Here is a 141,944-nt window from a genome sequence, read left to right as displayed (position 1 = left end):
TAGAGTATATTAAATAATAATAATAATGATGGTATTTGTTAAGTGCTTACAATGTGCCAAGCAGTGTTCTAAGCGCTGGAGTTGAGACAAGATAATCAGGTTGTCCCATGTGGGGCTCACAGTCTTAATCCTCATTTAACTGAGGATTGAGGTAACTGAGGCACAGAGAAGTTAAGTGACTTCCCAAAGTCACACAGCTCATAAGTGGCCAAGTCGGGATTAGAACCCACATCCTCTGACTCCCAAGCCCGTGCTCTTTCCACTAAGCCATGCTGCTTCTCTATACTCTGAGCCCCATGTGGGACAAGGACTGTGTCCAACCTGATTAGGTTGAATCTACCCCAGTTCTTAGAACAGTGCTTGGCACCCAGTAAGCTCTTAAGTGCCATACCATTACATAAATTGTTATGTATACTATCAACCCATAAATAAATGGTGTTAATGAAAGATTATCCTGGGTATCATATTGTACTAAGTGCTGAGAAATGCACAATAATATTAATAGACATTACCTCTATCCTCAAAGAAATTACATTTTAGTGGTGGAGAAAGACACTAACATAATGTCCAGGTACAGGGAAGTTAGAAAATTGTGAGTGCCAGTGTGCTGAGCTGATGGTTTGGAGGATGTGAAATGGGGAGAAGAAAAATTAATCAGAGAAATAATCATGGAGGAGGTGGGATTTCAGAGGGTCTTTGAAGGTTGGGAAGAGCTGAAATGCCAGAAATAAATAGATAAATGAAGCAATCAATAGCCATGTTAGCACAAAGGATAATTGATGGGATGACAGGATAAAGGAGGCAGTGTTAACCAGAAATGATTAGATTCTTTCTTTGCCTTTTTGTGTTGCAATCACTTAATTTTCCCCTACTTTGTCTTCATTAGTTACCCAAGAGTTAATAACGGAACATAACATAAAATAGAAGTAAAAGATATGGTCCTTGCCCCCAAGGAATGTAAAATCTAACAATGACCTAACAGCAATTGCTGCTGATATTTTGTTCAATTCTGGCATTTTTCAGTGCTTGGACAAAATATAGCCTCAGGTATGTTCAGCTCTTGAGTTTGGCCTGATCTCATAAGGGAATGTAGGTCAAATCTGTGAAAGGAAAGAAAATAAACTTAATGATTTCAAATTATGCCTTTAATTTAGGTAAATATCCATTGAATGGAATTGGAATCGACTCACTGTTAAACCTGCATCATTACCTTATCACTAAACCGCAGATCCAGCTGCCATCTTTGTGTTGGATCATTTAAGGGTCCAGTTAGATGATGAAGGAGGGCTAAGAATGAGAGCTGTTGCTAGGGTAGCAGCAGCAGCAGCCAAAACAGCATGGCATAGTGGATAGAGCACAGGCTTGGGACTTGTAAGGACAAGCATTCTAATTCCAGTTCCACTACATATCTGCTGTGTGACTTTGGACAAGTTACTTCACCTCTCTGTGCATCAGTTGCCTCATCTATAAAATGGGGATTGAGACTTTAAGCCCCACGTGGACAGGGACTGTGTCCAACCCTATTTGCTTGAATCCACCTCAGCACTTAGTACAGCGCTTGGCACATAGTAAGTGTTTAACAAATACCGCAATTATTATTATTCTTAACTTCTTTGGGCCTCAGTTACCTATCTGTAAAATGGGGATTGAGATTGTGAGCTTCACATGAGACAGGGTCTGTGTTCAAACCATTTGCTTGTGTCCATCCTAGTCCTTAGTACAGTGCCTGGCACTAGTAAGCGTTTAACAAATCTCTGGACCCGTCCTTCCTGACAGATGGACGAGTGAGGCCTGAGAAGCCACCGGGCCGGTTTGCTTCCCATCTCTTGCACCTGGGGCCGTTTCCTTGGCGCTGTGAGAGGTGAATGGCAGCCGTCCTGAGTGGCCATCCCAGCCGAAGGCAGTGTGTCCAGTCCTCTACACTGTGAGCTCATTGTGGGCAGGGATCATCACTCTTTATTGTTGTATTGTACTTTCCCAAGTGCTTAGTACAGTGCTCTGCACACAGTAAGTGCTTAATAAATGCAATTGAAAGAAAGGAAGAATACCACAATTATTATTATTACTCATCCCCATTTTACAGAGGAGGTCACTGAGGCACAGATAAGTGAAGTTACTTATCCAAGGCCATACAGCAGACATGTGGCAGGGGCTGGATTAGAATTCAGATCCTTCTGACTACCTAGCCAATGCTTTATCCACTAAGCCACGTTCCTTCACTAATAGTGGTATTTTTTAAGTGCTGACTATATGCCAAGAACTGTACTAAGTACTGGGGTAGATGCGAGATAATTAGGTTGGACATAGTCCTTGTCCCACATAGGGCTCCCAGTTTCATTCCCATTTTACAGATGTGTAAACTGAAGCACAAATAAGTGAAGTGACTTGCCCATGGTCACACAGCAGACAAGTGGTGAAGCAGAGATTAGAACCCAGGTCTTTCTGATTCCTAGGTCCACACTCTTTTCACTAGGCCATGCTGCTTCTCTGCTTAGACAGTGAACCCTTTGTGGAACAGGGACTGTGTCCAACCTGAATAACTTGTATCTAATCCAGTGCTTAGAACAGTGCTTGGCACACAGTAAGTGCTTAACAAGTACCAAAATTATTATTATTATATAAGATAATCAGGTTGGACACAGTGCATGTACCACATGAAGCGCACAGTCTTAATCCACATTTTACAAATGAGGTAACTGAGGCCCAGAGAAGTGAAATGACTTGCCCAAGGTCACAAAACAGACAGTGTACGAGCTGGGATTCTAACCCAGTTCCTCTGACTCTCAGGCCCTTTGCTCATAAGGACATGCTGCTTCTCCACGCTGCCACTAAATCCTGCTGATTTTTTCTCAGAATTTTCCACATTCGCTCCTTCCTCCCCACCCATTCCACAGCAGAGGAGGCGGGCACACAGGCAGCTGCAGCCCTGGGAGGGGATAGAGAGCTGCAGGGATCAGAGGGCAGGGGCTGGGCGGCTCCCTAAGGGGCAGAAGGGACCCCGGGGCTGGGCTAGCGGGGGAGCAATGGAGCACCAGACCCAGGAAGGGGATCCCCATCTCCAGTGGCTGAGGCTGTTCCCACCCCTGGGGGGGTCACTGAGGTGTCTTGAGAGGGGGCAGGGACCAGGTCTCCCCCAGCCCCACCGGGCACTGGGCAGATGGTCAGGGGGATTGGATCATAGGACCAAAGGTAGAAGAAAGGGCGAAGGGTCTCTGAGAAGCTGGTGCGGGGGAAAGTGTAGATGTGGGATCCGTCAGTGCCACTGTAAAAGGAGACGTCTCCAGCCTCGTAGTCCAGGTAAACCACCACCCGGAGGGGGGCTCTGGTCAGGGGGAGAAAGGTGCGGGGAGAAGTGCAGGCCCAGTATCCATCTCCATCTTTCTGTATGGTCCAGAATCCATCTGCAGGTGACACTGAGATCCCCCCTTTCCTCCTCACATTTTCCCTACAAACCCCCAGATACCAGATTCTTTTCTTCCCGACCTCCACCTCCCAACAATGTCTCCCAGAGGTGAAGCGCTGTTGGCCCAGCACACAGCCACAATCACTGAATCTGTCCAGGTTGTAGGGCAAGTCCTGCCTCGTGTGTCCCCGTGTCACCCGTTTCCGATCCTCGGACAGGACGAGCTCGGGATACGCCGTGTCTGGATCGAGAGTGACGTCGGCTGCGGACAGAGCGTGTGTGTGAGTGCTGGGGCCCGCGGGGAGAGGAGCGGGCGGGGCGGAGCCCGGGAGCGGCCCCGCCGCGGACACCAGGAGGGCTGCCCGGAGGGGGCGGCGGGATAGAGGAGCCCCCCAGGGCTAAGGACTCAGGCTCCCCCGGTCTCTGCTGGGGATCCCCGATTCCTGCCTGGGGTTTCACCTCCCCTGTGTCCCCCCCACCCCTCCCCATTCTGGTCCAGCCATTCCAGGAGACTGTTGGGGCCCCTGACAGCAGCAGGGAGGAGGAGGAGGGGGAGGAAAAAGACGACGGGGAGGAGTGGTGGGCGGGGATGTGTCTGATGTTAATAATAATAATGGCATTTGTTAAGCGCTTACTATGTGCAAAGCACTGTTCTAAGCGCTGGGGAGGTTACAAGGTGATCACGTTGTCCCACGGGGGGCTCACAGTCTTACTCCCCATTTTACAGATGAGGGAACTGAGGCCTAGAGAGTTAAGTGACTTGCCCAAAGTCACACAGCTGACAATTGGCAGAGTCGGGATTTGAACCCATGATCTCTGACTCCAATGCAAGTCTCTTTCCACTGAGCCACGCTGCTTCTCTGTGTACTTCTTATAGTGTACTTAGTCTTCTTACAGCATGGCTGAGTGGAAAGAGCAGTGGGCTTTGGAGTCAGAGGTCATGGGTTCAAATCCTGACTCTGCCAAGTGTCAGCTGTGTGACTTTGGGCAAGTCACTTAACTTCTCTTGGCCTCAGTTACCTCATCTGTAAAATGAGGATTAAGACTGTGAGCCCCTGTGGGACAACCCGATCACCTTGTAACCTCCCTAGTGCTTAGAACTGTGCTTTGCACATAGTAAGCACTTAATAAATGCCATCATTATTATTATTATTACTCTCCCAAATACTTACTACATTGCTTTGCACGCAGGAAGTACTCAATAAATATGACTGAATGAATGAATGGAGGGGGAGGTGGCCACTGAGGGTTCTGGGAAGGACCCTGGATCTGGGCCTCAGGGCAGAAACCAAGGAGGGCCAGGACCACCGAGGTGGGAGGGAGCAGATATATCACAGAGCGTGTTAGGGTCACTTACTGGGGCGTAACTCTACCAGTGTCTGCCCTGCAAAAAGTACAGAGAGAGAGGATGTCAGCAGGCTGATGGAGCACATACAAACACCAACATGAGAAAATGACAGAAATGAAAAAAACACAGAACTTACTGAGCTCCAACAGGAATTTCTCTGGAAATGAACAGAAATAAGTCAGGGATCCTCCAGAACAGGAGAACTGGGGGTGGGCTGACAGGGGTTGAGATGGGGTTGGAGGAGGCAGTTTCTCGGGACATGTGGCAGGCTCCTCAGAAAGAATCCCCACTGCCCAGGGAATGGGCCATAGATCTGAAATGGTGACCACTGTCCCCAGAATCACCAGGAAGAGCCGATTGATTGTGGCCAGTCGCTATTTTCCAAAGTTCAGATACCCCAACTCCGTTGGGATTGTGGCTGCACTAGGGTGACTTGAGTGGTGGCAGAAAAATGCAAGGGTATTGATGGGCTCCAGTCTGAACTACATCTGGGAGCTGGGGTTTCTACTCCCTATTGTCTCCCCACCCCCATGAGTGACAGGTGACACAAACAGGGGGTTGGTTAGTCCTTTCTCCTGGGGAAATACAATGTCAGATTGTAGGTTGTATGTGTGAGGTTGGGGGTCTGTCTTTGCCAGGTATCTGGGGGCACTGACCTCTAATCTATCTGTCTTTCCCTTCCCCGTCTGGACTACTGTCTTCCCTACCACAAGGAATTCTCTGAAATATTCTGTCTCCTTTACCTTTGTCCCTGTGCTGTTTCCAGAAGAAATAAAGACCCCCAGCGATGAGCAGTCCCAGCACAGGAAGGGTCACTCCCAGGGCCACCATCAAGGACAAAGCCGTCGGGAAGAGGGGAGCTGAAATAGAATTCCCAAAAATATCATCAGAGGGAAACATGGGGCAAATACAGACTTTTCCATAGTTCTTGGGGAGTTAGATACACATGGGAGGAGGTATGACCAGGGGTCCCAGTGGTTTGTGGAGCAGAGCGAGCACTGTGGAGGACAAGGGCCAAGCATTTCCTGGGCCAGGCCAGGCTGGGGTGAGGCAACAGGGGGGTCACAGAGGAGAAGGTGCATCTCATAATTCCCCAGGGAGAGCGCTGTGTCTTCGGTTGCAGGATCTCACTCCCCTTCTCCCCATTCTCGTGCTTTGACTATTTCTGCCAGCACAGGAGAAGCAGAGTAGCAGAGGGGAAAGAGAATGACCCTCTGAATCAGACAACCTGGGTTCTAATCTGGACTCCACCACTTGTCTTCTGTGTGACCTTAGACAAGTCACTTACCTCCTCAGTGATGAGGTTCCCCCATCTGCATATTGGGGATTAAATACTTGTGATCCCTCCTACTTAGAATGTGAGCCCCATCTAACAATAAAAATAATAATGAAGATGGCATTTGTTAAGCTCTTACTATGTGTCAAGTACTGTTCTAAGCACTAGGGTCAATACCAGTTAATCAGGTTGGACACATTCTTAGTCCCCATTACAGATGAGGTAACTGAAGCACAAGGAAGTGAAGTAACTTGCCCAAGGTCACACAGCAGACAAGTGGGGGAGCCAGGATTAGAACCCACAACCTTTGACTCCCAAGCCCGTGCTGCTGCTACTAGGCAATATTTCTTCCCATGGGGGACCTGGTTATTTTGTACATACCCCAGTGCTTAGTACAGTTTTTGGCACACAGTAAATGATTAACAAATACCAAAATAATTATTATTATTACAACACAGGATCCCCATGGAACCAGGAAAATGCTGCTTCCCCTCGGGCTTCAGCTCCCTATGTCCATCCTGCCAGTGCTTCCCCCAGGGAAGGATTGGGAAGAGGGGTAGCAGTGCAACACTTGGGTTCATATCAGGGGGAGGAGGGTGAGAGGGAGAGGAGGGTCCTGTGCTCTGTTCTTACCTTGGCCTGAACCCCAAATTCCCTCCAAACCTCACTCCACACCTCTATTTTCTGCTTCCCTGACACTTGCCCCTATCCAGACCTGTTCCCCCTTCACAACTCAGGTTTGTATGAGTGTGTGTGGGTGGGTGTTTGGGAGTGGGGGGTATGACAGAGTGTGTGATGCTCAAAAACCTCTGTTGAAATGCTCATTATGGGCAGGGAATGCATCTGTTTGTTGTTGTATTGTACTCCTCCAAGCGCTTAGTACAGTGATCTTCACGCAGTAAGCATTTAATAAATACCATTGACTGAATGAGAACACATAGAGAAACTTGGTCTCGTTGGACAGAGCACTGGGTTGGGAGTCAGAGGACCTGGGTTCTAATCCTGATCCACCACTAATAACAATAATAATAATGATAATAATAACAGTTGTGATATTTGTTAAGTGCTTACTAGGTGTCCAGCACTGTAAGGTAATCACTACCGTAGAAACAGAACAGTGCTTGGCACATAGTAAGCGCTTAACAAATATAATAATAATAAGAAGAATGAATATGGATGGAGTTAATAATAATAATTGTGGTTTTTGTTAAGCACTTACTATGTGACAGGCAATGTCCTAAGTCCCGGGATTGATATATGCAAATCAGTTTGATACAGTCCCTCGTCCCATGTGAGGCTTACAGTCTTGATCTCCATTTTACAGATGAGGTAACTGAGGCCTAGAGAAGTTAAGTAACTTGTCCAAGGTAATACAGCAGACAAGGGGCAGAGCAGAGATTAGAACCCATGACCTTCTGGCTCCCAGGCCTGTGCTCTATCCACTTTGCCATGTGAGTTCCATAATAATGAATAGGGAGGGATGATAAGAACAAGGGGTGACAGTGAGAGGGATTGGATTGAGGTACATGGAGTAGGTTGGTGTTGGAGGAGCAAAGTGGGAGGGTAGGCGTAATAATTGTATTTGTTTACCGCTTACTATGTGCCAGGCACTGTTCTAAGGGCTGGGGTAAGTACAAGCCCATACTCTTTCCACTAAGTCATGTTGCTTTCAAGCAAGAAAGGGAGAGCTGATTGAGAGCCTTAAAGCCCCTCCTTCTCCTCCAACCTTATACGGTGAGCCAATGTAGGACAGGGACTTTGTCCATTCTGCTTATGCTATGCCTACTACAGGGCTTAATAAAGTGCTTGACAGGTAGTAAGTGCTAAATAATGCCAATTTCATTACTATTGCTTTTAGTATTATTATTACTCATTCATTCATTCAATCGTATTTATTGAGCGCTTACTGTGTGCAGAGCACTGTACTAAGTGCTTGGGAAGTACAATTTGGCAACACATAGAGACGGTCCCTACCCAACAGTGGGCTCACAGTCTAGAAGGGGGAGACAGAGAACAAAACATATTAACAGAATAAAATAAATAAAATAAATATGTACAAGTAAAATAAATAGAGTAATAAACACGTACAAACATATATACATATATACAGGTGCTGTGGGGAAGGGAAGGAGGGAAGGCAGGGGGGATCCCTCTCACAGACCCTGTCCCACCCAATCTGACCTCACCTCACCCCACCTCCATTCAAACCTCTCTGATTCCATGTGACCCCTGACTGATTCGCCAAAGTGATGGAACATAACCAAACCCAGACAGGGCCTTTCCCCATCCCGACCAGACTGGGATGGGACCACCAGAACAGGATCCTGCCCTGACCCTGTCCAGCCTCCAGGTCAGGAGAGGCCCCAACAATTCAAAACACAAATGTTTCCTGGGAAAAGCCTGTCCAGTAGGTGAGGTGGGGGTGTACTGCCCTGAGCCTCATCTTAGCCCCAGACTATTCAGAATCATGGGAATTCAGTCTGAAAAACAATCCAGGAAGAGCCTGACCCACAGAAAATGAGAAAATGTCCCATGGAAACACTGCATTGGGCAGCGCTTCCTGGACCAGCAGGAGTTGGGGGCAGCAAGGATAGGACCCTCAACAAGAGGAGTAGACATTGTAGAGTCCTGAAGTTGTAAGGGATTCTGGTTAAGAAAAGGACTGTCTATGAGGCTGCATAAGAATTGAGAGTGAAAAAAACCATCCACTGGTTACAGTGAAAAACCAGGAACTCACCAACCACCTGCAGCTCCACAGGGGCTTCTGCATCATGAGAACCATCATAGAAAAAGCAGTGATAGTTTCCCTCATCAGAGATTCTGACGTTGTGTATTCTCACAGCCACACTCCCATAATCCATTGCGTCTTTCACCAACTCCGTTCTCCCTCGATACTCCTCCATCTGCCTTCCAAACTGGTCTGTTCCACGAAGGTACTGGTGCACGATATTAGAGGGCTTATATCGGAACCACCTCACCTCCATATCCTCAGCATTCTCCTTAGTGTTCAGGTGACAGGCCATCTCAGCATCTCGCCCCTCCAAGGCCAGGATGGGCTCAACAGGTCCCATCACAACAAACTGAGCTGTAATAAAAGGAGACATTCAGAGAGGAGCTGCTACAGGGGCTTTGGTGGGAGGGAGAGACACGTCCCCAGAAGGGCAATCTGGCCCCTCGTCCACCCTCTGAAAGACAATGGGGTATCTGGTCCCCTCCTATTCTCCATCTACACCCACTCCCTTGGAAAACTCATTCGCTCCCACGGCCCAACTATAATCTCCAAGCAGATGATCTCCATCTCCAGCCCTCTCTGCACTCCTCTCTGCAATCTCAAATTTCCTTCTCCTTTCAGAACATCTCTACTTGGATGTCCCACAGATACCTCAACTTAACATCTCCAAAACAGAACATCTTATCTTTCCACCCAAACCCTGTCCTCCCCCTGTCTTTCCCAATCATTGTAAACAGCACTACCATTTTAAACAGCAATACCATCCTCCCTGCCTCACAAGCCCATAACTTGGCTTTATCCTCAACACACATCCTCAGAGGTTTCATTCAACACACATATTCAATCTGTCACCATATCCTCTCAGTTCAACCTTCACAACATTGCTAAAACTTGCCCTTTCCTCTCCACCCAACTTGCTACTATGTTTATCCAAGCATTTATCCTGTCCTATGATTACTGCATCAGCCATCTTGCTAAATTCCCTGCCACCTGTCTTTTCTCACTCCACTCCATACTTTGCTGCCCAGATCGTTTTTCTACAAAAACATTTAATCCATGCCTCTCTGCTCCTCAAGAATCGCCAGTGGTTGCCCTTCCACTTCCTCATCAAGCAGAAACTCCATACCATCAGCACAAAAGCACTCAATCAGCTTGTTCTTCCCTACCTTACCTTCCTGATTTCCTATTACAACCCAGCCCACACACTTCACTCTTCTAATGCCTATCAACTCACTGTACCTCAATCTCACCACTGAACCCTCGCCCCAGTTCTACCTCTGGCCTGAAACTCTCTTCCCCTTCGTAGCTGACAGATGATCATTCTCCCTGCTTTCAAAGCCTTACTAAAAGCACATTTCATTCATTCATCGAATTGTATTTATTGAGTGCTTACTGTGTGCAGAGCACTGTTTCAAGCACTTGAGAGAGTATAATACAACAATAAACACACACATTCCCTGCCCACAACAAACTTACAGAGGAGGGAAACCTAAGAACCCTTTCCCAACCAAGCCCTCATTTCATCTCCTTCCATTGCCTTCTACTCACCATTTCACTTGGATTTGCACTCTTTATTCACCCCACCCTCAGCACCCCACAGCACTTATGTACATATTTGCAATTCATTTTTTTTAAAATGTCTGTCTCCCCCTCTAGACTGTAAATTCCTTGTGGGCAAGGAATATGTCTACCAACTCTATTATGTTATACTCTCCCAAGTGCTTAGTACAGTGCTTTCCACACAATAAGTGCTCAGTAAATACCACTGATTGAGAGGAAACACAATCCGCTCAGCTCTCATCACTGGAAAGTAATGTCCACACTGGTGATCCACTGGAGAATTTTATCTCCCTCTGAGACATCCAGAAGTAGGAGTGAAAGGAAAAAGAAACTCCTACCTGAACCCATTGTGAGCATCTGGAGAAAGAGGAGTAGGATGAAGGATTCTGGGAAACCTGCCATTTTCTTCATCACTGGAGCATAAACAGACAATGATGGATTAGTCAGTACCTGTCCCACCCCATCAGAGAGCCACACAGGAACTAGGACACGGGGCTCACAGCAGTGGAAGACTCCTGGACCTGGCATTGGTATAGGTCAGCTTCTAGCCATATGTGTCACCAACTCTTCCAAAACAAATCTTCACCCCCAGGTACCCAGTTACCAATCGCCAACATCCCCCAGCCTCCCCCAGACCACTCAAAGTCTGTATCCCTCAAAGTGAGTCAGGGAAATGACCTGGATATGCTCTTTGCTCCAACAAGGGCACTTCATCTAGGATCTCCCAGACTTTCACAGCTGACCTGGGAGTTGGTGGTTTGAGAACAAAGGTCAAAGTTCATCAGGAGTTCAGGGTCAGTTCCTGTGTCTCCACCTGACGTCTCTAGAGGCCAGGCAGGGGTGAAGAAGCCTTGCAGAGCTGAGGTGTGAACTGGTGACCGCAGTGGGTCCCAGACCACTAGCGGCCCACCAGGTCACTGGTTCTTGGCAGAGCGCTTCTACTTCTCCCTGCCTCAAACAACCACTGTGGAAGTGACAGTCGAACAAGGTGGTGACTGGGCTTTGGACTGGACTTCCCACCGCACCCAGTGATGGTGAGGAATATAAATGAATGAGGGAAGAGAATACCCATTCACTGGATCAATCAATCAATCAATCTTATTTATTGAGCTCTTATTGTGGACAAAGCACTATAGTAAGCACTTGGGAAAGTACAATGTAACAGAGTTGGTAGACACATTCCCTGTCCAAAATGAGCTTACAGTATAGGGGGGAAACAAGGACCTGGGTTCCAATCCAGGCTCTGCCACTTGTCTGCTGTGTGACTGTCAGCCCTATGTATGACAGGGACTCTGTCCGATAATAATAATAATAATAATGATGATGGCATTTGTCCGATCTGATTATAGGGTATCTTCCCCAGTATTTGCTTCAGTGTTGGGCACATAATAAGCACTCAACAAATACACCAATTATTATTATTTTTAGGGTTCCCCAGTGACAGTATGCAGAGGTTGCTGCAGATGGCACCATGTTCTGGGAATTTGGGGGGCTGGGCTCTCCCCATTCTTCCTCATTCCCACCATCCCGTGCTTCTGCTACCTTGGCCTTGTGCTGATCTGGGGAAGGTAGGGCGGGGAAGGGGATGGAGTCTGGAATTGGGTCATCTCCTTCCTCCCCCCTGCTTGGGTTAGAGGCACTGAGGGGTGGTCAGAAGAGCTGCTGGGGGATTGGGCTTGGCTCCCCAACTCCTGCTCCCTGCAACCCAGAACTTTCCCCATCACCACCTCACCCACTGACAACTCTTGCCTCTGGAGCAGAGGGAGAGAGGATCTTTCTCTCTCTCTGTTCAGGGGAGAGATCTGACTCATGGTGGAATTGGAGTGATCTGGTTCCTCTCTCTTCCTCTTGTCCCACCCCGCTACCCTTCTAATCTCTCCTGGTAGCAAGGCAGAGGGGATAGGGCAGGAACAGGGGGAACAGTGCACCAAATTGAACATTTCCAGAACAGGGATGATGGCCCCTGCCCCTTCCCTTCCACAGCCCCGTTTCCGTCATCTAGAAGAATCCCCATAACTTCAGGGACCTCGACCCCTCCTCTACTGCCTGCCAAACTGGGGTCACCAAGGACCCAGGAGGGACACAAGCGTCCTCAAAGTGGGGAAACAGTTCCCACCTTGGGGTGCACACAAGTCCAGTATGGGTCTGTGAGAAGATCTCATATCCTTTTCTCCCATTCCCTTCTTCATCTCCCTTGCATATGAATTTGCTCCTTTTTCTCACTCCTCCCTCAGACACGCACAGCACATATGAATATATCCATAATTTATTTATAATAACGATAATAATTTTGGGATTTGCTAAGTGCTTACTATGTGCCAGACAGTGTACTAAGCGCTGGGGTGGATACAAGCAAATCAGGTTGGACACAGTCCCTGTCCCAAATGGGGTTCAAAGTCTAAATCCCCATTTTACAGATGAGGTAACTATGCATGGGAAGGTTAAGTGACTTGCCTCTTCGCTGTCTCCTCAGACCACTCACCTGCCTCCAGCAGCCCCCCAGGGTTTGGGAAGAATCTGGGGCTGGGCAGTGGGTCAGCTTCTGCCTCCTGCCTCCTCGGGTCCAGAATGAGAATGTGGAGAGCACTTCCTTTGGGGAGGGGAGGAGAAGAACCCACCCTCCCTATTCAGGGGTCGGGATGATCAGGTTCGGGAGGGCAAGTGAAGATCTTTCCCTCATCTCTTCTTCCCCCTGCTTCCTGCTCTCCCCCATGTTACCCTAACCTTCCCACCACCCCCAACTCTCATGTGCCCAAAGTCCCTGAGGGAAGCGTGAACTGGAGGCTACTGGAACAACCCAGAGACTATGGTCAATGTCAGGGGAAAGAGAGAGTCTGCCTAATTCATTGAGTTTAGGTTGTGGGGTCTTCCCCTCCTGCTCCCTTCCTGTGGGCACCCCCACCCTGTCCACACCTTCCTCTACCTGTCCTGGGGAAGGGACAGCCCTCAGGTCATTTCCTGTCACCACCACCCCCATCCAAATTGCCCTTTACATCAGGTGGCTACCCCCACCTCTCTCCAGTTTCCAGGAGAATTTCCCCAGAATTTGGCTCCCACCCTCCGAGGACAGGGTCTTCCAGACTCACCAGCCCGATTCCTCCCTGTGCTGTCACCCTCGGCAGCCCCGGCAGCAGGGCAGATGCTCTGTTATTTTATGGAGGCCAGGCTCACCTCACCAGACCTAAATTTTCTTTTGCAGGATCAGTTCCAGGACTTGACCCTGATGGGCACCACCCTCCGATAGAAAGGCGGCATTTGAACGTCTTATCGAACACTGGGCAGGACTCATCAGAGGCAGTTGGAAGAGTTACTGTGTGCCAGGCACAGTACTGAGCACTGGAGTAGATAAAAGATAATCAGGTTAGACCCAGGGCCCTAAGCGGGGCAGGGACTGTGTCCAACCTAATTAACTTGTACCTACCCCAATGCTTAGAACAGTATTTGACACATAGTAAGTGCTTAACAAATACCATTTTAAAAAAAAGGGTTCACAGTCTTAATCTCCATTTTACAGATGAGGAAACTGAACCATGGAGAAGTTAAGTGACTTGCTCAAGGTCACACAGCAGAGAAGTAGTAGAACTGGAATTAGGACTCAGGTCCTTCTGACTCCAAGGCCTAGGCTCTATCCACTAGGCCACACTATTTCTTACTATGTACCACACACTACATTAAGTGCTGAGGTCAATACAAGATCATCAGGATGGACAAAGTCCCTGTTCCACATGAGGCTCACAGTCCTGGTGGGGAGGGGAAAACACAAAACAGGGATTTCATTGATTATTTTGTGTTTGACTCTCCCACTAGACTGTACACTCTCTGAGGGCAGGGCTCATGTCTACTAATACTGTTTTAAACTCATGAGTGCTTAGTTCAGTACTCTGCACCCAGGAGGTGCTCAGTCAATACTATTGATTGATTGATTCTCAGGAATGACTCTACCCACAGCCTCATGTCCCAGGGGACAGATATGGCCCTAGTGTTTCTTTGCTCCCTGAGAACCAGAGCCCCAGCACAGAACGGGGAAACATTTCTAGATGCTGGGCTACAAAAGTAAGCAGCATGACCTAGTGGGAAGAGCCCAGGTCTGGCAGTCAGAGGACCTGGGTTCTAATTCTGGCTCCACCTCTTGTCTGCTGTGTGACTTCGGGAAAGTCACTTTACTTCTCTGTGCCTCAGTTACCTCACCTGTAAAATAAGAATTATGACTGTAAGCCCCATATGGGGCAGGGACTGGGTCCAACCCGATTAACTCGTATCTGCCTGGCACATAGTAAGTTCTTAACAGATACCATTTTTAAAAAAAACATGGCTCTTCCACCTCAAGATCATATATGTTTCTGTGCAGTCAGCAGGCTTGGCTAGAATCCCAGGGTAGAGTCGGTTCTTCACTCCCAGACTGTTCTGGGGAGGAAAAGAGAGGACAGACCATGATATTTCTCTAAGAGTCCCTCAGGGGTCTGGGACCATCTGAAGACCCATGGTTCAGATCCTCCATGACTCCCTCACCTTTTCGTGGCCCATCAAGACTCTGATCTCAAAGTTTTGGTTCCCAGGACACAGAGCTGCAGCTGAAAAAACACGGGGGTCCCAACTGAGGAGCCAGAGCTGTGACCCCGGCTGTCCACACTGGTCATCTTGCTGAAGGGCAGAAAGAGACTGTGAGTCATCTGAGAGGGGAGAGGGATGTTAGTGGGAAAGCCACTAAGCACAGGTAAACAAGAAGAATTAGGAAGCCAAGGAGAGAGGGTGATACTGAGGGAGACAGTGCGGACTGAATCAGTCTCTCTTTCCCAGAGCTAAACTTTTTAGTCATGAGGGTCAATGGCAGGAGTGAAGCTGGGTGAGGGGGCATCTTTCTCCCTTAGCTGGGGGAAGTAGCATAGCCTAATGGAAAGAGGATGGGCCAGGGTGTCAAAGGTCCTGGGTTCTAATTCCTGCCCCCACCTCTTACCTGCTGCATGACCTTGGGTAAGTCACTTTACCTCTCTGTGCTTCAATTCCCTCATCTGCAAAATAGGGATTCAATACCTGTCCTCCTTCCTGCTTAGAATGTGAGCCCCATGTGAGACTTGATTATCTTGTATCTACCCCAGTGGTTAGTACATAGTAAGCACTTAACAAATACTATAATTACTATTATCAATATTAATTTTTATTATTAATAATAATAATATTTCCTCCTCTAATCCTCACACTCCCTGGGGTTTCTGCAAAACTGGGATTTAAGAGACTAAGGCTCCCAGGAAATCTTGGACCCACATATTTCTGGGGTCCCAGAATCTCCCTTCCCAGTGGCATTTCGTATTCATCAGTCCAACAATCGCTTATATTTATTGAGCATTTATTGTATTCAGAGCACTGTATTTAGAACTTGGGAGAATATAATATAACAATGTTGGCCACACCAAGCTAGAGGGGGAGACAGACATTTATGTAAGTAAATAAATCACGGATATAGATGTAGGTGCTGTGGGATTGAGGGAGGGGTGAACAAAGGGTACAAATTCATGTGCAAGGGCAGACTGGAATGAGCCAGTCCTGAGGCTGATTTTTTTAAATGGCATTTATTAAGCGCTTACTATGTGCAAAGCACTGTTTTAAGCGCTGGACCATCTGAAACTCTGGCAGAGAGAGATACAGCCAATGAATGTTGTTGACCCTGAGGACTGTAGGCTCTATCTGCACCAGGGCTAACTCCAACTGGGGTATAATTGGTTATCTCCCCCCACTAGCCCCTTCCCGCCTATGTCTCCTGTGTTACAGATCCGGTCAACCTCTCAGCTGGTATTGCTCTGGCCACAACTGTGAAGAAGATGGTGAATTTCCCAGACTCCTTTCTGCCCAGCTGCCTCATCTCTCATTTGCTCCTCCTTCTCCTCCAGCTGCCCATTCTGGGCTCAGGTAGTTGTTTCTCTTCTCTGCTCCATGGGGTCTACTCTATGATCAAAAACAATTCCTCACAGGTTCCAAATTTGACTATTTCTCTCTGGGAAAAAAAGTATGTATGTAAATAGATAAGGAGGTTGTAAATAAGTTCATGTGTCTGCCCACTTTATTTATTTTGACTGCCCAAATTGCAAATCTTTTAATACCTGCTTCTTAATAGAGTGTAAGCCTTAGTGTCAGGAGACACGTGGCTTCATTATTCTGCATTTCCCAAATGTCTCGTACAGTGCACCACACCAAGTGGGTGTTCAATAAATGTTACTGCTGTGATGACTATAGTAATAGTCGTAATAGTAATCTACTACTATGAGAAACAGTGTTGCCTAGTGGAAAGAGCATGGGCTTGGGAGCTAGAGGCCCTGGGTTTCCATTCCCAGCTCCAGTACTTACCTGCTATATGACCTAGGGAAAGTCACTTAACTTCTCCGTGTCTCAGTTCCTTCATCATCATTGAGGGAATATTGAGTATTTATGGTGTGCAAAGCAATCAATCAATCAATCAATCAATCGTATTTATTGAGCACTTACTATGTGCAGAGCACTGTACTAAGCGCTTGGGAAGTACAAATTGTCATCACATAGAGACAGTCCCTACCCAACAGTGGGCTCACAGTCTAAAAGGGGGAGACAGAGAACAGAACCAAACATACCAACAAAATAAAATAAGTAGGATAGAAATGTACAAGTAAAATAAATAAATAAATAAATAAATAAATAGAGTAATAAATATGTACAACCATATATACATATATACAGGTGCTGTGGGGAAGGGAAGGAGGTAAGACGGGGGGATGGAGAGGGGGACGAGGGGGAGAGGAAAGAAGGGGCTCAGTCTGGGAAGGCCTCCTGGAGGAGGTGAGCTCTCAGCAGGGCCTTGAAGGGAGGAAGAGAGCTAGCTTGGCGGATGGGCAGAGGGAGGGCATTCCAGGCCCGGGGGATGACGTGGGCCAGGGGCCGATGGCGGGACAGGCGAGAGCGAGGTACAGTGAGGAGATTAGTGGTGGAGGAGCGGAGGGTGCGGGCTGGGCAGTAGAAGGAGAGAAGGGAGGTGAGGTAGGAGGGGGCGAGGTGATGGAGAGCCTTGAAGCCCAGGGTGAGGAGTTTCTGCACTCTTCTAAGTGCTCGGGAAAGTACAGTACCACAGAGTAGGTAGACATGTTCCCTGCCCATAGTGACCTTAACTCCAAAATGAGGTTTCAATACTTGTCCTTCCTCCTACGTAGACTATAAGCCCCATATGGGATCTGATCATCTGGTATCTACCCCAGTGCTTAGAACAGAGCTTGGCATAGAGTAAGTACTTAAGTACCTCAGTTATTAAGTATTACTATTAATCATTATTACTATCTTGGGGCCTTTAGGGGATGGATATAGGGCAAGGTCATGGGATCATGTCTCCCCTTTCTCCTGTGATTCCCTGTGTTAGCACCTCTCAGGTGGTCTCCCTTCATTCCAGCTCAGTTTGTTGTGATCGGACCTGCCGAGCCCATCTTGGCTCAGGTTGGGGGAGATGCTGAGTTACCCTGTCACCTGGACCCCACGATGAGCGCTGAGAACTTGGAGGTGAGGTGGATCCGATCCCAGTCCTCTGACATTGTGCATCTATACAAGAAAGGGGAAGACCAGCTTGAAAAGCAGATGGAGGAGTATCGAGGGAGGACGGAGTTGGTGAGAGACACCATCGCTACTGGGAGTGTGTCTTTGAGAATCAGCAATGTCACCATTTCTGATGATGGAGAATATCAGTGTCTTTTCATAGACGGCTCATTTCAGAATGAAACCAATCTGGAGGTGCATGTGGCAGGTCAGTAACTAATTTTACCCTGAGACTGTTAGATGGCCAGCTCTTCGTGGCAGGATTATGTCTTCTTCAATTGTATTGTTTTCTATTAGAGAAGCAGGGTGACCTAGATGAAAGAACACAGGCCTGGGACCTAGAGGACCTGGGTTCTAATCCCAGGTCCACTTCTTGGCTCCTGTGTGACCTTGGGCTAGTCACTTCACTTCTCTGGGCCTCAGTTCCCAGTATGCACAATGGGTATTCAATACCTGTTCTTCCTACTTAGACTGTGAGCCCCATTTTGGACCTGACTATTTTGTATCTTCCCCACTGCTTACTACAATCTTTGACCCATTGTAAGCACTTAGTACCACAGTTTTGTACTATTCCAAACAATTAATAAAGTAGATGCTCTGTAAGTACTAGTGATTAGTTGACTCTTCCTCCCAGTGATGAATAGATGACATATCTCTCCCTGTTTTAGGCATCATTGCAGACCATCCTGTCATTATACAGAATCCCTTTCAGCCCCAGGACAATGAAGAGCATGAGTAATGATAAGATTTATAGAGAGCTGAGAAGCAGCATGGCCTAGTTTTAATTTAAAAAATAAATGAACTTTACAGTTTATCACCTGGGAAATCTTCAAATTTTCAAGATTTGTTTTCATTGACAAATCCCAAGGATATGCTGGGACTCAACATAGCATAGTAGAAAAGTAGCTTCAAAGGCAGGGAACATGTTTTCTAATCCCAGCTCGGTCACTTGTCTCCTGTGTGACCTTGGGCAGGTCACTTAGGCAGGGCACTGCTCTGTGCCCCAGATTCCTCATCTATATAATGAAGACTCAGTGCCTGTTCTCCATCCCCATTAGACTATGAGCCCCATGTGGGACAGGGACTGTCTGACCTAATTGTATTGTTTCTACCACAGCGCTTTGTACAGTGCTTTGCACGTAGTAAGCACTTAACAAATACCATTATTAATTAATTAATATGTACGTAAGTGCTGTGAGACTGAGTGGGGTGAATACCAAGAGCTTAGAGGGTACAGATCCAAAGTTTCAGGTAATGTAGAAGGGAGAGGGAGTGTCTTTCTCTTCCACCACCAATTATGCTGGGCTTTTGCAAGCTGTATCCATCAATGGTACTATTTATTTTTTTATGGTATTTGTTACGTGCTTCCAGTGCTGAGTGCTTAATGCAGTGCTAAGTGCTTAGTACAGTGCTCTGCACACAGTAAGCGCTCAATAAATATGATTGACTGAATGAATGAATGAATGGATACCACAAAGGGCTCACAGTCTCAATCCCCATTTTACAGATAAGGAAACTGAGGTCCATAGAAGTTAAGTGACTTGTCCATAGAAATTAAGTGTCTTGCCCAAGATCACACAGCAGGCATGTGGCAGAGCCAGGATTAGAACCCAGGTCCTTCTGACTCTCAGGCCCATGCTTTATCCATGAGGTCATGCTGCTTCTCATGTACTGAGTGCTTAGTATGTTCAGAACACTGTACTAAGCATTTGGGAGAGTACAGTACAATAGAATTAGCAGACATGCTCCTTGCCCACAGTGAGCTTAAAGCCTAGAGGGGGAGACAGACATAAATACAAATAAATAATTTATAATATCCAGCAGTCCATGTCCAGTCAATGATCTACTAGAGAAAATTTTTGATCCAGACAGATCTCTCCCTTCCCAGCTGTGGGCTCAGACCCTCTCATCCACCTGGAGGGGCACGAGAAAGGCGGGATCCGGCTGGGGTGCACTTCGACCGGGTGGTACCCAGAGCCCCAAGTGCATTGGAGAGATGTCAGGAGAGAGACGATCCCATCCCTGTCCGAGTCCCGACCCCGAGCCTCAGACGGCCTGTTTGGTGTGGTGGCGACCGTGATCATCCGAGAAGGCTCTGTGGGGACCGTTTCCTGCTCTATCCGGAACCCCCGCCTCAGCCAAGAGAAGGGGACAGAGGTTTCCATAGCAGGTCAGTGTTGCTCTCAGGAATGGGGATTTCCATGGGGGAAGTCTTGGCCAGTGTAGCCCCGACCCAGGGAGGGTGGAGGGGAAGCAGACTTGCCTTGAATCCTTATGGATTCTCTAGTCACAGGAACCTGTCAAACATAGCAGGTGTGGAGTTAGGAAGAGGAAGCTGGAAATTCAAATAAAGAACGAGGCCCTTCTTGTCACCCCCAGGCCATGGATGGGGATGGGAAAATGGGAGCTGGGGACCACACCATATAGGGACCGAATAAAGAGACTATTTGGTTTCCTTCTTCCTGCAGCGGGAAGAATAATCATCTCAGGATAGGTTGGAGCAAAGACACAGGATAGACCTGAAAGCCCCTCCCAGAATCCTCTCCTTCTCCCCACAAGCTCAGGGGTTGGGGGGACTATAACCTCGCCTCCCCCCACAACCCTGGAACCATGCTTTTCACTCTTGTGTATTCCATTTCAGGTCTCTTCTTCCCAAGAACAAATCCCTGGAAGATCGCTACAATTGTGATCCTATCAATTCTGGGACTTTTCCTTGGTAATTGTGGTTTAGTATTTTGGATAAAAATATTGAGTGATCAGTATGATTTATAACAGCCAGGGAATTGTGAATTGATGGGGCGGGGGGGGGGGGGGAGAGTGAGAGAGAGAGAGAGAGAGAGAGAGGAAGAGAAAGAGGAAGAGGAGGAGGAGGAGGAGGAGGAAGAGGAGGAAGAGGAGGAGGAAGAGGAGGAGGAAGAGGAGGAGGAAGAGGAAGAGGAAGAAGAAGAAGAAGAAGAAGAAGAAGAAGAAGAAGAAATTGAAAACCACATGAACGTCCTACAGTGATCTTTGTGTTTGTTTGAAGACCCAAATCTCTCCTGTCGTTGGATGGAAAATAACTGAAATCTAAAGGTCAAATCACCAGGAAGGTACTAAGCTATTAAAGGATTGCAGTAAATTGTATGGGACACTGCCATTGAAAAGGAAATGGCTCTCTTTGAGCAAAACCTTTGTAGGAAAGAGAGACAAAAGTGAAAACAAGGACAGGCCTTCCAAACATTAAATACAGCAACATAACAAAGGACAATATAGCAAAACAACAAAGGACAGCCTTTTTGTGTACCTAGTGTGGCCAGGACTCTAGATCCCACATGTACTTTTTCAGCCATGCTATCAACAATGTGTTCTTCGAATATGAAGGACAACTCTGTGTACTGGCCAGGAATTTGCAGTGCAGGGGGTGGGGGGTGGATTTGAGAGCACTAATTAAGCTGGTGTTTCCCCCAAAGCAGTGTAAAAGCCTTGTAATAATAATTTTTAGTAACCATGTTTTTGTTAAATACTTACTATGTGTCAAGCACTCTACTAAGCGGTAGGGTAGATACAAATTAATTCTCTCATTCAATCATTCAGTCGTATTTATTAAGTGCTTACTGTGTTCAGAGCACTATACTAAGCTCTTGGGAAAGTACAATAGCACAATAAACAGTGACATTCCCTGCCCAAAATGACTTCACAGTCCAGACAGGGGCATGGGGAGGAGACAGACATCAATACAAATGAATAAAATTACAGATATATATATGAGTGCTGTGGGGCTGGCCAGGGAGAGCAAAGGGAGCCAGTTAGGGTGACACAGAAGGCAGTGGGAGGTGAGGAAAAAGTGGGGCTTAATCTGGGAAGGCCTCTTGGAGATGTGCCTTCAATAAGACTTTGAAGTGGGGTAGAGTGACTGTCTGTCAGACTTGAGGAGGGAGGATGTACTGGTCCAGAGGCAGGATGCAGGCCAGGGATCGACAGTGACATAGGTGAGATGGAGGCGCAGCGAGAAGGTTAGCACTAGAGGAGCAAAGTGTATGGGCTGAGTTGTAGAAGGAGAGAAGCAAGGTGAGGTAGAAAAGGGAAGGTGATGAGGTGCTTTAAAGCCAATGCTGAGGAGTTTTTGTTTGGCACAGAGGTGGATGAACAACCACTGGAGATTTTTGAGGAGGGGGGTAACGTGTCCTGAACATTTTTGTAAGAAGATGATTGTTTATTACTTCTAATTTCTATGCCTGTTCATTGTTACATTGTACTCTCCCAAGAGCTAAGTACAGTGCTTTGCACACAGGAAGTGCTCAGTAAATACGGTTGAATGAATGAAGGAATGAATGCTTCCTGTGGTTGTGAATAACCAAGTGCCCGCAAAGTCCTCTTGCGTTCACTAATGCTATTTTGCTCTCCCAAGCACTCAATACAGTGCTCTGCACACAGTAAGCACCCAATAAATGCTATGGGTCAATTGGCTGTCTGACCTTAACTCTAAGCACCAAGACCCCTAGAACTGGACATCACGTGGAAAGATGGTGTTTCAAGAACAAGATGACTCCAGCTGCAGCACTTAGTACAATACTTGGCACCTAGTAAGTGCTTACCAAATCAATCAATCAATGGTATTTATTAAGTGCTTACTATGTTCAGAGAGCTGTTATAAGCACTTGGGAAGAGTACAATACAAGAGAAGTAGCTGACACGTCCCTTGCCCATAATGAGCTGCTCTCCTACTACAATCCAGTCTTCACACTTTGCTCCTCTAATGCAAGGTTTTTCACTGTACCTCAGTCACATCTATCTCACCGCCGACCTCTCACCCACGTCCTGCCTTTGGCCTAGAATGCCCTCCCTCCTCATATCTGACAGACAATTTAATCCCCACTGCTTCAAAGCCCTATTGAAGGCACATCTCCTCCAAGAGGCCTTTCCTAAGTCCTCCTTTTCTCTTCTCCCACTTCCTTCTGCATCACCCTTACTCCCTTTATTCATCTCCCCTCCCAGCCCCATAGAACTTATGTCCATATTTGTAATATGTCTATTAATATTAATGTCTGTCTCCCCCTCCAAACTGCTCGCTGTGGGCAGGGAATGTGTCTGCTTATTGTTATATTGTACTCTCATTCATTCAATCGTTTTTACTGCACTTAGTACAGTGCTGTACACACAGTAAGTGCTCAATAAATACAATTGAATGAATGAATTTATTGAGCACTTAATCTGTGCAGAGAGTTTATTGAGGGAGAGTATAATTGTTAAGTACAATGTTTTGCATATGATTAATATGATTGAATGAATGAACGAATGAGCTTACCACATTTAAAAAATATCCCACCACGCAAGTTTTAACATAAGACAGGGCAACAGAGCCTCTCAAAGACTCTGTACAGGGCCACTCTGAACTCCCTGTTCCTCAGACTGTAGATGACAGGATTGAGGAGAGGCGTCACAACCGTGTAGGTGACGGACACCAGGGTGTCGCGTCCAGAGGAGTCTCTGGCTCCAGGCCTCAGGTAGATGAAGGAGGCGCAGGCATAGTGGATGGTAACCACGATGAGGTGGGAGGCACAAGTGGAGAAGGGCTTGACTCTCCCTCCAGATGAAGGGATTCGCAAGATGGCAGCAACAATGCATGCATAGGAGGCCACGATCAGGAAGAGCGGGATGACCAAGACCAGGGCACAGAGGGCCAGGATGACCCCCTGCCGTGGGGAGCCAGGAGGCAAGGTTACCCTCAGGACAGGTGGGATATCACAAAAGAAGTGTTGGAGGTGGCCAGAAGAGGGAACGGAGGATCCGAAGATGAGGGAGGTGACCACCAAGGAGACTGCAGAGCCACAGAAGGAGGCGGCCACCACCAAGGCCATGCAGACTCCCCTGGTCATCAGCCCCATGTAGCTGAGGGGCCTGCAAATGGCCACATAGCGGTCGAAGCCCATGGCAGCCAGGAGGAAGGAGTGGGAGCAGCCCAGGAAGAGAAAACAGCCCATCTGGAAGGCACAGGCAGTGATGGTGATGGCCCGGTGCCGGGCCAGCAGGTCGACCAGAGCCTTGGGGATGATGACCAAAGTGTATAGGGTTTCGGAGCAGGAGAGTATGCCCAGGAAGAAGTACATCGGCACATGGAGGTGACGGTCCAGTACGATGGTGGTCACAATCACCGCATTGGCCCCCAAGGTGACCAGGTAGAGCAACAGGAACAGACCAAAGAGGGGTCGCTGACTACCCCCGAGATGGGAGAAGCCGAGGAGGATGAACTCGCTCATGGTGGTGTGGTTTTCTCTGAACATGGGGGCCACCTCTGTGGCTGACGTTAAGGAAGCTAGTGATGGGAAAGAGAGGGAGAGAGGGAGAAGAAGCAGCATGGTCTAGTGGATACAGCTCGGGCCTGGTAGTCAGAAGGCCCAGGATTCTAATCCCGGATCTGCCACTTGTCTGCTGGGGGAAATAATAATAATTGTGGTATTTGTTAAGTGCTCGCTATGTGCCAGGAACGGTTCTTAGTACTGGGGTAAATACAAGATAAATGGGTTGGACACAATTCTTGTCCCACATGGAGCTCACAGTTTTAATCCCTCGTTTTTTCTGATGAAGGAACTGAGGTCTGGAAAAGAGAAGAGACTTGCCCAAGGTTACACAGCAGACAAGTGGCAGAGCTAGGATTAGAACCCAGGTCCTCTGACTCCCAGGTCTGGGTTCTATCCACTAAGCTATGCTGCTTCTCCAAGTGACCAAATGACCTTGGGGAAGTCATTTTACTTCTCTGGGCCTCAGTCACCTCAACAGTAAAATTGGGATAAAGACTGTGAGTCCCACGTGAGGCATGGACTGTGTCCAGCCTAACTGTTTTGTATCTATGCCAGCACTTAGTAAAATGCCTGGCACAGAGTAATTGCTTAAAAATGCCATTAAAAAGACAGGATGGAAAGAGGGAAGGGTAGAGATGGAGATGGATGTGGGAGGAGAGAAGGGGTGAAAGAAAGGGAAGGAAAGGAGGGAAAGAGAAATAAACAAAATGAAAAGGGAGAAAAGGGAAGGAGAGAGGGATGTAAGAGAGAAAAAGGGCAGAGAGTGGGAGGGGAAGGGATGGAGATGGAGGGAGAGAAAGAGGGGAACAAATAAAATAAAATTGGGAGAAAAGAGAGGGAGAGAGGGATGTAAGGGAGGGGCAGGAGTGGGAGGTAAAGGGAAGGGAAGAGAAAGAGTGAGTGGGAGAAAAAAGGAAATAAAAAAAGGCGAAAGGAAAACAAAGGGAGGAAGTCTTATTAAGGATTCCTTCTGCTCAGCATGAAGATTCTTGAATACCTTCAACCATTTTCCTTCTGTAAATCCTCTCCCAGAGCCAAAGGGGTGGCTATTTTTCCTCTCTCTATTTCAGGAAACCTGTTGGTCAAAATTCAATATGCAGTGAGCCCTCAGTTCACCCACAAATTAACCACATCCCTCCATCCCAAAACACCCTTGGTGTTTCTGAAAAATCAATCCATGGAGATCTGTAGTCAAGTTGGACAAACTCATCCCACCAATATGCTAAGCAGAGCAAGGTGGATGGTATAGGGGTCAATGTGGGGCCAGAAAGGTTGGAAATGGGAATGATAGACAATTATGGGAAATGACAATGAAACAGAATCCTAATCTCTCCTCTCATGGATCGGTCTGCTACGTATGGTAACTATGCCTTGGTTCATGATTGGCGTTGGGAAATTAATGGTGACGAGACCCAGCAGAAGGCTAAGCCGGGTTTGTGGGAAGGTACAACTCCAATCTGACAATCGTGTGTCTCCAAGGTCAGTCAGTCAGTTGTATTTATTGAGCACTAACTGTGTGCAGAACACTGTACTAAGAGCTTGTAAGAATACAGCATAATAATAAAGAGACACATTCCCTCCTCACAACAACATTACCCTCTAGAAGATTCAGTTGCCTTTGAACCAGATGGACCATTCAATCTATAAATCCATTAATTTATTTATTTAGCGCTCCTTAGTGCAGAGCACTGTACTAAACCCATGGTCTAATATCCATGGAGTGCAAGTTATATGGCACACTCACTCTATTATTATTATGTTATTTGTTAAATACTTATGTGCCAAGCACTGGTTTTTTCAAAGGTATTTGTTAAGCTCTTACTATGTGCCAGGCAAATTTATCAGGTTGAACAGTCTGGGTCCCACATGGGGCTCACATTCTAAGTACCAGTCCTCCCTCCTACTTGGGCAGTGAACCCCTAATGGGACTTGATTATCTTATATCTACTCCAGTGCTTACGAGAGTTGACACATTGTAAGCGCTTGTCATACCACAATCATTGTTGTTGTTAGTATTGTCAATCGGTATTTATTGAGAGAAACAGCGTGGCCCAGTGGAAAGAGCACGGGCTTTGGAGTCAGAGGTCATGGGTTCTAATCCCGGCTCTGCCGATTATCAGCTGTGCGGCTTTGGGCAAGTCACTTAACTTCTCTGGGCCTCAGTTCCCTCATCTGTAAAATGGGGATTAAGACTGTGAGCCCCACGTGGGACAACCTGATCACCTTGTAACCTCCCCAGCACTTAGAACAGTGCTTTGAACATAGTAAGCGCTTAATAAATGCCATTATTATTATTATTATCAAGTAAGAGGGAGAACGGGAGAACTGAGGCACAGGGAAGTTAAGCCACTTGCCCATGGTCACATAGCAAGCATTTGGCCGAACCGACGTTAGAACCCAGGTCTTTGGACGCCTAGGTCTGTATTCTTTCCACTAGACATTGCTGCTTCTCCTGGTGATATGTATCCCTTGTCCAAAGTTCTGAGAGTCTTCCAGTGGGCATGGAACATGTCTACCAACTCTGTTGCATTGTGCTTTCCCAAGCCCTTGGTACAGTGCTCTGCACGTAGTAAGTGCTGAATAAATACTTTATTTATTGCATTATTGAAGGGAAAAACATTGGGAAGCTGTGTGACCAAGTGGAAAGGTCACGGGCCTGGGAGTCAGAGGAACTGGGTTCTAATCCCAGTTCTGACACTTGTCTGCTGTGTGACCTTGGGCAAATCACTTCACTTCTCTGTGACTCACTTTCCACCTATGTAAAATGGAGATTCAGTGCCTGTTCCCCATCCTTCTTAGCATGTGAGCCCCATGTGGGACAGGGATTGTGTTCAATTTGATGAACTTGCAACTGTCCTACTGTTTAGAAGAGTGTATGACACATAGTAAAGCACTTAACAAATACCATTAGTTGACCAGAAAGGGAGAACTCAAACAACACATACAAAAGCATAACACATTTTAAACACAAAATTGTCACTTTGCCTTAGAGAAATCCTAGTTACCTAAATCCAACTGCTAATCCTCATCCTCATAGCAAGATCAGGACCGGAGTTTAACGATGTGAGAAGCAGCCCAGGCCGGGAGGTGGGATCCCCATATCCCTGACTTCTTTCTCCTCCAATTTGTGCTTTATTACCAGACACACTGTGGACAAGATGGTCATCTCCAGTGGCCAGCTGGGGGGCCACAGTTCAGATTCTGAACATGCCACTTTTCACACTTCCCACTTCTGGACAGACTTTAAGAAGAACACGGACAGATTTCAGTTGTGTGGACAGAGGGGTTGGGGAGCTGTGGCATGCAGCAGGATCTGGTGGACTCCAGACCCCTTCTCTGACACCTCCGCATTTCCAATGGAGCAAAGGGGAGGCAGATTTTAGCAGGGCAGGTGACAGAGGATGGGGTTCCCAAGGGACTTCATTAAAAGGAGAGAGGGGCTTCTCTCATCTGGGGGAACTGGGACTGGTCCCATGGAGACTTTTCTGAGGCTCCAATTAGAAGTTCATGGTAAAGCTGAAGGAGAGTCACACATCTTCCCCAGCGGGCACTGTTATCAACCCTAGGGCCAGCTCTGGGCTCCAATGAGGCAGGATGAACTGTTTCCCTGGTTAGGGCCCATCTCCCTCCTCCCTTCCCTGGTTCGTGTCCTTCCCGAGCTGCCTCCCCACTCCTTTTTGCCAGGTGGTGCCTTTCCCTTCCTCCCTAACTCCTTCATAACACCTCTCCTCCACCAAAAAGTCTTCCCAGATTGAACACAGATTCCAGCAGGATCTCCTCCTCCTCTCCTCCTCTTTCCAGGCATATCTCTGGAAATTATTTCTGCCATTTTGCCATCTGGGGTCTTACATAATTGTAATTTTAGTTTTAATGAGGGCAGTTATTAAGCACAGTAGATGTTTCAAGCACCATGATAAGATAGATAGATAATCATATTGGACAGACTCCCACCCCAGATAGGGCTCACAGTTTAAGGGGGAAGGAGAGGCAGTATCTTATGCCGACTTTACAGGTGATGGAACTGAGGCCTAAAAGAGTTTAAGTGAAGATTAATTCCTATTCCAGACTGTAAATTCCCCTCTAGACAGTAAGCTCATTGTGGGAAGGGAACTACTTTACCAACTCTGTTATACTGAACTCTCCCAAGTGATTAATAAAGTGCTCTGCACACAGTAAGCGCTCAAAAAAATGATTGATTGAGTGATAATCTCTCATACTTAGTGAGTCTAATGTGGACAGGGTCTATGTCCAACTTGATTATCTACTCCAGCATTTAGTACAGTGCTGGGCACACAGTAAGCACTTAACAATTACGGTTTTTTGTTACTATTATTATTGTTAACAGAATTGTTATTATTGGGTAGATGGTAACAACAGTAATAAGAATAATCATCATCATCATCAATCGTATTTATTGAGCGCTTACTATGTGCAGAGCACTGTACTAAGCGCTTGGGAAGTACAAATTGGCAACATATAGAGACAGTCCCTACCCAACAGTGGGCTCACAGTCTAAAAGGGGGGAGACAGAGAACAAAACCAAACATACTAACAAAATAAAATAAATAGAATAGATATGTACAAATAAAATAAATAAATAAATAAATAGAGTAAAAAAATATGTACAAACATATATACATATATACAGGTGCTGTGGGGAAGGGAAGGAGGTAAGATGCGGGGGATGGAGAGGGGGACGAGGGGGAGAGGAAGGAAGGGGCTCAGTGTGGGAAGGTCTCCTGGAGGAGGTGAGCTCTCAGCAGGGCCTTGAAGGGAGGAAGAGAGCTAGCTTGGCGGATGGGCAGAGGGAGGGCATTATAATTGCTATGCGCCAGACACTGTACTAAGTATTGGGGCAACTACCCCGAGTGGAAAATAACTGGGTCCAGCCAGATAAACCTATAAAAATCTACACTGAGGAATAGCTTTTTGACCCCACTTTGATCGGGCTTTCCTTGATTCCTGCGGCTGCCAGATAGGGATTTAGATAACTCTAGGTGGTAGACCTGCTCTATTCATGCCGGTCTTTTAAGTGTTAGCATATTAGATAAGCAAGGTGAGCCTGGACATTAGGCTGTATTGTCATGAATGAATTTTTGATGCGTACTGTTATTTTTCCTTGTTTTCAGTACTTGTTGTGATCGCTTGCTATAATAATAATAATTATGTTATTTGTTAAGTGGTTACTATGTGCCAAGCACTGTACTAAGCACTGGGGTGGATTAAGCAAACCAGGTTGGACACAGACCCTGTCCCACTTGGGGCTCACAGTCTCAATCCCCATTTTACAGATGAGAGAGAGAACTGAGGCCCAGAGATGTGAAGTAACTTGCCTAAGGTCACACAGCAGACAAGTGGCAGAGCCAGGATTAGAACTAATGACCTTCTAACTCCCAGGCCCATGTTCTATCCACTACTCCATGCTGCTTCCCATAATGTAAATATATATATTAATCCTACACATATTCCTATTTATAACTTTCTTATTTTTTTTAACCTACTTAATTTCCTGCTGCCTGCCTCTAAGGAGGGGTTGCCTTAGATCCAAGGATTACCATACCTCCGGACAATAATAATAATGATGGTATTTGTTAAGTGCTTACTATGTGCCAAGCACTGTTCTAAGCACTGGGATAAGTAAAAGGTAATCAGGTTACCTAGATACCTACCTAGGTGCCTTGTACCTAGAGAAGCAGCATGGCTCAATGGAAGGAGCACAGGCTTGAGAGTCAGAGATCATTGGTTCAAATCCCAGCTCTGCCAATTGTCAGCTGTGTGACTTTGGGCAAGTCATCATCATCATCATCATCAATCGTATTTATTGAGCACTTACTATGTGCAGAGCACTGTACTAAGCGCTTGGGAAGTACAAATTGGCAACACATAGAGACAGTCCCTACCCAACAGTGGGCTCACAGTCTAAAAAGGGGAGACAGAAAGCAAAACCAAACATACCAACAAAATAAAATAAATAAGATAGATATGCACAAGTAAAATAAATAAATAAATAAATAGAGTAATAAATATGTACAACCATATATACATATATACAGGTGCTGTGGGGAAGGGAAGGAGGTAAGATGGGGGGATGGAGAGGGGGACGAGGGGGAGAGGAAGGAAGGGGTGAGAGTCTGGGAAGGCCTCCTGGAGGAGGTGAGCTCTCAGCAGGACCTTGAAGGGAGGAAGGGAGCTAGCTTGGCGGATGGGCAGAGGGAGGGCATTCCAGGCCCGGGGGATGATGTGGGCCGGGGGTCGATGGCGGGACAGGCGAGAACGAGGTACGGTGAGGAGATTAGCGGCGGAGGAGCGGAGGGTGCGGGCTGGGCTGTAGAAGGAGAGAAGGGAGGTGAGGTAGGAGGGGGCGAGGTGATGGACAGCCTTGAAGCCGAGGGTGAGGAGTTTCTGCCTGATGCGCAGATTGATTGGTAGCCATTGGAGGTTTTTGAGGAGGGGAGTAATATGCCCAGAGCATTTCTGGACAAAGATAATCCGGGCAGCAGCATGAAGTATGGATTGAAGTGGAGAGAGACACGAGGATGGGAGATCAGAGAGAAGGCTGGTGCAGTAGTCCAGACGGGATAGGATGAGAGCTTGAATGAGCAGGGTAGCGGTATGGATGGAGAGGAAAGGGCGGATCTTGACAATGTTGCGGAGCTGAGACCAGCAGGTTTTGGTGACGGCTTGGATGTGAGGGGTGAATGAGAGAGCGGAGTCGAGGATGACACCAAGGTTGCGGGCTTGTGAGACGGGTATGATGGTAGTGCCGTCAACAGAGATGGGAAAGTCAGGGAGAGGGCAAGGTTTGGGAGGGAAGACAAGGAGTTCAGTCTTCGACATGTTGAGCTTTAGGTGGCGGGCAGACATCCAGATGGAGATGTCCTGAAGGCTGGAGGAGATGCGAGCCTGGAGAGAGGGGGAGAGAGCAGGGGCAGAAATGTAGATCTGGGTGTCATCAGCGTAGAGATGATAGTTGAAGCCATGGGAGCGAATGAGGTCACCAAGGGAGTGCGTGTAGATTGAGAACAGAAGGGGACCAAACACTGAACCTTGGGGAACCCCCACAGTAAGGAGCCTGCAAAAGAGACTGAGAAAGAACGACCGGAGAGATAAGAGGAGAACCAGGAGAGGACGGAGTCTGTGAAGCCAAGGTCAGATAGCGTGTTGAGGAGAAGGGGGTGGTCCACAGTGTCAAAGGCAGCTGAGAGGTCGAGGAGGATTAGGACAGAGTATGAGCCGTTGGATTTGGCAAGCACTTAACTTCTCTGTGCCTCAGTTCCCTCATCTGTAAAATGGGAATGAAGACTGTGAGCCCCACGTGGGACAATCTGATGATGATAATGATGACATTTGTTAAGCACTTACTTAAAAGGAGACTGAACTCCTTGTCTTCCCTCCCAAACCTTGCCCTCTCCCTGACTTTTCCATCTCTGTTGCTGGCACTACCATCCTTCCCGTCTCACAAGCCCGCAACCTTGGTGTCATCCTCGACTCTGCTCTCTCATTCACCCCTCACATCCAAGCTGTCACCAAAACCTGCTGGTCTCAGCTCTGCAACATTGCCAAGATCCGCCCTTTCCTCTCCATCCATACCGCTACCCTGCTCATTCAAGTTCTCATCCTATCCCGCCTGGACTACTGCATCAGCCTTTTCTCAGATCTCCCATCCTCATGTCTCTCCCCACTTCAATCCATACTTCATGCTGCTGCCCAGATTATCTTTGTCCAGAAACGCTCTGGGCATATTACTCCTCTCCTCAAAAATCTCCAGTGGCTACCAATCAATCTGCGCATCAGGCAGAAACTCCTCACCCTGGGCTTCAAGGCTGTCCATCACCTCACCCCATCCTACCTCACCTCCCTTCTCTCCTTCTACAGCCCACTCCGCACCCTCTGCTCCTCTGCTGCTAATCTCCTCACCGTACCTCGTTCTCGCCTGTCCCGCCATCGACCCCTGGCCCACGTCATCCCCCGGGCCTGGAATGCCCTCCCTCTGCCCATCTGCCAAGCTAGCTCTCTTCCTCCCTTCAAGGCCCTACTGAGAGCTCACCTCCTCCAGGAGACCATCCCAGACTGAGCCCCCTTCCTTCCTCTCCCCCTCGTCCCCCTCTCCATCCCCCCCATCTTACCTCCTTCCCTTCCCCACAGCACCTGTATATATGTATATATGTTTGTACATATTTATTACTCTATTTATTTATGTATTTATTTATTTTACTTGTACATATCTATTCTATTTATTTTATTTTGTTAGTATGTTTGGTTTTGTTCTCCGTCTCCCCCTTTTAGACTGTGAGGCTGCTGTTGGGTAGGGACTGTCTCTATATGTTGCCAACTTGTACTTCCCAAGCGCTTAGTACAGTGCTCTGCACACAGTAAGCGCTCAATAAATATGATTGATGATGATGATGATGATGATGTGCAAAGCACTGTTCTAAGCGCTGGGGAGAATACAAGGTGACCAATGGTCCCACGTGGGGCTCACAGTCTTCATCCCCATTTTACAGCTGAGGCAACTGAGGCACAAAGAAGTTGTGACTTGTCCAAACTCACACAGCTGACAAGTGGCAGAGTCAGAATTAGAACCCATGACCTCTGACTCCCAAACCCATGCTCTTTCCACTAAACCATCCATAAATGATCTTCCCACGCGTCCGGAGCAGGTGAGGTCAGGACTCCAGGGTCCAGGACCGCTGCTGAGGTGGAAAGGGGATCCCCTCTCTAATACCCCCTGCCCCTCACCCCCACCCCGTGATGCCCCCCGCTGATGCCCCGGTGGGACAAAGTTTGGCATGGGTGCTAGGCTTGCAGGGAAGGAAGGTTAGCATGGTCCCCTTTTGGTGCGACTCTGTTGTAGGGTACACTCCCGACCGCTTAGCGCAGTGCTGTACATGTAGTAAGAGCTCAATAAATGTCACCGTGTAATTGATGGATCCGGGGTGCTGCTTTAGGGGCTGGGAGAGAAATGTGCGCTTGTTGGGTCTGGGGAGAGAGAGGGGTGATCGCAAATCTGGGAGACGAAATGAAAGTGAAGGCGAATGCTGTTGAGAGGGCATAATTTGATCTCAGTTTCTCCCCCTCTTTTCTTATAAAAGTGATACTTTTTTTTCTTTACTAAATTGATGAACAGCAAATAGGCTCACAACAGTTTGTGGATTTTCCTCATTTGAGAAATCCAGCAATTGGGCGATTCACTTACCTAGTTAAACCTAAGCAGAACGCTCTGTGCTGATTGCTAGCCTCTCTCAGACAACCAGGAGAACTGTATGTGATGGAGTGAAACTTAAGAAGCCAGTTTTTACCATGATGCCATGGTTAATTCTGTAGGCAGAAATCCTCTTTGTTAAGCAAATCGTGGGATAGTGAGCACTGAACGCCTCTGAGTTATTATCGGCGGCATTGTCAAGCCACGTTTAAATCTCAGGTGTGGAAAGAGTTTCTGAGCATGGCTAGCTGCGTTCACATACACAGGAATTAATATTAGGAGCATGGCCTTTTCGTATAAAGAACACATTTACATGTGAAGCAGGTAATGCTGAATCTACAGCCAAATTGCACAGACTCGGTACTATTTCTCCCATTTACTTTGAAATTTTCCAAAACCACTTATTTTTGTTATGCCTGGAGTGCATCATCAGAAATCAATTACTAGAAATGTTGGGTTTGTATGCGTGAACCCTGCTTGTAAAAGAAGGTGGAGCTGGGCTTTTCTTTTGTATGTAAATATTTCTTTAGATGTTGACTTGATAGGTGGAGCTTAAGTTTATCGGTGGGAATGAATAGCAGGATGGGGACATTTTTTGATCTTGTTAAACTTAGTGACTTCAGACTTTTCATTCAATCAATCATCCATTGGTGCAGATCCTGTTCACCTAGGGTGCAATTCAAATTCATTTTTGAGCTTAATTCTTTTTCGAAAACAAGTCTGTGCGAGAGCAAATGAGGTACCAGAGCTTTGTAATTAAGTACAAATTCTTTACCAAGCCCCTGCCCCTCCCCCTGGAGTGTTTGTTTGTTTGCTTGTTTGTTTTTTACACTGGTATGTACAATTCACAGGATATTTGTTACTCATTAACTGGGTGGAGGTTATCTGTCTACAAGACTTTCTTCAAACAATGAAATTCTCCAATGCCCTGCTATGGGGCAAGGAAGATTCAGATGCTGGTGGTATAAAATATTTCTTTCTGCATCAGATACTTAAAAGACATCTATAAGACTGTTATTGAGACTTTTTCCTCTTGGCTGGGTCATCACAACACTATGTTAAGAAATATTTGGACAGTGTTAACAGCCATTGGAAAACGTTTAGTACCTATTTACTATTCTTTTTATTTTGTCAATGATGTGCATATAGCTTTAATTCTATTTGTTCTGACGATTTTGACACCTGTCTACATGTTTTGTTTTGTTGTCTGTCTCCCCCTTCTAGACTGTGAGCCCGTTGTTGGGTAGGGACCATCTCTATATATTGCCGACTTGTACTTCCCAAGCACTTAGCTCAGTGCTCTGTACACAGTAAGCGCTCGGTAAATACGATTGAATGAATGAATGTGGCCACAGCTTGGAGTGAAGGGTGCAGTTTGTTAAACAAATTGTCAAGTAAAGGGTGTCGTTTGCACCTTGTTAAGCAACTTCATAAATAGGATGCCCTTCAAAGTATATCGCTTCCTGTTATCACAACCAGCCCATTCTGAATAACTATTGACACTGAAGACCACTCTGAATAACTGTTGACTCTGCTAAGGCCCCACATGAGACACCTTCTAAGACAAGAACACGAAGGAACTGCGGTTGGTAGATTAGGACAAGGATGCAGAAGCTCGTTGTGACGTGAACAAACACAGTATAAACACTGGCGGGGGCGGGGGGGTGGGGGGGCGGAGAAAACTCTTGTCGCTGCTGCTCAGTGCTATCCGAAAGGATGCTAACTTTTCCACTGTACTTCAAACTCGTCTATCTCACCATCGACCTTTCGCCCAAGTTCTGCCTCTGGCCTAGAATGCCCTCCTTCCACATATCCCACAGACAATTTACTCTCCCCTGCTTCAAAGCCTTATTGAAGGCCCATCTCCTCCAATAGCCTTCCTTGACTAAGCCCTCCTTTCCTCTTCTCCCACTCCCTTCTGCGTCACCCTGAACTTGCTCCCTTTATTCATTCTCCCTCTCAGCCCCACAGAACTTATGTCCATATTTGTAGTACGTTTATTAATATTAACGTCTGTCTCCTCCTCTAGACTGCTCGTTGTGAGCAGGGAATGTGTCTGTTTATTGTTATATTGTGCTCTCATTCATTCAGTCATATTTATTGAATGCTTACTGTGTACGGAGGTGTACTAAGCGCTTGGGAGAGTACAATACAAGTGCCCAGTACAGAATAGCACTCAATAAATTCGATTGAATGAATGAAAGAGTTTACCACAATTAAAAAATATCCTACCCCAAAAGTTTTAAAGTCAGACAGGGCAAAATATCCTCTCAAAGACTCTCTTCAGGGCCGCTTTGAACTCCCTGTTCCTCAAGCTGTAAATGACAGGATTGAGGAGAGGCGTCATGACGGTGTAGGTGACGGACACCAGGGCATCCCTGCCAGAGGAGTCTCCGGCTCCAGGCCTCAGGTAGATGAAGGAGGCGCAGGTGTAGTGGATGGTAACCACGATGAGGTGGGAGGCGCAAGTGGAGAAGGGCTTTACTCTCCCCCCAGATGAGGGGATCTTCAAGATGGTAGCAACAATACGGGCATAGGAGGCCGCAATCAGGAAGAGTGGGATGACCAGGACCAGGGCCCCGAGGGCCAGGATGACCCCCCGCCGTGGGGAGCCAGGAGGCAAGGTCGCCTTCAGGACCGGCGGGATGTCACAGAAGAAGTGTTGGAGCCAACCGTAAGAGGGTCCAGGGGACCCAAAGATGAGGAAGGTGACCACCAGGGAGACCGTGGAGCCACAGGAGGAGGCAGCTGCCACCAGGACCATGCAGACCCCCCTGGTCATCAGCCTGGCATAGTTGAGGGGTTTGCAAATAGCCACATAGCGGTCAAAGCCCATGGCAGCCAGGAGGAAGGAGTGGGAGCAGCCCAAGAAGAGAAAGGAGCCCATCTGGAAGGCACAGCCGGTGACAGTAATGGCCCGGTGCTGGGCCAGCAGGTCGACCAGAGCCTTGGGGATGATGACCAGAGTGTACAGAGTTTCAGAGCAGGACAGCGTGGCCAGGAAGAAGTACATTGGCACATGGAGGTGACGGTCCAGCACAATGGTGGTTACGATCACCGCGTTGGCCCCCAAGGTGACCAGGTAGAGTGGCAGGAACAGTCCGAAGAGGAGTCGTTGACTATGCCCGAGGTGGGAGAAGCCAAGGAGGATGAATTCACTCATGATGGTGTGATTGTCTCTGAACATGGTGGGGGCAGGTCTGTGGCCAGAGTTAAGGGAGATGGAGTTGGGAAAAAGAGAGTGAGAGAAAGAAGCAGCAGCATGGTCTAGCGGATACAGCTCAGGCCTGGAAGTCAGAAGGACCTGGGTTCTAATTCTGACTCTGCCACTTGTCTTCTGGGTGACAATAATAATAATGATAATTGTGGTATTTTTAAGTGCTTATTATGTGCCAGACACTGTTCTAAGTGTTGGGGCAGACACAAGATAATCGGGTTGGGCACAGTCCTTGTCCCACATTCTTAATCCCCATTTTTATAGATGAGGGAACTGAGGCCCACAGAAGTTAAGTGACATGCCCAAGGTAACACAGCAGACAAGTGGTGGAGATGGGATTAGAACCCAGGTCCTTCTGACTCCTAGGTTGGGTTCTATCCACTAGGCTATGCTACTGCTCCAAGTGACTAAGTGACCTTGGGCAAGTCACTTTGCTTCTCTAGGCCTCAGTTACTGCTTCAATAAAATGGAGATAAGGACTGTGAGCCCCACCTGAGGCATGGTCTGTGTCTAATCTAACTGTCTTTATCTACCCCAGTGCTTGGTATTTTTTTCATGGTATTTGTTAAGCACTTACTACATGCCAGACCCTGTACTAAGCCCTGGGTATCCATGGTTGTGCTGTGCCTGGCCCATAGTAAGCACTTAAAACATACTATTAAAAAGAAGGGAGGAAAGAGGGAGGGCTAGGGATCGGGGTGGGGGGGGGCAGCAGGGAAGGTGGGGAGAAAAAGGGAGGGAAAGAGAAACAAACAAAATGAAAAGGGAGGAAGGAGGAGAAAGGGATGTTAGGGAGGGAAAGGGCAGAAAGAAGGAGGGGAAGGGATGGGGAGGGAGGAGAGAAAAAGAGAGGGAAGGGAGGGAAGAGGAGCAAACAAATTAAAAAGGGAGAAAAGAGAGGGAGAGAGGGATGTAACACAATCACTCATCCTATCCTGCCTAGATTATTGCATCAGTCTCCTTGCTGACCTCCCAACCTTCTGCCTCTCCCCACTGCAGTTCATACTTCACTCCGTTGCCCGGATCATCTTTCTACAGAAACATTCAGGACATATCACCGCCCACTCCTCAAAAATCTCCTGTGGTTGTTTATCCACCTCCATATCAAACTCCTCACAACTGGCTTTAAAACACTCCACCACCTTGCCTCCTCCTACCTCACCTTGCTTCTCTCCTTCTACAACACAGCCCATACACTTCACTCCTCTGGTGCTAACCTTCTTACTGTGCCTCCATCTCACCTGTCTCACCACCGAACCCCGACCCACGTCCTGCCTCTGGCCCTTCTCCTCAAATCCGCCAATTACTCTTCCCCCCTTCAAAACCTTATTGAAGGCACATCTCCTCCAAGAGGCCTTCCCAGACTAAGCTCCACTTTTCCTCATGTCCCACTTCCTTCTGTGTCACCCTGACTTGTTCCCTTTACTCTTCCTTCCATCCCAGACCCACAGTGTTTGTATATATATCTATAATTTTATTTATTTGTATTGAAGTCTGTTTATTTGCATTGATTTCTATCTCCCCCCTTCTAGACTGTGAGCTCGTTGTGGGCAGGAATTGTCACTTTTTATTGTTGTATTGTACTTTTCCAAGTGCTTAGCACGGAGTTCTGCACACAGTAAGCACTTAATAAATGAATGACTGTAAGGGAGAAAAGGGAAGCGAGGGGGGGAATGGAGACAGAAAAGTGGGAGGAAGGGGAAGAGAAAGAGGGAGAGAAAGGAGGGAAAGAAACAAATAAATTAAAAATGGAAAAAAGACAGGGGACATGCAAGGTGGGGGGAGGGACAGAGAAGGGGGAGGGGCAGAGAGGGGGAGGTGAAGGGAAGGGGAGAGAAAGGACAGTGGGAGAGGAAAAAATTAAATAAAAATGGGAGAAAAGGGAGAGAAGTGAGGAAGTCTTATTAAGGATTCCTTTGGCTCAGGATGAAGATTCTTGAATACCATCAGCCATTTTCCTTCTGTAAATCCTCTCCCGGGCCCATAGAAGTGGCTATTTTTCTCTGTCCATTCCAGGAAACCTGTTGGGTAAAATCCAATATGCAATGAGCCCTCAGTCCACCCACATATTAACCACATTCCTACATCCCAAGCCACCCTTGGCGTTTCTGAAAAATCAATCCATGGAGATTTGTAGTCAAATTGAACCATCTCATCCCACCAATGTTCTGAGCAGAGTAAGGTGGAAGGTCACTTTGGGATCAGAAAGGTGGGAAATTGGAATGATGGAACTGAACAGAAAAGGGAATGATGGGAATATGAAAATGATGGGAATGATAGACAATAATAGGAAATGACAAGGAAATGACATTGTCTAAAAAGAATCCTAATATCTCCTCCCATGGATCAGCCTGCCAATCATGTTGACTATGCCTTGGCTAATGATCAGTGTTGGGAAATTAATGGTGATGAAGCCCAACAGAAGGCAAAGCAGGGTTTGTGGGAAGGTACAACTCCAATCAGGCAGTCGTATGTCTCCCAGTCAGTCCGTCAATCATATTTATTGAGCACTATCTGTGTGCAGAGCACTGTACTAAGCGCTTGGGAGAGTCCAGTATAACAATAAATCAACATATTCCCTGTCCACAATAAGCTTACAGTCTAGAGGGGAGCTTACATTCTAGAGAGCTAAGTTGTCCTTGGACAAGATGGACCATTCAATCCATAAATCCAATAATGGTGTTTATTGAGCACTTACTGGATGCAGAACACTGTACTAAGCCTATGATCCAATATGCTTTTGTTCTAAACACCTGTGTATGTGTGCATTGGTATGTGCACATACATATGCTGATTCTGTTGTCTACATTGGACAAATTCCAGACAAAATATAACTCCCACTTCTTGTTCTCAAGAGTGCACAGCCTTACAGGTGATTCCCAATTATCCCCAGAATTCCTTTGGTTCTGGAATTTAACAACGACAAATAGAGCAGGTGAGACAGGGAGGAAAAGTGAGAGGAAGGAGAGCCAGGGAATAGAAGCAAGTCAGATTCCAAATGCTCATTTCAGCCACTGGTCTTTCCCCTAGCCCTCTTCCCTTTGAGCTGAAATCTCTCCCACCTGCTCCTTGCTCCTCATTCTGCTTCCTGCTTTTCACAGGTGTATTCTTCCCAGAGCTTAGTACAGTGCTCAGCACACCCTAAGTGCTTCATAAATGTCATTATTGCTACCCATGCACCCTTACAAATTCATTCAGGTACATACAGGTCTTAATTCCTGCTCTGCCACTTGTTTACTGTGTGACCTTGAGCAAGTCACTTAACTTCTCTGTGTCTCAGTTCCCTCATTTGTAAAATGGGGATTAAGACTGTGAGCCCTATGTGGGATAGGGACTGTATCCAACCCTATTATGTTGTAACTAACCCAGCGCTTAGAACAGTTCCTGGCACATAGTAAGCTCTTAACAAATATGCTTAGTATACACTTAAGCACTCAGTAAAGTGCTGTGCACGCAGTCAGTGCTCAGTAAATACAATTGAATGAATGAAATGCCATAATTATTACTATTACAGATACTCGGGTGTGTACAATTGTTATCTGCACCATTTCAAGACTCACCTAATCTAAGGCACACACACACAACTTTTTTGCAGAGCCTTGCCTTCTCAGGTCCCTGCCTCTAAACTCCAAGAAAGAGCCGTCTGAGGAATGAGGACTTCCCTGAGCTGCTTAAATCAACTCTGGGAAGGGCAGAAAGAAGGAACTGGGTGGCTAGTTGACCCCCCAAATTTGTCCCTCTCCCTGGTAATCAATCAATCATATTTATTGAGTGCTTACACTGTGCAGAGCACAGTACTAAACACCTGGGAAAGGACATTATAGCAAAATTGGTAGACATGTTCCCTGCCCACAATAGGTTTACAATCTAGTACAGTCTGGTACCTCTCCAAACACCCTGTGGGGAGAGGGGGGACTTTTCTTCGGTGGCAGGGGGAGGTGGGGTTACAGAGGAGATCCCCCAGTCATTGCTATCCTAGAAAACAGGTTCAAAAAGATGTTTCTTAGATTCATAGTAGTAGTAGCAGTAGCAACAGCAGTAGGAGTAGCAGTTGTAATAGTACTGTAGACTGTAAACTCATCGTGGACAGGGAATGTGTCTGTTATATTGTTATATTATACTCTCCCTAGTGTTTTGTACAATGCTCTGCACACAGTTAGCACTCAATAAATATGACTGACAGACTGACTGGAGAAACAGTATAAGGGACTCACACGCCATTATTATTATGGTATAATAAGTGCTTACTTATGTGTCAAGCATTTTTTAGAAAATGATATTTGTTAAGTGCTTACTATGTGCCAGGAAGTTCATCAGGTTGAACACAGGTCCTGTCCCACAAGGGTCTCACAGTCTAACTAGGAGGGAGAACAGGAGAACAGAGGCACAGAGAAGTTAAGTGACCTGTCCATGGTTACATAGCAAGCATTTGGCAGAACTGGGATTAGAACCCAGGTCTTCTGACTCCTATGCCTATATTCTTTCCACTGGACAGTGCTGCTTCTCCTGGTGATAAGTGTCCCTTGTCTAAGGTCCTGGGAATCTTCCAGTGGGCATGGAACATGTCTACTAAGTCTGTGGTATTGTGCTCCCCCAAGCACTTGGTACATTGCTCTGCACATAGTAAGTGCTCAATAAATACCATTGATTGCTTTATTGAAAGGGGAAAACATTGGGAAACTGGGTGACCAAGAGAAAATATGACAGGCCTGGGAGTCAGAGGAACTGGGTTCCAATTCCAGTTCTGACACTTGTCTGCTGTGTGACCTTGGGCAAGTCACTTCACTTCTCTGTGCCTCAGTTTCCTTCTATGTAAAATGGAGACTCGGTGCCTGTTTTCCCTCCTTCTTAGCCTGTTAGCCCTACGTGGGACAGGGATTGTGTCCAACCTGATAAACTTGCATCTATCCTAGTACTTAGAACAATTTCTGACATATTAAAATGCTTAACAAATAAAACTGGTTGACCAGAAAGGGAGAACTCAAACATCACATACTGGAGCGTAGCACACTTTGAACAGAAAGTCACTTTGCCTTAGAGAAATCCTAGTTACCTAAATCCAACTGCTTATCCTCATCCTCACAGCAGGATCACACTGGAGTTTAACGTGGTGACAAGCTGTCCGGGCCTCCGGAGGCAGGATCTTCATATCCCTGACTTCTTTCTCCACCATTTTTGCGCTTTACTGCCAGATACGCTGTGAGCAAGATGGTTAACCCCAGTGGGCAGCTGGGGGGCCAAAGTTCAGGTTCTGAACACGCTGCCTTTCATACCTTCCCACTTCAGGGCAGAGTGCAGAAAGGGGATGACTTTAAGGGGAATATGGACAGATTTCAGTGGTGTGGACAGAGGGTTTGGGGAGCTGTGGCATACAGCAGGATCTGGTGGAAACCAAACCCCTTCTCTGTTGCCTCAGCATTTCCAGTGGAGCAAAAGGGAGACAGATTTTAGCAAGGTTGGTGGCAGGGGGTGGGGTTCCCATGGGACTTCATTAAGAGGGGAGGGGGGCTTCTATCATCTGGGGGAACTGGGACTGGTCCCATGGAGACTTTTCTGAGGCTCCAATTAGAAGCAAAGTTCATGGTAAAGCCGAAGGAGAGTCACACATCTTCCCCAACCGGCATTGTTATCAACCTTAGTTCCAGCTCTGGGCTCCACTGAGACAGGTTGAATGGCCCATCTCCCTCCCCCATTCCCTGGTTCATGTCCTCTCTGAGCTGCTCTCCCCACTCCTCTCTGTCAGGCGGTGTCTGTCCCCTTATCCCTAACTCCTTCATAGCACCTGTTCTCCTCCAGGAAGTCTTTCCTGATTTAATAATAATAATAATGGCATTTGTTAAGTGCTTACTATGTGCAAAGCACTGTCCTAGGCACTGGGGAGGATACAAGGTGATCAGGTTGTTCCGCGTGGGGCTCACAGTCTTAATCCCCATTTTACGGATGAGGTAACTGAGGCACAGAGAAGTGAAGTGACTTGCCCAAAGTCACACAACTGACAATTTTAACCCAACTATCTCCTTAGATTACCACAGGATCTCCTTCTGTTTCTCCCTTGATCGGGCATATCTCTGGAAATTATTTTTGCAATTTCGCCCTTTGGGGTCTTAAATAATTGTCATTTTAGTTTTAATGGGGGCATTTGTTAAGCACAGCCATGTCAAGCATTGTGCTATGATAATAATAATAATAATAATGGCATTTATCAAATGCTTACTATGTGCAAAGCACTGTTCAAAGTGCTGGGGGGGGTTACAAGGGCACAGCAGACAAGTGTGGCTCAGTGGAAAGAGCACGGGCTTTGGAGTCAGAGGTCATGGGTTCAAATCCCAGCTCTGCCAATTGTCAGCTGTGTGACTTTGGGCAAGTCACTTAACTTCTCTGGGCCTCAGTTCCCTCATCTGTAAAATGGGGATGAAGGCTGTGAGCCCCACGTGGGACAACCTGATCACCTTGTATCCCCCTCAGTGCTTAGAAGAGTGTTTTGCACATAGTAAGTGCTTAACAAATACCATCATTATTATTATTATTATTATCAGGTTGTCCCATGGGGGGCTCACAGTCTTCATCCCCATTTTACAGATGAGGTAACTGAAGCACAGGATCCTCTGGATCCACCAGGATCCTCTGTAGCATGATATTCACGTTCCAGTTTCTCAAACTGGAAACTAACTGGTTTTTTTCATGTTATTTGTTAAGCGATTACTATGTTCCGGGTACTATAAGCGCTAAGGTAGATACAGGCTAATCAGGTTGGACACAGTCCCTGTCCCACATAGAGCTCACAGTCTTAATCCCCATTGTTCAAATGAGGGAAGTGAGGCCCAGAGAAGTACAATATAACATTGACTTGACTGACACTGTGGCCTAATGGAGGCAGAAAGACCTGGGTTCTAATTCCGCCTCTGCCACTCATCTGCTGTGTTACCTTGGGCAAGTTGCTTCACTGTACCTCAGCTCCCTCATCTGTAAAATGGGAATTAAGATTTTGAGCCCCATGTGGGACGTGAACTGTGTCCAACCTGATTGTAACTACCCCAACACTCAGTACAGTGTCTGGCACATAGTAAGTGCTTAACAAATTATTATTAATAAGTGCCATTGAGTCGTTTTATGATTCATAGTGACTCCATGGATATACTTTCTCCAGAACGTCCTGTCTTCTGCCATATCTGCAACCTTTCTAATGGTTCTTCCGTTATCGTTGTTATGGTCTCTATCCATCTAGCTGCTGGTCTGCCTCTTCTACATTTTCCCTGGACTTTTCCTTGCATTAGTGTCTTCTCCAGAGAATTAGTCCTCCTAATTATGTGTCCAAACTATGCCAATCTAAGTCAAGTCATTTGGCCTTCCAAAGACCACTTGGTTTAATTTGCTCTAAAATCCATTTGCTTGCTTAACAAATACCATTTTTAAAACTAGGGAGGAAGACATGCTGACAAGCCATGAAATTGCCTTCACAACATGGTTCCCAGCCCCTTCCGCAGATTCCATTGGCTTCCTTCTAATAATAATAATAACTATCATTATTATTAATGGTACTTGCTAAACACTTACTGTGCGCCAAGCACTATTCTAAGCACTGGGGCAAATATAAGTCAATCAAGTTAGACACAGTCCCTGTCCCATATGGGGCTCACACTCTTAATCCTCATTTTACAGATGAGGTAACTGAGGCCCAGAGAAGTTAAGTGACTTTCCCAAGGTCACACAGTAGAAATGGTTCATTGTGGGCAGGTAATGTGTCTGTTCATTGTTATATTGTACACTTCCAAGCAGTTAGCGGAGTGCTCTGCACAATATAAGGGCTCAATAAATGACTGACCGACTGAATGAATGGTTCCTAGCTCTCTGTACAGATCATATCTGCTTCCTCCAGAGCATGGATCCCAGCCCCCTCCATAGATCACACGTGCTTCCTCCTAAATATTGTTCCCCTCTTGGGAAACTTCAATCCTGCTGGAATCCCTGGAAGCATACTAATTGGTCCCCTTGACCCCTCTCCCCCTGCCACCTGCATCCAGGGGGAGGGAGGAAGGTAGAGCAACAGAAGAGAAGTTGACCAGGGCAGCCAGCCTACTTCTCCTTGGGGCCCCTAGGGCAGGAACAGGAACTCCCAGGGCTGATGAATTGTTTGTTGCTTGTTTTAATGTTTTATAGCATTATTGAAGTGCTCACTGTGTGTCAGGCACTGTTCTAAGCAGTGGTGTAGATACAAGGTAATCAGGTTGGACACAGTTCACACCCCACATGGGGCTCACAGTCTTAATCCCCATTTTAGTACAGTGCTTAGTAAAATGCTCAGGAAATATCACTGATAGGTTCTCTGATTCCCAGGCCCATGTCTTTCGACTAAGCCGCTCAGCTGAGATTTTTTTTCTTAGAGAAGCAGCATGGCCTAGTGGATAGAGCACAAGTCTGGGAGTCAGAAAGAACTGGGTTCTAATTCTGCCTCCAGCACCAGTCTGCTATGTGACCTTGGGCAAGTCACTTCACTTCTTTGGGCCTCCGTTCCCTGATCTGTAAAATGGGGATTAAGGTGGGACATGGATTGGGTCCAACCTTGTATTTACCAGTTTTACCAACTCTGTTGTACTGCCCTCTCCCAAGCACTTAGTACAGTTCTCTTCACCCAGTAAATGCTCAATCAATACCATCGGCTGATTGATCTACCATAGCACTTAATACAGAGCCTGGCCCATAGTAAGAGCTGAACAAATACCTTAAAAAAAATCATCCAGGAATGAACAAACTTTAGTCTGGACCAGAAGCATTTTAATTCACACAAGGACACAATTCCTCTTGGTTCACTGCAGAGACATTGAAGCCCAGCTTAGCTAGATGACCTCACACCTGTGCCCCCTCCCCCCCACCCTGCGGCTCCCCCTTCCTTCTCTCCCCAAGACTCCCCCCCACATTCCGCCGTCCCACTGAGGGCCGTCTCCAGGCCAAGGGCTCCGTCACTTCCCGAAGAACTCCTGGGTGAAGCCGACATAGTCATAGCCGGCCACGTGTCCACGGCCCCGCGTGTCCACATACGGCTGCATGTGGGAGATGCAGAATTCCGCCTGCTCAGGCGTCAGGCTCTGGAGAGGGAAGGACATGGCCCGGGAGAGAGAGAGAGAGCCGACTACTGTCAGAGTTGGCCCCCTCCATGGTCAACCCATCGCCCATTGCCCTTGGGGGTTTGTTCATTCATTCGAAAGTATTTATTGAGCACTGTACTACTCACTCTTCCTACAGCCTCATACTAAGCCCTGGAGAGAATCATCAAACCCCCTTCTCAGTAGTTCCCAGAGAGAGGTAAACTGAGTCCCACCCTCCATCCCAAATGGGGTGGGTCAGCTGATCATGTGGATCCCAGTGTCTTCCCCAATTAAGTGCTCATTTTACTCTTTCTGTTGTTGTTGTTGTTCATACTTGTTAAGTGCTTACTATGTGCCAGGCACTCTTCTAAGCACTGGGGTAGATAAGCCTTACTGTCCTCTTCTCCCACTCCCTTCTGTGTCACCCTAACTTGCTCCCTTTGTTCATCCCTCTCCCCCGAACCCTGCAGCCCCACAGCACTTGTGTACATAACTGTAATTCATTTATATTACTGTCTGTCTCCCCCTCCAGATTCTAAGCTCATCGTGGGCAGGGAATGTGTCTGTTTATTGATTGTTACACTGTATATATACATACATATATACATACATATGATCTTATATATAGTATACTGCTCTGCATACAGGAAGCGCTCAATAAATTCAATTGTCTGATCAGCTGGGACATAGTCCAGTCCCTCATGGGGCTCACAGTCTTAATCCCCATTTTACAGATGCGGCAACTGAGGCACAGAGTAGCTTAGTGACTTGCCCAAGGCCACATAGCAATCAAGTGGCAGAGCCAGCATTAAAACCCATGACCTTCTGATTCCCAGGCCCGAGTTCTATCCAATGTGCCATGCTGCTTCTCAATAGTCTTTCTTCTGCTGCACTGGCCAATACTGCTCTTGGATTGATTGATTTTTTTTTAATGTTATTTGTTAAGCTCTTACTTTGTCAAACACTGTTCTAAGCTCTGGGGTAGGTACAAGTGAATTAGTTGGATACAGTCCCTATCCCGCATGGGGCTCACAGTCTAAGTAGAAGGGAGATCCTGTTGGTGTAGAATTTCTCACCAACCATCCATCCATCCTCCCTTACCTGTTTCAGCTCCTCTTTGGTAATGTACGGCTTCCCTTCTGACAGAGCGTGGAAGCCCGCCTCGATCTCATCGCTGGTCTTGATATTTTCAGACTCCTTGTCTATCAGGAAGGAGGTGTAGTCTTCGAGGGACACGTACCCCTTCCTGTCAGGGAACAGGCAGCAGCACCCTTCACATATTTCACACACTTGTCTCCACTTGCACTATTTTTATGGTATTCATTAAGCATTTACTATGTGCCAGGCACTGGGGTAGATACAAGTTAATCATGTTGGACACAGTCCATGTCCCACGTAGGGCTCACAGTCTTAATCCCCATTTTACAGATGAGATAACTGAGGCACAGAGAAGTTAAGTGATTTGCCCAAAGTCACACAGCAGGCAAATGGCAGAGTGGGCAGAGCAAATGGTAGAACCCTGGTCTTTCTGACTCCCAGGCCCGGGGTCTATCCATTAGGCAACACTGCTTCTCTATTTTCCCTCAAACTTATCTTCTCAAGGCTGAACGTGCCCAACTCCTTTGTCCTTTTCTTCTTCTTCTTTCTGGGCCCTCTCCAAACTACCTAGAATTACAATTCTCCCACAATTTTGATTAGTATAATAATAATAATAATTGTAGTATTTGTTTAAGTGTTTACTATGTGCCAAGTACTGTTCTAAGTTCTGAGAAAGACACAATATAATCAGGGCAGACACAGTCCCTGTCCCACACAGGGCTCGCCATCTAAGTAGGAGGGAGAGCAAGTATTGAATCTCCATTTTGCAGATGAGAGAACTGAGGCACAGAGAAGTGAGTGACTTGCCTAAGGTCACACAGTAGGTACATGGCAGAACCAGGATTAGAACCCATGTCCTCTGACTCCTAGGCCCGGGCTCTTTCCAATAGGCCACACTGATCACACTTGACTTTCAAGATCTTTTACAGTTTTATTCTCACTTTTGTCCTCCCTACATCCCTTTGATATTGAGGTACATCCCTTTGAGGTACGGAGAGGTGGGAATCAGCCCCATTTTACAGGGGAAGGAAACAGAGGCACAGAGAGGTTCAGTGACTTGCCCAAGGTCACTCGGCAGGCACGTGGCAGAATTGTGACTCGAACTCAAGTCTTCCGACTCCCAGACAGATACTCTCTTTCCCGCATCATCCAACTCCCCCCACAGCATCCTCCCAAACCTGTCAGGATCAACAGCGTCCAGGAACTTCTCAAACTTGGGCTGGGGTTCATCATCTTCCACCATGGGTAGGTAGTAGTTGAGCCCCCGTAGGCAGGACTTAAAATCTTTGTGGCTCAGGTGACCCGTTAAATTCTCATCGAAGTGTCTGAAAGGGAAGCACAAGGCTATTCATGGAGAAGCTTACGTCTTCAACCCACCGATGCAGAGTTAGTAAATCAATCTGTCCATCCATGTAAGCTTGATGTGGCAGGGAATGTGTCTATTTATTGTTATACTCTCCTAAGTGTGTAGTACAGTGCTTTGCATCCAATAAGTGTTCAATAAATACAATTGAATTAATGAATCCATGACTTATACTGAGCGCCTCCTGTGGGTGGAACACTGTACTAACCTCTTGAGAGCACAATCGTTGTAGCAGCAACATTTATTGAGTACTCACTTTTTTTCATGGTTCTTGTTAAGAACTTACTAAGCGCTGGGGTAGATCCAAGATAATTGGGTTGGACACAGTCCCTGTCCCACATAAGGCTCAATGTCTTAATCCTCATTTTGCATATGGGGTAACTGAGGCACAGAGAAGTGAAGTGACTTGCCCAAGATCACCTGAATAGGGCAAATAAAGGCCTTTGAGTAGTTGAAGTGTGCAGTTTGCAACTCGTGTAAACACCATGTTAAACTTTATGCCCTTCCACATATTGCTTCCTGGTGGTCCAGACAGATAGGCTCCAAGCTAAGACTTACATGTTGGCACACCTGTAGGGGTATGGGTGAGGTGTCTTCTAAGACCAGAAGGCAGTTGAACTGTAATTAGTAGATAAGGGCCGTTATATGGAAGAAGCTAAATGTAACGATCAACAAGCATACTATAAAGGCTAGGGGGAAACGCCTATGCTGTTGCTCTCTGTTATCTGAAAGGATGACAGAGACAGCCCAGGCAGAAGGAGACCTTTTAAACGGGGATGCCCGCTCTGGTCTCAGTCCATACTTGGCTGGTCGATGATATCCGAATGGAAGATATAGACAGCCCGGATATCAGAGAAGCAGCACGCCTCTAATGGAAAGAGCCCGGGCTTTGGAGTCAGAGGTCGTGGGTTCAAACCCCGGCTCCGCCAGTTGTCAGCTGTGTGACTTTGGACAAGTCACTGAACTTCTCTGGGCTTCAGTTACCTCATCTGTAAAATGGGGATTAAGACTGTGAGCCCCCCGTGGGACAACCTGATCACCTTGTAACCTCCCCAGCGCTTAGAACAGTGCTTTGCACATAGTAAGTGCTTAACAAATGCCATTATTATTATATCAGGAGACCTTTTAAATGGGGACACTCGTGTTTACCTTAAGCCTACACTCAGACTGAATATTGACTTGGGACTGATCATTCCTCAGTAGGAAATTTTCGAAGATCCTGGATTGAGGGCTTTATGGTGCCAGAGATCTCACTGTCCCTGGGTTGAGGGCTTTAATAGAAACAGGATCCTTTACTATTGGTGTTTTCTCTATGCCAATAAATGTTTCCTTACTGTAATATTGAATATCGTGATTTATTCCATCGGTAAAGCTGAGTCAAGAACACTCTTGCCCTTGATAGGCCTTATTGGGATGTAACAGGAGCCCAGTCCTGGTTCCTATAGAGGGAAAGGCCAAAGGTCGGGCATCCAGGAAGGTCTTGACTGGATTTCTGCTCCTATACAATAAGCTTGGAAATTAGAATCTCCAATGGTTTCCTCAGCCCATTCAGTGGATGCCCAGCTCACCCAAAGTTTCTTCATCCCAATCAATGGCTCCCCAGTTCACTCAAAGTTTCATCAGCTCACCCAATAACTTGTCAGCACAACCAGTGGCTTCCCAGGAAATTCTACGGTTCCTCACCCCACCCAGTGGCTCTCCAACTCACCCAAAGTTTCCTCATTCCAAACAATGGCTTCCCAGCCCATCCAACGGCTCCTCATCCCAATCAATGGCTTCCCAGTCCACCCAGTCAATTCAATCAATGGCTCCCCAGCCCACCTAAATTTTCCTCAGCCCATTCAATGATTCTCCAAACCACCCGATGTTTCTCCAGCCAACCAGTGGCTCCCCAATCCACCCAATATTTCCTCAGCCCATTGAACAGCTCTGCAACTCACTCAATGGCTGCCCAGCTCACCCGTAGTTTCCTCAACCCAATCAATGGTTTCCCAGCCCACCAAATGGCTTTCCAGCCCACCCAACGACTCCCAGCCCACCCTTCTCCCACCCAGCCTTCCAATACACCAGATCAGGATTCTTGTCCTGTTGCTGATCCTTGGTACAGCATGGATGACAGTTTTGAGAACATCCAAATACAGAGAGATGGTGGTGTATTATCAGACTGAGACTCCCTCCTCTCCCCTGACTTTCCACCATTCCTCTGGAAAGGCTGGCACTCACTTGTACGCCGTGCTGAACTCCATCAGTGTCTCCTCGCTCACTCCGATGGTGTTCCTGGAGAGAAGACAAGGTCGAGTCATTAGTGAGAAAGCTGGCAAATCTTATCCTTGAGGGCTCCAGGCTCACCAGTGACCTTCGTGATGGACACTCAACTTTCATCCCGCCCCCAACCTATGTTCTCCATGGACTGTCTGGTTTTCAGGCCACCATCATACTTTGCTATCCTATAATGATATTTTTATTTTCTCCCACTCCCTTCTGTGTCACCTGATTTGCTCCCTTTCTCCACCACTCCCCGACTCAGTCCCACGGGGTTTATGTCTAGATCCATAATCTATTTATTCATGTTAACATCTGTTTCCCCTTCTAGACTGTAAACTTGTATGGACAGGTAATGTGTCTGTTGTACTGTACTCTCTCGTGCAATCAGTTCAATGCTCTTCACATAGTAAGCACTTAATTAATATGATTGATTGATCTTTCCATCCAAGAGGCCAATAGGTGCCATGGTGGATATTAGCAGTTATGGTCCTGGGTCAGCAGGCGTGATGCTTATGGACAGGAATCTGTTTTCTGTATATATGTATATATGTTTGTACATATTTATTACTCTATTTATTTATTTATTTTACTTGTACATCTCTATTCTATTTATTTTATTTTGTTAGTATGTTTGGTTTTGTTCACTGTCTCCCCCTTTTAGACTGTGAGCCCACTGTTGGGTAGGGACTGCCTCTATATGTTGCCAACTTGTACTTCCCAAGCGCTTAGTACAGTGCTCTGCACACAGTAAGCGCTCAATAAATACGATTGATTGATTGATTGATTGATTGATTGATTGATTTTCTGCTTATTCCTTGGGACCAGTGTTCCCCCCAAAACAGTTTTAAGAAAGCCAGGGGCAAAAGAACAGTCCCCACCTGGATAACTAAGACTCATCAGAGAGTTCAAATGGGCTGCCTAAGGTCACACAGCACACCAGTGGGGGAGCTGAGACTCGAACCCCTCACCTCTCCTAGTCACTGCTCCCACCAGGTGTCTCTGCAGCCCTCCCTCCCTGAAAATGCAAGGGCATCCTTCCCTGCCCCACACCTGGCTTGGATTTGCTGTTCCAAATTGTGCTGCATCCTCATTCCCAGTTCATGTAACTGGTCCCACTGCTGAGCCAGCCCAATGGTGCTGTATTTGATGTCCAAGATCAGGGCCTCCTCCATGGACTCCCCTAGGTCCTCGATCTTTGTCAGCTGTCGCTTCATCACCTGGATCTCCTTCTGCTTCCTCTGCAGTAATAATAATAATAATAATTATGACAGTAGTTGTTAAGCGTGCCAAGCTCTGTTCTATGGACAGCACTGATTAGGTACCTACTGAGCGCCGTGGGCCGTATTGAGTGCTCGGGAGGCAGGAAACACTTTCCCCACATCCGACCCTAGTGCTTATTCACTTCTATTAATATCTGTTTCCCCCTCTAGACTGCAAGCTTGCTATGGGCAGGGAATGTGTCTACCCACTCTATTGTATTGTCCTCTCCCAAGTGCTTAGTACAGTGCTCTACACACAGTAAACGTTCAATGAGTACTATTGATGATGATGATGACCCAATTACCTTGTCTTATCTATTTGTATTAATGCCTGTCTACCCCTCTAGACTGTAAGCTCATTGTGGGCATGCAATGTGTCTGCCTACTCTGTTATGTTGCCCTCTCCCAAGTGCTTAGTACAGTGCTCTGCACACTGTAAGAAATCAATAAATACCATTGATGTTGATGACGATGATGATGACAATCTGATTACCTTGTAATAAGGGGACTAGATCACACGACCTCAAGGGCTTATTTATTTAATGTCTGCCTTCCCCTCTAAACTGTAAGCTCCTTGTAGGCAGGGAACATATCTGTCCACTTTCCTGAATTAGGCTCTTCCAGGTGCTTAGTACAGTGCTCTGTATCTGGTAAGCACTCAATGAATGTCAATGATTGATTGATTAGTCTAGGGCTTGGCCCGATTACTTTGTATCAACTCCAGCACACAGAAAACAATGAACATATACCATGATACAATGATAATTGAACATATACAATGATAATTAATTATCATTAATTAATTTTAGGATGATTGCTCACTGCCATAGAGGGACTTCCACTTCTAGACTGTGAGCCCGCTGTTGGGTAGGGACCGTCTCTATATGTTACCAACTTGTACTTCCCAGGCGCTTAGTACAGTGCTCTGCACACAGTAAGTGCTCAATAAATACGATTGAATGAATGAATGAATAACAGACAGAAACTATTCACAAAGCATAGACTGTAAGTTCCCCTGTAGACTGTAAGCTCCTTAAGGACAAGGATTTCATTTATCAACTCTATTGTATTGCATTTTCCAAAGCATTTAGTCCAGTGCAGACACCCAGTAAGTGCTCAGTAAGTACCACTGATTGATTGTTAGAGCGACTGCAGGGGAAAAATAAGGATTCAACAGGAAGTTCATCAGGACCATTACATACGGTCCTTGCTGACAAGGGGCTTCCATTCTAATGGTGGAGATGGACCTAAGAATATCTTCAAGCAGAGGAATAAGAGTAAGTTGACTGTCCAGCTGGATTCACAAGGTTTGAGGATGGGCATAAATAGATCCATAAATTCCAGAGGTGACTGATGGGAAGGATCAGGCTTATATTAATGGGATAAAGAATAAAAGTGGATCAAAATATGGAGCAGAGGTGGGGCAGTGGGCAGTGCAATGAGAAACTCAGACTGACTAAAAGTAGTAGGTACTTTTCCCACGGCCTGGACCTCTGGTCCCTTGTCACCCTCCTCTCTGCAACGCCTCCACTTGGCCAGAACACCAATCAATCAATCAATTATATTTACTGAGTCTTACTGTGTGCAGAGCACTTGAGACAGTACAGTATAACAACATAACAGACACATTCCCTGCTCACAATGAGCTTACTGTCCAAAGAGGGAAGATGCAGCCAAGTCAGAGAGGGGAGAACAAAGCAGACAGGAGCAGAAGTTATGGGGTGATCCTGGAGCCGTAGGAGGCAGGGGACTGGACCACATGGCCTCCCCAGAGTCCCTTCCATCCCCAGATTCGAGGACACCCATCGCTGTCTTTCCCCACCTTACTCCAGCAAATACCTCCAGAACTGAGCTGAAGCTCAACACACTCACTTTATTAGCTTCCAGCTGTGACTCCAAAGTTCCTGTTTCCTTGAGCAGGGAGCTACAGGGAGATATAAAACAGCCTATCACCTCACCATCTTACCTGTTGGCACAAATTCCATTCAAGCCCAAAGCCCCACACCCAACAAATTTCAGATTCCTTGTCTGCAAGTGCATCACTTCTCTGTTTCTTGGATCCCTTCCCACCTTGGTCCAGAGTACTTGCCCTAACCTCCAACCTCCTGCTGACAGCCCAGGCCCTCCTTCTCCCCATAGTGAGGAGAGGGAAAAGATAAGGAAATATATGATCTAGCAACGCCATTTCAGATAAAATAAAATGCACTCACCCATCCAGAAAGTAGGCCCTGGGCCAGGGAATCCAGGAGCCAGGCGAGGAATAGAGGAGGCAGAAGATGCATTAGAACCATTTTCAATCATTCTTAAACTGCAGAAATCTTAGACAGTTTTCCCCTCCCCTGCTGTACCAGGGTCAGACTACACCAAAGTTCACATGTCCACTTGCCCAGTGGCTTGTAGCTGCTCATTTCCAGCACTTTAGGCCTGCCCCTAAGCCCCTTCTCCTAGTGATCTCACAGAAGCCTGGCCTGGGCCTCTATTTGGCTTCCCTTTCACTTCTCTCCTCTGCTTCCCTGTCTCCTCTGTCCTTGGCTTCCTGTACCTGGTCTCCTGAATCCATTGGAAGAAAGCGCTGGCCAGTTGCTCGAACTCCTGGCACATCTCATTGTTTTTAAGCTGCCTCTTCTCCTCTCGCTGTAGCTCTTCCTCGTGCTCCTGAAAACCAAACAAGAAGCCTCACAGGAGGGACAAATCCTCTGTGTGCAACTCCAGGGGGAGGGAGGGAGAGTGAGGAAGGGAAAGAGGGAGAGAAAAGGAGAGAGAGGGAGGGAGAGGAAGAAGACAGGGGAAAGAGGAGAGAGAAAAGAGGGAGAGAGCAAGAGAAGGAGAGAGAGAGAGATTGAGAACAAGATCTGAGAGTAAGAGCAAGATCAAGTGAGAGCAGAGGCAGGTGTATCCAGGGTAGCTCCAGCACAGAGGAGTCCAGTGCTCCAATCTAACCTAAATCCCTCTCATTACTCCCTAAACATCCAAGGAATCCACTCAGTGGTTTGTTCAGTAAGTGAGACACAGTGGGGCCTAGTGGAAAAAGTACAGAACTGGGAGCCATGGATCCCTTTAGACTGTCAGCTCATTGTGAGCAGGGAAAGTGTCTGCTAACTGTTGTATTGTACTCTCCCAAGTGCTTAGTACAGTGCTTTGCACATAGTAAGTGTTCAACAAATACCATTTATTAATTGACTGATGCTACCCCTGGCTTTGGCACCAGGCTATTGGGTGACCTTGGGTCAGTTACTTCACCTCTCTGCGCTTCGGTTTCCCACTCTGTGAAATGGGGTTGGAATCCCTGATCCCTCTGTCTCTCTTACAGACTGAGAGCCTCATGGGGGATGGGGACTGAATCCAAGCCAGTCAGCATGTGTAGACCCTGTGCACTTAGCACAATGCTGGGCACAGAGCAAGTGCCAAATAAATAATAATAATAATTCTGGTATTTGGTAAGTGCTTACTATGTTCCAGGCACTGTACTGAGCGCTAGGGTGGATACAATCTAATCAGGTTGGACACAGTCCCTGTTTCTCATGGAGCTCAGTCTTAATCCCCATTTTACAGATGAGGTACTTGAGGCCCAGAGAAGTGAAATGACTTGCCCAAGGTCACACAGAAGACAAGTGGTGAAGTCAGAATTAGAACCCAGATGGTCCTGACTCCCAGGCCTGGGCTCTACTGCTCAAGGTTGCCGTGCCAGGTGACGGACCTTGATAATGACTGGCAGATGTTTCCAGATGGACTCGAGCAGTTCGATGGTGAACCAGGTGTAGGGGCTGGCCGTCAGGTTCAGGGCTTTGATCTCCTCATCCAGCTCCACCAGACGTTCAAAGTCGGCCTGGGCCGGCCCCAGGGTGGCCAGCAGGGCCTCGTGCTCGGCCTGCAGTTGGCGGAACTCTTCCAGGGATGTGCAGTGCACCGGCTCTGTCAGATCCTCCTCCATGTGCTCACACCAGTGGTTGAAGGCCGACGCCCGCTGGGCATACTCCAGGAACAGCTCTTCCGCCTCGTGGGCAGGGGGAAGAGGGAAAACGCTGAGGTCAGGGGACCCCAATGTCCCCCTCAATCCGGTCCATTGGTCCGCTGATCTGTCCATCCACCCACTTATCCTTCCACCCACTCATCCATCATCCATCTATCACCCATCCATCCGTCATCATAATAATAACAGTTGTGGTATTTGTTAAGCGCTTACTTGGATACAAGCAAATCGGGTTGGACACAGTCCCTTTCCCACGTGGGGTTCATAATCTCAAACCCCATTTTACTGATGAGGTAAATGAGGCACAGAGAAGTGAAGCGATTTGTCCAAAATCACACAGAAGATGTGTGGTGGAGCTGGGATTAGAACCCATGACCTTCTGACTCCCATCATCTATCCATCTATCATCCATCCATCATTAATTCATACATTCATTCATTTACCCAACCCATCCATCCCCACCCACCTATCCTTCATCCGTCCACCCACTCGTCTGTCCATTCACCCATCCGTCATCCATACATTTATTCACCAACCCAACCCACCCAGCCCGACCCACCTATCCATCATCCACCCATCCATCATCCATCTATTGCCATTCATCCATCATCCATCTATTATCCATTCATCCATCATCTATACATTTATTCACCTACCCAACCCACCCATCTCCACCTACCTATCTATCACCCATCCACCCTCTCATCCATCCAACCACCCACCCATCCATCCATTCACCCATCCACCCAATTCACTTTGATAGTAGTAGTTATAGTAATAGTAGCAAGCACATTTGATTCTGTACAAAGTATAAATTCTTTATCTGTAATGCAGTGCTAGTTAGCAATCAGCTCTTAGTACAGGGCTGTGAACATAGAATAAACCGCTCAATAAATATGACTGATTGACTGAACCGAAACAACACCTATAGGCCAGAGAGAAATGAGAATGGAGAGCTGCCACTTAGAAGGTCAGAGAGAACCAAGAACGGGGAACCAAAACAGAGAGAAATGAGAATGGAGAACCAAAACACTACAAGTCAGAGAGAACTGAGAATTGAGAACCAAAACAACACTTACAAGGCCTGAGATAACCAAAAATGAAGACCCAAATCAATGGTTTCAAAGCTGAAGAAAACTGAGAACGGAGAACTAAAAGAACCCAATGCCAGAGAGAACCAAGAATGGAGAACCAAAACAGTACTTTCCAGGCCAAAAAAGAACCAAGAATGAAGAACTACAACCCAAGGCCAGAGAGAACGAAGAACAGAGAACGAAAACAATACTTTTCGAGGTCAAAAAAGAACCGAGAATGGAAAACCAAAACAACATTTTCAAGGTCAGGGAGAACTGAGAATCGAGACCCAAACTGAACCTCACAAGGTCAGAGAGAACTGAGAATGGAGAAGCAAATCACTTCAAAGGTCAGAGAGAACTGATAACCAAAACAACTCCGAAGATCAGAGAGAACTGAGAACACAGAACCAAAACAAATCAGAGAGAACTGAGAACAGAGAACCGAAACAAAACTTGCAGGCCTGAGAGAATCAAGAACAGAGAACCAAGACCATGGTCCCAAGGCCAGAGAGAACTGAGAAATGGAGAAGCAAAAGCCCATGTTCCTCTAGTCCAGAGCTGTGCACCCTCAGGGATGCACCACTGATCCCATCGATAAATTGATGACTCCTCCACCCAAATACCTTCCTGAGGGGCAGCTGCTCCTCCAGCAGGGTTTGCTTCCGGGCGGCCGAGGCGGCCAGCAACACCTCCCATCGGGCCATCAGGGCGGCATGGCGCCCTTCGAGTTCACTGAGCCGCGGGTGCCCAGCCTCCGCCAGCTGGTCCTTCAAGTCTCTGATCTCTGACAGTCTCTCCACCTGGAAACTCTGGAGCCCGGAGTCAAACGTCTCCTGCAGGAAGCACCGTGGGACCGGGACAGTGGGGTGAGAGGTGATGGCGGGGAGGGGAGGGTGAAGACAAAAGGGGGTAGGGGAATGTTTCTGGGAGACCCTCAGCCCACCTCCACAACCGCTGCAATCTGGGGAGAGGGCGTGGACCAGGGGGAAGACCACCACCCTGCTAATCCCACCGCTGCCCCCGGCCTGCTGTGGGACCTCGGGCAAGTGGCCTCAGTCTTCTCCTCGGGACAATGGGGAGACACCCGCTCTCCCACCCTGTGAACTGCTCCGTGAGGAACAGGGGCAGCAGCCAATTTGATCCTGCCGTAGCTGCCGCAGTGCTTAGTACAGTGCTGAGTGTCTGCGAAGGGCTAAGGATGTCCCATCATCGGGCCCAGTGGTGTCCTCCTCAGTTTCTCTGTGCTGGCCAGGGACCAAGTTCTGTGTGCCCTCTTCCCTCTGCCCCTGAGGTCAGCTCTAACCTGCTTGTCCAGCAGTGTGTAGTAATAGGCCAGGTCCCGCTCTCCATTCCCGTTGGCCTTCAGACTTGCCTCCTTCTCCACTGAGGAAGCAACAGTGTATGATGGAGTAGTGGGGTAGCTAGGGATGCTCTTCAGTGGCAGCAAGAGGGATTTAGGTCAGACCCTGAGGAGTGCCCCCCCACCCCCCGGCTATCTCTCTTGCAAGGAGGTAGGGAGGGGTCCTTTCCTCTTGTAGACTGTATGTTCATTTTGGGCAGAGAATGTGTCTACCAACTTGGTTGTATTGGATTTTCCTAAACATTTAGTACAATGCTCTGCACACAGTAGGAGTTCAATAAATATGACTGATTAATTGATACTCTGCACACAGAAAGAGCTCAATAAATATGACCGATTGATTGTACAGTGCTCTACACACTGTAAGTACTCAATAATGATTGATTGATTGATTGATTCCAGCTAGAGACAGTGGCAAGGAGACCACAGGTCTAAGCTACCTCGCCCAGCAGGCCCCATAGTGGGGGAACTTCTAAGGGGAGGGCTGGGCCTCTTATGATTGATTGTTTCCTTTGTGAATCACATAAGGGAGGGGTTGGGAGAAGATTGGAGGAACCAGCACTGGAGTCCTCCTTCTGCCCCCTGGGTCCTGGGCTCCCATAATCCTCTGGGTCAGACCAGTCTAGACCGTACCTATCCATGCCTCCGCCATGTCGGCCTTCCAATTGAACTGCTGCAGTGCCAAGTCCTCCTCTAGCTGGGTCCGCCGGATGGCCGCGGCCTCAGACAGAGCCGAGAGCTTCTTGTTCAGGGTGTCCATTTTGGCGGCCACTAGCTCTCCCTGCTGGCTTTCCTGCTGCTTCTCCAGAAGAATAAGGTGGCGGGGAGGGGAGAAGTGGGGAGTGGGCTCATCAGTTTATGCCTCCATGGGCATCCAAACCACCCAGGCTGCCCTTCTGAGCCCGTTACTCAGGTAACCACAGTCTCAATAATAATAATAATTGTGATATTTGTTAAGCATTTATTATGTGCCAAGCATTGTTTTAAGTGATGGAATAAGTACAAAGTAATCAGGTTGGACAAAGTCACTGCCCCACATGGGGCTCACAATCTTAAGTATCATTTTACAGAAGAGGGAACTGAGGTACAGAGAAGTTAACTGATTTGCTCAAAGTCACACAGCAGACAAGTGGCAGAACCAAGATTGAACCCAAACCTGTGCTCTTGCCATTAGTCCATGCTGCTTTTCCAACCGGGGAAGCAGTGAGCCTAATGGAAAGAGCCCAGGCTTGGGCATCGGAACATCTAGGTTCTAATCCCGACTCTGTTGCTTGCCTGTTGAGGGACCTGGGCCAAGTAGCTTAACTTCTGAGGGTCTCAACTGCCTCATATGTAAAATGGGGATTCAATACCTGTCCTCTCTTCCTCCTTTGGCTGTGAGCTCCACGTGGGACAGAAACTATGTCCTAACTGATTATCTTGTATCTATCCCACACTTAGTACAGTGGTAGGCAAATTGTAAGTGCTCAAATGTAACAACAATAATTATGATTGTTATTATCATTATAATTAGCTTATCCCATATTCGCTGTAGAGGTTAGCACAGTGTCTGGTTCATAGCAATGAAGACTCCCATTAGGAACAGCAGACGAGCTCAGTCCAGACCAAAAATCTACATTGAGGAGTTGATTTTAATGCTGGTCAATTAAGCAGTGGTATCTATTGAGCGCTTACTGTATGCGGAGTGCTGTACTAAGCTCTTAAGAGAGTACAGCAGCAGTTGTACACAGTGAGTTTACAATCTAGAGGGGTGATATGCATTATTCTCTCATCCCTGCCCCTCTAGACTGTAAGCTCATTATGGGCAGGGAATGTGTCTTCTAATTCTTTTTCACTGTACTCTCCCAAGAGCTTAGTATAGTGCTCAGCACACAGTAAATGCTCAATAAATATGATTGATTGCCCCCCAGGTTCTCTTGTCCGCTATGAGAATGTCCTCTAATTCTAGTCTGCTTTCCCAAGTGCTTAGTACAATGTTCTGCACATAGTCAATAACACTAACACCAGAAAGGGTGGTCAAGGCAGCAGCAGAGAGGCAATGGGGAACCAAAACAACAAAGTCAGGGAAAGCAGCACCGAATAGATCTTTGACCCTCGAGCCAATGGGTTGACAAGAGAAGCAGAGTTGCCTAGTGGCTAGAGCCTGGACCTGGGAGTATGAAGGACTGGGTTCTAATCCCAGCTCTGCTGTGTGAACTCAGCCAAGTCACTTCACTTCTTTATGTCTCAGTTAATTAATTTGTAAATTGGGGATGAAGACTGGGAGCTCCATGGGGGACATGGACTGTGTAATAATAATTATGGTACTTATTAAGTGCTTACTATGTGCTAAGCATTATTCTTAGCACTGTAGTAGATACACATTCATCAGGTTGGACACAATCCCTGTCTCACATGGGGCTCACACTCTCACCCGCATTTTACAGATGAAGTAACTGAGGCACAGAGAAGTTAAGTGAGTAGCCCAAGGTCACACAGCAGATGTGGCTGAGCCCAGATTAGAACCCAGGTCCTTCTGACTCCCAGGTGTCCAACCTGATTAATTTGTGCCTACCCGAGTGCTTAGCACAGTGCCTGGCACATAGTAAATGCTTAACAAATGCCATTAAATAAAAAAAAATTAAAAAACAGGTGAACAGGTTGCCTTCATCCTCCCCAGAAGCAGGAAGGAAGGGGTAATTCCTCTGTTCTCACCTTGCTCAGAATCTCGTTCCCCTGAGTGCACACATCTTGCACCCGGGCCTCGTGAGCAGCAAAATCTGTCTCAAAGGCTTCATGCTTCTTCAACAAACCCTGTGGGAGAAACAAAGTGACCAGTCAGCCGGTCAGAGTGACGGTATCCCTCCCTCCACCCCACTCAAGGGCCGGTTCCTTCTGACCCTGATGATTATGGGGAAAAAGACATATCCTTGATTTGATGGGGATAGGCCAGACAATCTAACTGTGCATTTCTCATCAGAGGAATTCCTTCCTGGATTCTAGCCTCATCTCCAACACAGCTCAGATGCTGTGTGACCTTGGGGAAGTCCCTCGACCTCTCTGATTCTCCAATTTTTCCCACAAGCATGATTGTGCAAGAATGAAAAGTGGATGAAGGCTTTTGGAGGGTGTAGGGAGGAGAAAGTGGCTTCCTAGGCTCCCACAAGATCGTGGAAAGGAACAGCTGTCACCTGGGTGGCAATCAGAGAGTCTCCGAAATCTCCCCCGGAGATCAAAGCTGTCTTCTCATTGATCCAGGCCTCCTCCTCCTCCGCCTCCTCCATGAACTGCAGGAATTGCAGAGACTCATCCAGCCGGAGGCCCCTAGCATTTGGAAGAACCATTCTTTTCCCATAATCCCCTGGGCCATCCCAACCCCAAAGCCTTCCCAGCGGCAGGGAGCGGCCAAAGAAAGTCCTAGGAGAAAGCTGAAAGAATACCCTGATAGGAAAAAACACAAGCTTTAACAGGAAACAACCACTTGGCATTAGTCGACAAGCTTCTTTCGGGCAGGAGTCTTGTCCACTAATTATATTGTACTCTCCCAAGCGCTTCGTTTAGTGCTCTGCATACAGTAGCCCATAAGCTCCCTGAAGGCATGGATTGTGCCTATCAATTCTACTGGACTCTCCCCAGAACTTAGTACAGTGCTTTGCAGACAATAAGCGCTCAGTAAATACCATGGATCAATGGAGGAGGCAGTCAAGCCAGGACTGGGCCTGAGTCAAAGGGGAGCCTTCTTTTCCCTCAAACGATCAATTATATGTATTGAGTGCTTAGTGTGCAGGACACTGTACTGTGCACTTGGGAGAGTACAACACTACAATATCAGTCAGTCAATGGTATTTATTGAGTGCTCACTATGGGCAGAGCACTGTACTAACTGCTTGGGAGAGTACAATACAATGATATAACAGATACATTCCCTGCCCACAACTAGCTTAGAGTTTAGAGGGAGGGATGGACATTAATACACAAAAATAAGTGATAATAGACACCAGCGGAAGGCTCGACACCCCACACTCACCGGTCTTTGGCGGATGCATTTAGCTCCTTCCAATGCTGCTCCAACTGGGCCAGTCTCTGCTGGATCTGGTCCCGCCCCACGGCATCATTGTCTGCCAGTTGGCTGGCCGTGTTCAGCACACCCTGCCAGGAAGGACCCCCACCACCGACACACACCCCAAGTTCAGTCAGCTCCACGGCCCCCAGCCCCCATCCATCCCAGATACTGAGAGGCCCTTGACGTCACACATGTCATTTTTCATAACCCACCCCAGAGTTCCATCTGAATCTAGAACGTTCTTCAGAGGAGAACCGACCCTTCCCACCAGACCCCCCCCCAGCTGGGGATTGAGACTGTGAGACCCCTGTGTCCAATCCAATTTGCTTGTATTCACCCCAACACTTAGTACAGTGCCTGGCACATAGAGTGCCACAATTATTATTATTACATAACTAAGTGGGAGAAGAGTCCCTTCATCTCTGTGGAGGAATCAGTACTGGACAAGGGGCAATCCAGCTGAAAACGGGATGGACGGTCATACTGTCTCCAAATCTCCTTCCCTAGTGGTCATTTCTAGACCTCTACAATCACACCAGTTTTGACCATTTCAAGTTTTGATCTTACTCAGGGGTAGCATGGTCTAGAGGACAGGGCCCAGTCCAGGGCCATGTTCAAATCTCAGCTCTGTTCTTGGACAGCTTGGTGACATGGGTGACCATTTAACATTTTTGGGTGCCGGTGTTCCCACTCCCTACTCTCGTGGGAATGTAGGAGGTTATGATGAGATGGTTGACATGAAAATGCTTGGGGGGAAATCAAGGCACCGGAAAGATTCCACAGATTATCTGAGACCGGGCTGTGGTTAGGGGTGGGGGGGTGGGAGTGTCTCTGAGATTCAGAATGTCCCACCTGGATGGCTGTTTCATGGGCCACCAGCTCTCCTTCAAGACGTCTGTGCTTCTTCTGCAGATTCTGCACAGCAGGCAGACTCCTCCCGTAGTCCTGGGAGCTCACCCTCAGAAGCTTCTCCCTGGAAGCAGTGGCATTTATTGAGCACCCCCTGGGAGCTGACCACTGTAATGAGCACTCGGGAAGTACCAAGCAAAGGAGTGATGCATTCCCTGCCCACAAGGAGCTTCCACCATAATAAAGGAGACAGACACCTGACATAATGGGTCTGGGAATCAGAGGACCTGGGTTCTCAACCAGGCTCCACTGCTTGCCTTGCCTTGGACAAGTTACTCAACTTTCCTGGCCCTTGGATTACCTGAAAATGGGAATTCATTACCTGGTCTCCCTCCCCCTTAGCCTGTGAGCCCTGTGTGGGATAGGGACTGTGTCCAACCTGATTATCTTGTATCTATGCCAATGTTTAGCACACAGCTTGGCCTATAGTGAGAACTGAACAAATAACATAATTATCATTATTATCAGACACATACCACTAGATTGTAAGCTTGTTATGGGCAGGGAATGTGTCTATTAACTCTGTTATACTGCACTCTCCCAAGTGCTTAGTACAGTATTCTGCATACAGTCAGTGCTCAATGTGCTGGATTGATTGCTTGAAGTAGAGCTCTGGACAAAGATATTGCTAGAGGAGAGGATGGGGATGAGCTAGGAATCAATCAATAAATCAATTATATTTATTGAGCACTTACTATGAGCACAACACTGTACTAAGCTCTTGGGAGAGTACAACAGAATTAGCAGACAAATCCCCTACACATAACAAGCTCAGAGTCTAAGGGGGAGGCAGAAATTAATATAAATAAACTATGGATATGTACATAAGTGCTGGGTGGTGGGGTATAAAGGGAGCAAATCAGGGTGATACAGAAGGGAATGGGAGAAAAGGAAATGAGGGTTTCGTCAGGGAAGGCCTCTTGGACCTCCTCTTGGAGGTGTGCCTTCAATAAGGCTTTGCAAGTGGGAAGAGTAATCGTCTGCCAGATATGAAGAGGGAGGGCGATCCAGGCCAGAAGCAGGACGTGGGCGAGGGATCGGTGGCCAGATAGATGAGATCAAGTTTCAGTGAGAAGGTTAGCAATAGAGGAGTGAAGTGTGTGGGCTGGGTTGTAGTAGAAGAGTAGAAGAGGGGGCAGGGTGATTGAGCACTTTAAAGACAAGGATGAGGAGTTTCTGTTTGGTGAGGAGGTGGATGGGGAGTGGGTGGGAAGGTGGGAGTTTGGAGGGGAAAGGACTCACTCGATCCACGTTTCCTCATCATCGAGATCATGGAAGAATTGAAACAAGTCATAGGCTTCCTGAAGTTTCTGGTGGTGAGCGATGGCCTGCTTCTGTACCTCTGCAAACCTCTCGTTGACGCTCTCCCTCTTCGCCACGATCTGGTCGGCGTTAAAAGCCCCACTGTCCACTAGGTTCTTAGCCAGTTGGTTCAGCTCTTCCAAGTTGTCCTGGGTGGGGGGAAGGGGAGAGGAGACACTTACAGCGGCTGGGGTGAGAATCCCATAAAGTGCCAATCAAATGCAAAGCCAAGTGGAAGTCCAGTCAATCAGAGGTATTGGTTGAGTGCCTACTGTGTGTGGAGCACTGTACTAAGCATTTGGGGATGTACAGTAGAGTTAATAGCTATGATCCCTGCGCTCAAGTAACTTGCAATCTAATAATACTTACCGAGTGCCTACTGTGTGTGGAGCACTGTACAAAGCCCATGGGAGAGTATAATAGAATTAGTATTCTTTCAATCGCATTTATTGAGGACTTGTGTGCAAAGCGCTGTACAAAGCGCTTGGGAGAGTACAATACTACAATAAACAGACACATTCCCTTACCACAACAAGCAAACAGTATAAAGCAGGAGGAGCCAGACATAAATATAAATAAATAAATTACAGATTTGTGCATAAGTGTTGTGGGCTGATGGTTGAGTGATGTGGAAGTGTTGAAGCAGCACTAGAGGGGAAATGGGGTGGGTGGGTTAGGAGATTAATCAGGGAAGACTTCTGGAGAAGGTGTGATGGTAATAGGCCTTTGAAGATGGGGAAAGCATGGTCCGCTGGACATGCAGAGGGAGAAAATCCAGGGAGGAGGGACGGTGTGAGTGAAGGGGTCAACAGATGGAGAGATTAGCACGAGGGATAGTGAAGAGAACAATGGAAAAGTGTCTACAAGGTCTCGGGGGTAGCCCAGCCCTGATTCTCCCCAGTGACGGGTGGGGCTTTGGCTTCCATTTACTTCTCGTGCGGACATCTCCGTCTGCAGGAGCTGGTGTTTCTTCAGAAGATTTCCAGCTGAAGCCAGATCTCTGGCGTAGTCTTTCATCGCCAACAGTGTCTCTGCCTGGATGGGAAGAAGGTGACAGTGAAGTTGTCTAGTGACCACTGGGGTAACCTTTTCTCACGGACCCTATCCTCATGTCATATTTGTTCTCCAAGGAACAGGAGTTAGCAAGATCTCAGGTTTGTTGCCCATTGGGGAATCCATGAATCCACAAATTAATCTACCCATTCAACCATCCATCCATTCATCCATCCATCCTCCATCCATCCTTACTTACATCATCCATCTACCTATCATCCATCCAACCCAGCTCCGCCACATGTCAGCTGCGTGACTTTGGGCAAGTCACGTAACTTCTCTGTGCCTCAGTTACCTCATCTGTAAAATGGGGAGTAAGATTGTGAGCCCCACCTGGGACAACCTGATAACCTTGTATCTCCCCCAGCGCTTAGAATAGTGCCTGGGACATAGTAAGCGCTTAACAAATACCATTATTATTATCATCATAACTAATGATGGTATTTATTAAGCACTTACTATGTGCCAGGCACTGTTCTAAGCGCTGGGGTGGATACAGGCAAATTAGGTTGGACACGGTCCCTGACCCACGTGGGGCTCACTGTCTCGATCTCCATTGTTCAGATGAGGTAACTGAGGTACAGAGAAGTTAAGTGACTTGCCCAAGGTCACACAGCAGACAAGTGGCAGAGCTGGGATTAGAACCCATGACCTTCCGGCTCCCAGGCCCGTGCTCTAACCACTATGCCCTGCTGCTTCTTCATCCACCCATCCTCCAGACAGCCATTCCCCACCCAGCCAACCATCCTCCATCTATCCATCCTCCATCCTCCAACTATCCACCATCCATCCATTCACTACCCATCCATTTACTTCATCCATCCATCACTTCCTCCTTCTCTCCATCCCACCCTGCACCTCACTGCGATCGAGGAGAAGGGGTCAAGCACCCAGAAGTGGGGGATTTGCTTTCTGGGGCTATGCCATCTGCGGGAAAGTTTTCCAAGCAAAGACCCCCATGAGGACCGCTCACCTCTGAGAGCCAGTACTCGAAGTCACGGATGCCAGTGTTAAACCTCTGTTGGCGACTGGCTTCGTTCAGCTTCTGCCCTTTGTCTTTCGTCTTATCCAGAAGGTCGTGCCACTGCTCGGTCAAGGATTCCAGGCGCTCCTGTCAGCGAGAGAGAAGAGTCACCCGGGGTGGGGGAAGCTGGGGCAGGTGGCCTGGCATAGGGGTAGGGTGGTGAGAGGTGGATGGGGGAGGCTCTTCCACCTGTTAGTTCTCACTCCTGGAGGTCGTAAAGCAGGATTTTGCCACGTGTGGGAAGTCCTCCCTTAGTGGTCCTTGGTTGAAGGACTGCTGGTTCTCCATACTATTATTATTATCATTATTATTATTCTCTTTGTTAAGCATTTACTATGTGTCAAGCACTGTTCTAAGCATTGGGGCAGATACAAGTTAATCAAGTTGGACAGAATCCCTGTCCCACATGGGGCTCGCAGTCTAAGTAGAGGGAGAACAGGTACTGAATCCCTATTCTACAGATGAGGAAATTGAGGCACAGAGAAGTTTTTTGTGTTTTTTTGTTTTACGTTACTTGTTAAGAACTTGTTATGTACCAGGTACTGTTACTAATCCCTGGGGTAGATATGAGATCATCAAATTGGACACAGTCCCTGTCCCACATCATATTACAGATGAGGTAACTGAGGTACATAGAATAATAATATATGGTATTTGTTAAAGATTTACTTTAGTAAAGGCACTGTACTTAGCACTGGATGTATACAAGCTTATCAGGTTAGACACAGAGTCCCTGTCCCACACGGGGCTCACAGTTTTTATCCCCATTTTACAGATGAGAAGTCACTTGTCCACGGTCACACAGCAGACAAGTGGAGGAGCCAAGATTAGGACCCAGATCCTTCCGACTCCCAGGTCTATCTACCAGTCCACACTGCTTCTCAGAGTTGATTTGTTCCTGACACAGGGTGTCTCCCTTGCTGCCCACCCCGCAGCCCCCAGTTCCCAGAATTCCAGCCGCTCACTCCACAAGGGTGGGTGGGACAGAGTGGGTTCTCCACTGAGCCCCCACCCCACGCCCTGCTGTGACTTACCTCCACAGTGCTCTCCTGGCCCTCACAGGCTCCACGCTCCACTAGGGACTTTCCCAAGGCAATGATCCCCTCCACCTGCTCGGCATGACCTTGAATCTCGTTCTCAAACGCCTGATGTTTCAGGTATTTCCTCTGAATAATGATAATAATAATAAAAATCACGATGGCATTTGATAAGCCCCTACTATGTGCCAAGAACTGTACTAAGCACTGAGAGTGGATATCAGATAAGCAGGTCGAGCCCAGTTCCTGTCCCCCATGGGAGTCATCGTCTAAGGAGGAGGGAGAATGTGTAGTGCATCCCCGCTTTATAGATGTGGAATCTGAGGCAGCCCAGCTCCCCATTCTCAACACCCACCACTAAAATCCCTCTTCATCCAGAAAGCCTTCCCCTGGCCCTTTCCCATCACCCCAAGTCACGCCAAACCAACAGTGCTCCCTGCCATGAATACATTCACACCCAACTCTTCTCACCACATCCATGCATCCAGGCTGGGTCCAGGGTAGCAGTAATAGAAGTAGTTGGAGTAATAATAGCAGTTACGGAGCACCCTCAGAATATATAATACAGTCCTCTAGACAATAAGCTCATTGTGGGCAGGGAATGTGTCTGTTTATTGTTCTATTGTACTCTCCCAAGCCCTTAGTACAGTGCTCTGCACACAATAAGCGCTCAATAAATACGAATGACTGACAATTGACTGACTGACCAATGCATTGTATTTAGCATTTGAGAAAGAAGCAAAGAGGTGACCCCATTCCCTGTCCACAAGGAGCTTCTACTACAATGTCATTCAGATTTCCCCAACTTCCTGTCGGGCTCCTCTTCCGGCCACTTACCTGTATGTTGGTAGGATCTTTGTAGGACTCATCACGCGCAATGGGAAGTTTCTCATTGATCCAGTCTTCGATCTCCTCTATGTCACGGTAGAACTGCTTCAGATCCGCAAAATCCCCCAGCTTGGCCCTCTCCTCCAACATCTGGGCTTTCAGAGCCCTCCACCTTTGGGGGGTGGGGGAAAGGAGGTGCAGGGGATGGAAGGTGGGGGTGGGGGACAGAAGAACGGCTCCCACTTAGCACCTGCCCCTCTGAGGTGTCCTGCCAGACTGTCAGCACCTCGAGGGCAGCAAACCAGTATTCCTCCTGCTATGGTGCTCTTCTAAGGGCTGAGTACAGTGCTAGGCACTCAGTAGAAGTAGTATTTATTGAGCACCCCTCGGGTGCTGTGCAGTATATTCAGTGCTTGGGAAGGACAAAGTAGAGAAGCAACGTGGCCTAATGGAAAAAGCCCAGGCTTGGGAGTTGGAAGGACCTGGGGTCTAATCCTGGCTCCACCACTTGTCTGCTGTGTGACCTGGGTAAGTCATTTCACTTCTCTGGGCCTCAGTTACCTCATCTGTAAAATGAGGATTATGACGGGGAGCCTTATGAGGGACATGAACTATGCCAACCTGATTAGCTTATATCTACCCCAGGGCTCAGTATAGTGCCTGGTAGGCAGTAAGTGCTTAACAAATACCATAAAAAAAAAAGCAATAAATTTCCTACCCTAAAGGTGCTTCCACTCTAAAGAGGAGGAACGTACATAAAGGGCTCAGGCAACATCCCTGTTGGAATTCCCTCTTCCATATGAACTTCTAATGGGGTCAGGATACCTACAGAAGCTGTTTAGGTTGTGGCTTAAGTCATCCTTTTACTGCTTGCCCAGTGGAGACTTTGTCAACCTGATGGGTCTGTCTTTCCCGCCCCATGGCATTCCGGGACTTGTCCAGTACAGCGGTAGGTATATATTTAAGTGCTGTTGGGCTGGGGTGAATATCATAGCATTCAATCACCTTGACCCCTCCTACCTCACCTCGCTGCTCTCCTACTACAGCTCAACCCACCCACTTCACTCCTCTAGATTCAGTCTGCTCACTGCACCTGGATTTCCTGTTTCACCACCGACCTCTCGTCTAAGTCACCTCTGGCCTGGAATGCCCTCCCTCTTCACATTTGACAGACGATCACTCTCCCCACCTTCAAAGCTGTATTGAAGGCACAACTATTCCAAGAGGCCTTTCCTGACTCATTTCCTCTTCCTTCTCTCCTGTTTGTATCACCCTTGCACTTGCATCTGCACCTTTCATTCACCCCTCCCACAGCACTAATAATAATACTAATAATAATGGCATTTATTAAGCGCTTACTGTGTGCAAAGCACTGTTCTAAGCGCTGGGGAGGTTACAAGGTGATCAGATTGTCCCACGTGGGGCTCACAGTCTTAATCCCCATTTTACAGATGAGGTAACTGAGGCACAGAGAAGTTAAGTGACTTGCCCAAAGTCACACAGCTGACAAGTGGCGGAGCTGGGCTTTGAACCCATGACCTCTGACTCCAAAGCCCATGCTCTTTCCACTGAGCCATGCTGCTTCTCTATGTATATATCCTTCATTTATTTAGTTATATGAATGTCTGTTTCCCTTTCTAGACTGTAAGCTCATTGTGGGCAGGGAACACGTCTACTAACTCTGTTATATTGCACCCTCCCAAGTGCTTAGTACAATGCTCTGCACACAGTTAGTGCTCATAGAATATGATCAATTGATTAATAGTTGTTAAATATCAGCTAGAAATCCCCTTAAAGGGGTTTATCTTTTCTGGAGACATGAGTGGTTTAAGGAAGCAGGTAGGGGGCATAGGTGAGGTGGGAGGGGCAGGCTGGGAGGTGGGGAGGTTCCCCTGACCTCTCCAGAAGTTTCTGTAGCCAGGCAGAAATATCTTCTTTGGCATAGTGGTCATCTTCAATCAGTCGTCCAGCAAAACTTTCCAGGGCCTCCATCTTCTCTTCCTAGGGTCAACCCATCAATCCATTAACCCACTGATCAGTCTAAAGGAAAGAGGAGCCCCGTACCCAAAGTTCCTCCTGCCCCGCCCCTCTGAAGTGTGCATTTTGCACCTTGCATTTGCCCACTCCACCCTGGGAGATCTTGGATGGATGTTCCCAACTTCCACTCTTTTCCCTAAATTTCCAGACACTAGATGGAGACTGAGGCTATAGCAGATGGTCAGGCCGTTCAATGACCCCAAGACTCCCCCCTCCCTCACCCACCCACCCACAGGCAGCCCCAGGGGGCTCTCCCGGCCCTCCCCCTGCCAGCTGGCAGACCTGGGACTGGATGGCTTTGTCCAGGGCATCCCGCTTCTTCATCAGGACCTCCAGGCGGTCTAGGGCCCCCACCTCGTCTGTCCCGAGGGCTCCCTCCCGAGCAGACATCCAGCTGCTGGCCTGCTCACAGTCCCCATGAAACAGCTGTGGAGAGGAATAATAATAATAGGTACCAGGTAATCAGGTTGTCCAACGTGGGGCTCACAGTCTTAATCCCCATTTTACAGATGAGAGAACTGAGGCACAAAGAAGTTAAGTGGCTTTCCCGAAGTCACACAGCTGGTAAGTGGCAGAGTCGGGATTAAACCTCTGCCTCCCAAGCCGGGGCTTTTACCACTAAGCCACACTGCTTCTCGAAGGAAGGAAGGAGGGAAGGTCCTGCCTCAGCCCACCAGGAAGGGGGAACTGACCCATGGGCAATCCCAGGGGCAACGAATGTTGGCAGTCTGAAGACCTGGATTCCAGTCCCAACCATGTGACCTAGGGCAAGTCGCCTCACATCACCGGGCCTCAGTTTCCCCATCGGAGAGGCAGTGTGAACCTAGTGGATCAAACATAGGCCTGGGAGTTGGAAGACTTGGATTCTAGTCCCAGCTCTGCCCTTGATCTGCTGTGTTGATTTAGGCAAGTACCTTAATCTCTCTGAACCTCGGTTTTCCTAGACTGTGTGAGACAGTCCCCAACTGGCAGAATCTGGGAAGACCATGCTATTTTTTAGTGTTTTTTCAATGGTATTTATTGAGTGCTTACTATGTGCAGAGCACTGTACTAAGCGCTTGGGAGAGTTTAGTAATCCCCATTTTACAGATGAGGAAACTGAGGCACAGAGAAGTGAAATGAGTTGCCCTAGGTCACACAGGATACAAATGGCAGAGCCGGGATTGGAACTCATTACCTTCTGATTCCCAGGCCCAGGCTGTGTCCACTACACCATACTGCTTCTCTAGCCCCAAAGAGTCCCACACTGGGTCCCATTCCCAGACACAGGACCACCACCACTCAGGGACAAGCCCCCAGGGGTCTCCCAAGGAATCCCATCTCAGGCCAGACCCCCTGGAGGGGCGAATCCCTAGATGACATAATCCCAACGACCGACCCCAGAGGAGAGGAATGGTCTCCCCAGCCGCCACCGACCTGCAAGTCCAGGCACTGGTCCAGCATGTGCTTCCTCTGGTTCCACGCCTCCTGCAGGTCCTGCCGCTCCTGATTCACCTGTTCCAGCTTCTCCTGGATCTCCTCCCGGCTAGGGTGGTCCTGCCCCACCAGCTCGGCTCCATAATCTTCCAGCGCAATGAACGCCGGCTCCTCCCGCTCCATCTCGGCGCGGTGATCCTGTTCAAAGCGAAGGCCACAGTGAAGGCCAGGAATCCTCAGAAGAGAAGACTCCATCTGGAGAGGAGGGTTGTGGGAGATTTGGTGGGGGTGCGGGGGGACACGACAGAGTAGTCCAGGGAAAAATGACCAGGGTTGGCATCCAAAACCCGGTTTCAGCCTTGATTTACAATGTGACCCTAGGCTAACAATAATAATAATAAAAAATAACTATAGTAATAATTATGGTATTTTTCAAGTGCTCATTATGTGCCAGGCACTGTATTTAGTGCTGGGTAGATATAAGCAAATCGGGTTGGGCACAGTCCCTGCCCCACATGGAGTTTACAGTCTTAATCTCCATTTTACAGATGAGGGACCTGAGGCACGGAGAAAGAGAAGTGACTTCCCCAAGGACACACAGCAGATAAGTAGTGGAGTCAGAATTAGAACCCAAGTCCTTCTTACTCTGAGGCCCATGCTCTATCCACTAGGCCAGGCTGCCTCTCTAGTTACTCAGGTTTTGGCCTAGTGGAAAGATCCCTGGACTGGGACTCAAGAAACCCAGTTTCCAGTCCCAGCTCCACCGCAGGCCTGCTGTGTGACCTCAAGTGAGTCACTTAACCTCTCTGAGCTTCAGTTTCCTTATTGCCTATAATACTGAGAGAAGATCTCTGCTCTCCCTCCCTCTTAGACTGCCAGTACCATGTGGGACAGAGACTGTGTCCCATTTTATTATCCATCCCAGCATTGAGTGAAATGTTTAGCTCATACCAAGCATTTAAATAATATACCCAACTAACTCCATTTCCTCATCGGTAAAATGGGAATAAAACATCTGCTCGCTCTCCCTCTTAGACTCTGGACTTCATGTGGGAGGAAACTGTAACCTACCTGATCATCCTCAATCTACCCCAGTATTTAGCACGCTGCTTGGCACATAGTAAATGCGTAAATATTATAACTAACTCACTAGGTTTCCTTTTCTGCCATTTGTAGATTAGGTATCGCTCTCCTTCTTTCTCAGGCTGAGAATACCTATCTGGGACAGGGTCTGAATGTGATCTGATTATTCACCCCAGGCCTGAGAATAGGGCTTTGTGCATACTAAGAGCTCAATAATTTCAATGAGAAGCAGCATGGCCTAGTGAATAGGGCATGGGTCTGAGGATCAGAAGAAACTGAGTCTAATCCCAGCTCCACCACTTGTCTGTTGTGTGACCTTGGGCAAGTCATTTAACACCACTGTGCCTCAGTTCCCTCATCTGTATAATGGGGATTAAGACTGTGAGCCCTATGTGGGACAGGGACTATTTCCAACCTGATTATCTTGTATGTACCCCAGTGCTTACACCAGTGTCTGGCATATAGCAAGCACTTAATACCACAATTATTATTATTATCAGTAAAATGAGGATTAAGACTGTGAGCCCCATGTGGGACATGGACTGTGTCCAACCTGATTACCTTATATCTACCCAAGCACTTAGAACAGTACTTGGCACATAGTAAGAACTTAACAAATACCATTAAAAATAAAATAAAATAAATCCCATAATGAACCCAGTTTCCTAGGAGAGGGGATAATCTGTGCTGCTTCTCATTCCCCATGGATGTAAGGAGGACAAAGTGGGAGAACAGATATGGGTGGGTTTGGGAGAACGGATTGTGCTGGGGAAACTCGGAGCCTGGTCTTGGGGTGGGTGGTCTTCATTTTGCCCCTACCGCATGCCTCTCCAGTAAAACTTCCACCCCCGTCAGATCCTCTGCCAGGTCCTTCGAGGACACCAGGCCCCGGAGTCCTGAGATCCAAGAGAGCAGGTCCCTGGGGAGAGAGCAAAGCAGTTGACGTTCATTGCAGTTGGAGGCATCCAGGGAACTTGGGGGATGGGAGGGGGAGGAAATCAGTGGGATGGGATCTCTCAGCCCCTAATTTCACACATCCTACCTTGTCTCCCCTCACTCTCCCCTCGCCAAGACCCCAGGCACCTCTGTTGCTGACTCATTTTCCCCACCTCCAATCCCAACTCTTCCAGAAAGCCTTCCCTGACTACTTCCAAACACTTCGAGCTGTATCAGCCACATTGCACTTATGTCTTAATATTCACCCCATATAGGCACCTGTATATCAATGTGTACTCAATTGTAAATTTGATTGCTTATTCAGATTACTCAATTTGTAAATATTTTTGGACAGCCTTTCCCATTAAGAGTGTAAGATCTTTGTGGGAAGGAAACATGTCTTGTTTAGATGTCTGCTGTACTTTTCCAGGACAGGGAGTGTTGGGAGGTAAGGCTTGAGGGTGCACTTCTGATCGACACCATTCATTGATCAATTGGCCCATGAGGCCAAATAAGGACAGGGAGCATTGGGAGAGATGACTTGGGGAAGCACCAATGATCAATACCATTCACTGATCGATTGGCCCACAAGGCTGAATCAGAAGAAGGAGCTTGGGAGAACTTTCTTGCTTCATGGAAAGAGCACAGGCTTGGGAGTCAGAGGTGGTGGGTTCTAATCCTGGCTCCTCCACTTAACAGCTGTGTGACTTTGGGCAAGTCACTTAACTTCTCTGTGCCTCAGTTACCTCATCTGTAAAATGGAGATTAAGACCGTGAGCCCCACGTGGGACAACCCGATTACCTTGTATCTACCCCAGTGCTTAGAACAGTGCATGGCACATAGTAAGTGCTTAACAAATACTATTATTATTATTATTATTATTATTATTATTATTATTATTATTATTCATTGATCTATTGGCCCATGAGGCTGAATCAGGACAGGAAGCATTGAGAGGAAGAGCTTGGGAGAGGGTGCTGCTCATTACCGTGCATAGATTGGTTGATTACCTGGCCTGGTTGAGAAACAGGTAGAGCCTCTGGGCCTGGGCCAGATCCTTCTTCCGCTGTTCGGTGTGCTGCAGCAGGTCATCCCAGGCATCTGACAGCTCCAGACGGCGCCCGCGCAGCTCGTCTGCTGCATCTGGGTGTGACTCCGTCAGACGCTCAGCTGTCTCCCCCAGGGCTGTCACCTGGGGCCAGAGACAGAGAGAGATAGAGAGAGAGGGAGACACGGAGAGAGAAACAGGAAGAAAGAGTGAGGGAGGGAGAGAGAGAAATTGGCAGGTCCAGGGACTTGGGCCAGGTCCCCACTCTCTCTCCTGGCTGCCCTTCCAGAACCTCCCAACTTTATCTGACCATTCTCCCTCATTATCATCGTCATCGCTACCACCACTGTTGCCGTCATCATCCTCACCAACATCACCACGACCACCGTCATCACCATCACCCTCACCATCACCATCATCCTCACCGTCATCATCTTTTCATTTCATTCAATTGTATTTTCTGAGCACTTACTGTATGAAAAGCACTGTACTAAGCACTTGAAAGAGTACAATATAACAATAAACGGAGACATTCCCTGCCCACAACAAGAGTACAGTCTAGTCATCCTCATCATCAACACCATCAGCATCAGCCTCACCATAACAATGATAATAATAATAATAATGGTATTTGTTAAGCACTTTCTATTTGCCAAGCACTGTTCTGAGAGCTGGGGTAAATGCAAGGTTATCAGGTTGTCCCACGTGGGGCTCACAGTCTTAATCCACATTTTACAGATGAGGTAACTGAGGCACAGAGAAGTTAAGTGACTTGCCCAAAGTCACACAGCCAACAAGTGGCGGAGCCGGGTTTAGAACCCACGACCTCTGACTCCCCAGCCCGGGCTCTTTTCCACTAAACCACGTTGCACCATCCTCACCATCACCATCCTCACCACCACCATCCTCACCACCACCACTGTCTTCATCATCACCCTCACCATCATCGCATTATCATCATAATCCTTAAGATCCTCACCATCACCATCCGCACCATCATCACCCTTACCATTCTTGTCATCACCATCATCATCGTCATAATCTTTGCCGTCCTCACTCTCCCCACCATCACCATCATCCTCACTGTCATCCCCCCCACCACCCTCATCATTGTCCTCACCCTTGCTATCACCACCAACCTCATCATCACCCCATCCTGCCCCTTCCCCCCAGTTCTCCCCATTACCCAGGACGGTCCTGACCTTCTCCCCCAGTGGGGTGAGGTCCCGCTCGAAGCCCTCGTGTCTTCGCTGCAGAGCCTGGACGTTGAACAGGTTGGACCCAGGGTCAGCGACACTCAGCGCCCTGCGGTTCTTATCGATGCGCTCCTTGGTGTCGTCCGTGTCCCTGGGGGGCGGAGAGGGCAGAGATGCTGGTGAGGGGTTTGTGGTGCCCGTTGCTGGATAGGGATTGTCTCTATCTGTTGCCGAATTGTACTTTCCAAGTGCTTAGTACAGTGCTTTGCGCACAGTAAGCGCTCAATAAATACGATTGCATGGTGAATGAGCTCTCACCTGAAAAACATCTGGACAGCATGGGCACTTCCCAGCAGCAGCCGCTGTTCGTCTGCCAGCCTCTGCAGGGACTTCCAGCGGGCATTCAGCTCCTGCCAAAGACCAGAACCAGAATGGACATGAGCCAGAGAAGGGGCACGGAGGGGGTGGGTATGGGAGATAAAGGGAAAGGGGAAGTCGATGGAGACATCCCAGATAGGGGTTGAAGTGACTCTTGGGGCTGGGACTTCGTGATCATAGAAGTTTTTATGGTATTTGTTAAGTGTTTACTAAGTGCCAGATACTGTACTAAACACTGAGATAAATACAAGCTAATCAGCTTGGACACAGCCTGTGTCCCACAGTCTTAATTCCCATTTTACAGATGGGAGAACTGAGGCACAGAGAAGTGAAGCTACATGCCCAAAGTCACACAGCAGACAAGTAGCGGAGTCGAGATTAGGACCCAGTTCTTTCTGTCTCCCAGGCCTGTGCTCTATTCACTAAGCCATGCTGCTTCTCTAACACTCCAACATTTTCCTCTTGGATACTCTGACAGCACCTGTCCCCCACTTCCTCCCACCCCAAGATTCCCTCATTCCAGAGATCCTCATTCCTCCCACCCCAAGATTCCCTCATTCCAGAGACCCTCATTCCTCCCACCCCAAGATACCCTCTGAGCCTTGGTGGATGTTACCCGGGGTGACACCCCTGGAGTGACATCCTGGGGAAGATGCCCCCCAGAGTGACATCTGCGTTGAAGGGGAGTGGGGGAGAGTGATGGGCTGATGGTAGAGCAAGGAGCAGGGGATAGGGTGGGGTGGGGAGATGGGTCACCTCCTGGATTTCTGCTCCTTCTGGTGTCAAGAGGTCTTCGATTATCAGATCATCTGCCACCTTGTTGATGTCCTGTAGCCGCGGCTCATTGGATTTCAGATCCTGGAGTCAGGGGCAATAAAGAATAAGACCTTTAGCATCAACAGCCTCCTGTATCTCCTCTCTTCTGTTTTCCCTGCTGAAGCTCTAAGGCTCCCCAGGCTTCCCACCTGACCCTGGGGGAGTGGATCTCCTGGCCAAACCTACCTTCCACCCCTCCATTACTCCAGCACTGACTGGAGTCCCCCTTTCCTCCTTCCTCCTCTCGACCATTTTATATCAGTCTCTATCTTCCCTGTTTGGCAGGAAGCTGATACTATTGTCCTCTCCCAAGTTTCTGGCACAGTGCTTGCCATGCAGTAAGCTGTAAGCTCTTTTAGGGCAGGGATCATGGCTGCCAACCATATTGTACTCTCCCCAGTGCTGAGAACAGTGCTTTAAACAGTAGACTGTGGACTCCTTGAAGGCATAGATCATAACTCTTAATTCTATTGTACTCTCCCAAGTGTTCAGTATAGTGTTCTGCACACAGTAAGCTCCTTAAAGGTATGCATCATGACTTCTAATTCTATTGTCCTCTCTCAAGCGCTTAGTACAGCACTCTGCGCACAGTAGACTGTAAGCTCCTTTAGAAAAAGGATGGTGTCTACCAACTCTGTTGTACTTTGCACTATTCCCAGTGCTCAGCCCAGTGCTGTGCACACAGTAAACTGTAAAGTCCTAGTGGGCAGGGATCATGACTCCTAGCTCTTTTGAATTCTGCCTGGTGTTCAGTGCAGTGCTTTTCACGCAGTAGACTGTAAACTCCTTGAGGGCAGGAATCATTTCTCCTAATTTATTGTTTGGTCCCAAGATTTCAGCCCAGTGTTCAGCCCAGATTAAGGGCAGAATGAATCCAAGCATTAATCAATCAATCAACCCATGGTATTCATTGAGCGCTTACTATGTGCAGAGCACTGTTGACGACCATGATGATGATGATGATGATGATGGTATTTGTTAAGCGCTTACTATGTGCCAAGTACTGTTCTAAGCGCTGGGGGAGATACAAGGTAATCAGGTTTTCCCAAGTGGGGCTCGCAGCCTTTTACAGATGAGGTAACTGAGGCACAGAGAAGTTAAGTGACTTGTCCAAAGTCACACAGCTGACAAGTGGCTCTAAGCCATTGGAAGAGTACTGTACAGAATTGTACAGACCTGTTCCCTGCCCAAAATGAGGCTGTAAAGTACCCGAGAAGAGACAAGAGGCTCTTCCCATCATCCCTTGCTTCCATCGCCCCCCACCCCACTGAGGCAGCCCTTTCTGCCTGACCGTCTGGAAATCGTCAAACTTCTTCTGGAGTTCCTGGACATTGTCCAGGTCGACCGCGGTGTTCTCCGCCTTCTTGTCCCGAATCCAATCCAGCATGTCCCCCGCCTCATAGGCCAATAGGAACTCTTTGTAGCGCTGCACCAGCCGTCTCCGGCGTTCCTCTGCCCGCTTCAGGAGCGAGTCGTACCTGGGATAGAATGGAGCCAGAGATGAGTGGGAACGGGGAGAGTGGAGGGGAGACCGGAGTCGGGAGGGGGAAGACGGAACAAGGATGGGGAGAATGGAGATGGGAGCAGGGAGTGGGAGAGAGTGGAGCAGAGAGGGAGAAAGCAGAAGGGAGAATGGGAGGGAGAGCAGATTGGAAAGGGAGAGAGTGGGCCAGGGGAGGGCAGAGTGCAAAGAGGGACAGCAGAGAAGAAAGGGGGAGAATGGAGAAGGTAGGGGGGAGTGGGAGAGAGCAGGGGGGGAACAGAAAGGAGAGCAGATTGGAAAAGGAGAGAGTGGGGCAGGGGCAGAGTGGAAAGGGGGAGAGTGGAGGGAGGGGGAGAGCAGAGTGCGGAGGGGTAGAGTGGAGTGGGATGTGGGGAGAGTGGAATGGGAAGGGGGAGAGTGGAGGGGAGCGTGGAAGGAGGGGGAGAGTGGAGTAGGAAGGGAAAAAGTGGAGGGGAGGGCAAAATGGAAAGGGAGAGAGTGGAGGGGAGGGCAAAATGGAAAGGAGAGAGTGAAGAAGAGGTCAGAGTGGAAAGGGGGAGAGGGAATGGGAGAGGAGAGGGAAGGGGAGAGCACAGCAGGGAGAAGTGGTATATGGGGAGAGAGGAGTGGGAAAGTGCTTAGTACAGTGCTTTACACACAGTAAGCACTCAATAAATATGATTGAATGAACAAAAGAGAAGAGTGGAAGGGAGTGTGGAAGGGAGAAGGAGAGGGAGGGGGAGAAGATGGAGAGGGAGGAAAGGAAAGGTAAGAAGAGAAGTGAGGAGAGGGAGAAGAGGAAGAAACGAGTGGGAAGGGAGAAGAAAAAGAGGTAAGGGGAGGTTCAAGAGGAAGAGAGAAAGGATGAGGAGGGGGAATGGAGGGGAGGAAGATGAGGAATATGAGGGTGGGTAGGAAAATGAGGAAAGAAGGGATAGGGAGAAAGGGAGTCAAAAGTGAAGGAGGGGAGGAGAATGGAGGAAAATAGAAAAGGGGAAGGTAAAATGGAGAAGACATGGGGAGGGAGAGGAGAGTAAAGGGTGGGGAGGAGAAACAGGGAAGAGAAAAAGAGGAAGGGAGAAAGGGCCAGAGTAGCGGGCAGCGATGATGAGGAAAATGTCAACCCTCCTGACCCGATCCAGAGACCGACCATCCCTTCCGGCCGAGTGAGAGATTCCTCCCACCATCAAGTCCAGTCCCCAGACCCCCTTGTTCTTCTCCTTCCCTCCCCTTCCCTCGGGTCACTCCCAGTGTCTCACAGGTCCTCGATCTGGTTCTGCCACTTGATTATGTTCTCTGGATCCTCCCGGCGGCTCTGGGGCTCTTCCACTTCCTCCCTCTCCAGCTTCTTCACGTACACAGCGGGGATGAAGCCTTGTTGGTCATCAGCTTCCACCTTCCACCAGTCCTGGAGGACACAGACACCCGTCCGATCATCCATCTGTCCCTCCAGCACTCTAGAGGATAAGCTCACTATGGGCAGGGAGCTAGTCTGCTATTTCTCCTTAGTACAGAGCACTGTACTAAGCATGTGGGAGAGTACAATACAACAATATAACATACATTCCCTGCCCACAACGAGCTTGCAGTCTAGAGGGGGAGACAGACATTAATATCAACAAATAAGTTACAGATATGTACATAAGTGTTGTGGGGCTGGGAGAGAGGATAAACAAAGGGAGAAAATCAGACTAAGCAGATGGACAGAGAATGGGAGGACAGGACAATTCACCTTGATGAGAAGGGGGGATAATAGGGCTTGGAGTGGACATAGAAGGAGAGAAAATGGGAGGACAGGACAATTCATCTTGTTGATGGGAGTGGGGATAATAGGGAGATGGAGTGGATGGGAGGACAAGATCATTCACCTTGTTGATGGAGCTGAGCAGAGTTAGAACATCCCCCTTCTTCATGGTGACCTCCCGGGGGCTCCTGGCCTGGAAGTCGTAGAGGGCCATGACCCGGTCCTTCCTCACAGTCCCAGCCGTGGGGGCGGTTTGTTCCTGAGCGAGACGGGTGGGGGGGTGGGGGGCAAGGAGGGCAGGGAGAGTCAGAGATGGGAAGCCAATGACCGCCTCTTCCCACAAGCCCCTTGGTCCCGTTGCCGGGTGAAGGGGGTTGGGGGGGGGCATTGTTTCAGCTTGACTGGCAGTATGGCCTAATGGAAAGAGCTTGAGCCTGGACGTCAGAGGACCTGGATTTTAAATCAGTTCCACCACCTGTCTGCTGTGTGACCTTGGATAAATCGATTAACTTCTCTGTGCCTCAGTTCTCTCATCTGTAAAATGGGGATTAAGACTGTGAGTCCCATATGGGACAGGGACTGTGTCCAACTTGATTACCTTGTATTCACCCCAGGGCTTAGTACAGTGCCTGGCATATAGTCAGCCCTTAACAAATGCCATCAAAAAACCTAAATGGCAGAAGTATAATTATTAGGCTAGATAATAACAATAATTTTGGTATTTGTTAAGCTCTTACTGTGTGCCAAGCACTATTCTAAGCATTGGGTAGATACAGGGTAATCAAGTTGTCCCACATGGGGGCTCACAGACTTAATCCCCATTTTCCAGATGAGGTAACTGAGGCCCAGAGAAGTTAAGTTACTTGCCCAAAGTCACACAGCTGATAAGTGGCGGAGCCAGGATTAGAACCCACGACCTCTGACTCCCAAGCCTGGGCTCTTTCCACTGAGCCACCCTGCTTCTCTCTAGATATGTCAAGGCATCACCCCCCTGTTTTCCCCACTGACCAGACAAGCATCGGCCTGGTCCCTCAGTGCCCGCATACTGCTCCCAAATGCATTGAGATCCACCAGGAAAGCTTCGTGTTTCTTCAGGAGAGTCTGGAACCAAAAGACATCCTCAGGCCATTCATTCAGTCAAATTTATTAAGCGCTTACCATGTGCAGGCACTGTACTAAGCACTTGGGAGAGTACAGTACAGCAATAAACAGAAACATTCCTGCCCAAAATGAGCTTACAGTGTAGAGGGGGAGACAGGCATTAATATAAATAAATAACTGGGAGGGAGGATGAATAAAGGGAGCAAGTCAAGGTGACCCAGGAGGGAATGGGAGAAGAAAAAGTGGGAGAGGGGTTGGTCAGGGAAAGCAAAAGCCTTTTGGAGGAGATGTGCCTTCAGTTAGGCTTTGAAGGGGGGACCAGACACCCCGCCCAGCATGGGGGTCGTGGGGAGCCCTCAGTGGGGTCTGGGGATGGTTGTATCGCTGAGGTCTACCTGGACCCTGAGAGCCCAGACTGGACAGGTCCCTCTGGGGAAGCAGGCAGGACCCAGCTCCCATTTACACCACCCAGACTATCAGGCAGGGTGGGGGACACTACAACCTACTGTGCTGTGAGACTTTGGGCAAGTCACTTCTCTGTGCCTCAGTGAACTCATCTGTAAAATGGGGCTTAAGACTGAGAGAACACATGAAACGTGGACCGTGTCCAAACTGATTAACTTGTATCTTATCCCCAGAGCTTAGTACAGTGCCTGGCACTCAGTAAGCACTAAAAAAGTACAATTTAAAAAGAAAAATCACATTTCCAAGAGAACTTCTGTGATTAAACTATCCTTTCCCCTCCTCCACCTACCTTCTACATTGTCTATGCACTTTGATCTGTGACTTCTGGGCATTGATATTTACCCCACCCTAAGCCCCACAGCACTTATGTATGCAATAAATATCATTAACCTGACTGTCTTGTATCTTCCCCAGCACCTAGTACAGTGCCTGGGACATAGGAAGTGCTTAGAAAATACCAAGACAATCAGAAAAGCAGAGTGGTTTAGTGGGTAGAGCATGAGCCGGGGAGTGAGAGGCCCTGGGTTCTCTAAGCCTGCCTCTGCTGTTTGACCTTGGGCAGGTAACATCACATCTCTGGACTATAAACTCGTTGTGGGCAGGGAACGTGTCAACCAATTGCTATATTGTGCTCTCCCAAGTGCTTAGTACAGTGATCTGCACACAGAAAGGGCTCAAACATGATTGAGTGATTCTCTGTGCCTCAATTCCCTCATCAGTAAAATGGGGATTAAGACCGTGACCCCCATGTGGGACAGAGACTGTGTCCAACCTGATTATCTTGTATCAACCCGGAGTTTAGTACAGTGCCGGGCACATAGTAAATGCTTAATCAATCAATCAATTAGTGGTATTTATTAAGCACTGTACCAAGCGCTTGGGAGAGTACAGTCCAACAGAATTGGACATGTCTCCTGCCCAAAATGATCTTATAGTCTAGAGGGGCAAACAAATACCATTTTAAAAAATAGTAGCGGTAGGGATGATGCCTGGTTAGCGTACCCTGTGGGAGAACACACCCCAGCTTGAAATAATAATAATAATAATGATGGCATTTGTTAAACACTTACTATGTGCCAAGCACTGTTCTAAGCACTAGAGTAGATAAAAGGTCATCAGGTTGTCCCACGTGGGGCTCCCAGTCTTCATCCCCATTTTACAGATGAGGTAATTGAGGCAAAGAGAAGTGAAGTGACTTGCCCGAAGTCACACAGCTGACAAGTGGTGGGGCTGGGATTAGAACCCATGACCTCTGACTCCCAAGCCCAAGCTCTACCCACTGAGCCACGCTGCTTCTCTAGAGGGGGAAAGAAATATCATTTAAAAAATGTAATAGAGGTAGGAAGGGGACTTGGTTAGCGCCCGCTGTGGACAGCGAAGCGGCAAACGCAGCCCGGTTCGCAGTTTAGAGGGGGACACGAATATCATTAAGAAAAAAATGGTAGGGAGTGTGGGTGGTTAGTGTGGGTGGCAGGTGGACAACGCACCCCGGCGGACTCCTCATCAGCCCCGTAGTTGGTGCTGTCCACCAGTGGTTCCTTGTCATGGATCCAGGCTTCGGCCTCGAGGAGGTCAGCCAGGTACTGCAAGAGCCGGACATTGTCCTCCAGGTCCTGGCGGCGGCGGGCGGCTCGAGACTGCAGCGACTCCATGTTCTCGTTCAGCAGGCTCACCCGAGACGCCACCTCATCCGCAGCAAAGTGCCCTGAAGACCGGAGACAGAGGAAGGGACCGGGGCCAGTTAGTGCATCTCACCGACCGGAAGAGCCGTGCTCTTTGTTATGTGTGCTTAGTACAGTGCTCTGCACACAGTTAGCGCTCAATAAATGAATGAATGACGATGATGTTGATGGCATTTGTTATAGTTATTATTATTATTATGGTATCTGTTAAGCGCCTACTATGTGCCAGGCACTATGTGCCAAACACTGTTCTAAGCGCTGGGGTAATAATAATAATAATTTTGGTATTTGTTAAGTCCTTACTATGTGCAAAGCACTGTTCTAAGCGCTGGGGAGGATACAAGGTGATCAGGTTGTCCCATGGGGGGCTCACAATCTTAATCCCCATTTTACAGATGAGGTCATTGAGGCACAGAGAAATTAAGGGACTTGCCCAAGATCACACAGCTGACAAGCGGCGGAGATGTGATTTGAACCCATGACCTCTGACTCCCAAGCCAGTGCTCTTTCCACTAAGCCACTCCAATGCGGCCTAGTGGATAGAGCCCAGGACTAGGAGTCAGAAGGACATAGGTTCTAATCCTGCCTCTGCCACTTGTCTGTTGTGTGACCTTAGGGATGTCACTTCACTTCTCTAGGCCTCCATTAACCTCATCTGTAAAATGGAGATAAAGAGTGGGAGTCCCATGTGGGATATGGACTGTGTCCAACCGGATTAGCATGGATCTACACCCCGCTTAGTGCAGTGTCTGGCACACGGTAAGTGCTTAACAAATACCACTAGAGAAGCAGCGTGGCTCACGGGAAAGAGCACGGGCTTTGGAGTCAGAGGTCATGGGTTCAAATCCTGGCTCTGCCAATTGTCAACTGTGTGACTCTGGGCAAGTCTCTTAACTTCTCTGTGCCTCAGTTACCTCATCTGTAAAAGGGGGGTTAAAACTGTGAACCCCCGGTGGGACAACCTGATCACCTTGTAAGCTCCCCAGCGCTTAGAACAGTGCTTTGCACATAGTAAGAGCTTAATAAATGCCATCATTATTATTATTATTATTACTGTGATAAGGGAGAGGTTGAAGAGTGCAGTTTGCACCTTGCATTGACAACTCAATTTAATGCCCTTCGGCGTATAGCTTCCTGAGCTCCCAACCAACCAGACAGATGTGCTCCATGCAAGACACACCCGCAGGGGCCTCAGGCGAGACACCTTTTAAGAATGAAACACAAAGGAACGGTAATTGATAGATTAGGATAAATTGGCGGAAGAAGCTCGGTCAACAAGTATAGTATAGAAGGCTGGAGGAAATGCCTGTCCCTGCTGCTCGCTGTTATCCCAGAGGACGGCTGAGACAGTCCGGGCCGAAGGAGACCTTTTAACAGGGGACTCTCATGTTGGTTTTAAACCCATACTAGGACTATTTACCGATTTGGGACTAATCATCCCGCGGTAGGAAAGTCTCAATGCCCCTGGGTTGAGGGCTTAAAAAGTGTCTGGGTTGAGGGTTTAACAGAAGCAGGATCCATTGTGCTTGATGTTTTTCTGTATGTTAATAAATGTTTTTTTACTGTAATACCGAATATCGTGGTTTATTCCTTTGGTAAAGCTGAGTCGCCAACCCCCTAACCCCCCTGTCCCTAACTGACTCTACTGGACTCTAAGAGAGGCAGTGTGGCTCAGTGGAAAGAGCACGGGCTTTGGAGTCAGAGCTCATGGGTTCAAATCCCGGCTCCGCCAATTGTCAGCTGTGTGACTTTGGGCAAGTCACTTAACTTCTCTGGGATGCAGTTACCTCATCTGTAAAATGGGGATTAATGTGAGCCCCCCGTGGGACAACTTGATCACCTGGTAACCTTCCCAGTGCTTAGAACAGTGCTTGGCACATAGTAAGTGCTTAATAAATTCCATTATTATTATTATTATTATTATTTTATTATTATTGGGACAAAACAGGGGTGAATAAAGGGCGAAAAAATCCAAGTGCAAGGGGGATGCAGAAGGGAATAGAAGAGGAAATGAAGGCTTAGTTGAGGAAGGCCTCTTGGAGGAGATGTGCCTTCAATAAGGCTTTGAAAGTGGGGAGAGTGTTGGTCTGTCAGATAAGAAGAGGGAAGGAGTTTCAGGCCAGAGGCAGAAGTCGGTGGAGAGCTAAAAGAGATCATTCCCAAAGCTTACTACAGAACGGAGTAAGCCCTTAACAAATACCATTAATTTTTTTTTTAAGTGCCAGGAAGGGTGTTGGCCAACTGTGATCAGCTCACCTTCATCCACCATCTTGTTTCCTCGGTCAGTGATGGCTTGGATACGGGGCTCGTGGCTGTTGATGTTGCCCAGGATCACCTGGTGTCGGTTCAGCAGGTTCTGAGCGGCGATCAAATCCTTGCCTGGAAGCACAGCGGGACAGTCTCCTGAGTAGCCTTCCCTAACATCTCCCAGTAGGATGACACTGAGGGACTGGAGTCATGGTATTCTCATTTTAAACGCAGTCCAAGCCCCAACTTACTGGGGGGCCATCACCCTGGGTAATCATTCCTGGGGGGGCCCCCCGTACTCCCCATAACCATTCTAGAATTAGAATGTGGCCGACTTTGTTAAGCGCTCTCTATGTGCCAAGCAGGGAGAAGCAGTGTGGTTTGTTCGATAAAGCCCGGCCCTGGGAATCAGAAGGACCTGGGTTCTAATCCCAGCTCTGCCACTCGACTGCTCTGTGACCTTGGGCAAGTCACTTCACTTCTCTGGGCCTCAGTTACCTCATCTGAAAAATGGGGATTAAGACTCTGAGCCCCAAGTGGGACATGGATGGTGTCCAACTTGATTTGCTTATATCTACCCCAGTGCTTGGTACAATGCCTGGCATATAGTAAGTGCTTAACAACTGCCATGAAAGAAAGATCCCAAGAGAGCATGGGCATGGAACATTATTTTATCTTCCAACGCACATGCTCCAACTCTTGACCTCAGAAGCCTGAGGACCTTTGGAGCATAGACTCCCAAAGGATTATAGATCAATCGATGGTACTTACTGAGCACCTACTATGTGCAGAACACTGTATTAAGTGCTTGGGAGAGTACACTATATCAGAGTTGGCACACACATTCCCTGCCCATAACGAGTTTAGAGTCTAGACTGGGAGATAGCTATTAATACCTTCTCCCTCTGAAGAACAGAAAAGTCCCCCTCTCAAATGGTCAGGAGGTTCCTCCTGACTGTAAGCTTGCTGTGGGAATGGAATGTGTTGGTTTATTGTTATATTGTATTCTCCCAAGCGCTTAGTACAGTGTTTTGCACACAGTAAGTGCTCAATAAATATGATTGAACGAGTGAATGAATGACCGTGGGGGTGAGGATGTTGGGTGCAGGGCTGGGGAGGGTCCCCATGTCGGGAAGACCCCGACCTAGGTAAGTGGAGGCAGCCGAGGGTTCTGTCTCCTGGATCCAGGCCTCTTCATCCTCCACGTCCCGGGAGATCTGCTGCAGACGTAGGAGGTCCGTGAGCTTCTGCCGGCGAGTGGCCATTGGCTCCTTCAGGGCCTGATAGCGCAGGCACAGGGTCTCCTGCTTCTGGCTCATGTCCTCCGCGTCTGGGTGGCCCAGGCCCTCAAAATGGCGGGCCAGGTCCGTGATGATATCTATTTGGTCCTGGGCACCAGAAAGGGGAGAGAGGAAGGAGTGAAGACCAGGGTGGAGATCTGAATCGATACCTCTAGGTCTCCACTCTTAACCACAAGGCCTCACTCTCATCTCTAGACTGTAGCTCATTATGGACAGTAAACAGGTCTGCTAATTCTATTGTATTGTACTCTCCCAAGTGTTTAGTACAGTGCTCTACACATAGTAAGCACTCATTAAATACCATTGATTGGTAGTCTCAGCCCCAGAGGAGCCTAGTGGATAAAGCACAGGCCTGGGACTCAGAAGACTTGGGTTCTAGTCCAGCTCAACGAGCTCCAGTCTAAAGTAGCTTATGGTCTAGAGGGAGTTGACCATAAGCTCTTCTAGACTGTAAACTCATTGTGGGCAGGGAACATCCGTTTATTGTTGTATTGGACTCTCCCAAGCGCTTAGTATAGTGCTCTGCAACCAGTAAGCACTCAATAAATACAATTGACTGACTGATTGCTGTGTGCATTTGGTTTTTCTGTGCCTTGGTTACCTTACCTCTAAAATTAGAATGAAATCTCTGTTCTCCCTCCCACTGGTGACTGTACAGGGACTGGGTGGGATCTTGTGTTTATCCCAGCACTTGGTACTTAGCACATAGTAAGTGCATCACAAATGCCACCATTATTAGCAATTACGGTGTGGCCAAGCACTTGCTTTGTGTCAAGCACCATGTTAAGCACTAGGGTAGATACCAGGTAATCAGGTCCCACATGGGGCTTACAGTCTGAATAGGAGGGAGAGCTGCTATTTAATTCCCATTTTACAGATGAGGAAACTGAGGTACAGAGATGTGACTTGCCCATGGTCACATAGCAGGAAAGTGAAGGAGTCGGAATTAGAATCCAGGTCTTCTGACTTCTAGACCCGTGCACTTTCCATTAGCCCACACTGCTCCCAGTCTTCCTTTATACTCTAGGGGCCTGGAGTCTGAGTCCCACTGCCCTCTTTCCTCTCCCCCTCCTCCAATCCCCTCTTCCCCTTATCTTCTCCCCCTCCTCTAATGTCTTCTGGCCCCTTTCTTCTCCCCCTTCTCCAACCCCTGCTGCCCCCTTTCCTCTCCCCCTCCTCCAATCACTGCCCCTTTCCCTCTACCCCATTTCCCACTACTCCTTTCCCCCAGCCCCCGAACCCGAGAAGCAGCGTGGTTTAGAGGAAAAAGCACGGGTTTGGGAGTCAGAGGTCTTGGGGTCTAATTTCAACTCTGCCACTCATCAGCTGTGTGACTTTGGGCAAATCACTTAACTTCTCTGTGCCTCAGTTACCTCATCTGCAAAACGGGGATTAAGACTGTGAGCCTCATTTGGGACAATCTGATAACCTTGTATCTACCCTAGCACTTAGAACAGTGCTTTGGAATATAGTAAGTGCTTAACAAATGCCATCCTCATTATCAGACCTTGTCCTCAAGAAGCTGACAATCACATCCACAGCCACAGTCAAGCATAAAAGAGTTTTCCCCTTCTCCCCAACCAAGAGATGACTCCATTCCTGAGGGGGAAAGGGGACAATTTATAGTAGCATTCATGGTTAAAATTGGCGATGCTCTTCTAAGTGTTGTTTTGGTCTTCCCTTCAGGAACCTGGGGTCCGGAAGCCCCCAATCCGTGATACTTGACTGTAAACTCTAGACCGTAGGCTTGTTGTAGGCAGGGAATATGTATGTTATATTGTATTCTCTCAAGTGCTTAATAAAGTGCTCTGCACTCGGTAATTGCTCAGTATATATGACCAACTGACTGACCTGACGAGAAGTGACATTGGCCTCCAGCAAGCCGTGTTTCCGCAACAGGTTCTGCACATCGGCCAGGCCCCTGCCGTAGTCCTGGGATGTCACCTGACCCTCCGCGTCCTGCAGCCAGCGCTCCAGCTCTTCCACCGTGTGATTGAACTGCTGCTGCTGGTTGGCTTCCTGAAGTTGGGTCCCTGTTGGGGGGGGATCAAGGCGGGGAGGGGAGGAGGTCCGGGAGTGAGAATTGTCCCCCTCACATTCTCATACAGCCACCATCAATAATAATAACTGTGGTATTTGTTAAGCGATTATTATGTGCCTAGCACTGGACTAAGTGCTGGGGTAGATAATAATAATTATGGCACTTGTTAAGCACTTACTATGTACCAAACATGTTCTAAGTGCTGGGGTAGATTCACGTTAAGCAGGTTGGACATAGTCCCTGTCACACATGAGGCTCACACTCTAAATCTACATTTTACAGATAATAATAATAAAAATAATAATAATAACTGTGGTATTTGTTAAGCGCTTACTTTGTGCCAGACACCGTATTAAGCGCTGGGGTGGATACAAGCAAATCAGGTTGGACATGGTCCCTGTCCCACATAGGGCTCACAGTCTCAATCCCCATTTTACAGATGAGGTAACTGAGGCCCAGAGAAATTAAATGACTTGCCCAAGGTCACACAACAGACATGTGGCTAGAGCTGGGATTAGAACCTATGTCCTTCTCACTCCCAGGCCTGGGCTCTATCGACTAAGCTTTACTGCTTCTAATATTCAAGATCATCTGGTCCAGGGATCGGGGGCGGGGGGGGGTGGGGGGGGGAAGAGGGGTGAAACCCAACCTACTCTGCGATACAATACTCTGCACACCATAGACTGTAAACTCTTTGTGGGCAGAGGGTGTGTCTCCTAACCCTATTGTCCTCTCCCAAGCACTCAGTACAGTGCTCTGCACACAGTAGCTTGTAAGCTCCTTATGGGCAGGGAATGTGTCTTCCAACTTTGTTGTATTGTCCTCTCCCAAATGCTTAGTTCAGTGCTCTGCACACAGTAAGTGCTCAATAAATGCCATTGATGATGAGGAGGAGAAGGAAGAGGAGGAAGAGGAAGAAGACAAGAAGGAGAAACAGAGAAGCAGCGTGGCTCAGTGGAAAAGAGCACGGGCTTTGGAGTCAGAGGTCATGGGTTCAAATCCCGGCTCTGCCAACTGTCAGCTGTGTGACTTTGGGCAAGTCACTTCACTTCTCTGGGCCTCAGTTACCTCATCTGTAAAATGGGGATTAAGACTGTAAGACCCTGTGGGACAACCTGATCACCTTGTAACCTCCCCAGCGCTTAGAACAGTGCTTTGCACATAGTAAGTGCTTAATAAAAGCTATTATTATTATTATAAGATGATCTCCAAGGGGAGTCCCAGGAAGTAGGTTGGCAGAGAACTGAAGCAGTATGGCCTAGTGGATAGAGCACGGGCCTAGAATTCAGAAGGACCTGGGTTCTAATCCTGACTCCTCCACTTTTCTGCTGTGTGACCTTGGGCAAATCACTTCACTTCTCTATGTCACAGTTCCCCCATCGGTAAAATGGGAATTCTATTCCTATTCTCCCACCTATTTAGACTCTGAGCTCTATGTGGGACATGGACTCTGTACAACCTTATGTCTACCCCAGCACACAGTACAGTGCCTGGCACAAAGCAAGCACTTAACAAATACCACTGAAAAAAAAATGGACTGGATGGTCCTAGCCTCAATCAATTAATCAAGTTCTTGAGTGCTTAGGGTGTGCAAGCACTGTACTAAGCATTTGGGAGAGAACAATACAACAGAGTTGTAGACATATTCCCTGCCGGCAATGAGCTCACAGTCTAGAGGGGGAGCCTGTGGGAAGTCCACTGGGCACATCCCAGCTGCAATTAATTCCCCCTCCTTTCCCTTTGGATTAGTGCCCCCCCCCACCCACCAGGGGCCAAACAGAGACAGTGAGCCTAGCCCCTCTCTTCTGTACACAGCACTTATGTCTACATCTGTAATTTTATTTATTTATATTAATGTCTGTCTCTCCCTCTAGACTGTAAGCTTGTTGTGAGCAGGAAATATGTTATATTGTTATATTGTATTCTCCAAAGTGCTCAATACAGTATTCTGCACACAGTAAGCGCTCAATAAATACAATTGACTGACTTTCCTTCCCTCTGGATTAGTGGGGACCAGGCAGGGATGGGGAGCCCGACACCTCCCTTCATTCTGGATTAGAGAAGCAGCGTGGCTCAGTGGAAAGAGCCTGGGCTTGGGAGTCAGAGGTCATGGGTTCTAATGCCTACTTCACCACTTGTCAGCTGTGTGACTTTGGGCAGGTCACTTCACTTCTCTGGGCCTCAGTTCCCTCATCTGGAAAATGGGGATTAAGACTGTGAGCCCCATATGAGACGACCTGATCACCTTGTATCGCTCCCAGTGCTTAGAACCTTGCTTGGCACTTAGTAAGTGCTTAAAAAAAGCCATTATTATTATTATTCTTAGTGGAGACCCCACTCTTCCCCCACCCTAAGCTCCAGGTAGAGACAGGGAGCCCAGCCCCTTCCTCTGACCTTTCAGCTTCATGGTGTCCAGCAGCTGCTTCCACAGGCCGGACACCTCGCCCACCCTGAAGGCGACCTTGTCGGCGGCATAGTGTTCGGCCTCGATCATCTCGTGCCCCATTTCCTCCAGGGCATTCAGGCGGCTCTGGTTGGTCCTCAGTTCCTCCTCAAACACCTGCTGCTTCTGGACCCGGCTCTTCACATTCTGCAGATCCTGGGGGTGGATGAGGAGCAAACCATCTGTCAATACAGCCGTCGAGCCAGCAAGGATCCCTGGTAGGCAGTGTTGCCTAGTGGAAGGAGGCTGGTCCTGAGAGAGGTGGGTTCTAGTCCCCTCTCTTCCACTGATCTGTGAGCTTGGGAGGGTTCTCTTAGCCTCTCTGATCTGAACCTCCGTTTCCTCCTCTGTAAAATGGGGATAAAATTGTCCCACCCTCCCTCCCTCTCAGATGTCCCATCTGGTCTGGTCATCTTGTGTCAATCAATCAATCAATGATAACTCATTGTGGGCAGGGCATGTGTCTATTAGTACTGTTATGTTGTACTTTCCCAAACACTTAGAATAGTGCTCTGCACACAGTAAGCCCTCAGTAAATTTGTGGACAGGGAATGTCGCTGTTTATTGTTGTACTGTACTTTCCCAAGCACTTAGTACAGTGTTCTGTACCCAGTAAGCACTCAATAAATACGATTGAATGAATGAATTGAATGAATAAGTACCACTGATTGATTGACCATGTGCAGAGCACTGTAAACTGTAAGCTCACTGTGAGCAGAGAATGTGTCTGTTATACTGTTATACTATACTCTTCCCAGCACTTAGTACAGTGCTCTCTACACTGTAAGCACTAAATAAATATGACTGACTTATAACAACAGAGTTAGTAGACACATTCCCTACCCATAGTGAGCGTACAATATAGCGGGGAGACACACTTTAATATAAATAAATTACAGATATGGGACACAAGTGCTGTGAGGCTGAGGAAGGGGTGAATGCAGGGTGCAAATCCAAGATTTATCTACGACACCGCTGACCATATAGTGGGCACTTAATCGATACCATAATTATTAAAAATATGCTCCCCTCCTTCCACCCTTCCCACCATCACTGTGCAGAATGGAGAGGACTCTGCCTCTGTGGGACCTCCTGAATGGTGGCATGAGATGTGTGGGTAGGTACCCCCGACATACCATCTGGTCCTCGTCTGCAGCCACCTTGGTCTTCTTGGTGATCCAACCCTTCAGGTCATCCGCGTCTTGGAACAGCTGCTGCAGGAGCCTCGAGGCCTCCAAGTTCCTACGGCGGGCCTGGGCTCGGTTCCTCAGGGCGTCCCGCCGAGCCAGCAGCTGCCCATGACACCCACCATCCCCACATAAGCCAGGATACCCAGACACACTGACAGCCCCAAACTTCACCCCTCCAGCAGGCGCGGCACAACCGGTCCCATCCCCAGACAGGACCGCAGCCAAGTCACCGTCCCATCACCAGGGACATTGGTGACCCCTTCCCCAGACACACCCTCGCCTCAACCTCGGGCACATGCCCCAGACTTGACTCCCTTCTCCCCCACTCCCCGGGCTCACTGCCCCCAGGGGAACACCCCCTCCCTCGGGATGCTCTCTACCCCAGAACACCCCCGCCTCGACCCCGGATGTACTTTCTACCCTCCTGGGACATGACCCCCAACCCCCCACCCAGGGAGACTCACCCTGTCCCGGATGTCCGCAATGTTATCCTTGTCGTAGTGGTCCTTGTCGATGAGTTTAGTTGCCGTCTGGTCCAGGGTCTGGAGAGAGAAGGAAGAGCATTAGCTCCAAAGTCTACAGGCTCATCTTTGTGGACATTCCTCTGAAGGGTCATCGTCTTCCTCCTCGTCCTGATCACCTGCCCTTCCCAGGACCCGCCTTCTCCTCTGGACTGTAAATTCCCGAGGGGCAAGGACCCCAGACCTAAGATGCTGCATATCCCTTCTAAAGGAGGAAGGACAATGCTCTGCACACCAGAGCAGCTTAATACAGTGCCCCATACACAGTGGGTGCTCACCCAGAGTAGGTGCTCAATACAGAGTCCCACCTATTGTGGGCACCCAATCCAATACTCTACACACACTGGGAACTTGGCATGAACCAGCATGCAGTGGGTACTTGGCCCAACCATGCACACATTAAGTACTCAGTACAGTACTCTGCACACAGTAGGAGCTCAATATAGTGTCTTGCCTATAGTGTTCACCCAATCCAATACCTACACAGACTGGTACTTGGCACTACCTTGCACACATTAGGTACTCAATATAGTGCTCTGCACACAGCAGGAGCTCAGTACAGTGCCCTGCCAATAGTGGACACTCAGTACAGTGCCTCAGACACAATAGGAGCTCAGTCCACATTACTGTGGATTCTGATTTGTAGTGACTATGTTAGCATTCACAATTGTTGGGCCATAATTCCTGTTTCTTCTCATCCTGTCATGCACAACACTGACCACAGCTGTTAACTCAAGAGTCTCTTCCTCCTGAACTCAGCCCAACGCTTAGCGCAAACTAAGTGCCCAATAGGCATGGTCACAGTCAACATGATGGACATTCTAAGCTTCCCAGGTTGCAGAGAGAAGGATAAGGGATATCAGAACGCCACGGAGAAGCAGCATGGCTTAGTAGATAGAGTACGAGCCTGGGTGTCAGAAGGTCAGGGGTTTTCATCCTGGCTGTGCCATTTGTCTGCTGTGCCACCCTGGGCAAGTCACTTCACTTCTCTGTGCCTCAGTTACCTCTTCTAGGGATTGAGACTATGAACCCGACTTGGGACAGACAAGGACTGTGTCCAACCAATTTGTTTGAATCCACCCCAGCGCTTAGTACAGTGGCTGGCACATAGTAAGTGTTTAACAACTACCATAATTATTATCACTGTTATTATTATTAAGCCTGAGACTGGGAATCAGAGGGACTTGGGTTCTAATCCTGGCTAAACCACCTGTTTGTTGTGTGACCTTGGGCAAGTCACTTCCCTGGGCCTCAGTTCCCTCATCTGTAAAATGGGGATTAAGAGTGTGAGCGCCATGTGAGACATGGATTGGGTCTGACCTGATTAGCTTGGATCAACCACAGCACTTAGAACAGTGCCTGGTACATAATAAGCATTTAACAAAGAGCATTAATGTAAGTGCTTAATGACTATCATTGTTAAAAAGCTTCCTGAACTTACTGTGATCTTCTCCTCCTGAGCATCAAAAGCTTCCTCAAAGTCATTGTGCTTCTGGAGAAGGGCTTCCACACTTCCAAGGGAGTTTCCCAAGTCTTCATTCTCCAGGAAAGCCTGCAGGGATAGAGCAGAGAGAGGGACCAATCAATCAATCAATTGTATTTATTCAGCACTTACTGTGTGCAGAGCACTGTACTAAACACCTGAGAGAGTGCAATATAACAATATGAGTTGGTAGATAATGTTCCCTAACAACAGTGAGTTTACAGTCTAGAGGGGAAGACAGACATTAATCTCAATATATTTATTACAGATGTGGACGTAAGTGCTGTGGGGGTGATGGAGGGATGAATAAAAGGAGAAAATCGCTGTAGGGGTGATAGAGGGATGAATAAAAGGAGAAAATCAGGGTGTCGCAGAAAGATGTGAGAGAAGGGGAAATGAGGGGCTTAGTCTGGGAAGGCTTCTTGGAGGAGATGTGCCTTCGATAAGGCTTTGAAGGTGGAGAGGGTGATCGTCTGTCCGATATGAAGAGGAAGGGCCTCTCAGGCCAGAGGCAAGATGTAGGTGAAAGGTCGATGGCGAGATAGACATGATCAAGGTGCAAGGATCCGGTCCCTTGTTACTTCTCGAGGCTGAAAGCTCACTGTGGGCAGGGAACAGATCTACCAACTCTGCTGCACTGTACTCCCTCAAGCGCTTAGTACAGTGCTCTGCATACAGTAAGGGCTCAATAAATACCATTGATTGGTTGCTTGATTGATTCTCAGAGATGCCCGCTCTCGGCCGATTGAGACACGTGATCTCCACCTGCTATGTCCAATCAGTTCTCTCCCTCCTGCCAAACCTCGATCATCTCGTGCATTCATTCAATTTATTATTCATTTATTGAGTGCTTACTGTGTGCAGAGTATTGTACCAAGCACTTAGAAAGTACAATTCAGCAATAAAGAGAGACAATCCCTGCCCACACCGGACTTACAGTCTAGAAGTGGGGAGACAGACATCAAAACAAGTAAACAGGCATCAATGTAAAGAAACAGAATTATAGATGTATACCCATCAAAACAAGTAAGCAGGCATTGATATAAACATATCAAATTAGAAATATGTACATATATACACAAGTGCTGTAGGGAGCACGGGTGTAGAGCAAAGGGGGTGAGTTGGGGTGATGGGGCGGGGGGGGAGATGAAGAGTACCCCAATACCAACATAATCCCTGCTCCTCAATCTCATCTCTCACACCATTGATCCCTTACATCATCCCTCTTACCTGGAACTCCTCCCCCTTCAGATCCAACAGAATGTCTCTCTCCCCAACTTCATTTCAAAGCCTTATTAAAAATCACACCTCCTCCAAGAAGCCTTCTCTAACCTCTCATTTCCCCACCCTATTCTCCCTCCCTTCTGCATCGCCTATGTTCTTGGATCTGTTCTCCTAAAGCACTTTGTTGCTTACGACCACCTCCAGCCCCATAGTACTTACATCCATCCTCTGGTTCTATACCATTTCCCCTTTCTGTCATTTATTTTCATTCATTCATTCATTCATTCATTTTAACACCTGTCTCTCCACCTAAACTGTAACCACCTTGTGTCTACCAGCTCTATTATATTGGCCTCCTACAAGCGCTTAGTACAGTGCTTTGCACCCAGTAAAAACTCTCAATAAATCTCATTGATTGATTGGGAGCGAGATTCTGTGGAGGCATCATGGGTGTGGGAGGAAAAGCGGAGTTCACTGTAGACAGTAAGCTCCTAGTGAGCAGGTACTGAGTCTATCAACTGTTATTCTGAACTCTCACAAATGCTTAGTATAGTGTTCTGCACATAGTATGCACTCAATTAATACCATCAGTTGACTGATGGACTGATTGAGGTTAAGTCTGGCTACTTCACCCTTGCCCCCATCGCCGCCACTGCCCCACAGGGGATTGTGGGCTGCTGGGCCAAAGCCTGGTGTCCTCTGACCCCAGAAATGGGGACCGATGAGTCCAGTGGGAGGCTAGATAAGTGGTGGTCCTGCCGCACTCACCTCCTGCCGGCCCATCCAGCTGTCCACCTGCTCGCTGTCCCGGTAGAAGAGGTGCAGATCGAGACACTGCTCGTATATCTGCCATTGCTTCTCCCACAGAGCCATCAAGGAGGACAGGTCCCCAGACAGGATGGCCATCTTGGAAAGCAGAAAGTAGGGAGGAGGAAGGGGGAAGTCAAGGAGAATCTCAGTTTTCACAATAATAATAACAATGATCAGAAAAGGAATAGGGAAGCAGCATTGTCCAGTGGATAGACTGGGAGTCAGAAGGACCTGAGTTCTAATCCCAGCTCCATCACCTGTCTGCTATGTGACCTTGGGTAAGTCGATTACCTTCTCTGTGCCTCACTTAACCTCATCTGTAAAATGGGGATTGATACTGTGAGCACCATATGGGAAAGGGATTGTGTTCAACCTGATTAGGTTGTATCTACCCCAGTGCTTAGTACAGTGCCTAGCACATAGTAAGCACCCAAGGGACAGGGACCTGGTATAATTCCTACCTGTGTATTCTTTAAATACTGCTACTACCATATTATGCTCTGGGGGAGATACAAGGTTATGAGATCAGACACAGTTCTTGTCCCAGTTGGAGCTTGAGATCTGTCTTATCCCCATTTAACAGATGAGGAAACAGGAGCCTGGAGAGGTGAAATCACTTGCCCCAGGTCACACAGCTGGCCAGTGGTGGGAATGGGACGAGAACTCAGGTTTCCTGACTGTCAAATCCCATGCTCTTTCCACTAAGTCATACCAACTTTTTGTCAGAAGAGTGAAGTTTGAGTAAGGGGTAGGAATTTGGATGATGTCAGGGGGACAGGCTTGAAGACTATCAATACGATTGATTGATAGTCATCATTTTGAGTTTTTTGAGCCTTGATGGGCAACCTTCAAGTGCTGTCCAAAGCCTGGGGGGAGCAAGTCTGAGAGTCCAGCTCAAAAGAGCCACAGAAGGGGTGAAACCCCACCCACTGCTTTATGGAGCGGATATCAGAGATCCCAGTGTGTTGGCTCCAGTAGAGAAAATCTGGGCACTAACTTTCTGATCTCCAGAGGAGAACTGGATTTAGGAGCTACCCCCTCTCCACCCTCCTCTGCCCCTCAAGGGAGGATGAGTTCCCTCTGCCTGGGAGAATTAAGAGGAGGTTATTCTCAGAGGAAAGGGGTTGGACTAAATGACCCCTAGAGAATTCTACCGGCTCAAGGAGTCTTCACCACCACCCCACCAATTTACCTTCTCCCGGACTTCATCAGAGGCCTCATGATTCGCATCCAGAAGGGCCTGGCCCGTCTCCTCCGCCGACTGGAATCGGTCTTGGTAAGAGTCGATCTCGTGCTGCGATCACAAATCAGAGATTCCATTCAGTCACCCATCTGTGACCTTTGCCCCCTCCCACCCATGCCCAGACATAGCAAGAGAAGACAATCGGGGTGGCTTCAGACATATGGCCTACTACTTCTAGTAATAATACTACTAATAATAATAATAATGGTATTTTTAAGTGCTTATTATGTGTGAGGCACTATACTAAGTACTGTGGTGGACACCAGCAAATTGGGTTGGACCTAGTCCCTGTCCCACATGGGACTCACGGTCTCAATCCCCATTTTACAGGTCAGGAAACTGAGGAACAGAGAAGTGAAATGAGTTGCCCAAGGTCACACAGCAGACAAGTGGCAGAGCTGGGATTAGAACCCATGACCTCCTGAGTCCCAGGCCCATGCTCTAGTCACTAGATCACTCTGCTCCCCCCCGTAGGAGGTCTCCTTCTCTGGTGGAACACCCCACTTGTTTACCCTTGGAAGCTGGCCCTGGATCCAATTCCAGCCCTACTCTATCCTTTTCTCCACACCGTAGTGGATGCTTCCACCTAGCCAATACATAATCTGTCCTCCTTCCTGCCCCTGCCAGCCCTGACAAGTGAGTAGGAGAGAATGTTGGTGTCATTCATCTACCCAGGCTGGTAAAAGGCAGCCCTTATTTACAAGGCTGTATGACCCACCGAGGTGGAGTAGTGGGGTCCTTGGGTGGGCTCAGAACTTCTAAATTGGAGAAGCAGCAGAGCCTAGTGGATAGAACCCAAGCCTGGGAGTCAGAAGGATCTTGGTTGCAATCCTGGCTTTACCACCTGTCTGCTGTGTGACCCTGGGCAAGTCACTTCACTTCTCTTGGCCTCAGTTACCTCAATTGGAAAATGGGGATTAAGACTGTGACCCCCATGTGGGACATGGACTGGATCCAACCTGATTAGCTTGTGTCTACCCCAGCGCTTAATACAGTATCCAGAATAGAGTAAGTGCTTAATAAATACCATTTAAAAAAAATTCTAAAGAGGTGAGCCCTCAGAGGTCTCTCTGATGCCACCTGTGCCAGTCTGTTGGTCTAACAATCCCTAGATCCTTTCTGCCAGCCCCCAAGAGAAAAATCCAGACTCTTCCCTTGGCACAGATTCTGCCATCTTGGGGATGTACCGGGCCCAAGGCAGGATGCCCACAGCAATGTTCTCACCACCAGACGTACCTTGTGCTGTTGGTGCCTGTCCAATAGGGCTTGACCCCCTGCCACATCGGTGGGCAGCTCATCGGCTTTGATCAATGCCACCTTCTCCGTCATCCAGCTGGTAAGCTCATCAAAGTCAGCCAAGAAGCGATGGTACCTTTGGGGAAGGAGAGATTAGTGGGTGGGGAGAGATGGAGGCAATGGTGAGTGAGGAGGAGGGTGTCACATCACAATCATCATCATCATCAATCACCATCATCACCACCAAAACCATCATCACCGTCAAAATCATCAACACTACGAATCACCACCACCAAAATGACCACCACCATCATGATCATCATTACTACAAATCACCACCACCAAAATGACCACTACCATCATTATCACCATCACCATCACCACAATCATCATCACTCACCATCATCACCACCATAACCATCACCACCAAAACTACCACCACCATCACAATCATCATCACTGCAATCACCACCACCACTGGCGTCACTGATCACCATAATCCGGCCACCTCACCCACCTGTAAGAATTCTGCAGGCAGTCGTGCCTCCAGGTGGCCAGTTCCCGAACCCGCTTCCAATTGGACATCAGATCCTCCTTCTTCTCCTGGATCTGAGGGGCTTCGGAGGGGTGAGATTGCTGCAGTTTGTCGGCCTTGGCGTACAGCTCTTTCACCTGCAGGGACCAGGTGCCCATCTCAGAAGTCTGAAACTGTTGCCCCCTCCTCCACCCACTGGTCTTGCTCTCCCAGATGCTGGGAAAGTCGGGAAGTCCAGCCAGGCTCAAAATCCTCTCTGGCTGCTAGGTTTGTGTCCCTCAGTAACCAGGACCTTGACCCAGCTCAACTCCCCTTCTCCATCTCTTGTTCTGACCATGCCCAGGAAGCCCCCAGAACCATCCTCTGTTCCCCCCTTTCACCACAGTTCATGCCAGAGAAGCGGTGCTTCCTAGTGGATAGCACCGGGGCCTGGGAGTCAGAAGGACCTGGGTTCTAATCCTGGCTCCACCTCTTGCCTGCTGTGGGCCCTTGGATGATTCACTTCACTTCTCTGGGTCTCAGTTACCCCATTTGTAGAATGGGGAGTGAGCCTATGAGCCCTTGTGGGACATGGACTGTGTCCAATCTGATTAGCTTGTATCTACCCTAGCGCTTAGAACAGTGCCTGGTAAATAGTAAGGTCTTAACAAACACCATATTAAAAAAAAAAAAAAACACAGAGAAGGGCAGCTGGAAACCGAGATATCAGGAAGAACTTTTTCTCTCATCCTGTCTGTGTCTCTGTCTTTCTGCCTCTATCCTGCCTGTCTTTCTCTGTTTTTCTCTTTTTGTCTCCCTGTCTGCCAGAGACTGTCAGGATTTCACTTTATCTCTGTCTACCTATCTCTATTCTCTGTCTTTTCACCTCTTTTTCTATCAGTGTCTCTGTCTCTCTCTGACACTTCCTCTGATTCTGTCTTGGTTTATTTATTTGGCTCCTGGAGGGCTCCATGCCCGCTGGGCAGGAGATAAAAGCTGCTCCCACATACTCTCAGACTCCTCTGTCTCCACCAAGAAAAGCACACTATAGCCACTACCTTCCCTCCTGCTACCGAGGGTCACAACTCCCAGCATACTTCAAGCCTGCTGGGCCGGACCTAAAAGCCTCTCCCATGCTCTCTCAGACATCTCTGCCCCCACCAAGACTTCAAACCTACTTTCTATATTTGTTTGTGTTGTGTTTTAATGTTTCACCACCACCTGCCCCACAACAACGGGTCTTCCTAGCACTTACTTAAATTGGGAACCTCCAGCCAAGGGACAAGGAGCTTGTCTAATTCCCAGCTGTGTATTCTCTCCCAACACTTGGCACAGTACTCTACACACAGCTTAATAAAGTCTTTTCCTTCTACCTCGACTACTCCTTCAGTTAGTCTTTGCATCTAGACTGTGAGCCCACTTTCTAGACTGTGAGCCCACTGTTGGGTAGGGACTGTCTCTATATGTTGCCAACTTGTACTTCCCAAGCACTTAGTACAGTGCTCTGCACAAAGTAAGCGCTCAATAAATACGATTGATTGATTGATCTCTTTGCAGTCTTTCTGCACTGCCTCCTACTAGAGGGAATTTAGAGGCAGTGTCTAAAGGCTGATAGGTAGCATCTGCCCAGAGGCAGGGGACTGCATCGTTTGACCTTTCTGGTGGAGATCCCCGCCCACTCACCTTGTCCTCCATGACAGCCAGGTTCCTCTCCAGCCCTTTGTGCCGGTGGAACAGAGCCTCGGCACTGACGAGGTCACTACCCCAGTCCTCTGAGGCCACGAGAGGCTCTTTCTCCTTGAGCCATTGGATGGCTTCCGCCACATCCCTGAAATGACACCCCCCCAAACATAGATGGGCCATGCCCTCCAGGGCTGGCTAGGGGGCATGGGTGAGAAGCAGCATGGCTCGGTGGAAAAAGCCCAGGCTTTGGAGTCAGAGGTCATGGGTTCAAATCCTGACTCCACCAATTGCCAGCTGTGTGACTTTGAGCAAGCCACTTAACTTCTCTGGGCCTCAGTTACCTCACCTGAAAAATGGGGATGAAGACTGTGAGCCCCCCGTGGGACAACCTGATCACCTTGTACCCTCCCCAGCACATAGAACAGTGCTTTGCACATAGTAAGCGCTTAATAAATGCTATCATTATTATTATTATTATTATTATAGGTGGAGCAAGTGGCTAGGAGCCACCCCTCCCCCCACCAGTACCTGGGTCAGTGTGTCTATCAGAGTTTTGCACACAGTAAGTGCTCAATAAATACGACTGATTGTTTGATTCATTGAGGGTGCCCTCTCCAGGACACACCTATACCACCCCAAGTTGCTCAGAACCCGTTGGGATCTTGGGGTAGGGATGGGGTCCAGACAAGTTCCCCCAGTTGGTCCACCCCTCCTGACCCCGGGAGAGGGGGCAGAGCGGGGGAGACCAGAGGTCACCTATTGAAGCGCTGGAAGTCGGCAGCATCGCTGAGGGTCCCCCGCCTCTGTAGTGCCAGCCCTTGGAGACGCAGCCACCCGGCGTTGACCTCATCCTGCTTGGTCTTGATCAAAGTCAATTCGGGGTGGTTCTCCTGTGGGAGCGAGGTAGGTCAGAGCGGGGCTCAGGGGACCCCCAGATCCACCCAGCGCCTTGCTGAGGGAATTCATTCAATCGTATTTATTGAGCACTTACTGTGTGCAGAGCACTGTACTAAGAGCTTAGGGAGTGCCATTGTGGAAGCACTGTGGTCTAGGCCTTGAATTAGCCCCTTCTCATTCTCAATATTATTGACAGATTGATTAAGGGAAGTTCCTTCAGGGCAGGGACCATGTCTACTAACTACTGGAATCTTCTAAGTGCTCAGAACAATGGTCTGCACACAGTAGGCCTTCAGTGAATCTTCTTGTGGGCAGGGAATGAGACTGTTATATTGTGCTCTGCCAAGAGCTTAGTTCAGTGCTCTGCACACAGTAAGCACTCAATAAATATTGTGGATTGATTACTACTGGTTGATTGAGGGGTGATCATTTCCTCTGCTCCCGCTCCCTTCTGTGTCACCCTTGCACTTGGTTTTGCACCCTTTATTCACCCCTCCCTCAGCCCCACAGTGCTGGTGTCCATATTCATCATTAATGTATTCATATTAATGTCTGTTTCTGCTTCTAGACTGTAAGCTGTATGTGGGCAGGGAACGTGACTACCAACTCTATAATAATTGTACTCTCCCAAGCACTTAGTACACTTCTCTGCACCCAGAAAGCGCTCAACAAATACGATTGATTGATTATCACCCTCTCCATGCCTGATGGCTTTCAATCCATCTCTTCCTTTCCCCATTCCCCCAGAAGCATCCTGGAAGATGAACCTTTCCATTCCTTGCCGGCTGCTTCACAGCCCAAGGACTCCAGGAAGCTCTTGCTTCCCTTCGGCCCCCCCGTCAGCAGCAGACATGCCCACTAACTCCGCTGTACGGCCCTCTCCCCAGCACTCGGTACAGTGCTCCGCACATAGTGAGCACTAGATAAATACCACTGGTTGATTGATTGATCTTATTACCTGTGTGCATTTGTCGGCAAAGTCGTTCACCTCCTGGACCCGCCCCTCGCGGGTGGCCAGGTCAGTCTGGAATTCCTCAAATTTCTTGTGGAGCACCTCAGCCCGCTCCCAGTCCTGGCCCAGCTCCTCCGATGTGACAATAGCTTCCTGCAGGGAGTGACACCACCCCACCCATCAACGGCTCCATTGATTGACTGATTGGTTGACGCTGTCAGGTCACATTCTCCCGTGGTCAACATTCAATAAATACCACCTACTCGTGGCTGCCAGCCGATCCTACCTTGTCGCTGATCCACTCCAAGATGTCCGCGCACTCCTGCAGATATTGCAGCAGCTCAAGAACTTTCAAGAGCTTTGTCCCTCTGTCCTTAATGAGTTCCAGAAGAAAGTCCCACAGGCGCCTCAATTCCTCCACGTGATTCTAAATGAGGGATAATAATGATGATAACAATAATAATAATGGTATTTGTTAGGCACTTACTATGTGCCAAGCACTGTTCTAATCACTGGGGTAGATACAAGATAAGCAGGTTGTCCCACGTGGGGCTCACAGTCTTAATCCCCATTTTACAGATGAAGGAACCGAGGCACAGAGAATAATAATAATAATAATAATGGCATTTATTAAGTGCTTACTATGTGCAAAGCACTGTTCTAAGCACTGGGGAGGTTACAAAGTGATCAGGTTGTCCCACATGGGGCTCACAGTCTTAATCCCCATTTTACAGATGAGGTAACTAAGGCACAGAGAAGTTAAGTGACTTGCCCAAAGTCACACAGCTGACAAATGGTGGAGCCGGGATTTGAACCCATGACTTCTGACTCCAAAGCCCATGCTGTTTCCACTGAGCCTCGCTGCTTCTCTGATGATGATAACAATAATAATAATGATAATTATGATTGTAATAATAACACTATAATTAATATTAATAATAATGATAATAAGAGAAGTGAAGTGACTTGCCCAAAGTCACACAGCAGACAAGTGGTGGAGCTGGGATACGAACCCATGCCCTCTGACCCCAAGCCTGTGTTCTTTCCACTAAACCATGTGGCTTATAATAATTGTGGCATTTGTTAAGTGCTTAGTATGTGACAGGCACTGTTATAAGCGCTGGGGTAGATACAAAGTGATTGGGTTAGACACAGTCCCTGTCCCACATAGGGCTCCCAGTCTTAATCCCCATTTTACAGATGAGAGAACGGAGGCACAGAGAAGTGAAGTGACTTTCCAAGGTCACACAGCAGACAAGTGGCAGAGCTGGGATTAGAACCCAGGTCTTTCTGACTCCTAGGCCCAGGAACTCTCCACTAGGCCACACTGCTCCTCATGGAGAGGTGGAGGGAGAATAAGGAAGTGGGGGATACCCTCATCTGAAGTTGGGGAGAGGGATGGAGGGATTTGACCCCTTCTCCCTCCCCCGCCATATGAGGCCCCGAATCAGCACCCTCAGTGGTGACTGTTTCAGGATCCTCAGGGGCTGACCAGGGGCAGGGAGACAAGGAGAGACCCTTTCCCCTCCCCCCTGACCAATCCCACTCAGAGCACACAGTAGCAACTGGGATTTCCAGGGCGACGATTACTTTTCCTCACCTTTGTCTCCTCGTGGGCAAAGTGACCTTCAGTGAAACGACTCATCTGGATCTCCTCCAGGTCCGGGAGGACCCTGGACTTGGCTGTCACCTCGGCCTCCAGGGACTGATGTTTCTGGTACTTGCTCTGTCACCAGGGAAATGAGACATTAGTGAAGTGAGGGGGCAGTGTCCAGAGAGGACCTGGAGTCCATGACCCCAAGGGAAAATGCGGGTCATGGCCATTGCTCCAGGCTCAGTGCTCAGCACAGCGCTTGATCCATTGCAAGACTCTACACTGGAAGCTTGTTGAGGGCAGGGAATGTGTCTGTTACAGGTTCTAGTACAGTGCTCTGTATGCAGTAAGCACTCAATAAATAAGACTGACTAATTGCAAGTTCTTCATAGACCTCATTCGTAAATGCCTGTATAGCACTGTATTTATTTTGATAGTCATTATATTCTGCATAACATTATTTTGATATTTATATATCAATGGAACTACTACTATTACCACTAAGAATACCATCACTTCCCCAACTGCTATCGCTGCTACTACTACCACAACTACTACTAATTATAATAATAATGATGGCATTTGCGCTTACAATGTGCAAAGCACTGTTCTAAGCGCTGGGGAGGTTACAAGGTGATGAGGTTGTCCCACGGGGAGCTCACAGTCTTAATCCCCATTTTACAGATGAGGTAACTGAGGCACATAGAAGTTAAGTGACTTGCCCAAAGTCACACAACTGACAATTGGCGGAGCCGGGGTTTGAACCCATGACCTACGACTCCATAGCCCGTGCTCTTCCCACTGAGCCATGCTGCTTCTCTACCACTATTACTACCATCTACTATGCTGAGAAGCAGCGTAGTATGCAGAGAAGCAGCGTGGCTCAGTGGGAAGAACACGGGCTTTGGAGTTACAGGTCACGGGTTCAAATCCAGGCTCCGCCGCTTGTCAGCTGTGTGACTTTGGGCAAGTCACTTCACTTCTCTGTGCCTCAGTTACCTCATCTGTAAAATGGGGATTAACACTGTGAGCCCCCCGTGGGACAATTTTAGCGCTTAGTACAGTGCTCTGCACACAGTAAGTGCTCAATAAATACGATTGAGTGAATGAATGAATGAACCTGTTCACCTTGTAACCTCCCCAGTGCTTAGAGCAGTGTTTTGCACATAGTAAGCACTTAATAAATGCCATTATTATTATTAGAAAGAGCATAGGCCTGGGAGTCAGAAGGACCCAGGTTCTAATCCCGGCTCTGACCCATGTCTGTTGTGTGGCTTTGGGCGAGTCATTCATTCATTCATTCAGTCGTATTTATTGAGCAGTTACAGTTGCAGAGCACTACACTAAATGCTTGAAAAGTACAATACAATGATAAAGACAGAAAATCCCTGCTCACAATGGATTGATGGTCTAACAAGTCACTTCACTTCTCCAGGCCTCTGTTACCTCATCTGGAAAATGGGGATTGAGATCGTGAGCCCCACGTGGGCCAGGGACTGGGTCTAACTCGATTTGCTTTTATCCACCCACCACTTAGTACAATGCCTGTACACAGTGAGTGCTTAACAAATACCATAATTATTATTACCTCAGATACTACAAGTAACTACTCCTCTCAAATATTACCGCTGCTACTACTACCATCGCAGGGGCTTCCATCACTACTACCATCTTAACTACTAGTATGACTCCTACTATTACTTCTCCTCCTTCAGGTCAGGGGCTGTGGACCATTTGAATGGAGGCCTCTGGTGAGCAGGGTCGCTCCCCGCCCTCAGACAGGAGCAAGGCCTGTCTCCTCAGCCCAGAATTGACAACCAATGCCCCTCTGATTCCCCGTGTGTCCTCCTGAAGACCCCCGGGGGGACCGGACTGAGGGGGAGCCCCTCTCCCACCCCCAAAGGGGGTGGGGGGTCACCTGTATATTGGTGGGGTCCTTGTAGCTCTCATCGCTTGCGGTCTTGATTTTCTCCATGAGCCACTTCTCCAGATCGTCGGCATCCCGCCGGAAGACCTGGAAATGGTAGGAATCCTCAAGCCTCTGGCCCCTCTCAGCCACCAGCTCCTTAAAGCGGTAGTAGCGTTTGAGTACTTCCCGGCGTCTCTCCTGGATGTCCTCCGCCGTCTCCAGCACCTTCACCCCACTGGTCTGCATCATCTGAGCCGGAGAGAAAGGCATCAAGTCAGGGGGAGATAGTGAACTCCTACTTTATGCGGAGCACTGGGCAGGTCACTGGAGAGGGTGCGTGGAGCTATGCTTGGGACCAAGGAATGTGTCTGTTTATTGTTATATGGTACTCTCTCAAATGCTTAGTACAGTGCCTTGCACACAGTAAGCACTTGATAAATACAATTGAATTAATGAATGAATCTATCATCTAATCCAGAGAAGCAGCAAGGCCAACTCCCTTCTGCTTTGTCCTGATTTGCTCCCTTTACTCCCCCTCCCTCAACCCCAATCAATCAATGGTATTTATTGAGCACTTACTGTGTGAAGAACACTGTACTCAGCACTTGGGAAAGTACGACAAAGTCGTTTGACCCATTCCCTGACCATAGTGAGTTTACGGTCTAGTGGAGGACACAGACTCTGAAATAAATTAAGGATGTGTACACTTTACTTATCCATAATTTATTTATATTGATGTCTATCTACCCCTTTATGTATGCTCACTGTAGGCAGGAAATTTGTCTACAAACTTTATTATTTTGTGCTCTCCCAAGCATTTAGTACAGTGGTCTGCAAGCAGTAAATTCTCAATAAATGTGATTGATAGACTGATTGGCCTAGTGGATAGAACCTGGGCCTGTGAGCCAGAAGGACCTGGGTTCTAGTCTCAGATCCACCACTTGATGGCTGTGTGACTTTGGGCAAGTCATTCACTTCCCTGTGCTTCATTTACCTCATCTGTGAGAGGGGAATTAAGACTGTGGGACATTGGGTCCCACAAGGGGCACATAGTCTAAGTAGGAGGGAGAGCATGTATTGAATCTCCATTTTGCAGTTAAGGGAACTGAGGCCGAGTGACTTATCCAAGGTCATGCAGCAGACAAGTGGTAAACAAAGATTAGAACCCAGGTCCTCTGGCTCCCAGACCCCTGCTCTTTCCTTTAGGCCATGCCGCTTCTCTGTGTGTATATAAGTGTATATAAGTATATAAGGGGTATAAGTGCTGCAGGGGGCCAGGGCAAATGGGGTGGTATCAAAGACCTTAGGGGGGGCAAACTGGGTGAAGGGGGTCCACAGGGCGAGGAGAATGGGGTTGTGGTCTACAGACTGCAAGCTTATTGTGGGCAGGGAACATGCCTACCACCTTGGGTAAGTCATGTCACTTCTCTGTGCCTCAGTTACCTCATCTGTAAAATGGGGCTTTTGACTGGGAGCCCAATGTGGACAGGGACTGTGTCCAACACCATTAGCTAGTATCTACCCCAGCACTTAGTATAGTGCCTGGTATACACTAAGTGCTTTAAAGTACCATAAAAAAGAGAGAGAGCTCCACTCCTCCAGAGCAGGGAGGAGCTGGGTATCTAACAGAGGGTGAGAAGTTGGTAGACTTGGCACAGGGCAGAGCTGAAGGTTAGACCAATCAGTCATATTTATTGAGAACTTGCTGTGTTCAGAGCACTGTACTAAGCGCTTGGGAGAGTACAGTATAACAGTTCACAGACACATCCTCTGCCCACAACGATCTTACAATCTTCCCTGCCTCTCTGTCAGGGTCTGTATCTCGGTCCCTGTTTGTCTGTCACTCTCTTTGTTCCTCTCTCTGTCTCTCACTACCCTGTGTCTCTGCCTCTGCTGCTCTATTTATCTCTGTCTTTCATTGTCTCTGCCTCCCTCCTTCTCTCGGCACTGTTGCAAAGACTCGAGGGAGAGCAGCTGAAAGCGGTTTATTTTGGCAGGGGTGTGGAGACTTTTTGAAGAGCAGGGCTCCCTTGGGGTCCTGAAATCCCTGGGGCAATTAGCCAAAGCCCCCCCCGCCCAACAGTCACAACACCGATGGTACTTTATAGTCACTTTTCACCTGGCCCAGAGACAGAGGTGAGAGAGGAAAAACGGAGAAGGGGAAGAAAAGAGAGGAAACGGGGGAGGGGTCGGCTCTCCCCTTCGAACAGGTGGGAAACTGAGACCCGGAGAGGTTCCTCGCAGCTGTGGTTAAACAGCCGGCTGGTGGGCGGTTACTCACGGCGACCCCCGGCGAACGGCCCCTTCCTTCCTGAGAACACGGACCCCCAAAGCCACAGCGAAGCCCCCGGTAGGGGAAGGGAGGATTGTGAGAGTGTGAGAACTGTGCAAATGTATGTGTGTCTGTGAGTGCGTGAGAGCGGGCAATGCAAAGCCAGCCCGCCCTTTCCCCAGCCCGCGCCCTTGGGCCTGAAGATTTCCAGGGGCCTGAGCCCCGTTATCAGCAGGGAACAGACGGGGGGGGGGGGGGGCGCTTCTGTCTCTCTCCTGGACCCCCGCCCACGGCTTATCTCTGCCGAGAACAGGGGGACCAGGGAAGCGGGAAGCTGGGGGGCTGGGGTGGGGCAGAGGGTGATGCCTGTTTGATAATAATAATAATAATGATGATGGCATTTGTTAAGCGCTTACTATGTGCAAAGCACTGTTCTAAGCGCTGGGGGATACAAGTTGATCAGGTTGTCCCGCGTGGGGCTCACAGTCATCCTCCCCATTTTACAGATGAGGTCACTGAGGCCCAGAGAAGTTAAGTGACTTGCCCAACGTCACACAGCAGACACGTGGCAGAGTCGGGATTCGAACCCATGCCCTCTGACTCCAAAGCCCGGGCTCTTTCCACTGAGCCACGCTGCTTCTCTTTGATGTCTGTCTGCCCCCCCCCCCCGCCCCCCAGATTGTGAACCCGCTGTGGGCAGGGATTGTCTCTATTGCAGTATTGTACTTTCCAAGCGCTTAGTACAGTGCTTTGAACACAGTAACCGCTCAATGCATGCAATTGAATGAATGCTGACGACCAGAGGGTGTCACGCTGCTGCGGTTGTCGTTTCTCCACGACCCCCGATTGATACACGCCCCCACCGTTCACAACCCTCCTGTCAGACACCATTTTTTTAATGGTATTTGCTAAGCGCTTGCTATGTGCCTGACCCTGTCCTAAGAGCTGGAGTAGATACAAGATAATCAGGTTGGACACGGGCCCTGCCCAACATGGGGCTCTCCATCTTAATCACCATTTTACAGATGAGGGAACTGAGGCATGGAGAAGTGAAGTGACTTGCCCAGGGGCATACAGAAGACAAGTGTGAAGCCAGGATTAGAACCCACGTCTTCTGACTCCCAGGCCTGTGATCCATCCACTGGGTCTCATTGCTGCTCTGGGGCAATTAGCCAGTACAACCCCCCCTCCTTCCCACCCCCTCCCACACACACAACAGTCATCATCATCACTGTTGGTCCAAGCCCATTTTGTCCCACCCCTGGCCTATAGTCCAAGAGGATCTGCATCCAATTCATCCCAGACTGCCAGGGACAGAGACACAAGCACATACATACAGAGACAACACAGAAAAACAGAGACACACCGAGACAAAAAGTCATCCCAAGACACATCAAGCGCTTAGTACAGTGCTCTGTACACAGTAAGCACCCAGTAAATATGATTGAATATATACAGAGGTAGAGACAGAGAAAGAAAGAGACAGACATGGGAACAGAGATGAAGAGAGAGACATCCAGAAAGAGACAGAAAATCGGAGATGCAGAGCTGGAGGCAGAGAAAGAGGGGGACCCAGAGATACACTCGGAAACCGAAATGGAGGGGAAGTAAGAGGTAGTGAAAGAAAGAGTGGCCCAAAGGCAGAGATAGAAGCATGACCAGAGATAAAGAGAGAGACATACATGGAGATAGACAGAGACATGCAGAGATAGAGAGAGACAGAGAGGCACATGGAAATGGAGAGAGAAGAAAGCTAGAGACAGACACACACACAGTCTCCCAAAGAGACAGAGCGGGACAAACAGAAAAACTGTGAGGGAGGACGAGGAGATAGCAGAGCAGCTATTCGGCTTAATCCCTTCAGATGTAAAACTGGGGTGAGGACCGCTACATCGGGGTGGGGGGAGAGAGCAAAGGGCGTGCCTGCTGGCCTCTTCTTGGGGTTTCTTATTGAGGGGGGGCTGCTCTGAGCTTCATCCTGGCCGTTTATCAGCCCCTCCTGGCTCCCCTGGGCCCGTTCTCTGCTCCACATCCTGCCAGCTTGTAACCCTGCCTCATCTTCGGGGGTCTCTGGGTAATTTTCTGGGGGTCCCACAGCTTTCACGAGCCCACAGCGAGGGCTCCCCTTTTGGAGACAAGAGCCCTGTGCAGAGCACCATGCTGGATGCCCTTTGGATGCCAGAGGGCCATGCTGGACGCCCTCTGGGTGCCTGAGCACTCCAGTAAAAATTAAAGCTCAACTCTACCTGATTGTGTCGACTCGACCCAGGGGCAACCACTCTATATCCAGAGAAAGACCTCAAATCCGATTTAATGTAAAGCTTGACTCTTCTAGTCTCCTTCTAGCAGCGTGGCCTAGTGGACAGAGCCCAGGCCTGTGAGACAGAGGACCTGGATTCTAATGTCAGCTCCACCATTTGTCTTCCAGGTGACCTTGCTCAAGTCATTTTAATTCTCTGTTCCTCAGTTACCTTATCTGTAAAACTGTAAATAAATCTGTATTTATTGAACACCTTTCTGTGTGCAGAGCACTGTATTGAGTGCTTGAGAGAGTACAACAGAGTTGGTAAACATGTTCCCCGCTCGCAGCGAGTTTACAGTCTAGACCATAATTATTATTTTCCCCTTCTCCACCAATGTTGTTTCATTCAATCGTATTTGAGTGCTTACAGTGTACCAGTGTACTAAGATCTTGGGAGAGTACAGTATAACAGAGTTGGTAGACAGGTTCCCTGCTTACTAGAAGTACATTATCTGCCACACAGCAAGCGCTTAACAAATACCATTTTAAAAAAGCGCTCAATAAATACCATTGATTGATGGATTATCCCGGACCAGATTTACCCTCTAATGCAGCCGGATGTTGCCCTCTTGTGGGATATTGTGTAACTACTCTCCACTAGCCTCACCCGTCTTTGGTCTTTTCAATCAATCAATCGTATTTATTGAGCGCTTACTGTGTGCAGAGCACTGTACTAAGCGCTTGGGAAGTACAAGTTGGCAACATACAGAGACAGTCCCTACCCAACAGTGGGCTCACCCCGGGAAGATTGTGTGTATTCATTCATTCAATCGTATTTATTGAGTGCTTTCTGTGTGCAGAGTACTGTAGCTCACAGCCAATCCCCATTTTACAGATGAGGTAACTGAGGCCCAGAGAAGTTAAGTGCCTTGCCCAAGGTCAAACAGCTGACAAGCACTGTAGCCAGTATTAGAACCCATGACTTCTGCCTCCCAAGCCCCTGCTCTTTCAACTGAGCCACAGCTGCTTCTCTGTATGTACATGACAGAGGGAAAGGTGAATAAAAGGTGCAAATTCAAGTAGGGGGAGCTTACCCATTCCTTTTTTTATCAATAGTAATGATAGTGTTATTTGTTAAGCACTATTCTAGGTGCTGGGGTAGCTACAAGCTAATCAGGTTGGACATAGTCCCTCTCCCACCTGAGGATCACACTCTTAATCCCTCTTTTACAGATGAGGTACAGAAGTTCTCTGAGACACAGAGAAGTTAAGTGGCTTGCCCAAGGTCACATGGCAGACAAGTGGCTGAGGTAGGATTAGAACCCAGGTCCTTCCGACTCTTGGGTCCATGCTCTATTCACTGGGCCATTCTGCTTTATTTAGCCCCTATTTCAGGGTTCAGAGGCATCACGCCCCTGCCATAACTCTGCTTTGACCACAGTGGGAGGTAGGGTGGGGCCGGCCTGTAGGAAGCGTTTAATACATAATCATCATGGAAAAGACAGAAAACCAGTAAAGCTGGTGGAGTGCAGTTCCCAACAGCCCACACAGCAACCTGTTCCATCGGCAGGGAAGGTCTGACCTGGGATAATCAATCAATCCTATTTAATAATGATGGTATTAAGCGCTTACTATGTGCCAGGCACTATACTAAGCTCTGGGGTGGATACAAGCAAGTAGCAGCAAGGATACAAGCAGGGTCACAGCCCCTGTCCCAACCAGGGCTCACAGACCCAGTCCCTATTTTACAGATGAGGTAACAGGTGCAGAAAAGTGAAATGACTTACCCAAGGCCACACAGTAGACAAGTGGTGAAGCTGGGATTAGAACCCATGAGCTTCTGACTCCCAAGCCCGTGTTCTATCCACTACCCTATGCTGCTTCCCAAGCAGCGTGTATTTGAGTGCTTACTTTGTGTGGAGCACTTTACAAAGCACTTGAGAGAATACAATATGACAGTTGGTAGATGTGTTCCATGCCCACAACAACAACAACAAAATCAGGTTTCTTAAAATGGCATTTGTTAAGCACTTACTGTGTGGCAAGCACTGTATTGAGGTACTTTATTGCCACGAGGTAACAGGCACAGAGATTTGAGTACTTGAGTATTTGAGTGCTTACTTTGTGTGGAGCACTTTACAAAGCACTTGAGAGAATACAATATGACAGTTGGTAGATGTGTTCCATGCCCACAACAACAACAACAAAATCAGGTTTCTTAAAATGGCATTTGTTAAGCACTTACTGTGTGGCAAGCACTGTATTGAGGTACTTTATTGCCACGAGGTAACAGGCACAGAGAAGTAATTTGTCCAAGGGCAAACATCAAAAAAGTAGCAGAGTTAGAATTCGAATCCAGGTCCTAAAACTCCCAAGCCTTTTCTAAGCTCCTTGGAAAGTACAAGACAGAATTGATGGACACGTTCCCTTGACTACAAAGAGCTTACCATCTAGAGGGGAAGAGAGGCGTTAATAAGTGCTTAGTACAGTGCTTTGCACACATTAAGTGCTCAGTATGGTTGAATTAATAGAAATAGTTTACAGATAAATGTATGTTATGTGGGGTTGTGGTGAATAGCCATTGTTCAAAGGGACAGATCCAAGTGCATAGAGGACACAGAAAGGTGGTGGTTGGAGAAAGAGGGCTTGGTCAGGTTAAGGGAAAGAGTGAGCATAATGACGAGGTTGCCTTGCAAACACAAACATGCATACACACACACACACACACACACAGCCCTAGATGGGGTTCTTGCGTCTCTGGTATGTAGGAACAATGCCCCCTGGCGGAAAGCTCTTGTAGTGACCCCTTCTGACCTTATGAATAGATAACATTCAGTTTTCTGCTGTTCATGGTATTTGTTAAACTCTTGCTATACACAAAGCACTAATAAGCCCTGAAGTAGCTACAAGATAATCAGGTCGGACAGAGTCCCTGACCCTCCTGGAGTTCACAGTCTAAGTAGGAGGAAGAACAGGTATTGGATCCCCACTTTATCCTTGAGGAAACTGCGGCACAGACAAGTGAAGTGACTTACCTCAGGTCACAAATGAAGCAAGCAGCAGTGCCAGGATTAGAACTCAGGTCCTCCGCCTCTTAGAGCCATGTTCTTTCCCCTATGTGACTCTGTTGTATTGTCCTCAATAAACATCAATGATGATGATAATCACAGGTCCCCAACATCCTCCCTCAGTCCCAGTAGCCCCTAGCTCTCATCTGTGTCAAGTCATCCTACCACACACATCTAGCACACACAGAAGGGATAAGAAGAAAAATGCCACCAGCCTCCTGAAATTCCTATGTCTCCATACTGGCAGCCAGGCTGATGTCTGGCAGGTTTTCTGTCAATCTATCTCTGCCCACCTGGTCCCTAATCCTAGTGCCCTGCCCCAGGCTGAGTCCTTCCCTGGCATCCCCCCCCCCCCATTCCCAACCCCCCAAGTGAGAACAAGAGACATGATATAAATAATAACAAACATTTTATTCCAACCGTCACACACAAAGCCGGGGGGGGCGGGGGGGAGGAAGGGCAAACAATGCAATTTCTTTTGGAGGCCTCTCCTTCATGCCCCTCCCCAATTGGGGTGTGGGGAGGCTCCCACATTAGTTACCCTCGCTCCTCCAGGAAGGATCAGGTGATCACACACCCTCAGTGACAGCTGCCGCTAACTCTAGCCCTGGCACTTGATTCCCCCCTTCCCCAGGGACTCCCTCAAAGTTTGACAGGGAGAAGATTAGACTCAGGGGGCAGGAGAAGGGCAGGGAACTCGGCAGACCGGGCCATGGAGGGGAGTTAGGCCTGTCTACAGAATTGAGGGCCCCAGGCCTTGTCCCAACCCCACGGTCGGGTCAGAAACAGGCAGAGCCCCTGCCCAGAGCCCCCTGCCCTGAGTCTAGCATCTCCCTGTCAAGAGGGAAGCCCCCCCTCCTCACATACACTGCCTCTCACCCCACCCTAAGTCCCCAGTGACACTCACACATCCATTCAGCCCAAGTCCCATCACATCCTGGAGGAGCCAACCAAGAGCCAGAAGGCTCGGGTCCCTGGGAAAGGCCATGTTTAACTGCAAAAGGAAGCAGTCTTGGGCAGTGGGGTGGGGGGTTGCTGGGGTCCACGGGGGTGGTTGATTGAGTCCTGGTGCCCAGAGAGTGGTCAGCGAAAGGTCAGCGGCTCCGGGACATCCACTTCTGAGCTCCCCGCAGTCTTCCATTTTGGCTCTCCTAGGGACAGACAGGACCATTAGGCAAGGGCACATCTCTCCCAGGCCGAGGAGACCACAAGCAACCAATGGGTTCCTGGAGCCCAGCAGGCAGAGCCAATGGGGAGTAGGATGTCCCTGAGGGGAGCTACACACCTGGGGTCACCCACCACGCCCGTTTACAGTCAAAATGGATTCAGTGGGGCAGGATGGGAAAGAGGATCTGGTTTCTAATCCAGACTGATACTTACCTGCTGCATAGCCTTGGGCAAGTCACTTCACTGGGCCTCAGTTGCCTCATCTGAAAAATGGGGATGAAGACCATGCAAGCTCATTATGGGCAGGGAGTCTGGCTGCTAATTATGTTGTACTCTCCCATGTGCTTAGTACAATTCTCCACCCACAGTACATGCTCAATAGATAATAGTGATCGACAGGGACTGTGTCCAACTCAATTATCTTGTACGTACCCCAGCACGTAGTGCAGTGCTTGACAAGCAAGTGCTGAATCCTATTTTAAAGAGGTGGGGCGGGGAAGGACTAGAGCTTTTGGTTTTTGGGATTTTGTTTTTTACCCCAGCTGATCCGATCCAGATCGCCTCTGGAAGTGTTGGGAAAGAAGTGATGAGCTTCGGTCCTGGAACAGGCTGGTGATGGTCCAGGAAACTGATGAGTGCTGACAGCCTGGGGAGCCTGTCTGGAGAGATCCTACTTCAGGGCCAGGTCTTCTCTCTACTGCCCCAGCCCCCCCCCCAAAGCTGACCAGAGGCCCTTGCACCCCAGAGAGTGAACAAAACAAAGAGATACCTCACCCACCCACTACAGGGGGGCAGATCACCAGACTTCAACCATGACCTGTCCAAGCCCCTCCCCCGAGCTTCCCACCATCCCTTCATGCATCTTACCTCTGAGCGATTCTCCGGGAGACCCTCTGAGCGGACAGGGAGCCCCCTGGTCTTCTGTCTGCAGCCAGACTGGTCCCATTAGCTTCTGGTTCCTCACGTGGGCTAGATCCAGGACGCTGTAGAGGATGCACACCCCACCTGGCTGGATGGGAAGTGAATGAGAGGACTGGGTGCAGGGGAAGGGAGGGTCTGGGGTAGCCAATATTGACCACCTGGCATGCCAAGATGTTTAGACCAAGCTGAGCGACTGTTTGTGTCTAGGCTGGAAACTTGTTCTGGGGAGGGAATGTGTGTGTTAGTTCTACCGTATTGTATTCTCCCAAGCATTTAATACAGGGGTCAGCCCGTCGTATGTGCCCCATAAATACCACTGATTAATTGTGCCCACAAACGGCCGGGTTCGGGGCGTCACATGGTACCAAGTATCCCCACCTTTCTCCCCAGTCCTACAGTAAAGGTGCCCCCCTCCCCCCAGTGTACATACACACAACCGGCTCTGAAGCATCATGTGGTATAGAGGATTCCCACCCGCCTCCCCATTTTTTTTTTTTAAATCAAGCGTCTCTGCCACCCCCCTCCCCCATATGCACATACAAGGTCGGGTCCAAAGTACCACGTGGTACCGAAGATTTTCTCTCCCCCCGAGTAAGCACCCCGCGACAAAATACAGACGGGTCCAGAGCATCTCGTAGAACCAAGGATCCTCTTCTGCCTCCCCACGGCAAGCCCTCCCGCCCCCCCGCCCCGAAAAAAAAAGTAATAATAAAGTGTATTGTACAAGGTTTCTGCCGAACACAGATGATGGGATGATCAAGGCGGCGGGGACGGGCAGAACCGATGGGTGGAGGTCGCCGGGAGAGAGAGCTAGAGCTGTTTGAAGCCTCCCCTCAGGGAGCTCACATTCTAGCAACCCGAGGGTCTGGCCCTGTTTTCAGGGTCAGCTCCGAACCGCTGCCCCCGCAGAGGCTGCTCCCCACGGAAGCTGCGAAAGACATGGGTGGGGCGGGATGGCAGCGGCGGGGCCCAGGCAGAACCCAGGACGCAGCAGCCCGGCCCCCAACGAGCGGGGCTGAGGCTCGGAACGACGCCCCGTTAATTATCTAATTATTTGTTCTAATTGTTAGAATAATACCCTATTAGGCGCGGATAATAACAACAGCGATGGTACTTCTTGAGCGCAATGTAGGGCTGGGGTAGATACAAGGTAAACAGGTTGTCCCATGTGGGGCTCACAGTTTAAGTCCCCATTTTACAGATGAGGTAGTTGAGGCACAGAGAAGTTAAGTGGCTTACCCAAGATCACACAGCAGACAAGTGGCAGAGGCAACACTAGAACCCACCTTCTCTGCCGCTCAAGTCCGTATTCTTTCCACCACGGACACGGCCCTCCCACCCACCGGGGGCCCAGAGCAGGAGAATAACTTCCTGGGTGAAGACCAGCTTGGGTCCAGCTGGGATGAGACCGGCAGACATGTTTGGAGAGAGTCAAGGGGTGGGGGACAGCCGCCCTTGGAATCAGAAATGCCCCGATCTGGGGAAGCGGGGGCGGATGAGGAGGCAAGAGGGGATAGTGAGTGTTTGGGGCTCCATTAGAGCCTCCTTGACCACAGCCGGCTTGTCCAGGGCCCGAACCCCAGACTGGCGTCTTGAGGAAACGGAAGCGTAAGAGATGCGATCCCTGCTTGGGATGAATTTGCACTAATGGTGAAACTCACTCAAGGTGAGGAAGAGCAAAGAAAGCAAAAGACAGAGACACACCGAGACACGGAGACACACAGAGACACACCTGCTTAGTACAGTGCTTTGTACACAGGAAGCGCTCAATAAATACGGTTGGATGAATGAGCATTGGGTTGAGTGTTTAGTTTGCAGTGCTTGGACGTGTCTTCACTTTAGCTTCATTGTCCCGCCATCCTTATGAGGGTCTGCTTCCACAGAGCTTGTCTTCTGCCCCGGAGGGGGTCATGCTGGGCCACTGGACTCCAGTTTTTCAGTTGGGATAGAGCTTGGTCTTCTGTTGCCCTGTATCTCTCTCTCTCTCTCTCTCTCTCTCTCACACACACACACACACACACCATGCCCACCACCTCCAACACCATCACCTGTCCTCTGTGCCCACAAGAAAAGCCATTTCCACCCCTCCCCCATCCCTCCCCCGCAACGCCCATGTAGTACCAGACCTTTCCCCCACCCCCAACCAGCAGCAGAATTTCCCCCACCCCTCTACATCCCAGTTCAAAAAACACTACCAGTGTTAACAATTATTTAATCAAGGCCCCACCCTCAACCCAAGTCCCCTACGCAGCCACTCCCCTCCCAATAGAGCACACACATTTCCACATCATAATCATTGCCATCAGTTCCAGCCCCCTCCCCAGATTCCCCCTGGCCCAGTTGTATCATCAAGGCAAAACAATAGCATCATCATCATCAAGGCAATAGCATTATCAAGGCAATAGCACACAGTTGATAAATCAGTCCCCGAGAAAATTTTAAAATAAAAAACCAGGGGGAGGTAGCTACAGCTCCCAAACTCACCAACCCTGTGGGGGAGGCCTCCCCTCTGCCGGTCTCTCTCCCTCTGCTCCAACCAAATAGATGAGGCCTCTACCTAGGACCCTTATATGGGGCAGGGAGGGGCCCAGAAGCCTTTGGGGCCTTAAAGAGTCCACATCAATTAAGCCATTTAGCTACACCTGAGGGAGTCTGTCTGGCAGAGGGGCAGAGGGATCCTAAAGTCAATCGTATTTATTAAACGCTTACTGTGTGCAGAGTACTGCACTAAGTGCTGGGGAGAGTGTGCAATATAACAATAAACAGACATATTCCCTGGCTCAACCAGTTTACTGTCTAAGGAGATCCGGGGACTGGCAAGTAATGGATATGTCCTGATCAAACCCAAGCATAGCATTTGCATCCTGCTATTCCCTCCCCATCCTATCACAGCTGGGTCTCGTTTTCTCATTCCCCAGTGAAGTAGCCTCCCTGTCTGTGCCCTATGAGATTCACAGTTCAACTTCTGCCCTCTATTGCACTCTCTTGCAGCTGCCAGTTTCCTCCTTTAAAAAAAAAAAAAAACATTATTGATTAAGCACTTACTCTGTGCCAGGCACTGTACTAAGATCTGGGACTGATCCAATCTAATCAGGTTGGACACAGTCCCTGTCCCATATAGGGCTCACAGTCTCAATCCCCATTTTACAGAAGAGGTACCTGGAGGGTGTTCCAGGCCAGAAGTAGGACATGGAAGGGGAGAATGGAGATGATGTGTTTCCCAGTATCCTCTCTGCTAGGCTGCCTCATCTCTATTCTCCCATTCTTCCTCCAGGTATCCCCCTCCAGACCTCAGGAAAGAGTATCTTGTCTCTCTTCCCTGAGCCCTGGGGAACTATCAGAGGAAGGAAACTGTCTTGAGCAGAAATATTTTTCCCCAGAAAGCAAAGATGAAGGGAATGTTTGTCCCCTCTTGGTTTAGAATGGGCCTGGGGGCTTCAGGGAATGGACAAGGGGCGGCTCTGCCCTTCCCCTGGGATGTGTGTCTCCCAATCTCACTGAGGCTCTGGTGCCATGCTCTCTGATTTTTTTAAATGATATTTGTTAAGCACTTACTATGCGCCAGACACTGTACTAAGCTCTGGGATTGATCCAAGCTAATCAGGTTGGACACAGTCGCTGTCACGTATAATAATAATAATAATAATAATAATTTTGGTATTTGCTAAGTGCTTACTATGTGCAAAGCACTGTTCTAAGCACTGGGGAGGTTACAAGGTGATCAGGTTGTCCCACTGTGGGCTCACACTTTTAATCCCCATTTTACAGATGAAGTAACTGAGGCACAGAGAAGTTATGTGACTTGCCCAAAGTCACACAGGTGACAGTTGGCAGAGTTGGGATTTGAACCCATGACTTCTGACTCCAAAGCCCGTGCTCTTTCCACTGAGCCATGCTGGTTCTCTAATAAAAAAAAACAATTAAGTGCTTACTTTGTGCAAAGCACTGTTCTGAGCGCTGGGGAGGTTACAAGGTGATAGGCTGCCCCATGGGGGGCTCACAGTCTTAATCCCCATTTTACAGATGAGGTAACTGAGGCACAGAGAAGCTAAATTGACAATTGGCGGAGCCGGGATTCAAACCCATGACCTCTGACTCAAAAGCCCATGCTCTTTCCACTGAGCCATGCTGTATAGGACTCACAGTCTCTATCTGCATTTTACTGAGGAGGTAACTGGAGAGTGTTCCAGGCCAGAAGCAGGACATGGGCAAGGGGCCCGTGGCAAGTTAGACAAATTCAAGGCACAGAGAGAAAGTAAGCATTAGAGGAGCAAAGTGTGTAGGCCAGGTTGTAATAGCAGAGTAGAAAGATGAGGTAGGAGGGGACAAGGTGACTGAACGCTTTGAAGCCAGTGATGAGGAGTTTTTGTTTGATGCAGAGGTGGATGGGCAACCACTGCAGTTTTTTGAGGAGTGGGGTGATGTGTCCTGAAAGTTTTTGTAGAAAAATGATTTGGGCAGCAGAGTGAAGTACGGGCTGGAGTGGGAAGAGACAGGAGGCTGGGAGGTCAGCAAAGAGGCTGATGGAGTAATCCAGGCAGGACAGAATAAGTGACTGTATTAACATGGAGGAGCAGCATGGCATAGTGGATAAGGCATGGTCCTGGGAATCAGAAGGTCACGGGTTCTAATCCTGGCTCTGCCACTTGTCTGCTGTGTGACCTTGGACAGGTCCCTTCACTTCTCTGTGCCTCAGTTACTGCATCTGTAAAATGGGGATTGAGACTGTGAGCCCATGAGGGACAGGAACTGTGTCCAATCTGATTAGCTTGTATCCACCCCAGCATTTAGAACTGTGCTGGAACATAGTAAGTACTTAACAAATATCATAATAATTAATAACAGTTAACGTAGTAGCAGGATGGATAGGAACAGGCCATTTTTAGTGATGTTGTGAATGTGCAACCGATGGGATTTAGTAATGAATGGGATATGTGGGTTGAATGAGAGAGGAGTCAAGGATAACCCCAAGGTGACAGGCTTGAGAGACAGAAAGGATGATGGTGTCGTCTACAGTGATGGGAAATTCAGGGGGAGGACAGAGATTGGGTGGGAAGATAAGGAATTCTGTTTATGACGAGTTAAATTTGAGGTGACAGAAGGACATCCAAGTGGAGATGTCTCGAAGGCAAGAGGAAATGCAAGACTTCAGAGGAGGAGAGAGATTAGGACTGGAGATGTGGTTGAAGAGGTGGTAGTTGAAGCCATGGGAGCTAATGAGTTCTCCAAGGGAGTGGGTGTAGACAGAGAATGGAAGGGGACCCAGAACTGAACCCCGAGAGACTCCCCCACAATTAGGGGGTGGGAAACAGAATAGGAGCCTGTGAAAGAGACTGAGAATGAGCCACCAGAGAGATAAGAGGAGAACCAGGAGAGGACATTCATCCATTCATTCAATCGTATTTATTAAGCACTTACTGTGTGCAGAGCACTGTACTAAGCTCTTGGGAAGTACAAGTCGGCAACATATAGAGACAGTCCCTACCCAACAATGGGCTCACAGTCTAGAAGGGGGAGGCAGACAACAAAACAAAACATGTAGACAGGTGTCAAAACTGTCAGAACAACTAGAATTAAAGCTATATGTACATCATTAATAAAATAAATAGAATAGTATGTACAAGTAAAACAAATAGAGTAATAAATCTGTACAAATATATACAAGTGCTGTGAGGAGGGGAAGGAGGTAGGGCACGGGGGGATGGGGAGGAGGAGAGGAAAAAGAGGGCTCAGTCTGGGAAGGTCTCCTGGAGGAGGTGAGCTCTCAGTAGGGCTTTGACAGGAGGAAGAGAGCTAGCTTGGTGATGGGTGGAGGGAGGGCATTCCAGGCCAGGGGAAGAATGTGGGCCGGGGGTCAACAGCGGGACGGGCGAGAACAAGGCACAGTGAGGAGGTTAGCGGCAGAGGAGCAGAGAGTGCAGGCTGGGCTAGAGAAGGAGAGAAGGGAGGCGAGGTTGGAGGGGGTGAGGTGATGGAGAGCCTTGAAGCCCTGAGTGAGGAGTTTTTGCTTGATGCGTAGGTTGACAGGCAGCCACTGGAGATTTTTGAGGAGGGGAGTGACATGCCCAGAGCATTTCTGCACAAAGATGATCTGGGCAGCAGCATGAAGTATAGACTGAAGTGGGGAGAAGCAGAAGGATGGGAGATCAGAGAGGAGGCTGATGCAGTAATACAGTCGGGATTGGATGAGAGATTGAACCAGCAAGGTAGTGGTCTGGTTGGAGAGGAAAGGGTGGATCTTGGCGATGTTGTGGAGGTGAGACCGGCAGGTTTTGGAAATGGATTGGATGTGTGGAGTGAATGAGAGAGCGGAGTCGAGGATTACATCAAGTTTGTGGGCTGGTGAGAAGGGAAGGATGATAGTGCCGTCTACAGTGATGGGAAAGTCAAGGAGAGGACAGTGTTTGGGAGGGAAGATAATCAGTTCAGTCTTGGACATACTGAGTTTTAGATGGCAGGTAGACTTCCAGATGGAGATGTCCTGAAGGCAGGAGGAGATAAGAGGCTGGAGTGGGGGAGAGAGAGAGCAGGGGCAGAGATGTAGATTTGGGTGTCTTCAGTGCAGAGATGACAGTTGAAGCTGTGGGAGGGAATGAGTTCACCAAGGCAGTGAGTGTAGATAGAGAACAGAAGGGGACCAAGAACTGACCCTTGAGGAACCCATACAGTAAGGGGATGGGAGGGGGAGAAGGAGCCAGCAAAGGAGACTGAGAATGAATGGCCAGAGAGATAAGAGGAGAACCAGGAGAGGACGGAGTCTGTGAAGCCAAGGTTGGATAGTGTGTTGAGAAAAAGGGGGTGGTCCACAGTGTTGAAGACAGCTGAGAGGTCGAGGAGGATTAGGTTAGAGTAGGAGCCATTGGATTTGGCAAGAAGGAGGTCATTGGTGACCTTTGAGAGGGCAGTTTTGGTGGAGTGGAGGGGATAATAATAATAACTGTTATTATTATTCCTTCCTTGGGCATTCCCAAGTCAAAACTTAAAACCACCATCAAAAGCCTTGAACAGGCTCTATCCTTCCAGAGGCCTAGTCTGCTTTTTCCTCCCCATCTTCAAAGCTCTTCTAAAATCCCATCTCCACCAGGAAGCTTTCCCTGATTAACCTCGAACATCCCAAGTAGTATCAACCCTTCAGCCACCCTTAAACCAATTCCTTGCTCTTTTGTCTCCATTTGTAATCCATGGTAGAGTCAATGATTTATTCTGATTCAGATATTTTATGCTGGTATATTCACTCAACTCCCTATCTGATCCTTGTTCCTCCTCCAGAAACCATATTTTGTAAATAATTCCCTACAACTGTTTCTTCTAGTAGACTTTAAGCTCCCGAGCTCTTCTGTTGTACTTTCCCAAGAGTTTAGTACAGTGCTAATCGCTCAAGGTGTGCCTAACAAATTTCACTGCTACTTCTACTACATCCACCATGGGGAGCTAACACCTTCCTGATTTCAACTGGCCTTCCCACTACAGTAGTTCTTAATAGTCCACTGCATTTATTGAGAACTTACTGTATACAGACCAGAGCCGTTGGGGGAGTACAATATAACACAATAATACATTCTCTGCCCATGACGAGCTTATAGTCTAGAGGGGGAGACAGACATTAATAAAAATAAATAAATTATAGATGTGGGCATAAGTGCTTTGAGGCTGGGATGGGGGATGAATAAAGGGAACAAATTAGGTCGACTTAGAGGGCGTGGAAGAAAAAGAAAAGAAGGCTGTCAGGGAAGGCCTCTTGGAGGAGATGTGCCTTCACTAAGGCTTTGAATGGGGGGAGAGTCATTGTCTGCCTGATATGAGAAGGGAGGAAGTTCCAGGCCAGAGGCAGGATTTGGGCAAGAGGTCGGTGACGAGAGAGACGAGATTGAGGTACAGTGAGAAGGTTAGCATTTAGGGAGCTAGGTTGTAGTAGGAGAGTCGTGAGGTGATCTAGGAGGGGCTGAGGTGATTGAGTGCTTTAAAGCCAATGGCAAGTAGTTTCTGTTTGATGCGGAGGTGGATGGGCAACCACTGGAGGTTCTTGAGGAGTAGGGAAACACGGCTTGAACGCTTTTGTAGAAACATGAGCCGGGCAGCAGAGTTAAGTATGGACTGGAGTGGGGAGAGACAGGAGGCAGAGAGGTCAGCAAGGAGGCTGATACAGTAATCAAGGCAGGGTAGGATAAGTGATTGGATTAACATGGTAGCTGTTTGGACGGAGAGCAAAGGGTGAATTTTAGCGATATTGTGAAGGTCAAACTGACAGGATTTAGTAAGGGATTGAATATGTAGTGAGCAGGCCAGCAGAAATCAGGAAGGGGTTATGCTTCCTTTAGAATCTAAGAAAAGAGATGTTGAGTGAGATTCTCTCGATTTTCCAGAAAAAAAAAAGAGTGGAAAGCAGTGTGGCCTCCTGAAAAGAGGACCCAGTTTCTAATTCTCCCTCTGCCACTTGTCTGCAGTGTGACTTTAGGCAAGTTCCTTAACTCCTCAGGGTCTCCGTTTCTTCACCTGTAAATGGGGATTCAATAGTACCTCTTCTCCTTCCTACTTAGACTGTGAGCCCCAGGTGGGACGGGGACTGCATCTGAACCGATTATTTTGTATCTACCCCAGCACTTAGTACAGTGCTTGCCTCATAGAGAGCACTTAACAAATACCACAATTATTAGAAAGCCCTAGCAACCAGGTAGGGTTCAGTGTGGAAGTGCCGGTGGTGGACTCTGGAGGAGGCCCCATGCCTGCTTTAACCTGGGGTAGGGAAACCTTCCTTTCCCAAAATTCAGTGGAAAGACAGTCCTGCTAGACTCTGAGCTCATTATGGGCAGGGAACGTGTCTGCTAATTCTCTTGTACTCTCCCAAGCAGTAGAACAGTACTCTGCACACAGTAAGCACTCAATAAGTAGCATTGATTGATAGATTAAAAGACAGGAATGTCAAAAGCAATACCAAATAATAATTGTGGTATTTGCTAAGTGCCTACTACATGCCAAACACTGTACTAAGCACTGGGATAAATATGAGATAATCAGGTCCCATATGGGGCTCACATTCTAAGAAGGAGGGAGCACAGGTATTGAATTCCCATTTTGCAGATAAGGTAACTGAGGCACAGACAAGTGAAGTGACTTGCCCAAGTTCATACAGCAGGTAAGTGGCAGATCCAGGATTAGAACCCAGATCCTCTGAATCCCAGGCCCATGATCTTTTCACTAGGCCATGCTGCTTCTCTAAGGACAGAGAGAGATGGCTTTCATGATCAAATAAGCCCCTTCAGCCTCCCTGACATGGACAGATAAGGCTTTTTTAAATTTTCTTCTCTCTCTCTCTCTTCAAAGTCTCCAGCAGGGGAGACAGACATAAAGTAATTGACTAGTGGAGTCAGGAGAAATGGGTACATAGATGAGTGAAGGCCAAACTCGCCAGGGGCTGGGGGGTAGTCTCTGTGGACAGGAGTGCTGTGGGGTGTGTTGTGTGCGTAAGCCTGGCAGCAATGATGCGAAAGTGGTCAGGTGCCAGGAATCAATCAGTGTAGCCTAGTGGTTAGAGCCCAGGCCAAGGAGTCAGAAGGACCTGGGTTCTAATTTTGACTCCTCCACTTGTCTGCTGTGTGACTTCGGGCAGTCACTTCACTTCTCTGTGCCTCAGTTACCTCATCTGTAAAATGGGGGTTAAAACTCTGAGCCCTACGTGAGAAAGAGACTATGACCAACCTGATTAAATCCAGCGCTTAGAATAGTGCCTGCCCCATAGAAAGCTGTTGATAAATACCATTATAAAATAAACACGTAAAAATCAATGGTATTTAGTACTTCCTGTGTGCAGAGCAGAATCAATCAATAAATGGTATTTATTGAGTGCTTACTGTGTGCACAGCACTGTACTACACTCTTGGGAGAGTTCAATACAACAGAGTTGGTGGACACATTCCCTGCCCACAAGAAGCTTATAGTCTAGATGTAGAGACACCAGAAGAGTAATTAATCTGGGCAGGCTTCCTGGAGGAGCTGGGTTGGCAGAAGGGCTTTGAAGATGGGGTGAACAGGGTCAGCCAGAGGAGAAGTCGGGGGACTTCCAGGCTGGGGAGGGCACGAGCCAGGGTTCCCTCCCTCCTGCTCTCGGCCAGGTGGGATCAGCAGAGGTAGGACCTGAGAGGAAACATTCCAGGATTTGGAGCCTCTTAGCTCTGGGAGTGAGAGGAGTTGGAGGGTTTGGACATCTGTGTGGGACGGATTCTCATGAGAGATTGCTGGTTTTCCCCTCAGGGAGTTTCCTCAGGCACGAGCCCAGAAGCAGGAACTGGACCAGAAGAGCTCGGGAGGGCCCGTTTGGCTCTGGCATGCTGAAAAAATGCAGTAGGAAGTTCAGTCAAGGGTCTGGCAGCTGCCTCGGTTCCACTTTCATTTTCCTTCTAAGGGGAGGAGGGAAAGACGGGCTACTCTGTTTCTGGCCATTCAGTGGGGAGCCCTCAGTGGTCTGGGAACTTCCACCCTTGCAGGCCCCAGGTCCGCAGCTCCACCCCTTCCCTTCCCCAGACAGGACCCCAAAGCCTCACGTGAAGATGTTGAAGCAGGCCCGGAGTTCCCGCCTCCCTTCAGAACAGTGATCCCAGGAGTCCTCACCCTGCTGCCAGGAGGGTCAGAGTGAAGAGGAGATCCAGGTTGTCCCCCTGAGGGACAGAGACGGTGAGTGTTCTGGGAAGAGACCCGGGAGGGGAGACCTTGGGAGTGAGGATGTGGGAAAGGGACTAAAGGAGGCAGCAGGGGAGGATTCTGGGGTTGGAGAGCAGTGAGCCCATACTGGAGGTGACAGGGACCCTGGCTGGGGAGCAAGGAGTTCAGAGGAGGCAATATGGCCTCCTTCCCGCTAGGCCAGAACCTCACACGTGTGATCCACCTGGAAAGTACCATGCTGCTTACATTCAAGCCTATCAGCCAGACAGAGTTAGAAGCCTATCAGCCAGACAGAGGTAGACAGGCAGCAGAATAATAATAATAGTAATAATGGTATTTGTTAAGTGCTTACTATGTGCCAAGCATAGTTTTAAGTGCTGGGGTATTCATTCATTCATTCATTCAATCGTATTTATTGAGTGCTTACTGTGTGCAGAGCACTGTACTAAGTGCTTGGGAAGTGCAAGTTGGCAACATATAGAGACGGTCCCTACCCAACAGTGGGCTCACAGTCTAGAAGGGGGAGACAGAGAACAAAACAAAACATATTAACAAAATAAAATAAATAGAATAAATATGTACAAGTAAAATAAACGGAGTAATAAATACATACAAACATATATACATATATATAGGTGCTGTGGGGAGGGGAAGGAGGTAAGGCGGGGGGATGGAGGGGGGAGGATGGGAAGAGGAAGGAGGGGGCTCAGTCTGGGAAGGCCTCCTGCAGGAGGTGAGCTCTCAGTAGGACCTTGAAGGGAGGAAGAGAGATAGCTTGGCGGATGTGGGGAGGGAGGGCATTCCAGGCCAGGGGGATGACGCGGGCCAGGGGTGGATGGCGGGACAGGCGAGAATGAGGCACGGTGAGGAGATTAGCGGCAGAGGAGTGGAGGGTGCGGGCTGGGCTGGAGAAGGAGAGAAGGGAGGTGAGGTAGGCGGGGGCGAGGTGATGGAGAGCCTTGAAGCCGAGTGTAGACACAAGATAATCAGATTGTCCCATGTAGGGCTCACAGTCTTAATCCCCATTTTCCAGATGAGGTAACTGAGGCACAGAGAAGTTAAGTGACTTGCCCAAAGTCACATAGCAGACAAGTGAGAAGCAGCGTGGCTCAGTGGAAAGAGTCTGGGCTTTGGAGTCAGAGGTCATGGGTTCAAATCCCGGCTCCGCCAACTGTCGGCTGTGTGACTTTGGGCAAGTCACTTAACTTCTCTGTGCCTCAGTTACCTCATCTGTAAAATGGGGATGAAGACTGTGAGCCCCCCGTGGGACAACCTGATCACCTTGTAACCTCCCCAGCGCTTAGAACAGTGCTTTGCACGTAGTAAGCACTTAATAAATGCCATTATTATTATTATTATTATTATTATTATTAAGTGGCAGAGCTGGGATTAGAATCCATGACTTCTGACTCCCAAGCCCGTGCTCTTTCCACTGACCCATGCTGCCAGTGGACACAGAATACTGAGAAGCAGCATGGCCCAGTTTAAAGAGCCCAGGCCTGGGCTTCAGAAGACCTGAGTTCTAATCCCGGCTCTATCAATTTTTTACTGGGTAGGCCTTGGGCAAGTCAATTCACTTCTCTGTGCCTCAGTTTGCTCAGCTGTAAAATGGGGATTCACTCATTCATTCAATTGTATTTATTGAGCGCTTACTGTGTGCAGAGAACTGTACTAAGCACTTGGGAAGTACAAGTTGGCAACATATAGAGACGGTCCCTACCCAACAGTGGGCTCACAGTCTAACAGTGGACTCACAGTCTAACAGTGGGCTCATTCAATACCTGTTCTCCCTCATTCATTCATTCATTCATTCAATTATATTTATTGAGTGCTAACTGTGTGCATAGTACTGTACTAAGTGCTTGGAAAGTAGAATTCAGCAATAAAGAGAGACAATCCCTGCCCACTACGGGCTTAGAGTCTAGAAGATCCTACTTAAACTGTGAGCCCCATGCAGGATGGGGACCTGTGTCCAACCTAATTAATTCGTACCTACTCCAGGAATTAGAACACTGTTTGACACTTAGTGAGTGCTTAACAAATACCCTAAAAAATCCACCAACAAAAAACCATGACCAAATCGTCATTCCCTGAACACACACATAGTTGCAATATTTGTAAGTGCTTACTATGTGCCATTTTACAGATAGGTCATACAGCAAACAAGCAGCAGACAAGGTTTAGAAACAAGGTTCTCTGATCCCCAGGCCTTTGCTTTCTCCACTAGGCCACACTGCTTGATTATTATAATTACAATTTCCTTTGTGGGACAGAAACTGGGTCCAAACATGAAGGTGTTGGAGCTGGCTCTGCTCTAGACTGTGCGCTCATTGTGGGCAGGGAATGTGTCTGTTTACTGTTCTGTTGTACTCTTCCAAGCACTTAGTACAGTGCTCTGCACAGAGTAAGCACTCAACAAATACGATTGAATGAATGAGTGAATAAATGAATGCACAGTGCTAAGAGCTGGGGGCAATACAAAATAATCATGGCGAACACAATCCCTGTTCCACAAGGGGCTTTCCATCTAAAGAGGGAGAACAAGAATCAAACCCCCATTTTACAAACGAGAAAACTGAGATGTTAAGAGAAACAGCATGGCTTAATGGTTAGAGCATAGGCCTGGGAGTCAGAAGGACCTGGGTTCTAATCCCAACTCTGCCACTTATCTGCTCTGTGGCCTAGGGAAAGTCACTTAACTTCTCTGGGCCCCAATTAACTCACCTGCAAAATGGGGATTAAGACTGTGAGCCCTGTGTGGGACAGGGACTTTGTCCAATCCAATTACCTTGTATCTACCACTAAGCTTAGAACAATTTGTGGCACATTTAACCAATACCATAATTATTATTAAGTGACTTTTCTTTTAATAGTATGTGCCTTACTATGTGCCAGGCACTGTCCTAAGTGCTGGGGTAGGTACAAGATGATCAGGTGGGACACGTCCAACATGGGGCTCACAGTTTTAATCCCCATTTTACAGATGAGATAACTGAGGCACAGAGAAATTAAGTGACTTTCCCAAGGCCATCCACAAGAGAAGTGGCAGAGCCAGGATTAGAACCTAAATCCCTCTGACTCCCAGGATCAGGTTCTTTCCTCTAGACCATGCTGCTTGGCTTCCCCAAGTGATCCAGCAGGCAATTGGCAGAGCTGGGATTAGAACCCAGGTCTTTTGACTCACGGGTCGGTACTCTTCCCACTGGGACCCACTGCTTCACACTAATCCTGTGTGCCCCCCATCCACCCTGAGGTCAATGTCCAGAACATTAGAGTTGGAAATAACCAAGGGAAACCGAGGCTGGAGCCCCAAGGTGAGCGTGGCAGTGTTCCTATTTTCAGGGACAATGAGGAGCCCTGGACACTAACCGGGGCTGAGGGGTCATCCTTGGTCAGTGCAGTGTGCCGGGCCCTGCATCCCTCCTGCCCACAGGCCCTGATGCAATCCCAGGGGATCTGAGAGACTCCCAGATCCAGGAATCAGTGCAGTCATAGGGTCATTACCTGGGGGTCTGGGAAAGGGGGGTTCAGTGTTGGGGACCTGCTGACCAGTGACAGAAGAGGACATCAGTGCCTGAAAAGCCATTTTCACGGATATCTCCTCATCGCCCAGGCTCATTCCTGTCCCGTCTCCTGGGCCTCCATCCCAGCCTGGTGTTTTCCTGCAGTGATGGAGTTGATGGGTTTCCTGGAATCCGCTCTGCCCAGCTACCTCATCTCCCATCTGCTCCTCCTCCTCCTCCAGCTGCTCCCCCAGACCTCAGGTAAGGGTATCTTCCCTCATGGTAAGGGTATCTTCTCTCATTTCCTTGCCCCAAGGGGAATTCTCAGAGGAAGGAAACTTCCTTGGGAATATTTCTCTCCAGAGAGCGGAGCTGAGAGGAATGTCCATCCTCTCTCAACTCAGGATGCCCTTGGGGCCTTCAGAGGGCAGATGAGGGTGGCTCTGTTCTTTCCCCTTATGGATGGGGTCTCCCCCTCCCACTGATACCCAGTGCTTGCTCCTCTCTGATTGTCTCCCTTTGTTACAGCTCAGTTTGCTGTGATTGGACCTGCCAAACCCATCGTGGTCCAGGTGGGGGAAGATGCTGAGTTACCCTGTCACCTGGACCCCAAGATGAGTGCTGAGGACATGGAGGTGAGGTGGCTCAGAGCCACATTCTCTCCGGCTGTGTACGTGTATCGGGATGGGCAAGGCCATTTTGAAGAGCAGATGGAGGAATATCGAGAGAGAACGGAGCTGCTGAATGACACCATCACTGATGGGAATGTGGCTGTGAAACTATCCAACATAAGACTCTCTGATAACGGGAGGTATCACTGTCGCTTTCAAAACTCTCAACACGTAGCTAAATCTGCCCTGGATCTGCATGTGGCGGGTGAGTGGTTGGTTTTGCCCTGTGCCCGTTCCTCTCTGTGATCATTGGGGGGACATTTCTCTTCCAGTCTCAGACAACATTGTAGAATATTCCATCCCTACTCAGAATCAATCAATCAATCGTATTTATTGAGCGCTTACTATGTGCAGAGCACTGTACTAAGCGCTTGGGAAGTACAAATTGACATCACATAGAGACAGTCCCTACCCAACAGTGGGCTCACAGTCTAAAAGGGTGAGACAGAGAACAGAACCAAACATACCAACAAAATAAAATAAGTAGGATAGAAATGTACAAGTAAAATAAATAAATAAATAAATAAATAAATAAATAGAGTAATAAATATGTACAACCATATATACATATATACAGGTGCTGTGGGGAAGGGAAGGAGGTAAGACGGGGGGATGGAGAGGGGGACGAGGGGGAGAGGAAAGATGGGGCTCAGTCTGGGAAGGCCTCCTGGAGGAGGTGAGCTCTCAGCAGGGCCTTGAAGGGAGGAAGAGAGCTAGCTTGGCGGATGGGCAGAGGGAGGGCATTCCAGTCCTGGGGGATGACGTGGGCCGGGGGTCGATGGCGGGACAGGCGAGAGCGAGGTACAGTGAGGAGATTAGTGGTGGAGGAGCGGAGGGTGCGGGCTGGGCAGTAGAAGGAGAGAAGGGAGGTGAGGTAGGAGGGGGCGAGGTGATGGACAGCCTTGAAGCCCAGGGTGAGGAGTTTCTGCTTGATGCGCAGATTGATCGGTAGCCATTGGAGGTTTTTGAGGAGGGGAGTAATATGTCCAGAGCGTTTCTGGACAAAGATAATCCGGGCAGCAGCATGAAGTATGGATTGAAGTGGAGAGAGACACGAGGATGGGAGATCAGAGAGAAGGCTAGTGCAGTAGTCCAGACGGGATAGGATGAGAGCTTGAATTAGCAGGGTAGCGGTTTGGATGGAGAGGAAAGGGCGGATCTTGGCAATGTTGCGGAGCTGAGACCGGCAGGTTTTGGTGACGGCTTGGATGTGAGGGGTGAATGAGAGAGCGGAGTCGAGGATGACACCAAGGTTGCGGGCTTGTGAGACGGGAAGGATGGTAGTGCCGTCAACAGAGATGGGAAAGTCAGGGAGAGGACAAGGTTTGGGAGGGAAGACAAGGAGCTCAGTCTTCGACATGTTGAGCTTTAGGTGGCGGGCGGACATCCAGATGGAGATGTCCTGAAGGCAGGAGGAGATGCGAGCCTGGAGGGAGGGGGAGAGAGCAGGGGCAGAGATGTAGATCTGGGTGTCATCAGCGTAGAGATGATAGTTGAAGCCGTGGGAGTGAATGAGGTCACCAAATGAGTGAGTGTATATTGAGAACAGAAGGGGACCAAGCACTGAACCTTGGGGAACCCCCACAGTAAGAGGATGGGAGGGGGAGGAGGAGCCCCTTTGCCAGCAGGACCCTGCAGGATCCTCCTGCCTTGGGTCCCGTCCTGCTGCCCCTAACCCCAAAAGTGATCCCAGGTGGCAGGAGAGTTGAAACCAAGGGTGAATAGAAGTTTGGCTTGGGGGAAACAAAGAGCGTGAGCTAGGACACCGTGGGTGAAGGAAGCAGATGAGTAAGACTGCCTGGCTGAAGGGAAGCCTGGAAGTTCGTGGTCAGGGAAGTTAGTTTTCCAGGACAGGCAGCAATCAATCAATTAATCAATCAATTGGAGAGCAGTTGGAGGAGAGGAATGTTGTACTCAGTTCAGCTTTCACAGTGATAATATGGGCAGCTGCTTGTACGATAGTCTGAAAAGGTGAGGCCGGAGACAGGCAGCTGCTTGTACAATAGTCTGAAAAGGCGAGGCCGGAGACAGAGAGACCATGAAGGAGGCTGCTTGCAGCCTGGCCTTGTGGAAAGTCAGTCAACCAGTCAGTCATATTTATTGAGTGCTTACTGTGTGCAGAGCACTGTGCTAAGTGGTTGGGAATGTACAACATAACAGAATAACAGACACAAGAGTTTGGAACTGAGAATCAAGAGGGCTGGGTTCAGGTCTAAACTCTGCCACTTAACTGCTATGTGAAGTATGGCAAGTCACCTAATGTCTCTGTGCCATGGTTTCCTCCTTCATTATATTATCCTACTTCTAGACTTTATTATCATTTTTTATTTTATTTTAAAATAATAATAATAATGGTGTTTATTAAGCACTTACTATGTGCCAAGCACTGTTCTAAGCCCTGGGGCAGATACAGGGTTACCAGGTTGTCTCAGATGGGGCTCACAGTCTTAATCCCCATTATGCAGATGAGATAACTGAGGCACAGAGAAGTTGTATCTTGCCCAAAGTCACACAGCTGACAAATGGCAGAGCCGGTATTAGAACCCACGACCTCTGACTCCCAAGACAGTGCCACTATGCCATGCTGCTTCTATATGAGTGCATTTGTTAAGAACTTCCTGTCTGTCAAACACAGACACAGTCCCTGTCCTGCATGGGGCTCTCTGTCTAAGTAGAAGAGAGATTGGGTATCCCCATTTGAAGAGACAGTTATCCTGGCTCTGCTGCTCATCTGCTGTGTGACCCTGGGCAAGTCACAAAACTTCTCTGTGCTTCAATTTCCTTGCCTTTAAAATGGGGATTAAGGCTATGAGCACCATGTGGGACAGGGACTGTGTTCAGCCCTATTATCTGGTATCTACCCCAGTGTTTTAGTACTGTGCCTGGCACGTAGCAAGAGCTTAACAAATACCATAAAAAGAGGGGGCAGAATGATCAGTATGTGACCTCTGAATCTCAGTCCCTCTGTTGGTCATCCATGACCCATTGTGGGCAGGAGGACTCAGGCAAATCTCTCCCTCCCCAGCTGAGGGCTCCGACCCCAACATTCGCCTGGAGGGGCAAGAGGACGGAGGGATCCGGCTGGAGTGCACGTCGACCGGATGGCACCCAGAACCCAAGGTGCAGTGGAAACACTCCAGGGGAAGGAATGTCACATTGCGATCTATATACCAACCCCGAGGAACAGACGGCTTGTTTAGTGTGGTGACATCTGTGATCATCCGAGATGACTCTGTGAGGACCGTGTCCTGCTCCATCTGGAACCCCTACACTGGCAGGAAGAAAGAGGCAACGATTCCCATAGAGGGTCAGTGTCACTCCCAACTACAGACCCGGAAATGGAGATTCCAGGAGAAAGCCTCGCCAGGGTAGACACAGAGTGTGAAAAGGAAGGCGTCACTTCCTTCTTCCCTGTGGATTCTGAGTTGGAAGAAACTGACCAAGACCAGAGGGTTTGCAATTGTGGAGAGGAGGAGGAGGAAATTGAGTTCGGAGACAGAGCCCTTTCCCCTCATCCTTCCCCCAACCCCTGTAGGGGTCTGGTACTCATGACTCAGAAAGAGAAGAGAGCATCCTCCTGCTCTGCCCCATCTCCCCTGCCCTGCACATTCCAAGGGATAGAGTCACCCCTTGGTCCAGTATGGACAGTTTAACCATTTATTCCCCATCCTTCTCTCCAGACTCTGCATTTATTTTGGGAAGAAGGCTGAGGGAGAGACACTAAGGACCCAGAGACCCACCTGCTCATCCCTTTCCTTAGAGGAATGGGAAAAGGCAGGTTTTGTCCCATTTTCCTCACTGAACATGTATGTTGATTGTCCCATTTCAGCTTCCTTCTTCCGAACGGTCTCTCCCTCCACTGTGGCTCTGGCTGTGATCCTGCCTCTGCTAGTCCTGCTCATGGCTGGGGCTGTCTATCTCCTCTGGGAAAGGCACAGTAAGAAGAAGAAGAGAGAAAACGGATGGAGCGGTAAAGGAGGAAGGCTGGGGACCAGAGTGTATATGGGGGAAGGTGATGTGTCGGACAAACCCAGAACTGAGAGCCCCAGTTTCCCTCGTCCCATACCAAGTACGACCTACCATCTTCCTCCCTGCTCTTCCAAATAGTCACCAAACACGACTCTGCTTCCCCTGGAGGAGGGAGTTACAGTTCAGGGAGATGCTCACTGATAATCAACCCAGGAAGACTTTCTGGAACTTCCTGGGATGATGGCAGCCATTTTTGAATTTTGGAGCACTCCCTTAGAAGTGGGGATACTTAGAGCCAGGGCTAGCCACATTATCCAGTCCCAGACTCCTGTCATCTCCCCAACTCTGTCAGGATAACTGGTTTCTTTCTGTTCCCTTTTCAGAACTGCTTTCATCAAAGTCTAGTAAGTTCTGTGTTTTCTTCGATCCCCATGTGGGAGTGTGGACAGTCCAGTCAGAGGTTGATGGGGGTGGATGCTGACCTAGAATGAAAACCCAGAGGGCTAAAGCTGGGTGAGAGGGAATAAGGGAATTGGGAATATGGAAATATTGGACTTCCCCAGTGTCCTGCAGAAGCAGCATGGCCTAGAGGATAGATCATGGGCCTGGGAATCAGAAGGACCTGGGTTCTAATCCCAGCTCCACCACTTGTCTGCTGTGTGACCTTGGACAAGTCACTTAACTTCTCTGTGCCTCAGTTACCTCATATGTAAAATGAGGATTAAGACTGTGAGCCCCAAGTGGGACAAGCTTCGTGCCTAACCCAATTTGCTCATAGCCACTCCACTGCAGTGCCTTGGCACATAGTGAAGACTTAACAAATACTATTATTATTATCATCATCATCATTATTAAGGTTGGTCCACTTTGAGTCCTAAGGCCTGGGTGCTGGCTGGTGTGGGGCTGCTGTGGGCTGGGCTGGGGTCAGTGGGATTGGGTTTCCATCACTGGGGGGCAGAGAGCTGAGGCGGGGAGGCTGGGGGAGGAGACAGTGAGAGGGAATACAGACACCCCTAACTAAGACCATGTAGGGTGGGGTGGGAACCGGGGGTGAGGAACTTGGAGAGCAGGAGGAGGGGTAAAAAGGGAGAGCCTCAGGATGGGGATGAAGTCACAGGGAAGGGAGAGCCAGCGCAGGCCTGAGTGCAGGGACAAATCTCACCTCTGTGTTTGTTTCTTTCCAGCTTGGAGATGGACCCAGTCATGTATGGGTAAGTGGTTCCGCTGACCACCCCAGGGCTCTGATCCCACCCTCCCCCAGGGACCTTGACCCCTTTCCTGTTTCCATCCCCAAAGTCAGCTGAAAGGATAGACCCAGGACTCCAGGCCATGTGTGTGCTGGGCTCACTCATGTTCTCCTTGAAATTCAACATGGTTCTCCCAGCATGCACTGCTCCACCCATGGGAGAGGTTTGGGACTGGTGACTGAGCCTGCAGTATTGGCTGATTTCAGGAGAGAGGGGAGAGGCAATGTATGAGTTCCTCTCTTGGGCCCTTGGAGATACTTCCCCTGGGGAAACAGCCCTGGGAGCCCCATAGTCACTGACCTGCTGACTCCCAGGGACCCTGAGTCCCTAGCACTGATCTCGGGACTCTCTTCACAGTGGACATCACTCTGGATCCAGACACAGCTCATCCTAAACTCATCCTGTCTGAGGATCAGAAAAGTGTGAATCTAGGAGACACGCGGCAGAACCTGCTGCCCAACAACCCTGAGAGATTTGATGAGGAGCCTTGGGTGCTGGGCCAGGAGGGCTTCAACTCAGGGAAACATTGCTGGGAGGTGGAGGTAGGGAAGAAAAGAGGCTGGAGTCTGGGGATTTGCAGAGAAGATGTGAAGAGAAAGGGGACAATTTCAGTTTCACCGGAAGAAGGATTCTGGGTTGTGGGGTTGTGTGGGGATGAATATTCAGCTTTCACCAATCCCAAGACCCTTCTCCCCCTACCTAACCACCCCAACCGGGTGAGAGTTTGCCTGGACTACGAGGCTGGAGATGTCTCATTCTACAGTGGAACCGACGGATCCCACATCTACACTTTCTCCTGCATAGTCTTCTCTGGGACCCTCCGGCCTTTCTTTCATCCTCGGACTGAAGATCAGATATGTCTGACCATCCACCCTGTGTCCGGTGGGGCTGAGAGAGACCCTGTCTTTGCCCCTAATCCTGCCCCCTCTCAGGATGCCCTAGTGACCCACCAAGGGGCACAACCAGCTTCAGACACTGGGGAAGAGGATCCTTCCCCTGTGCCTGATGACCCATTGCTCCCTCCCCAGCCCAGCACCGAGGTCCCTTCTGCCCCTTAGGGGGCCTACCAGTCCCTAGGACCCTTTGACCCCTGCAGCTCTCCATCTCCTTCCTGGGCTGCAGCTGCTCATATCCCCAGGTCCTTGGCTGCTCCCCTGGGGCAGGCCGGGGCTGGGGCTTACTTCTGCTGCCACCAGGAAGGCAGTGAAGGATCAGGGCTGGGATTAGGAATAAGGCTAAAGTGAAGTTCTTCAATGGTCTAGTGGTAAGGGCTGGGGACTGTGAGTCAGGACACCTGAATTCTAATCCAGGTTCTGCCACTGGTTTGTTCTGTGACCTTGGGTAAATCACTTAACCTCTCTGGGCCTCAATTTCCTCATCTGTAAAATCTTCTCCCTCTCAAAGTGTGAGCCCCACGTGGGTCAGGGATTGGGTCTGACCCCATAACTTTGAATCTACCTAGTGCTTTTTTAAAAATGGTATTTGTAAAGTGCTTACTAAGTGTCAAGTTCTGTACTAAACACTGGAATAGATAAGAGGTCATCAGGTGGGTAATGGTCCCTATCCCACAGAAGGCTAGCAGTCTTAGTATGACTCCAAGAGGAATAATAATAGCTGGGTAAGAAATGCTGTATGTATTCAAAGTGTCATTAACTTGTACTTCCCAAGCGCTTAGTACAGTGCTCTGCACACAGTAAGTGCTCAATAAATACGATTGATTGATTGATTAACATAACTCTTTCCTCTGTTTTAGTGATTAGCTCTAGACTGTACGATCACTCTGGGCAGGGGACGTGTCTACAAACTCCACTGCGTTGTGCTCTTGCAAGAGCTTAGTACACTGCACTGCCCACAGTAAGAGCTCAATAAATACTATTGATTGATTGACTGAGCTGATTGGTCTGAGGTGATCTTGTTCGACCCTCCCCTCGTGCCTGTTTTAAATAGGAAACTAAAACAGCCCTTGTCCTAATATTCCCCGCTCAGTTGCAGTCTCCGCTCACAGAATCGGGGCGAGGTGGGGGGGATGCGACCCGCAGTTTCACAGAAGCGAAAACTGCAGGGAACTGCTCTTCACTTTTTAGACTGTGAGCCCACTTTTTAGACTGTGAGCCCACTGTTGGGTAGGGACTGTCTCTATATGTTGCCAACTTGTACTTCCCAAGCGCTTAGTACAGTGCTCTGCACACAGTAAGCGCTCAATAAATACGATTGATTGATTGATTGATTCCCCGCAACCTCGGACCCCACAGCCAATCCTCAGGCGGTTCGCCTGTGACGTAAACGGTTGCCGGGCAGGGAAGAAACGGCGGGAAACGCGCGGGCGCCGGCGAGTCCTGGAAGTCACGTGCCCCGTCCCGCCCAATAGTCGGGGTGCGAGCGGCCCCGCCGGCGATTCCTGGAAGTCCAGAGCTCGGGACCTTGCCGGGAATTTTTTGAGGTCACGTGCCCCATCTCCAACCAATGGCCGGAGGGCCCGCGTGAAGCGGAGGGGCGGGGCCTGGAAATCCCCGGGAGGCGCTATTTGCCCCCTCCCCCCCTTCCTGCCACCGCCCCTTCCCTAATAATAATAATAATGGCATTTATTATTATTATTGTTATTAATGGCATTTATTATTATTAATAATAATAATGGCATTTATTAAGCGCTTACTATGTGCAAAGCACTGTTCTAAGCGCTGGGGAGGTTACAAGGTGATCAGGTTGTCCCACATGGGGGGGCTCCCAGTCTTAATCCCCATTTTACAAATGAGGTACCTGAGGCACAGAGAAGTGAAGTGACTTGCCCAAAGTCACACAGCTGACAATCGGCAGAGCCGGGATTTGAACCCATGACCTCCAACTCCAAAGCCCGGGCTCTTTCCACTGAGCCACGCTGCTTCTCTTAAGCGCTTACTATGTGCAACGTACTGTTCTAAGCGCCGGGGAGGATACAAGGTGATCAGGTTGTCCCATGTGGGGCTCACAGTTTTAATCCCCATTTTACAGATGTGGCAACTGAGGCACAGAGAAGTTAACTTCTCTTAGAGAAGTAGCGTGGCTCAGTGGAAAGAGCACAGGCTTTGGAGCCAGAGGGCATGGGTTCGAATCCCAGCTCCACCACGTTTGCTGTGTGACTTTGGTCAAGTCACTTAACTTCTGTGAGCCTCAGTTCCCTCATCTGTCAAATGGGGATGAAGACTGGGAACCCCACGTGGGACAACCTGATCACCTTGTATCCCCCCAGCGCTTAGAACACTGCTTTGCACATAGTAAGTGCTTAACAAATGCCATTATTATTGACTCACCCAAAGTCACACAGCTGACAACTGGTGGAGTGGGGATTTGAACTCCTGACTAACTCCAAATCCCAGGCTCTTTCCAATTTGCCACAAAGCTTCCCCACCTTTGAGGGCCTCTCTCATTCATTCAATCGTATTTATTGAGCGCCTACTGTGTGCAGAGCACTGAACTAAGCGCTTGGGAAGTACAAGTAGGCAACATCTAGAGACGGTCCCCACCCAACAGTGGGCTCACAGTCTAGATGGGGGAGACAGATAACAAAACATATTAACACAATAAAATAAATGGGATATGTAATATGTACAAGATTCATTCATTCAATTGTATTTATTGAGTGCTTAATGTGTGCAGAGCACTGTACTAAGCGCTTGGGAAGTACAAGTTGGCAACACATAGAGACGGTCCCTACCCAACAGTGGGCTCACAGTCTAGAAGGGAGTCCAGTTCCCAGGACATAGTAAGCTAAACTGTAAGATCATTATGGGTAGGAAATTGTGTGTTTAATTGTTGTATTGTACTCTCCCAAGCATTTAGTATAGTGCTCTGTGTACAGTAAGTGCTCAGTAAATTCAATTGACTTCTTGACTGACTGACTAATAAGAATAAGAATAATAATGGCATTTGTTAAGCGCTTATTATGTAGAAAGCACTGTTCTAAGCGCTGGGGAGGATACGAGGTGATCAGGTTGTCCCATGGGGGGCTCACAGTCTTAATCCCCATTTTACAGATGAGGTAACTGAGGCACAGAGAATAATAATAATAATGATGGCATTTATTAAGCACTCACTATGTGCAAAGCACTGTTCTAAGCTCTGGGGAGGTTACAAGGTGATCAGTTGTCCCACGTGGTGCTCACAGTCTTAAATCTCCATTTTTACAGATAAGGAAACAGGCACAAAGAAGGGAAGTGATTTGCACGAAATCACACAGCTGACAATTGGCAGAGGCACAATGTGAACCCCTGACCTCTGACTCCCAAGCCCATGCTCTTTCCACTGAGCCACGCACTAAGCACTTAAACACCATAAAAAAATGGATAAGAGGAAGTTGAGCAGGTGTAAACAACTCAACTGAGGAGTTTGGAAAGGGAAACTCCATTGGATCTTCCGGGGCCAGTCTCAGTGAGAGTTTCTCCGAAAAGGTAGCACAGAATCAGCCTGCAAATGAAAACTCGTCAGCCCCACTGACCCTCTGTGAAAAACAGATTTGCTGTAACAGAACCCAGAGAGGCCAAGCCCAACCCCATGACCCCCTCTCCGATGTTCCTACACATGCTGTCTCCCCCTTTTAGACTGTGAGCCCACTGTTGGGTAGGGACTGTCTCTATATGTTGCCAACTTGTACTTCCCAAGCTCTTAGTACAGGGCTCTGCACACAGTAAGCGCTCAATAAATACGATTGATGATGATGCTGTCAGTCTAAAAAGGAGGAAGGACGGGTATTTCATACTCATTTTAAGGAAGAGGAAACTGAGAAAACAGCCCAGGCCTGAGAGTCAGAAGGACTTGGGTTCTAATCCCTGCTCTGGCACTAGTCTGCTGTGTGACGGGTAAGCCACTTCACATCTCTGGGCCTCTGTTACCTCATCTATAAAATGGGAATTTAGACGGTGAGCCCCATGTGGGACGGGGACTTTGTCCAACCTGATTAGTTTGTATCTATCCCAGCACTTAGAATAGTGCTTGATACATGCTAAGTGCTTAACAAATACCATCATTATTATTATTATTACCCTAGTTATTGGCACATAGTAAGTACCTAGCAAACACTACTACTATCATTATTATTATTGTTATCCATACATCATTCCCAGGTAGGCCAAAATAATGGACAGAGCAGCTATTTAAAAGGGGGTAAACTGGAGGGGCAACTCAAACCTATTGTAAGGAATTTTGATTGCCTAAGGAGGGACCCTTGGATTTCCACCCTGTCCCTATCACTCCCTCAGCCCCACAACACTGATGTCCATATCTATAATTTATAGTGCTTGGCACATAGTAAGCACTTAACAAATACCACAGTTATTATTAATATCTGTCTCC

At 48.4% G+C, this 141,944-nt stretch overlaps 6 protein-coding genes and 1 long non-coding RNA gene across 9 annotated transcripts; 2 read left to right on the top strand and 5 right to left on the bottom strand.

Moving 5' to 3' along the window:
* Positions 1-3,009: 3,009 nt before the first annotated feature.
* LOC119946866 (butyrophilin subfamily 1 member A1-like) lies at positions 3,010-10,729 on the bottom strand. The gene is made up of 6 exons (XM_038768345.1): positions 10,657-10,729; positions 8,765-9,112; positions 5,495-5,611; positions 4,888-4,908; positions 4,761-4,787; positions 3,010-3,665 (listed from the first exon to the last, which is right to left on the bottom strand). The coding sequence occupies exons 1-6, from the start codon at positions 10,727-10,729 to the stop codon at positions 3,010-3,012; spliced, it is 1,242 nt and encodes a 413-aa protein (XP_038624273.1).
* A 3,626-nt stretch (positions 10,730-14,355) lies between these two features.
* Positions 14,356-20,635, top strand: LOC119946867 (butyrophilin subfamily 1 member A1-like). The gene is made up of 5 exons (XM_038768346.1): positions 14,356-14,371; positions 16,085-16,222; positions 17,724-18,071; positions 19,752-20,033; positions 20,505-20,635. The coding sequence occupies exons 1-5, from the start codon at positions 14,356-14,358 to the stop codon at positions 20,633-20,635; spliced, it is 915 nt and encodes a 304-aa protein (XP_038624274.1).
* A 2,543-nt stretch (positions 20,636-23,178) lies between these two features.
* Positions 23,179-24,123, bottom strand: LOC119946979 (olfactory receptor 10K2-like). The gene has a single exon (XM_038768458.1). It carries the CDS (start codon positions 24,121-24,123, stop codon positions 23,179-23,181), a length of 945 nt encoding a protein of 314 aa, XP_038624386.1.
* Positions 24,124-35,591: 11,468 nt separating this feature from the next.
* On the bottom strand, positions 35,592-36,530 carry LOC119946978 (olfactory receptor 10K1-like). The gene has a single exon (XM_038768457.1). It carries the CDS (start codon positions 36,528-36,530, stop codon positions 35,592-35,594), a length of 939 nt encoding a protein of 312 aa, XP_038624385.1.
* An 8,931-nt stretch (positions 36,531-45,461) lies between these two features.
* On the bottom strand, positions 45,462-107,152 carry SPTA1 (spectrin alpha, erythrocytic 1). 2 transcript variants are annotated; one of them, XM_038768342.1, is made up of 52 exons: positions 106,913-107,152; positions 105,001-105,126; positions 103,687-103,827; positions 103,407-103,553; positions 102,308-102,441; positions 101,552-101,696; positions 99,872-100,026; positions 99,355-99,490; positions 98,068-98,169; positions 96,834-96,971; positions 94,800-94,910; positions 93,302-93,379; positions 92,784-92,939; positions 91,599-91,803; positions 89,015-89,196; positions 87,007-87,250; positions 85,872-85,994; positions 83,421-83,638; positions 81,381-81,468; positions 80,958-80,965; positions 80,492-80,626; positions 79,883-80,031; positions 78,432-78,618; positions 77,081-77,182; positions 76,265-76,356; positions 75,953-76,097; positions 74,713-74,894; positions 73,585-73,684; positions 71,683-71,880; positions 70,549-70,692; positions 70,127-70,230; positions 68,239-68,401; positions 67,399-67,530; positions 66,314-66,451; positions 65,218-65,322; positions 64,228-64,436; positions 62,929-63,049; positions 62,041-62,162; positions 61,205-61,337; positions 60,729-60,827; positions 58,668-58,836; positions 57,978-58,057; positions 57,298-57,507; positions 55,326-55,622; positions 54,171-54,283; positions 53,839-53,856; positions 53,501-53,552; positions 51,420-51,607; positions 50,328-50,381; positions 47,920-48,066; positions 46,745-46,889; positions 45,462-45,643 (listed from the first exon to the last, which is right to left on the bottom strand). In XM_038768342.1, exons 1-52 carry the CDS (start codon positions 107,150-107,152, stop codon positions 45,518-45,520), a joined length of 7,236 nt encoding a protein of 2,411 aa, XP_038624270.1. In that variant the 3' UTR covers positions 45,462-45,517. The 2 variants fall into 2 exon arrangements, with proteins under 2 accessions (XP_038624270.1, XP_038624269.1); XM_038768341.1 differs by lacking the exon at positions 80,958-80,965 and having other exon boundaries at positions 58,668-58,833; positions 81,376-81,468.
* Positions 107,153-115,341: 8,189 nt separating this feature from the next.
* Positions 115,342-116,795, bottom strand: LOC119946868. The gene is made up of 4 exons (XR_005456465.1): positions 116,520-116,795; positions 116,190-116,311; positions 115,866-115,915; positions 115,342-115,636 (listed from the first exon to the last, which is right to left on the bottom strand). It is a non-coding gene; the product is annotated as an uncharacterized LOC119946868 (long non-coding RNA).
* A 10,241-nt stretch (positions 116,796-127,036) lies between these two features.
* On the top strand, positions 127,037-138,474 carry LOC119946864 (butyrophilin subfamily 1 member A1-like). 2 transcript variants are annotated; one of them, XM_038768344.1, is made up of 8 exons: positions 127,037-127,241; positions 130,898-130,993; positions 131,261-131,608; positions 134,429-134,710; positions 135,233-135,373; positions 135,756-135,776; positions 136,557-136,583; positions 136,977-138,474. In XM_038768344.1, exons 2-8 carry the CDS (start codon positions 130,900-130,902, stop codon positions 137,675-137,677), a joined length of 1,614 nt encoding a protein of 537 aa, XP_038624272.1. In that variant the 5' UTR covers positions 127,037-127,241; positions 130,898-130,899; the 3' UTR covers positions 137,678-138,474. The 2 variants fall into 2 exon arrangements, with proteins under 2 accessions (XP_038624272.1, XP_038624271.1); XM_038768343.1 differs by having other exon boundaries at positions 130,843-130,993.
* Positions 138,475-141,944: the final 3,470 nt, after the last annotated feature.

Source organism: Tachyglossus aculeatus, chromosome Y4, assembly GCF_015852505.1.
Source record: "Tachyglossus aculeatus isolate mTacAcu1 chromosome Y4, mTacAcu1.pri, whole genome shotgun sequence".
Taxonomy (NCBI): Eukaryota; Metazoa; Chordata; class Mammalia; order Monotremata; family Tachyglossidae; genus Tachyglossus; species Tachyglossus aculeatus.
The sequence above is the reverse complement of the archived record's forward strand: the minus strand, read 5'-3'. Positions and strand labels throughout refer to the sequence as shown.

Bases quoted from the DNA above. Each gene is read 5' to 3' on its own strand.
- LOC119946979 (XM_038768458.1), bottom strand. From the start codon at position 24,123: ATGTTCAGAGAAAACCACACCACCATGAGCGAGTTCATCCTCCTCGGC.
- LOC119946867 (XM_038768346.1), top strand. The intron at 18,072-19,751 runs GTCAGTAACTAA...CTCCCTTCCCAG, and splicing joins TCTGGAGGTGCATGTGGCAG to CTGTGGGCTCAGACCCTCTC. The intron at 20,034-20,504 runs GTCAGTGTTGCT...ATTCCATTTCAG, and splicing joins GACAGAGGTTTCCATAGCAG to GTCTCTTCTTCCCAAGAACA.
- LOC119946864 (XM_038768344.1), top strand. From the start codon at position 130,900: ATGGAGTTGATGGGTTTCCTGGAATCCGCTCTGCCCAGCTACCTCATC. The intron at 131,609-134,428 runs GTGAGTGGTTGG...CTCCCTCCCCAG, and splicing joins CCTGGATCTGCATGTGGCGG to CTGAGGGCTCCGACCCCAAC. The intron at 136,584-136,976 runs GTAAGTGGTTCC...CTCTCTTCACAG, and splicing joins ATGGACCCAGTCATGTATGG to TGGACATCACTCTGGATCCA.
- LOC119946866 (XM_038768345.1), bottom strand. From the start codon at position 10,729: ATGAAGAAAATGGCAGGTTTCCCAGAATCCTTCATCCTACTCCTCTTT. The intron at 4,788-4,887 runs GTAAGTTCTGTG...TACTTTTTGCAG, and splicing joins GAAATTCCTGTTGGAGCTCA to GGCAGACACTGGTAGAGTTA. The intron at 3,666-4,760 runs GTAAGTGACCCT...CTCTGTCCGCAG, and splicing joins ACTGGTAGAGTTACGCCCCA to CCGACGTCACTCTCGATCCA.
- LOC119946978 (XM_038768457.1), bottom strand. From the start codon at position 36,530: ATGTTCAGAGACAATCACACCATCATGAGTGAATTCATCCTCCTTGGC.
- SPTA1 (XM_038768342.1), bottom strand. From the start codon at position 107,152: ATGATGCAGACCAGTGGGGTGAAGGTGCTGGAGACGGCGGAGGACATC. The intron at 81,469-83,420 runs GTGCGTTGTCCA...TTTTGGTTCCAG, and splicing joins CTGATGAGGAGTCCGCCGGG to ACTCTCCTGAAGAAACACGA. The intron at 58,058-58,667 runs GTACGGTCTAGA...TTGCTTCCTCAG, and splicing joins CATGGCGGAGGCATGGATAG to TGGAGAAGGAGGCAAGTCTG.